General features: G+C 55.2%; 3 protein-coding genes across 4 annotated transcripts; 1 reads left to right on the top strand and 2 right to left on the bottom strand.

The window, feature by feature from the left end:
* Positions 1 to 69,142: 69,142 nt before the first annotated feature.
* On the bottom strand, positions 69,143 to 73,252 carry PET100 (PET100 cytochrome c oxidase chaperone). Its single transcript, XM_077838811.1, has 4 exons — positions 73,133 to 73,252; positions 71,441 to 71,527; positions 70,654 to 70,686; positions 69,143 to 70,294 (listed from the first exon to the last, which is right to left on the bottom strand). The coding sequence occupies exons 1-4, from the start codon at positions 73,157 to 73,159 to the stop codon at positions 70,217 to 70,219; spliced, it is 225 nt and encodes a 74-aa protein (XP_077694937.1). The 5' UTR covers positions 73,160 to 73,252; the 3' UTR covers positions 69,143 to 70,216.
* Positions 73,253 to 73,424: 172 nt separating this feature from the next.
* Positions 73,425 to 90,843, top strand: XAB2 (XPA binding protein 2). Its single transcript, XM_077838810.1, has 19 exons — positions 73,425 to 73,593; positions 75,047 to 75,195; positions 75,644 to 75,767; positions 76,509 to 76,706; positions 77,231 to 77,365; positions 77,799 to 77,963; positions 82,379 to 82,523; positions 82,939 to 83,090; positions 85,131 to 85,250; positions 85,763 to 85,894; positions 86,326 to 86,457; positions 86,689 to 86,802; positions 87,132 to 87,294; positions 87,777 to 87,967; positions 88,579 to 88,701; positions 88,941 to 89,112; positions 89,207 to 89,333; positions 89,755 to 89,870; positions 90,078 to 90,843. Exons 1-19 carry the CDS (start codon positions 73,534 to 73,536, stop codon positions 90,137 to 90,139), a joined length of 2,580 nt encoding a protein of 859 aa, XP_077694936.1. The 5' UTR covers positions 73,425 to 73,533; the 3' UTR covers positions 90,140 to 90,843.
* A 1,459-nt stretch (positions 90,844 to 92,302) lies between these two features.
* Positions 92,303 to 126,511, bottom strand: CAMSAP3 (calmodulin regulated spectrin associated protein family member 3). 2 transcript variants are annotated; one of them, XM_077838808.1, is made up of 18 exons: positions 126,248 to 126,511; positions 112,964 to 113,229; positions 108,167 to 108,301; positions 107,827 to 107,937; positions 105,687 to 105,734; positions 103,629 to 103,767; positions 103,169 to 103,308; positions 102,359 to 102,452; positions 101,764 to 101,815; positions 100,405 to 100,481; positions 99,637 to 99,712; positions 97,332 to 99,180; positions 95,932 to 96,068; positions 95,453 to 95,679; positions 95,152 to 95,248; positions 94,646 to 94,764; positions 93,141 to 93,259; positions 92,303 to 92,985 (listed from the first exon to the last, which is right to left on the bottom strand). In XM_077838808.1, the coding sequence occupies exons 1-18, from the start codon at positions 126,393 to 126,395 to the stop codon at positions 92,683 to 92,685; spliced, it is 4,137 nt and encodes a 1,378-aa protein (XP_077694934.1). In that variant the 5' UTR covers positions 126,396 to 126,511; the 3' UTR covers positions 92,303 to 92,682. The 2 variants fall into 2 exon arrangements, with proteins under 2 accessions (XP_077694934.1, XP_077694935.1); XM_077838809.1 differs by lacking the exon at positions 105,687 to 105,734.
* Positions 126,512 to 141,009: the final 14,498 nt, after the last annotated feature.

Here is a 141,009-nt window from a genome sequence, read left to right as displayed (position 1 = left end):
CTGTGGGGCTCAGCTCTGAGTTGGCCTGGGACAGGTGCCATTTTGCCTCTTCATTGCTCATATCCTCTTCATTGCTATATCACTCAGCCCCTGCTCCCCATGTGTCTCAGGCCTGATTGGCACTTTACACCACTTTGGGTGAAAGGAATGGACTCGTGGGATCTATCAGACACCTGGTTCGATCCTAACCAGTATTTTTCTTGGGTGACAGGGAGTCATTTCCATCCTCGCAGTCTGTGCTGAGAGCCACTTGGACCTCACCTTGAAGGCACTTCAGGAGTTTGGGGCTGCAATGAGCCAGGTTAAGATTTCTGGGTTCGTCAGCCGCCTGAAGGTAAAGGAGCCAGGGGGTTCTCTCAGACTTCCTCTCCCTCTGAAGCAGGGGCAGCAGCCCCGCGGTAGTGTCTGCTCCGGTCAGCTAGCGTTGTCCCCCAATGAATGCGTTCTACGTGATGCCGGCCGTTAAGCAGAGAGGAGCACAATGTGGAGCTGGGGTTCTCTCAAATGATTTTTATTGTCTGATGTCTCATGGCTTGAGCACCCCTCCCATGCACAATGTGTGGGAACTACATCAGTTGCTTGCATGGAAAAGCATTGAAGGTATTTTTAGCTGTTTTTTATTCCAGGTTGGTAGCTGGAACTGAGGAGGTGTTACAAGCAACATGTGGCTTACCAACCCGCTTTAGGTAGACCACCAGTGGTCTATGGATGACAATTATGGAACCTCTGATTTAGAGCAGTGGTTCTCAACCTTTCCACATTAGTGTCCCCCTTTCAGGAGTCTGATTTCTCTTGTGTACCCCAAATTTCACCTCACTTAAAAACTACTTGCTTACAAAATCAGGCATAAAATTATAAAAGTGTCATAGCACATTATTCCTGAAAAAAGACTGCTTATTTTCCCATTTTTACCATATAATTATAAAATAAATCAACTGGAATCTAAATATTGTACCTGCATTTCAGTGGGCAGTATATAGAGTAGTCTAAAGAAGCCATTGTATGAAATTTGAGTTAGTAACTTTGCAAGTGCTTTCTTTGTCATCTGCTGTAAAACTAGGCAAATATCTAGATGAGTTGATATATCCCCTGGAAGACCTCTGCAGACTCTCAGGGGTACACAAGTACCCCTGGTTGAACACCACTGATCTAGAGGATAGAGCAGGAGACTAGGCCTCTGGGCTTCCATTGCTGGCTCTGCCATTTACTCACTGTGCAGCCTTAGGCAAAACATTTAGCACCTGATCTTGTACCCACCAGTGTCAATGACTAAGCTCCCGTGTACTTCACTGCTGTCCGTTCAGCCTTTTCGGCTCTCTGTGTCAGAATTACCCAGTGGGAATGATGGCGATACTAATATCTCCCTGTCTCACACAGTTATTATTATATTGTTTAAATACTTTTTGCAAGTGGTTTGAGAGCTTTGGCTGAAAAGAGCTTTGCAAGTGCAAGCTGCTCTTGCTGCTGTGAGCAATTCCTCGGTCAGCAGCAGATCAGAATTCCAAGGCCAAATGAATCAGAAGAACTTGCCTCCAGTGATGTTTCTGATTGTCTAGGACTACCACCATGGGACAAGAGGCAAGACTCGCCGCACCCTGATGCTGACATACAGCAATGTGGCTGTCCATGCTCCAAAAGAGCAGCTTCTCTCCCGAGTAGAGACAGACATCACAGGGAACGTCCTTCACCATTACAGAACCAGTTGTCAGGTAAGAGCTTTTGCGTGACAACTGTGAGGGGCATTACCCTGAAGTTACAGCATTGCCTCTGAGTTTACAGAGAGAGGGCTTGTATTTTCTAAAACTCTCCTTTGAGCAATCATTTGTCACATGTCTCAAATTTAAAACTGTAATGGATGGAGCGTGAGCTGTCACATGTTGTATCATTTTTGTTGCTCTTCTTTGTGTTTTCTCTAGTTTTTCTATATTCTTCTGAAATTCTGTCGAGCACAGCTACACAGTAATTCACATGGAGTCACACTCAGGCTATTCAGAATAACACTCTAACTCCCCTAATATGTATGTGTATCTAGCTCTATCTTTTGCTACCCAAGAGAGAATAGTGCTAGCTTGTATTTAGTTTATTTGCTGTCACTCTGTTTCTTGGACTCACTACTTCCCTTACCTCTTCTCTGTCATCTTGTTTGTCTGTGTGCTCATTATTTCTGTTCCCTAGGTGTCTGACTGCTGGTACTGACTCTCCTCTCAGTGCAACCTCGCCATGTCACTTTGCCATTCAATTCTGCCCTGTCTAACTGAGACTCTCATTTAGCCATTGTCAAAAAAGTTGATCACAGTTGAACCAAACGGATATCTTCCAGGAGTTCACAAATGCAAATATTCTGTAGGATACCCCTGATCTTGACCTCTGCAAAACACCCCCTCTGGATACATTTCCTGCCTTTTGGAAGATTTAACAATAGTGATTTCTCTCTGCTCCATATTCACCAGCCAGGCCATTTTGAGGCTGTGTGTTATGTGGGACTATAGACATTGCTAATAGCTGTTTTGCATTTCGTTTCTTGGGGGCTGGGCATCACTGTTACGAACAAGGTAAATTCTAAATAAACTGCCCTCAGCTCTTGCCTTTTCTATACACAAGTTGCTTGTTTAAATTGCACAGAGCTTGATTTCCTTGCTACATCAAGCAGGAGTCCTGGCTGCTCTGGTGTAAGTGGACCTGGATTTCTTTCATGAACCTCTTCTGAGGTGGGTGCAGAGCCAGGGTCCTCTGTCTTCTGGGGTCTGTGGACACCTCTCCTCTCCTGAGGCTAGATTTAATTCCTGATCTTTATCTTCTGGACTCCTGTTCTTCTCTCCGTTTCTCACCCACATCCTTTTGTTTCTCCTTCTGGATTATGTAGGACATGCACCTAAAATTAACCCTCATCCAGAACGTCACGGAGATTAGCTGTGCCATTTTGGAGACCAGAGACTCCCAGGAGTTTGAATTCTCGTACAAACTGGAGCTCCTTGGCTACATGCTGGTGAGTGATGAGGAGCTTTGAGGACTGAAGTACAAAGGAGTTTGTTGTAATGTCATCAGACTGGGTTTCCAGCTAGATGTTGTTTTATCCATTGGCTGTGACTGTACCACTGCAGTCTCATGAGCTACCTGCACGGCACCCAGAATGCTGCTGGGTCCACTCTGAGCTTGGCAGGGATGCCGACCTATTGTGGGCTGTAAGTGGCAGGAATGGCTTGTGTCTGGTGAGTTATCTTCTGTCCTCTGTATAGCCTGCAGATGGCCCTATGGTCCATTTCTGAGGCAGAGAGCCTGCTGAGCACAGTGTCTGTTTAATACAGATCTGGCATATAGCCCTGTTTCAGGGTGTGAGAGGAAGGCCTCTCTGCCTTTCAGATCCATTTCCCATTTTTTTATGTCCCTATTCATGTATTTCAGGACTTCATTAAAAGGAACCACTGGATTCCCTGGCATCTCCAGTTCGCTACAAGGCAATTCTTGCCATTGGACATCTGAGGTAGGCTATTTTCTGCCCTATTTCCTGGCACTGTGATGTTGTCTTCTTTGTTAATTTATGAGTGTCAGGTTGGGAGTAGTCTGATGCCTGCCAGGTTTGGCTCACAGGCTGCTCACCAGCAGAACTTTAGTTCTTGAGGGTTTGAATGTGTCCATTTGGAGGTTTGTGCTTGAAAGACACAAGCTTGGAGGTTGTGGGGCATGCAGTACAATAGAGGAGAGTTCAGATGGGGAGGGAGGTGTCTGGCAAGCTGGCAGGGGGAAGGAAGCTTGTGGGTTTCTCTAAAAAGGGGACTTGAAGCTTTAGCTTTACTTCTAGATGAGCCAATACTTAATAGAGGTGCAAAGAGGTGCTCAGCTGCAAAATGAAGGGTTGTTTGCATTTGGGGTTCTAGACTGGGACAATTTCTAGTCATTGGACACATTTCTTTTACTTGGAGGTGGTACTGAGTCTAATGCATGACTTTTCTCTCTATCTTTCTTCTGCCAGCAAACTCAAACCATCTTTGACCTTGGAGGAAAACCCGTGAGCTCCTTGATCAGTGTTTCAAAAGTTTATTTCCCCTTCCTCCCTCGGAGAAGATGAAAGAGGAAGGCGAGACAGCAAAGGATGCTCTGCCTATACAGGTACGTGACAACAATTCTCCTCTGGCCACATCCACTGTATTTCTGCCCAGCAGGCACTGGGTGATGGCAGTCGCACATGGCCTCTCTGGCAAGGTTATGATTAGCTTTCACCGGCCCCCACATACAAATTATCTGTGCTAAGCTTCACTCCTTCTCTTCTGGTTTCAGACACTGTACGTAGTGTCCTTGGAAGCCCTTGACAAGCTAATGAAGACTTTGCTGGAGGAAGATCCAACCACACACTGGTTCTGGGAAATGTTTCAAGTGAGCAGACCATTGAACCATGGTGGAAATTGTTTCCTGTGTTACAGCAGGGAAGAGTCAGAGATTTAGGGGGGTCAAGCTTCAGTTGTGGAGGAATTTTCCACAATGGAGTGAATGTTAGGGAAAAAGCACCAATTCTTCCTGGGATAAGTGGGCATGTGTCCCATTGAAATCCACAAAAGGCTATGCCATTTTATGCCAGGGCTGGATTGGGACCAAGTTCTTACAATGTAGTTGACACTACTTGGACCAGCAAGAAAATCACCACTGCAGTCGCCAAATCCAAGAGAACCAGTTGAAACTGATCACTTCGAAGAGGAATTCATTAATATTGAGTTACACCCTGTATATGGAAACTCATTCAGAGGAGACTTCCTTTTCCTCAGACATGAACAGAATATCTTGAAGAGCTGAGGGGTGGGGAGTTTGACGTACCTTCAGTATAAAAATGAAGTTATAAAAGGAGCTGGGCTGGGGGGACTTCTCTGCTCTTATTCAAATTAATAAGAAGAAATGCTCCTCTCTTGTCTACACTACAAAATTAGGTCAAATTTATAGAAGTTGGTTTTGTAGAAAATGTTTTTATATAGTCGATTGTGACAAATGCTCTAAGTGCATGTAGTCGGCGGAGTGCATCCACAGTACCGAGGCAACCGTCGACTTCCGGAGCGTTGCACTGTGGGTAGCTATGCCACAGTTCCCGCAGTCTCCGCCGCCCATTTGAATTCTGGGTAGAAATCCCAATGCCTGCTGGGGCTAAAACATTGTCGTTGGCGGTTCTGGGTACATATCGTCCGTTCCCCCCTTCTCTCCTTCCCTCCATGAAGGCAACGGCAGACAATCATTTCACACCTTTTTTCCTGGGTTACCCGTGTAGACGCCATACCACGGCAAGCATGGAGCCTGCTCAGCTCACCATCGCTGTATGTCTCCTGGCTGCTGGCAGACATAGTACTGCATTGCTACACAGCAGCAGCTTATTGCCTTTTGGCAGCAGACAGTGCAGTATGACTGGTAGCGGTCGTCGACGTAGTCCTGGGTGCTCTTTTTTAACCGACCGCGATGAGGTCTGGGGCTCCTGGGCAAACATGGGAGTGACTCAGCCAGGTCATTACCCTTTTAAGTGTTGTCTCATGGCAATTCAGTCCTGCCGGCAGTCCTACTGCACGGTCTTTTAATGAGCAGCCAGGAGACTACAATGGCCAGCAATCATACTGCACTATCTTCTGCCGAGCACCCAGGTGATGACGATGGCTAGCGGTCGTACTGCACAGTCTGCTGCCAGCAAGATGTATAAAGATAGATGAAATGGATCAAAAGAAGAAATAGACCAGATTTGTTTTGTATTCATTTTCTCCTCCATCCCTCCCTCCCTCCCTCCGTGAAATCAACAGCCTGCTAAACCCAGTTTTGAGTTCTATCCTTGAGGGGGCCATTTTGTTTCTTGCAAAGCCACCCCCTTTGTTAATTTTAATTCCCTGTAAGCCAACCCTGTAAGCCATGTTGTCAGTCACCCCTCCCTCCATCAGAGCAATGGCAAACAATCGTTTCGCGCCCTTTTCCCAGGATTGCCCGAGCAGGAGCAGACGCCATAGCACAGCAAGCATGGAGTCTGTTCAGCTCACCGCAGCAGTTATGACCATTATAAACACGTCGCGCTATTATCGTGCAGTTTATGCAGAACCAGCACCTGAAAAACCAGGCGAGGAGGCGACAGAAGCATGGTGATGAGGACATGAACACACTTTTCTCTAAAACTGCGTTCCCCCGCAATTTGGAGATCATGGTGTTAATGGGACAGGCTCATGCCGTGGAACGCCAATTCTGGGCCCGCATAGTGTTTGCAGGTCTGGGATGATTCCCAGTGGCTCCGAAACTTTTACATGCGTAAGGGCACTTTCATGGAACTTTGTGACTTGCTTTCCCCTGCCCTGAAGCACAAGAATACCAAGATGAGAGCAGCCCTCACAGTTGAGAAGCAAGTGGCGATAGCCCTGTGGAAGCTTGCAACGCCAGACAGCTACCGGTCAGTCGGGAATCAATTTGGAGTGGGCACATCTACTGTGGGGGTTGCTGTGAGGCAAGTAGCCAATGCAATCCTTGAGCTGCTGCTTTCAAAGGTAGTGACTCTGGGAAATATGCAGCTCATACTAGATGGCTTTGCTGCAATGGGATTCCCTAACTGTGGTGGGGCGATAGACGGAATGCATATCCCTGTCTTGGGACTGGATCACCAGGGCAGCCAGTACATAAACCGCAACGGGTACTTTTCAATGGTGCTACAAGCACTGGTGGATCACAAGGAATTTTTCACCAACATCAACGTGGGATGGCTGGGAAAGGTTCATGACGCTTGCATCTTCAGGAACTCTGGTCTGTTTCAACAGCTGCAGGAAGGGATTTACTTCCCAGACCAGAAAATAACTGTTGGGGATGTTGAAATGCCTATAATTATCCTTGGGGACCCAGCCTACCCCTTAATGCCATGGCTCATGAAGCCATACACAGGCAGCCTGGACAGTAGTCAGGAGCTGTTCAACTACAGGCTGAGCAAGTGCAGAATGGTAGTAGAATGTGCATTTGGACATGTAAAGGGTCACTGGCGCAGTTTACTGACTTGCTCAGACTTGCTTTTGCTCAGCGAAACCAATATTCCCACTGTTATTGCTGCTTGCTGTGTGCTCCACAATCTCTGTGAGAGTAGGGGGGACACGTTTATGGTGGGGTGGGAGGTTGAGGCAAATCACCTGGCCACTGAATATGCGCAGCCAGACACCAGAGCAGTTAGAAGAGCACAGCAGGAAGTGCCACGCATCAGAGAAGCTTAGAAAACCAGTTTCCTGACTGGCCAGGGTACTGTGTCACACTTCTGTTTGTTTCTCCTTGATGAAAACCCGCCCCCTTGGTTGCCTCTAAATTCTCTGTAAGCCACCCACCCTCCTCCCTTCAATCACAGCTTGCTTGCAAGGGAAATAAAGTCACTATCATTTAAAAAACATGTATTCTTTATTAATTGATTATAAAAATAGGGAGATAACTCACAAGGTAGCCCGGGTTGGGTGTGGGACGAGGGTAGGAGGGAAGGAAAAGGCCACTTTAAAACTTTGTGAATGACAGCCTTCTGTTGTTTGGGCTGTCCACTGGGGTGGAGTGGTTGGGTGCCCAGAGCCTCACCCCCCCCGCCCCCGCGTTCTTGGGCATCTGGGTGAGGAGGCTATGGAACTTGGGGAGGAGGGAGGGCGGTTAAGCAGGGGCTGCAGCGGCAGTCTGTGATCCTGCTGCCGTTCATGAACCTCCACCAGACACCGGAGCATGTCCGTTTGATCCCGCAGTAGCCCCAGCGTTGCCTCATGCCTCCTCTGATCTTCCTGCCGCCACCTCTCCTCACGCTCATTGGCCACTGTCCTGTACTCTGCTATGGTGTCCCTCCACACAGCTCTGTCAGTGATGGACAACTGCATAAGCACAGAGAACATGTCATCGCGCTTCCATGTTTTTTGCCGCCTTATCTGAGATAGCCTTTGGGACGGAGGACGGAGTCTTGAAACATTTGCAGCTGCTGGAGGAAAAAAAGGGAGTGAAGTATTTAAAAAAATATATTTTACAGAACAATGGCTGTATTCTTTCATGGTGAACAGCGCTATTCACATTACATAGTGCATGTGATTTTGGTACGAGGTCGCATTTTGCATCCTACATTGAGTGCCTGTGGCTTTGGGGTTAGCGATCACACACGCCGCGCCGGGCAACAGAATTCGGCTTGCAGGCGGCCATGGTAAGCCACAGCCTTTCGGCTTCTGCAACCTTCATAACAGCAGCGCCCTCCTTTCCCATACCAAGCAAAGCCTGTTGAGTTGGCCATTTAGTGCTGTGGTTTTCCTGTTAACGTGCAACAGCAGAAACCAAACTAACCCCCTCCCCACATCTAATTCTCTGGGATGATCGCTTTACCCCTCCCCCCACCACCTTGCAGGTATCAGGGAAGATCCCTGCTAGCCAAACGCCAACAGCTCAGCGCCAATGCCCATCCCCTACCCACCACGTGGCTAACTGCGGGGAGGATTTCTTTTCAGCCACAGGCAAACAGCCCAGTAGGAACGGCCACCTCTGAATGTCCCCTTAATTAAATTCCCCTGTTTCAACCAGGTTACCATAAATGATATCACTCTCCTGAGGATAACACAGAGAGATAAAGAACGGATGTTGCTTGAATGCCAGCAAACACCGGGACTACACGCTGCCAGGCTTTGTCATGCAATGATACCAGATTACTTGCTACTAGCATGGCGTGGTAAAGTGTCCTACCATGGAGGACGGAATAAGGCTGCTTTCCCCAGAAACCTTCTGCAAAGACTTTTAGAGTATCTCCAGGAGAGCTTCATGGAAATGGCTCTGGAGGATTTCTGCTCCATCCCCAGACACATTAACAGACTTTTCCAGTAACGGTACTGGCCACAAATGCATCCCAAGTCCTCAGGGCTACTTAATCATTAAAAAACACTTGCTTTTATAACATATTATATTTTAAAAGGTACACTCACCAGAGGTCCCTTCTCCGGCTTCGTTGGGTTGGCAGGGTATTTCAGTCAGGGTGATAAAAAGATCCTGGCTATCGGGGAGAACGGTGTGCTGTGTGCTCTTCCCAAGCTCGTCCTCGTCCTCCTTATCTTCCCCATCTGCAAAATCATCAGGCATGGCAGAGAGTACCCCATCATCGGAGTCCATGGACAGGGGTCGGGTAGTGGTGGCGGCCCCCCTAGAATTGCATGCAGCTCAGCATAGAAGCGGCATGTCTGGGGCTCTGTCCCAGAGTGTCCATTTGATTCTTTGGTTTTCTGGTACGCTTGTCTGAGCTCCTTACGTTTCACGCAGCACGTGTTGCGTCCCTGATGTAGCCTCTGTCCCTCATGGCCTCTGAGATTTTTTGAAATGTTTTGGCATTTCGTCTTTTGGAACGTAGTTCTGATAGCATGGATTCCTCTCCCCATATAGTGATCAGATCCCGTACCTCTCATTCAGTCCATGCTGGAGCTCTTTTTCGATTCTGGGACTGCATGGTCACCTGTGCTGATGAGCTCACCTGGCCAAACAGGAAATGAGATTCAAAAGTTCCCGGGGATTTTCCTGTACATCTGGCCAGTGCATCCGAGTTCAGAGTGCTGTCCAGAGCGGTCACAATGGTGCACTGTGGGATAGCTCCTGGAGGCCAAACCTTCGAATTGCGTCCACACTAACCCTAATTCGAAACGGCAATGTCAATTTCAGTGCTAATCCCCTCTTTGGGGAGGAGTACAGAAATCGGTTTTAAGAGCCCTTTATGTCGAAAAAATGGCTTCATTGTGTGGACGGGTGCAGGGTTAATTCGGATTTAATGCTGCTAAATCCAACATAAACTCATAGTGTAGACCAGGCCTCTGTCATTTTGCCACTCAACGTGGGAGAAGTTGCCCAGGGAACAGAACACAGCAGCAGACATCAAACAGCATGCAATGTGATGGACCGCTCCCATCAGACAGTCTACAGCAGACATCACATACACGGACCCAGATTCATCTCTCATGTAACTCCTTTGGCTTCAATCACCAGAGGTGAATCTGATCCCTGGGAGTTGTATATATATCTAAGGGGCTTTTCCATTAGACATGTAATTCCTTTGCTACATGGAGGTCAGATGCTTTGGAGAGGGATTTTCGTGACAATTAAACCTGTTTAAAAGGAACTTTTGGGAGGGATTTTCTGGTACTAACTCTGTCCATTCCTCTGCTCTACCAACAGCTACTAGAGACATGGTTCAGTTCAGGGAAGGAGTGGGAGAGAGAAAGGGCCTTGCAGGCCACCATCCAGCTGCTGACTGCCTATCAAGAGACAGTTAATAGCACAGTGCGTATAGCCTTACTCTTCCTTGAGCTGACTTTCCTGCTTATATCCGATCTGACACTCAACGCAAATGCATGAAAAATTCTTCCAGGGCAGCAGCTGGGATCTCAAGGTGACTAAGATCCCTCTGCTTCCATAAGAGAGAGGTTTACACAACAATGCTGTGACCACACTCCGGGCAGACTGCAAGAAGTTGAGGGCAGACAATCCCCCAAACTGATGGCTTATTCTAGAATTAGATTCACCAAGTCAACAGCAAAAGAGCTTCCACCCTAGTTAACAAGATGCCAAACACGGTCCCCTTTTGGCATTCCAGACCTTGTCTCCCATTTAAACAGCCAAGTCTAATATAGTGTGGGGTTACTGAAAACCTGATTCACCGTATGTGAGGTTCACCGATCATAAAGGACCAGATGCTTATCCCCAGGTCAATGTGAATCTCAGGTCTTTCTCAAATATCATGCTGTCAGCCAATCCTTAATAACTAAATCTAAGATTTATTGTTAAAAGAAAGAAGAGAGTTACAAATGGTTAAAAGATCAATATCCATACAAGTGACTTTCAATGTTCATAGTTCAGGATCACAACTGTGATGGAATAAACTGCTGGCTTGTAAAAGTCTCTCTGGAATCATCCCAACAGATCAGAATCCAAAGGCAGCTTAGATGTAAAGTCTGTTAGTTTTTCCATGCATTTTCCAGGTTCTTCCAAATGATGATTTGGAAGCTCTCTGTCCTAAGGCTTTCCATGTTCAAAGTTTCAGCAGACTAGAGATGACAGGATGAGGCCCGAGCCTTCTCTTTTATAGATATTCTAGCAGGCTGACAAGTCTACCTCACAGAAATGGTGACAGCAGGACCTTCCCCTGAGAAAGACTAGGCAATGCAGATCGCCTGTTGTACTTTGCTTTGAAGCTAATGTTCTATTTCCTGAGCATTCACAGTAAATTAGTGTGGTAAGGTAAGGTAATTACAGGTTTCAGAGTAGCAGCCCTGTTAGTCTGTATTCGCAAAAAGAAAAGGAGTACTAGTGGCACCTTAGAGACTAACCAATTTATTTGAGCATAAGCTTTCGTGAGCTACAGCTCACTTCATCGGATACATCCGATGAATGCATCCGATGAAGTGAGCTGTAGCTCACGAAAGCTTATTGCCACAAGTACTCCTTTTCTTTTTGCAAATACAGACTAACATGGCTGTTACTCTGAAACCTGTCAAATAAATTGGTTAGTCTCTAAGGTGCCACTAGTACTCCTTTTCTTTTTATAAGGTGATTAGCCGTTCTTCCATTATAACACAGATAGTTAAGATGAAGACAATGTAGAAATTACTAGTTTCCTGCAGTATCTTACTTCTTTGATTTTAAGGTTAACTGAACACCTTGCATACATAATTAAGACAATTAGACATGAAAGGGAATTAGCATCTACAAGCTAATTTGGTTACATTGTGAAACTTCTAACGGGGTATAGATAAACACCGACAAATACACTTAGCATCTATTGTTCATTTTTGAATGACTTGATGATTGCTAGTCTAATACCGCTCTTTGAAATTCACATGCAAGTGAACTGTCTCGATACAGTGGAAGTGCCTCTTGTTAAGTTATTACGGGTCATACACAGGTTGCCTGGTCTTCCAGTGTCACAAATGCATTCTTGGTTCTTATGCTCCCAGGGTGCTAAAGGTGAATTTCTATTTAATCAGCTAAGAACATAAAACATAAGAATGGCTAATCTGCCTCCCGCAAAAGAATGGTTCATCTGGCCCAGTCTCCTGTCTTCTGACAGTGGGGGTGCCAGATACTTCAGAGGGAATGAACAGAACAAGGCAATTGTCGAGTGAACCATCCTGTTGGACAGTCCCAGCCCCAGGTTCTGGCAGTCAGAGGTTTAGAGACACCCAGATCATGGGGTTGCATCCCTGACCATGTTAGCTGATAGCCATTGATGGACCTATCCTCCATGAACTCATCTAATTCTATTTTGAACCAGTGATACTTTTGACCTTCACAACACCTCCCTGGCAAGGAGTTCCACAGGTTGACTGCATTGTGTGAAGAAATGCTTCCTTTGGTTTGTTTTAAACCTGTTGCCTATTAATTTCATTGGGTGACCCCTTGTTCCTGTGTTATGTGAAGGGCTAAATAAAATTTCCTTATTGACTTTCTCTACACCAGTCATGATTTTATAGACCTCTAGCATATTCCCTCTTAGTCGTCTCTTTTCCAGGCTGAAAAGTTGCTCTTTTTTAATCTCTCCTTGTATGAGAAGTTGTTCCATATGCCTAATAATTTTTGTTGCTCTTCTCTGTATTTCTTCCCATTCTAACACAACTTTTTTGAGATGACATGATCAAAAATGCATGCAGTATTCAAGGTGTGGGGGTACTGTAGATTTATGCAATGGCATAATGATATTTACTGTCTTATTATCGATCCCTTTCCTAAGGGTTCCTAACATGTTGTTAGTTTTTTTGACTGCATGTTGAGCAGATGCTTTCAGAGAGCTGTACACAATGACTCTGAGGTCTCTTTCTTGAGTGATAACAGCTAATTTAGACCCCATCCATTTGTATGTACAATTGGGATTATGTTTTCCAATGTGCATTACCCAGTACAGTACAGGAATCAGGGGCACAATGTTACCAGATGTGCCTGTTACTTTAGGGTAGGCTCATTGATTAGGAAAAAGAAAAGGAGTACTTGTGGCACCTTAGCGACTAACCAATTTATTTGAGCATAAGCTTTCGTGAGCTACAGCTCACTTCATCGGATGCATACTGTGGAAACTGCAGAAGACATTATATACACAGAGACCATGAAACAATACCTCCTCCCACCCCACGCTCCTGCTGGTAATAGCTTATCTAAAGTGATCACTCTCCTTACAGTGTGTATGATAATCAAGTTGGGCCATTTCCAGCACAAATCCAGGTTTTCTCACCCTCTGCCCCCCCCCCCCCCACAAACTCACTCTCCTGCTGGTAATAGCCCATCCAAAGTGACCACTCTCTTTACAATGTGTATGATAATCAAGGTGGGCCATTTCCAGCAAATACCCAGGTTTTCTCACCCCCCCCCCCTTTCCAAAAACCACACACACAAACTCACTCTCCTGCTGGTAATAGCTTATCCAAAGTGACCACTCTCCTTACAATGTGTATGAAAATCAAGGTGGGCCATTTCCAGCACAAATCCAGGTTTTCTCAACCCCCCCCCCCCCCAAAACACACACACACAAACTCACTCTCCTGCTGGTAATAGCACATTGTAGGGAGAGTGGTCACTTTGGATAAGCTATTACCAGCAGGAGAGTGAGTTTGTGTGTGTGTGTGTTTTGGGGGGGGGGGGTGAGAAAACCTGGATTTGTGCTGGAAATGGCCCACCTTGACTATCATACACATTGTAAAGAGAGTGGTCACTTTGGATGGGCTATTACCAGCAGGAGAGTGAGTTTGGGGGGGGGAGGGGGGGCAGAGGGTGAGAAAACCTGGATTTGTGCTGGAAATGGCCCAACTTGATTATCATACACATTGTAAGGAGAGTGATCACTTTAGATAAGCTATTACCAGCAGGAGCGTGGGGTGGGAGGAGGTATTGTTTCATGGTCTCTGTGTATATAATGTCTTCTGCAGTTTCCACAGTATGCATCCGATGAAGTGAGCTATAGCTCACGAAAGCTTATGCTCAAATAAATTGGTTAGTCTCTAAGGTGCCACAAGTCCTCCTTTTCTTTTTGCGAATACAGACTAACACGGCTGTTACTCTGAAACCTGTCATTGATTAGGGTTACTCTTCTGGGCAGGGGGTTCTGTAATTCTATTAATGTGCTGCTTATGTTACTTGTGTGGAGCTCTGCTCCTTCCTTCTGCAAGTGCCCTCCCAGTGGAGCTACCCTGCAGGACCTCGGTTCCCCAGGGCTGGGTCCCTCCAGCCTAGAACTAGATGAACACACACGCACGCACGCTCACACTAGCAGAGCGAGTCTGAGCGGACCAGGTCCATCAGCCCTCTCCAGCTGATCCTCTCATATGGCCCTGGACTCAATGGGCTGGGTTAAGCAGCACTTTCAGCTGCTCCCCTCTGACGTGCCCCAAGTTTAACACATCCCTATAACACTTTCACGTTACACTTGTACTTGTAGTAACACACTTGATGAGCAAACCCCACAGTATTTTTGGGCACTACCAGGATCTTTAGCTTAGGTAAAAGCAGCATGGCTGCAGAGTAAATGGGGGAAGCTAAAAACACAAAAGAGTAAAATTCAGAGAGAGAGAGAGAGAGAAGCAACCAGCTGAACCATAAAAGTTATTTATTGAACAATAGTGATAACTACACAAGGAGGGCTAAACAAACATAACAGTTACATTTTAAAGGTTAATACCTGAGGTAGAAAAGAAAACAGAGATCAGGGGTGGGGGGGGGATCTCACCCACTCCATGAGGCTTGAACTGGTTGGGGTTCCCAGGTGATGGTGGTAGCTCAGGATCCTGAGTGCTGGAGACAGGCAGAGCCCCCCGCACGATCAGTCAGGAGATGGAATCCCAGTGGAACTGAAGCAGAGTTTGGGTCTATGCATCAGAACCCTTCCTTGGGCATAGGTAGGGGGTTCTGTAGAGAAAATACAATGGTTCAAGGGAGAAGAATAGATTTGTTTATAGGTAAACTGGTGACTCAAGGGTTTTCTTTAGGCTAGACAATAGGAGCTGATTACTCTTGGCTATGGGTGGTGTTTTCATCCAGGGAGCTCACAAGGCAACTAGGCTGCTTCAGTATTTTGGGATATCAATCAAAGATTTATTACTAGAATTGAACTGATATTTGCTGAGCTGGGTGTGTGCAGGCATAGGTTCATTAACTTCTGGAGCAGGGATTCCCATGATGCAGTGCATCCCTGCTTTTCTGGTCCCAGAGTTCAGTACGGTTCTCTGTTCCTCATTTTTTATGCTAATCCCTGTCCCATCTTTCATGCAGATGAGGCTAGGGGAGTTGTCTCTGTACTTCATTCTGTATGCACATGGAGATGTCTTAATCTTGTCACCCTTCTCAGGAGGGGTCTAGGTGTGTCTCCCAATGCCCTTCATTGTTCTCTGCAAGCCTTTTCTCTGATTGGTTTTGGCTCAAACAGAGACGGGGGGCGGGGGGTGTCCTTTATGAGTCAGACAGGCTAAATACTGCGCCCTGGTTTCCCAAAAAGACAGAGATTAGTGGTATCAAGTCCACCCCATTGATGGGGTGCTTGTGCTGAGCAAGTATCCCGATCACATCCTTACTCTGTGGTACTGGGTCTGATCTTCCATGCATTGCAGCCGCCGCATCAGTCATGGTATCCAACAAACCAGCAGAATCAGACCAATTGCTAGTACAATGTGGAAACCAATGATCACCTCAATGGGGTGAAGCATGATATTTAAAAGACCTGTTGCACTGGGGCTCTGCCTAACCAAAGTCTCCCACCGAGAGCGATGGCCTGTGTTTTTACCTTAATGGCAATGAGACCCATTCCCAGTGAAATGGGGGAAACCTCCTTGTAGAGCTCAGGAGAGGCATTTAAATGTTGTACAATGCATATAGGCACAGTAAACTTAATATCACAACTAACAATGGTGATTACATTATCGAAACAGCGATTAACGTAAGGCACCATGGGTTGGACCCAATGTCCATTAATCAGTACAATATTACATCTTGTGTACGTATATATACATAGGATTTACCAACATAGACAATAACAGACCCCTCTTCCTTCATAACATCGAAGGAACAGTGAGACTTATTCCCAGGTTACTCATTCATCCCAATCTTTATGGCTAGGTCCAATCAAGGGAGCACATGCAGGTGCAATGTGAGAGATATTCATGCCCTCTAAGTGGGTTTGAACCTCATTCAGAGAAGTCTGAGGTTGAAGAACCAAATGTTCTTGTTGATCCAATTTCAACACATGGGGTCGTGAAATTGGGGCTCTTAAATGTCAGAGGGGAGCAAGGTGTGTGATCAGAGGGTTGAAATTTAAAACTGTTTTTTGTTGTTGGCCCAATTCCACTCTGTACAATCCCTTGAAATCCCTCCGAAATGGCCATATGCCTTTCGAATTTAAACCAAATTGCTGGCATGAGCTTGTCACAATGTGTGTCCTTTAATGGAACTACCCAGTCTAGGGGACCTTGCTGAATCAAGTAATATCCAGCTAAAGTCCAGTGCAGCAGTTCCCAGTTTATGAGGAATCGTGTGATATTCTTGCCTGCTGGCGTGATCAGAGACAGCTGCAGTTCCTCTCCAGGTAACGGAGGTGTCTGAGTTCCAATGACAATGATGACACATAGGGGCATGGTTGTTCCCCAAACAGCAGAGGAAACCAGGGCTACCCTGCACCTTTCACCAGCCCGGAGGCTGTCACTGGGGGTGTTTGTCCCGTTCGAACTGGTAGTGACGCTGCAGGGCCGGGGGTTGCTCCCATTCCCATAGAATCCATGCATGTGGCACAGCAATTTTGCTTCCTGGGCTCCAGCTGGCAAGCCCCTCCAGAGGCTCAGAGGGAGCCTGGACAGCATCAGACTCCAGACACTTATGAAGAGCAGGGTGCTGGTGCACCAGTGCGATGTCATGGTTTGTGTAGTGGACTTGTGAGGGGGCAGAGAACAGAGAAAAACTTCCCACAATCCCACCATATATACTGGGAGAATCTGGGATCAATATTACAGGGTGAACCTGAAGTGGTGACCTACGTGAGGGTGGCCATAATAAGTCAAGGACTTTTCTGGCCTTTTCCTACCCTAACATCGGGGTACGCACTGACCAGCCCACTCGATGCATATTTTCCAACAGCTCAAAGCTGTTCCTTCTTGCTGGCCAAGAAGGGTGGCCGACAGGACGGAGAAGACAGTCTTTACGGTCAGGTGGTTTATCCTTCCATTCTTTGAGCTGTGAAGAATTAAAACATTTCCGCCTGGGTTTTCCTTTTTTTTTCATTCAGGATTTCTATCTGACAAACACTGGGGCTGGCCTGATTCACAACAGAGCAGCGGCCCTCCCAGGGATGTGTAAAGAGCTGCTTAGTAGTGACAGAGGCAGTGTTGGTTTCCGTAGGGATGGCTTCCACCCTGGATCTTTCTAAAACAAAGTCAGTGGATTTATACACAGTTAAGAAACTTTGGCAGCTAGAAACTGAACCAAATTTCTCAGCACCTACACTGTTCTGAACTAACTCAATCAACTCACTTCCACACCCTTCAGTTACAGCAAACTGCTTGCAAAAGCTAGCATGAGGTTTTATTCCTTCAGGAGCACTTCTAGGCAACAATTCATTTTCTCCAGAAATTTTCTCCTTTCCCTTTTCAGCTAGGGGTGGCTCTACAGAAACATCTTCCTGAGCATCTTTCTGGGTTTCAGTTGAGTCCAGAACAACTTCTGAGACAACTGACAAATCCTCAGTCGGCATAAACTGAGAGGTGCCTTCTGCCTGCTCCACAGAGAGAACCGTGGAGACATTCTCTCCCGCAGCAGTTAAACTGCTTTTCTGAGGAGACCAACAGTTTGAACTTCCCTCCCCCTTGTCACAGACCACATGGCTAGTCACAGACAAACACTGGGAGATTGGGATGGCTTTTTGAACAGGCAAATTACCACTCCCAAGAGACAAACCGTGGGAGACAGTTTCTCCCTCATACTTGCTGAGCTGAACCTGTTTAGTGGTGGGTCTCCCTTCGGAGATCCTGCCCACTAGCAGTTGGGCTAACATCCCTGGGTTCCCCACTACAGCCCTCACGGTGGGTCTCCTCCTCCAGTACTACTGAGAATTCTTTCCCAGGGGTCTGGCTGCTGGGTCTTACCCACGTGCCCAGAGTCTAACTTGCCAGATTTGAGGTTGCAAAGCAATTTCCCCCCAGGTCAGACTGGCAGAGACCCTGGGGGGCTTCGCCTTCCTCTGCAGCGGGGGGCCCAGGTCACTTGTGGCCTGAAACATGCAAATGGTCCCTTCTGGCCTTACAATCTTTGACCCCATTTAGCCTGTGTGTGCTGAGCTCAGCCAGCAGGGGGTGCTAGTCATGTTGTTCTTTGTCCCATGGAGCCTCCCTCAAGATGCCAGCCCCAGAGCCCACCAACCCCCCTTTCTAATCTGTCTCTGCCAGCCCAGACTCCCTTCCCCCCAGACCCACCCCTGACCCTGGGGGTCTGCCCAGGCTCTCCCTGCTGGAGGGCAGATCTGCTGGCACTAGGCACCTCCCCCTGGGGGAGCATTACCAAGGGAACACCCAGTGCCAGAGAACCTGGTTCTAGCTTCCGCTCTGCCCCAGGAGGTGCTGCAGGGCCCTGGTGTTGGCAGCAGATCATTCAGGGCCCCATTGTGCCAGGCCCTACACAGCCCTCTCCCCGGCCCCAGTTAACAGCCTCTGGCCCCGAGAGCTCACAGCACAAATAGCCAAGACAGAATTGTTATCCTCATTGTACAGAACGGAAACTGAGGCACAGAGCAAGGCAGTGACTTGCCTAGGGAGTCAGTGGCAGAGCCTGGACTAGAATCCAGGTATCCTGAGTCCCCACCCAGCTTGTGAACCACTGGCCTGCCCTCTCTCTTGCAGCCACCCTAGGCAGCTGACCCCTTTGGAGGGGACCACATGTCTGCCAGGGGCACCGGTGCTGGGAGGGGTGGATAACAATGGGGTGAGAACCAGGGGAGATTCTCAGCAGGATCAGGCAATACCTCGCTGTATTCCCCAGGTGGGACCAGCTGTCCTTGGCACCATCCCCCTCTCGTGGCACCGCAGGGCCATGTCTGCCCAGGTAGGAGAAGCACAGGGTCAAGATGCTGGGGGAAACCAGGGTGGGCAGAAATCCTGAGTAGGGCACCAGGGTGTGAGGGCACAGGGTGGGGATGGGAATGGGGGCAGTGGGATATGGAGGTACCAGGTTAGGTGGAGGCAACAGGAGGTAGAGTCATGGGAGAGGGGGTTAGGTGGACAGTGGAGTGCAGTGTCAGAGTGAGGTGGGGGCTGGGGCAGGTCATTGTGGCTGGAGGGGCAGGGACCACAGGGCGGGGAGGAAGGGTCGCAGGGTGGGGAGGGGGCACGGGACAGGGTCACAGGGGCTGAGGGGCAGGGTCACAGGGCTGGGGGCAGGGTGGGGAGGGAGAACAGGACAGGGGCTGAGGGGCAGGGTGGGGAGTGGACTGTGTTCCCCAGCCCTGATGCCCAGGAGCCCACCCCTCCACCCCCCAGCCTTGCTCCCCTGACCCCACTGTTCTCTGTGTCTCTCCCCAGCTGCTGAAGAGGAGCTGGCCAAAGCCAGCGCCATCCGGGCACCTCCCCAGGTGTATGACCCCCTCCAGGCTCCCTCAAGGTGTGACCCCACCCTGGGCACCTCCCATGTTGTGAGTCTGCTCAGAACTCTCCCAGATGTGTGCCCCCGCAAGGCTCCTGGGCACCATGCTGGGGCAGCCATCCCTCTGCCCCACAGAGCTCTCTGCCTCCCTGGCATCCTCCCCACTCCCACCCACCATATGGGGATTTCCCTTGTAGACAGCCAGCATTCCCAAGCCCCTGGCCTGTTCTCTGGGGCCAGGATTCCCAGCCCGCCCCCCCCCCCCCGTCGTGCTGGGAAATAGTGCCAGGGCCCCACTCTGAGCCGCGTTAATCTCCTGACATCCCAGGGCCTCAGAGGGATTCATTTCCAGCTGCTACCCTGGCTGCCAGCTAACCCCACAGCCAGAACAAACCAGGTGGGACCCAATTCCCAGCCAGGCTGGTGGAGGAAGGAGAAACACCCACACATTCCTGACCCCACCCACCCTCGCTGTCCTCCAACACCTGGGAGAGTCGCTCCTGTGACCTTCACCCCCACCCCCCACTGCAATGCCCCCCATTCTCCCCCCCACAATGCCACCCCCATCCACCACCACCCCCGCAATGCCAGTCTGCAGCTCTTCCCCCTTTCACACTCCCGGGACAAAAGGCAGTGATTTGTCTGAAGAAGCAAAGCTGGGAATAGAACCCAGGAGTCCTGACACCCAGCCCTTACCATTGGACACCCCTCTCCCCCTCCCCCCACTCCCCTTCCAGAGCTGGGGCTACAACCCAGGAGTCCTGGCTTCCAGGCCCACCCCTACTAGACCCCACTGCCCTCCTCACAGGACAATGTCACTCTGCCATGGCTGGGGTGGCATGGAGCATGCATGGGCAGGGGTGGAGGCCCAGCTGTTCTCAGTGGTGCTGTTTGTAGCCTCAGGCTGGCCTTTGGGGGTACCAGCCATCAGCCCCTGCCCCTTCAGACAGGGAGTAGGGCAGCGTTTCTGTCCTGATTCTGCTGGCTGCTGCCCTGCCCTGTCATGGGCTACTCCTCTCCTCTTCCCTCCTCCCCTGTTGCTCCCCTCGCCCCCCAGGGCAGCAGCTCCCACAGCCTCTCTCCCCAGGGCACGGACAGTTCTCCCCAGCTGAAGGGGAGGCAGGGGTGGGCCGGGGGCTGCCATGGTGCTGAGGGGGTGCCCTGAGTGCCACGGGAGGAGAGAGTCTTCCCTGCTCATCTGGAGCCAGGCCAGGGGCTGGAAGCAGCTGGCTCCGAGTAATGGGGGCCTGGTGCCACCATGGTCCCCTCAGCTCTTGGACCCGGTGCTGGAACCGAGCGGGGAATCCAGGGCTAGTTCTCAGCAGGGGCCTGATGTTGCCTCACTCTCCCAAGAAGCCCCTGCGGTGCCAGATCCAAGAGATGGGCCTGGCGCTGGGGCAGAGCTGGGGGTGCTGGTTCTGAGAGTGGGACCTGGCACTGGCATGGGGGGTGGCACTGGTTCTGACTGGAGAGGCTAGTCTTCTGGAGGGGTGGGAGGGCTGGGGCTGGTTGTGGGGCTGGGTCAGAGTGTGGGGTTGGGTTCTGTACTGGGTCAGGGTGTGGGGCTGGTTGTGGGGCTGGGTCAGAGTGTGGGGCTGGGGTCTGTACTGGATCAGGGTGTGGGGCTGGGTCAGAGTGGGAGGGACTTCGTGCTGATTCTGCACAAAGTGGGAGACTGGTGCCAGTTCTGGATGGGGCGGGGGGTTTGGTGCCCCTGTGGTCTGGGGTTGCAGACCCTGGCCAGCTGCCCCAGCAGCTGGCTCGCACGTGCGCACACACTGCTCCCGCCCCGCCCCCCACGCGCACTCACGCATGCTAACGAAGCACGCGGGTGGCTTTTTTGAGACAATTATCCGGGATAATCTTTATGCAGATTATGGGGATCTGATGGACGAGCAGATTGGATGCCTGTTTATTAAAATATGGATTTGGATCTGGGTGGGCAGATCAAGGCAGCGGGGGAGGGAAGGCTGGGGGGTGGCACCGGGCCGTCCGGGGGAGGGGAGCAGGAGTGCTCTATAAATCGCTAATGCCGATGGGCACCTGGGACTGTTGTGGCGGGCACAGGCAGGGGCAGGGCACGGCACCGAGGAGGGCTTTCTGGACACTCACCTTGCAGGAGAGAAGCGGCCGTGGGGCAAGAAGCTGTCAGTGCAGAGTCTGGGGCACTGGTTGGCAGCAGCGCTAGGCTCAGGATGACCACGTTAGAAGCCAAAGCCGAGGAGGAGGAGAAAAAGGAGTCATCACCGGCCTCCAACTCATCCAGCGGGGTGAGTGAGGGACCATCCCTACTCCCCAGGGGGTCATGGCATGGACGCTAGCCTCCCTGGGGGCTTTAGGGGGCACCCAAACCCCCCTCCCACTGGGGGGTTCTGGGCAGTCCAGCACTCCATCCCTCTGGGGGGCTCCAGGGGGCTCAAGCACCCCCTTGGCCTGGGGGTCCAGGGACTAGATTGGTCAGCAGAGGGGGCTCCCACGGTTCGGGTCTGACCAGGCAGGCTCAGAGGGGAGCCATGGGGGCGGTTGAGGTCCAGGAGAAGGACCTGGCTGGAGATGAGTGGAAGGGGTTGGAGAGGAGGATTGTTGGAGAGCATTTGAGAGATTAACAAGGAGAAAATGTTTGTACTGTATGGGGCATATTGCCGCGCCATGCCCAGCTATGGTGACCCCATGCCCATCTCTGCCTGCGCTATGCCCATCTGTGCTGTTACCCTCACACTCCAGGGCCCCCCACCTTTACCATTCTGTGGGCTCAAGATATAACCCAGTTCATTTAGGCACCCCCATCCTTTCCCCATTCCTAGAGCTCCAGCGAAAGGCACCTACCCTTACCCTGTTCCTAGGGCTCAGGGCATAATCTTCTGCAGGTTTGTGGGGCCTTACACAGTAATATCCTCCTTACCCTCTAGGTATTAACAGTCACCAGAACAGAATACACACACTGTGCATACAATGCCCATCACTCCCACTAAGGCAGATGAACTTTCCCTGCTGGCCAGTCGGGATCAGATCATCCTGGGACTCCAGCTTCTGCCTGGTGTGGTTGGCAGAGTGTTGAGGTCTGGCAGCCCTGGTCTTGGGCTGGAGCTGGTTCCCAAGAACTTCCGTTTGGACCTTAGTTTATATAGTGAAACTTGAGTCCTGTTTAGCCCTACTTGAGCCAATCACTTTACTGAAATATTACAAAATAATTCTCTGACCAAGCCGAACATAGTGTGAAACAATTCTTTACCCACTTGAACCCCACCACCTTATTTGATGTACACCTTGTGAAATTAGTTATGTAACTGACAGAAACAAGCAAAGAATGGGACAGAAACCAGACTAGAGAAGTGGGGACCAGCAAGGCAAAACAATAAAGTAGAGATTTCGCACCCACACTGCTGATAAGTGATTCCTTGCCAGACAGGGTGCTATCAAACAAAGTTTTCTTTAACCCCCTCAAGATCAGTTTCTTTTGCCTGGTGATGGTGGGCACTAGTGGGTGGATGAGATTCTGTGGCCTGCATTGTGCAGGAGTCGGACTAGATGATCATAATGGTCCCTTCTGACCTTAATATCTATGAATCTAGTAGGACAGAATCGCCTTCTTAACAGCCCAGTACTACACTGTTTTGATATAATTTAGCTGGAATGTGAGGATGGGACTTTCTGCTTCTTGGCTCCTGGCTGCAGCTGTCCTAATATGGCTGCAGAAAAAAGGCCTGAGACCTTACAGTGCTGGCTCTTTGCCCACCTCCAGGCACTCCAGGCCCAGCTAGTCCGGCCCCATGCCCACCTCCACCCTCACCATGTCCAAGCTGCTCCATGATGCACTACGGCAGCCCATTATGCCCACAACCCCACACCTGATTTTTGGCTGGTTTGAGGGCGGGGAATGGGACACGGGGCCTTTCCCTTCTAGTGGGTGCCCAGAACCCATCACTATCTTAAATAATGTGACTCCTCACCAACCACTCAGCATCCAGCCCCTCCTGCCAGGGCCCTAAAGCCAGGATCCCATTGGCCAACGTCAAGGCACCTTGTCCATTTTCCACTGGAGGATGCTGACTGAGATCAAGCCCCCGTTGTGCCGTGCACTGTCCAGACCCCAAACGAGATCAGGCCCCCGTTGTGCCAGGTACTGCCCAGACCCCAGCCGAGATCAGACCCCCTTTCTGCCGGGCGCTGCCCAGACCCCGGCCGAGATCACGCCCCCGTTCTGCCGGGCGCTGCCCAGACCCCAGTCGAGATCAGGCCCCCGTTGTGCCAGGTACTGCCCAGACCCCAGCCGAGATCAGACCCCCTTTCTGCCGAGCGCTGCCCAGACCCCGGCCGAGATCACACCCCCGTTCTGCCGGGCGCTGCCCAGACCCCAGACGAGATCAGGCCCCCCCCCCACAGCCCTTACGACCAATGGAGTATCTGGGTGCTGAGCTCTTTTGACAATCTGTCCGTTTGAGAGTATTCTGGCAGTTTCAGGTTTTCTACCAAAGCAGTTGTGGGCAGCGGGGAAGGGTGAGACACTGTGACGATTTTTGGTGTACCCAGGACATGAGTCCCCCACCCAGCCTCCAGCATGAGGGAGGCTTGCTTGTGCTTAGCTGGGTGGCAGCTCCCTGACACCACCAGCCCATTAGCCACTTGAGCTGTGCAAGCCGTGCCCTGGCCTGGCAAGTTAACAGCAGTCCAAGTCCCTTGGAAGCATCCCCCTGTGGCACCAGCCGCAGACACTGGCTACTCCCAGCTTGCTTCTACCAAAGGAGCAGCACACGCCAGCCTGTCCGGTTCAGCTCAGGGTCCGCACTTGGCATCACACCACAGCACTGGGATGTACTGATCCTGAAAACCAGAGTCAGCTGATTGTTGAAATGGATCTTTAATGGCCCACAGCTGGGCAGATTGTTACCGGTACCATGAAAATTCAGATTAAATTTGCTCAATGCACAGCAATTTTTTTGAGGAAGAATCATAGAAGCAGTGAACGGTTATATAATATGTCTCCCTGATAAGCCTCAATTCCCCAAGCATAAACCTTCAGTAATTATGTTGGCCTTACACAGTATCCTGATTCGCAAAAAGAAAAGGAGTACTTGTGGCACCTTAGAGACTAACCAATTTATTTGAGCATGAGCTTTCAAGCTTTCATCCGATGAAGTGAGCTGTAGCTCACGAAAGCTCATGCTCAGATAAATTGGTTAGTCTCTAAGGTGCCACAAGTACTCCTTTTCTTTTTGCGAATACAGACTAACACGGCTGTTACTCTGAAAAGTACCCTGATTGGCAAACAAAGCAGGTATAGCTACCAGTCCTAGATGGAGACTTCTTTTCCTCTCTTCTCTTCCCCTCTCAAGTTCTTGGTCTCAGGCCTGGTGCAACCACTAGGCAAACTAGGCAGCCGCCTAGGGTGCCAAGTGGTTGGGAGTGGCCAAAAGCATGCTCCAGGGAGGCGGTGAAGCAGAGGTGAGCTGGGACAGGGGGGCGTGGGGAGGGCCGCCTGCAGCAAGTAACTGGGGGGTTGGGCAGGGGCGGAATGCAGGAGAGCCGCTCCCCACCCCAGCTCACCTCTGCTCCACCTCCTCCTCTGGGCACGCCGCCCGGCTCTGCTTCTCTCCCTCCCAGGCTTGCAGCGCCAAACAGCTGATTGGCGCCGCAAGCCTGGGAGGCAGGAGAAGTGGAGCGGCAGCTCCCGGAGCCGAGGAGCTGCTGCAGGGGGGGTGCCTCAGGGCAGACAGCTGCCGCAGGGCTCCCGGGCAGCGGGGGAGGGTGCAACGTGGAAGTTTCGTTTAAGACACGAAACATCCTTGCACCAGCCCTGCTTGGTCTGTCAAATGGCCCCTGAATCAGGGTCTTGGTTACCCCAAGGCCCTCTGGTTCAAAAGTCCTTTATAGCAGGGTCTTCATAGAATATCAGGGTTGGAAGGGACCTCAGGAGATCATCTGGTCCAACCCCCTGCTCAAAGCAGGACCAATCCCCAACTAAATCATTCCAGCCAGGGCTTTGTCAAGCCTGACCTTAAAAATATCTAAGGAAGGAGATTCCACCACCTCCCTAGATAACGCATTCCAGTGTTTCACCACCCTCCTAGTGAAAAAGTTCTTCCTAATATCCAACCTAAACCTCCCCCACTGCAACTTGAGACCATTACTGCTTGTTCTGTCATCAGCTACCACTGAGAACAGTCTAGATCCATCCTCTTTGGAACCCCCTTTCAGGTAGTTGAAAGCAGCTATCAAATCCCCCCTCATTCTTCTCTTCGGCAGACTAAACAATACCAGTTCCCTCAGCCTCTCCTCATAAGTCATGTGTTCCAGTCCCCTAATCATTTTTGTTGCCCTCCGCTGGACTCTTTCCAATTTTTCCACATCCTTCTTGTAGTGTGGGGCCCAAAACTCCAGATGAAGCCTCACCAGTGTCAAATAGAGGGGAACGATCATGTCCCTTGATCTGCTGGCAATGCCCCTACATATACATCCCAAAATGCCATTGACCTTCTTGGCAACAACGGCACACTGTTGACTCATATCCAGCTTCTCGTCCACTGTAACCCCTAGGTCCTTTTCTGCAGAAATGCTGCTGAGCCATTCAGTTGCTAGTCTGTAGCGGTGCGTGGATTCTTCCATCCTAAGTGCAGGACTCTGCACTTGTCCTTGTTGAACCTCATCAGATTTCTTTTGGCCCAATCCTCTAATTTGTCTAGGTCCCTCTGTATTCTATCCCTACCCTCCAGCGTAGCTACCTCTCCTCCCAATTTAGTGTCATCTGCAAACCTGCTGAGGGTGCAATCCACGCCATCCTCCAGATCATTTATGAAGATATTGAACAAAACCGGCCAGAGGACCGACCCTTCGGGCAGTCACAACAATTCATAATAATAATTTGACACCATCCCAACACTGATCATCAAAGATTCAAGAGAGAGTGAGTGAGGGTACTGGGATCAAACACTTACACAGAATAGAATGCGCTTTCTAGGCACTGAACTCACAGGCTAACCTATGTGCAGCGCCCAAAGTCCTCCACACCGTTTCCAATCCAGATTGGCTGAGATCCCATCTTTCTTAATGTAAACACACTGTCCACTTACTGCCTCCTACATCTGCCTCAGAGTTCATTGTCTTTGCATATAGACAAGGTACTCCTCCCCACCACCACCCCTCTTGTGTTTTCCTCTGTGCTGGTGACTTTCCTCTCTTCATTAACATGTGACTTCCTATGTAAATGGGCAGCCATCCAGTTAGCTTCCCCTGCTTAATTCACATTCCAACAACAATCCACATTTCTCCCTTCATGTCCAGAGAAAATCTTCCTTTCACCTTTGCTGGTGACTGACTGCTTGCTACAGCTTTAACTCGTATTTTCAGTGTCTACACCTAACTCCTTACCTGGCAACTGTACCCACATCTCCCGACATTACTGACCAGTGAGCTACCTGCTTACAAGGACTGCCCCCAACCACCCCTGCATGGAATATACATGCCAGGCTCATGAGACTTCTGTAACCCCCTTGTCAGTTGGCATTATGAGGTTCTTGGGTCACAGATACCAGGCGAGATGGGACAATTGGTCTGGTCTGGGGCAGGATACTGGGATAGAAGGGCCACTGGTCTGCCGTGAGGTGCAGAGACCAGCGTAGTGGATTGAGGTGCAGTTGCTCCATGGCAGTTCATAGAATCACAGAAGATTAGGCTTGGAAGAGACCTCAGGAGGTCATCTAGTCCAACCCCCTGCTCAAAGCAGGACAAACACCAACTAAATCATCCCAGCCAGGGCTTTGTCAAGCTGGGCCTTAAAAACCTCTGAGGATGGAGATTCCACCACCTCCCTAGGGAACCCATTCCACGGCTTCACCACCCACCTAGTGAAATAGTGTTTCCCAATATCCAACCTAGACCTCCCTCACTGCAACTTGAGACCATTGCTTCTTGGTCTGTCATCTGCCACCACTTTGAACAGCTGAGCTCCATCCTCTTTGGAACCCCCCTTCAGGTAATTGAAGGCTGATATCAAATCCCTCCTCACTCTTCTCTTCTGCAGACTAAATGACCCCAGTTCCCTCTGCCTCTCCTCATAAGTCATGTGACCCAGTCCCCTAATCATTTTTCTTGCCCTCTGACTCTCTCCAATTTGTCCACATCCTTTCTGTAGTGGGGGGCCCAAAACTGGACACAGTACTCCAGATGTGGCCCCACCAGTGCCGAACAGAGAGGAATAATCACATCCCTCTATCTGCTGGCAATGCTCCTACTAATACAGTCCAATATGCCATTGGCCTTCTTGGCAACAAGGGCACACTGTTGACTCATATCCAGCTTCTCGTCCACTGGAATCCCCAGGTCCTTTTCTGCAGAACTGCTGCCGAGCCATTCGGTCCCTAGTCTGTAGTGGTGCATGGGATTCTCCGGTCCTAAGTGCAGGACTCTGCACTTGTCCTTGTTGAACCTCATCAGATTTCTTTTGTCCCAATCCTACAATTGGTCTAGGTCACTCTGGACCCTCTCCCCCCAGCTTAGTGTCATCCACAAACTTGCTGAGGGTGCAATCCATCCCATCCTCCAGATCATTAATGAAGGTGTTGAACAAAACCGGACCAAGGACCGACCCCTGGGGCACTCCACTTGACATGTCCCTAGACATCGAGCCGTTGATCACTACCCGTTAAGCCCAACGATCTAGCCAGCTTTCTATCCACCTCATAGTCCGTTCATCCAATCCATACTTTTTTAACTTGCTGGCAAGAATACTGTGGAGACCATATCAAAAACTTTGTTGAAGTAAAGGTATATCACATCCACCACTTTCCCCATATCCACAGAGCCAGTTATCTCACCATAAAAGGCAATCAGGTTGGTCAAGCATGACTTGTCCTTGGTGAATCCATGTTGACTGTTCCTGATCACCTTCCTCTCCTCCAAGTGCTTCAAATTGGATTCCTTGAGGACCTGCTCCATGATTTTTCCAGGGACTGAGGTGAGGCTGACTGGTCTATAGTTCCCCAGATTCTCCTTCTTCCCTTTTTTATAGATGGGCACTATATTTGCCTTTTTCCAATCATCCGGGACCTCCCCCAATCGCCACGAGTTTTCAAAGATAATGGCCAATGGCTCTGCAATCACATCAGCCAACTCCCTCAGCACCCTCGGATGCATTGCATCTGGCCCCATGGACTTGTGCATGTCCAGCTTTTCTAAATAGTCCTTAACCTGTTCTTTCGCCACTAAGGGCTGCTCACCTCCTCCCCATACTGTGCTGCCCAGTGCAGCAGTCTGGGAGCTGACCTTGTCTGTGAAGACTGAGGCAAAAAAAGCATTGAGTTCCTCAGGTTATCCCACTCATCTGTCACTAGGTTGCCTCCCCCATTCAGTAAGGGTCCCACACTTTCCCTGACCTTCTTCTTGTTGCTAACATACCTGTAGAAACCCTTCTTGTTACCCTTCACATCCCTTGCTAGCTGCAACTCCAATTGTGCTTTGTCCTTCCTGATTACACCCCTGCATGCTCGAGCAATATTTTTATATTCCTCCCTGGTCATCTGTCCAAGTTTCCACTTCTTGTAAACTTCCTTTTTGTGTTTAAGCTCACTGAAGATTTTTCTGTTAAGACAAGCTGGTCGTCTGCCATATTTGCTTTTCTTTCTGAACATTGGGATGGTTTGTTCCTGCGCCCCCAGTGAGGCTTCTTTAAAATAGTCTGGACTCCTTTCCCCCTCATATTAGCCTCCCAGGGGATCCTGCCCATCAGTTCCCTGAGAGAGTCAAGTCTGCTTTTCTGAAGTCCAGGGTCTGTATTCTGCTGGTCTCCTTTCTTCCTTTTATCAGGATCCTGAACTCGACCATCTCATGGTCACTGATGCCCAGGTTGCTACCCACTTCTACTTTCCCTACCAATTCTTGTCTGTATGTGAGCAGCAGGTCAAGAGAAGCACGGCCCCTAGTTGGTTCCTCCAGCACTTGCACCAAGAAGTTGTCCCCAACACTCTCCAAAAACTTCCTGGATTGTCTGTTGTTATGAGCTGGTCTGTTACGATCGGCACATTGGCCTTGTTGGGCATCTCAGCTCATCCAGGATATCTGACCTGCCCTCCTGTCAGATCCCGGTAGGGGCTGCAGCTGGTGCCTGGTAGGTTATAATACAAGTGTCACAGGGGATGGAGCACAACAGGGGGGTCCCCAGGGGCTCTTGATCTGAGCCCTCCACACAGGGCAATTTGCATACAGGCCCCACCACCTCGCAGGGCTGAGAGCACAAGGGACAGGATGATGTAGGGCACTGACCCCTGTGGGGTAAAAGGCCTGAGGCCAGGGGTCCATGGGGCTGACAGGGCAGCCCAAGGACTCAGGGCAGACCCTAGAGGGGCCGAAGGGTCTAATGGTCAGTGCACTGACCTGGCTGCCAAGGATTCCTGGAGATGTGGCACTCCACTCCTGTCTGGGGCCAAGCCATTCCAACATGAGGGAAAGGATGATGCAGGGCGGAGGGTGGCACTGTGCTCAGGGCAGTGCCATGTGTATTGGCATATTGTTTAGTAGCCAGCATCAGGCATGGTGGGACCGGGGGGAGCAAGCATGGGGCAGGGTTTTGCTCCCAGGCTGCCCAATTCCCCCATTTCTCTCCTTCCTACCTCTCAACTGATCTGCCCTGGCACTCTGCGCTCTCTGTCTCCAGCCTGTGTCTGTCGTTCACTTTCCTACGGGGCAGTGCCCATGGGTCCCTCAGTGTCACGCAGTCACCGTGTGAGTGCTCCAGCATCAGAGCTCGGGGGAGCTGAGCACCACAGCTGATGGTGGGGTGGGGGAGTGAGCGGCTGGGAGACATGTGTAGCTGCTGGCGTGGCTCCGTGCCAGCTCCTCAGGGCACGCCACCCAGCTCTCAGCCCCCCAGGGGCACAGATCAGCCATGGGTTGTGGCAGGAGGCAAATCCCTAGTGATCAAAGAGGGGGAGCTCACAGCCACCTGGCAGCCCACTGCTGAGTCTCGCTCCAGGTGGGATCCCGGTTCTAGCCCCACTGGGACACTCCTCCATGGTGGGAGTGAAGCTGCCCGCCTGTGGCAGAGATGTGGGAGCACGTCACCCCAAGGACATTATCAAACACCAGGCAAGCTGGCACTGCCCAGCCTGCTGCCAAGGTCACCAGGGCCTGGATCACATGGGGATCTCTCCCACTACAGGGAGATCTGGCCCCATCTGGCCCCCCTGGCCTGGGCTCCCCGGCTCCTGTGCTCCTGCCCTGAGCCCGCGGGACTGGCATTCCCCTGGCAACACCACCAAGTGTAATGCAGATAAGCTCAGAAGTCAGGGTAAATCAGCTGTGACCCCAGTGGCCAGGCTCAGCAGGGACTGGTACCCCTCCTGGCAGGGGATGGGTGAATGGGGGGAGCTGTGTTGGCACGTTCCATAGGGCATTTGAATTCAGGAGCCCTTTGTCTGAGTCACTTCAAACTGCAGAGAAATCATCCTGCTCCGACCTGCCCAGTGTGAGACAAATATCTCCGCCCGGACCCCCGCTGGTGTAAACCAGCCTCGCTGCACTGGAGTCAGTGGAGCCAGATCCACAGTTGGTATAAATCGGTTTCATTCCGTTGATTTCTTCGGGGGAGATTGACACAGATGGAGCGATGCCAATTTACATCAGTTGTGGATTTTGACCCCATTGTCTTTAGAGGGAGTCCAAGCTCAGGTGTCTGGTGCAAACATCACTGCATAACACAGGGCAGGGCTTCCCGTGCTCACTCTTTAACGCCTTTCACACTCCAGCCGCTGGACCGGCATGGAGCCATAATCCCTCAATTCCCTGGCCTGTGCAGCACGGCACCTCCCAGGCCCCGGGGCTGATCCCTCCCGGTGGCTCTGTCCCCGCAGTTCATCCCGCCGCGTCCTGCCTTGCTTCCTGTGCCACCTGCTGACTGCTCTGGCCATTCACTGCTCCCCACAGGTCACCTCCCCTCTGGCCCACAGGCCCCGGGCCCCCTCACGCCTTGGCTGGGCCTTGAACACCTGGTGCCCAGCCTGAGCATGGCGGGGGGCTGGGCCTTCTGGGGAGCCCCAGCCTGACCTGGCTTTACTGTCTCCCGCCTGCCCAGGACATCCCTGCTCCCACCTCCCTCCCCCTCACCTCTGGGCTGCTGGTCAGTGTGGGCAGAGACACCATCTATCTCTGCCCTGCCCCCTCCTTCCCCACACCCGGGGTCCCTGGAAGGCTCAGAGATCAAGGATGGGGAATTTCCCCAGATTTGGGGTGCTTCCCTGAAAGGCCAGAGCCTTGAGGTCCCAATGGGACTGAGGCTCCCCCTAGTGGAGCTGGGGCTCCCCCCATGGGGTTGGGGCTCTCTTCTAAGATTTCCAGGAGCTCCTGTTTCAGACTGTGTATTGTTTGCCCCCATCCATCCGGTCGCACCATCCCTCATCCCCAAACTCCCTGGAGGAGGAAGGAGCTAGTCCACAGCGAACCCCCTCTCCCAACCCCAATAGACTGGGGAGGTTGGGGCAGAGATGACCTCTCCTGACCCCTGTCCCTTCCCCGCTTGCAGCCTGTTGCTTGGCCCGTTCTGTTCCTGAGTCCCAGAGAGCAAGGCCAGGAAAATCTCGCAGGGTAAATCCTTGCTGGTGTGGTGCAGGGGGTCAGACCCTGGTGCCATCTAATGCCACGACACAGACACCTGGTGCAGCCGGGGAACCCTCCAGCCACTGCACAGCCCCACTCCTCAGCGCAGCCCAGGGCAGGTGCCATACACTCGCTCTAGAGCAGGGTGGTGGGTGTCACTGGCTCATGCGCCAACCCCCGTGGGGCGCTGGAGACTTCCCAGGGCACTTTGCACCAAGGTGGGGGGGGGAGGTTGTGGCAGAAGCAGCAGCACGGACAGGGTGAGGCGGGCACCAGGACAGCTTCACCGCTGGCACGGCTTGTAACAGAGCGCTGACTTTGCCTGGGTGCAGTAGGAGGCGCCTGGGCCCCGATCCTCAAAGGGACTTAGATGCTTCATTCAAATCAAAGGGATTTAGGTGCCTAATTGAAATCAATGGGAGTTAGGTGCCTAAGTCCCGTTAAGGAGCTGGGCCCTTGTGGTTTTTGTGTTTTGAGAAATATGCAAATAGATCACTGGGCTGGAGATTTCCCACTGATGGCAAACTCTGCCGTCGTGTGGGTGGGCCAGTGTCCATCTGGGAATCTGGGATAGAGCAGTTTGGTCCAGTGGATAGAGCAGTTTACTGGGACTCAGTGACTTGACCACCAGCCTCCTGGGTAACCCTGGGCAAGACATGCCACTGCTCTGTGCTTCGGTTTCCCCATCTGTAAAATAGGGATAATGCTGCTGCCCTCCTTTGTAAAGTGCTTTCAGAGCTATGGCTGACAAGAGCTCAGTCATATTACTGTAGATCAGATCCATCAGCTAGGCTACACAACCACCTCTCCCCTGCAAGCCAGCACAGCAGGATTATTTGCATTTGTAATGTACAAAATCAGTTCAGCCCTTATTAAATGGGTTAAAAAATCCCTGATCATTCTCAACAAGTAATTGCAAATGGGGCCTGGTGTTTCTAGTGGTGGGGCTGTGATCTCAGTCCCGTGATAGTCAATGTCTCTCTCTGGGAGCTGGAAGAAAATATAAGATCCTGGCTAGTACCATTTGTCGCTGACCCACACGCTGCGGAGCGGGGATACTGCTAAGGGCAAGTCAGTTATACTGAGCGCGCTGGGTCACTTGGTAAGCTTGGCTTGTGAACGACGCGCGTTTAATACAGCCAAATGCAAGGTCATGCATCTAGGAGCAGGGAATGCAGTCACAATTAAAGGCTAGGGATGTGCAGACAGGGACTTAGGGGTCATGGTGAGAACCAGCTGACCAGGAGCTGTGGCTAAGAGGGCTAATGCCGTCCTGCTGTGGAGGATCTGGGGAATCTCAGTAGCAGCGGGGGTAGGGGGGTTACCTCTGTATATAGCACTGGGACCATCACTGGATACTGAGGGCAAGGCTGCTGCAGCTGCGCTGAGGCACTGCTTTAACGAAGACGCTGACCTGGAGAGAGCTCTCCCGCCGGCAGAGTTAATCCACCTCCCCGAGTGGCCAGGAGAAGCCCTCCCACCGACATAGCAGCGGCTACACAGGACTTAGCTCGGTGATTTTTACACCCCTGAGTGACGCAGCTATCCCGATATAGGTCTGCAAGGTAGACCTGGCCTGAAGAAGGGTAACGAATTGGCACAGGCTCAGACTAGAGATTCAAGGTCTGGGACGCCTGCCCTGGCGCAGGGGACTAACGGAGCTCAGTCCATTCCATTTCTCCAAGAGATGGCTCGGAGGTGACCAGACCCCGGGCTATACGCACCTCCAGGGAGAGGCGCTTTCCGGCAGCCCAGGGCCCTTCAATCCAGCAGAAAAGGGCAGAATAGGATTCAATGGCTGGAAGCTGAAGCAAGACAAATTCAGGACTAACTGGCCATGGTGCCAGGAAACAACCAGGGAAGCAACTGGCCCAGGGATGTGGCAGATTCTCCTTCCCTCGGAGGAGACTGGGTATCATTTGCAAAAATTGGCTCCAGCTCAAGAGGAAGCTCTGGGCATGGTGCAGCGATCACTGGGCAAGGCTCTCTGGCCTGTGGGACGCAGAAGGAAGATGAATACGGTCCCTTCTGGCCCAGCTAGATAGGGAGACGAAGAAAGCAAAACCTCCGCAAATGCTGCTTGGTCCTTTCCTCCATCAGCTGTCGCCAGTTCACCTGGCTTTGTCACGAGTCTCGGGATATTTGGTGCTTCTCTGAAATCCCCAGCTCCAGGAGGCCCATGAGTCCATCAAAGGCTCCGCTTTCATTCAAAAAATTGTACAGGCAGTTTCGAGCTGTCAGTGCTTGCAAATTAGCCTAAAAGCTCAAAACCTGGGAGGGTGGGATAGCTCAGTGGTTTGAGCATTGGCCTGCTAAATCCAGGGTTGTGAGTTCAATCCTTGATGGGGCTGTTAAGTTGATCTGGGGCAAAAAATGGGGATTGGTCCTGCTTTGAGCAGGGGGTTGGACTAGATGATCTCCTGAGGTCCCTTCCTACCCTGATATTCTGTGATTCTGTGAAAGAAACCAGAACCCACCAGTGAGTCCTCTGAGAAACCTTGTGACTCCCAATTGCCCTAGATTCCAAGGCCAGAAGGAACCATTGTGACCATCTAGTCTGATCCCCCGTATAGCACAGGTCCTAGGACTCGCCTGCATTAATTCCTGTGTGAACTAGAGCAGGTGCTGGGAGAATCTCACTCAAACTATTAACAAATGGTGCCTTGTTCCGTGTCTCAATTTGTCTCGCTTCAACTCCCTGCTGGTTCTGCGTGCCTGTGGCTGGCCAGGACTGCGTCAGTCTGTAGCGGTGGGTGAGGACAGCCGGACAACTAAAATCCCAGCATTACAACGCACACCCACTTAACAACACCCAAACCAAACCCTGAGGGGTCTCCAGCTCCGTGACTATGTTGCCAAAGAGAACGATGGTGTTGGGAAATGCAGAGCAGCAAACACAAATGCAACATTTCGTTGTAGCATCTACACACCAATAGCCCCCTAGAGTGTATGCTCAAGAACAATAACAAGCCAAAGCAGCAGATACTTTCACAGAGTTTGAGGCCAGAAGGGATGATCAGATCAGCTACTCTGGCCTCCTGGATACAACAGGCCACCAGCCCCCTGAGCCCAACCTCTCCAGTTCAACTAAAGCGTTTCAGCCCTCAGGAGACTAAGCTGCTGTGTGCCCCAGGCAGAGAACAGGAGGGGCCAGGGTGCCACCAATGCCTGGGTCCCCTGCAACGGATGATGAGAGAGAAGCTGGAGGACAAGTCCCCTAAAGGTTCAGAGACACACACACACGCCCATTAGCTTTAGGAGCACATGCCTTGCGATTGTTTCAGCAGCACACTGAAAGTATCATAGCACCAGCTCCCCCTCCCCGGCAAGCTCTGAACTCACACCTGTGAACACCACTGCACAAACCCTCCAAGCATGTGAGCAAAAGGAGCAACTCCATTAGGCTGGCAGCAGCAGCAGGCCTTTTATCCTCCCCCAGCTGGGGTGCAAACTTACCCTGGGAAGCTTCTCCAGCAGAGAGGCAGTGAATGGGCCTGCTCCTTAGCAGAGGGGCTCCATGGGGCTGGGCAGGCTGATGCCGGCTGGGAGGCGGCCCAGACCCATGGAGGGATTGGGCGGGGGGGGGCTTTGTAAGTGACTGGAGGGTTCTGTGCCCAAGGGGCAGCATGGGAGCAAGCAGCAGAGGGGCATGCAATGGGGGCGGCCATTGGCAGAGCAAAGGCAGGGCTGACGAGACGTGATCAGAGCAAAGAGGAAGAGCCTGGGAGGGAAGACCAAGGAGAATTGGGCACCAACCAGCTAGTGGAGATCGTAACCCCGTCCTCGGACCCACATGACAGAGGCTTGTGTTGGGGCAGCACAGCGGGGAGCCCTGGGGGGGCGAACAAGGGATTGCAGCGCCACTCAGGATTGCTGGGGAGGGTGGGTGGCACAGTTGGAGTGAGTGATGTTGCAACGGGCAGCACAAGGGGTGGCAGGGCTGGCTGTGGAGAGAGGACGTGGGCCAAAGGCTGCAGCGCCAGGGGGTGAGGTGGGCAGCAGGACCAGGGGGAGGCCATTGGCAGCAACAGCCGCACTAGTTGGCCTTGGGGGGGCAGGGAGGCCAAGATTCAAGCAGGCAGGAGGAGGCTGCCCTCACCTCACCGAGCCTGGCAGCTGCTCCCTGCCTTGCCCAATCCTGGGTGCCCATTGCTTGCACCCCAGAGTCCCCTCAGCCAGCGCTACCCACTTGGAGTCAAGCTCTTCCCCTTCATTTGGGGGCGGAACCCCCTTTACAGAGCTCTCCTGCTCTGGCCTCGATGCTCTGTTGGTCCACTGCAGTGAGGGTCCCCTAGAAATCCCAGCATGGGGCAAGGCCCTGATCCCAGCAGGCGGGGACCTGGGCAAAGCCCCTTGAATAGCCCGTGGGCACGGCCATAGACGCCTGGCTCTGTGTAACCTGATGGGCCCAAGCCACGGTTCAGTGCGAAGCCCTGTCCCTTATCACCAGCCGAGGGTGAACAGTGCCATAGGGCAGGGGGGCTGGCTGGGCAGAGGCTGGATTAGCAGCCCATTAACACCACCAAGTGCCTAGAAACTAACTAAAATTAGCTAAAATGTTGTGGGGGGGGGGGTAGGAGGGGCTGTGTCCGGCTGGGGCCTTCGCTCTGTGCCCAGGGGAAGGGAACAGAACCTGTTTGCTTTGCCCTGGGAGACAGGGGTGTGGGTGTGCTGGGCAAAGGCGGTGCTCTGGGGTGGGATGTGGTATGCCCTACCTACAGCCACTGTCCGGCCTCTTAGATGGGGTCTGGAAGGCTGTGGCCCCCCAACACTGGGCAGGCTGGGGGTCTCTCAGCTGGGTTGTGGCACAGATTGCTCTGATGGCTTTAGGTTCAGACTGTTGTTTGGAGGGGCCTTGGTCCAGGCAAGGGGGGGAGGTTGGAGGTGGAGGATGAGGCCCTGGTGGGGGGTGGCCTGGGGAGGGTCTGAAGCCTTACAGGGGTTGTATCCTTGCTGGGGTGGGGGAGCTGCTGCTGGGATGGGGCTGAGCCTCCATCTCAGGCTGTGGGGTAGGTCCCTGCTGGAGTCCCTTGTGGGCCTGTGAACGCCCCCTCGTGGTGGTGACGGTGCCTGAGCTCTGCAGACGGGCTGAATGTTGGGGCCTGGGGCTCCAGGGGGTGCTGTACAGGAGACATTCGGGGGGCTGCCTGTGTCCAGGGGGAGGGTCTCACAGCAGGAAGGCTGGGGGCAGTGTGTCACTGGGGGGCATCTCTCCCCCACACCCCATCTCACCCGCCCCCTCCTCTCCCCTCACAGTCGGGCTCCCCAGAGCAGGAAGGCTTCTTCAACCTGCTGACCCACGTGCAGGGCGGGCGCATGGACAAGCAGCGCTGCAACGTCCAGATCGTACATGGCAAGAGCGGTGCTGACCCGGAGAAGCGTGAGTCCTGGTGGGGGGGGGAGGCAGGGGGGGTCTGACGGCTCTTGGGTTTAGAACCAGAGGTCACAGCATCCGTCCCTATGCCTGCCCACTCGCCCAGCAGCAGACTTGGCTGGCCACAGTCCTGCCCCAGGGCATGGGGGTGGGAATGGGCTCAGCAAGGACTGTTCATCTCTAGGACAACATGGGTCCCTGAAGGGGCGGGGGGGCAGCCTGTGGAACTCTCTGCTCCAGGAAACTGAGGAGTCCAGCACTGGGGCTGGGTTGAAAATGGGGCTTGGAAACTTTAGCCCCAATGACAGCCCTGTGTGGTTCTGCCAAGCTGGGGCTGGGCATGCCACCCGCTGCAGGAACTGCCAGGCCCGTGGGCACCATCACACAAGTGGTCAGGTGCATTCTGTGAGGTTTACAGCTCCCTCTGTAAGTGTAGGGGTGGGACTGGGGGACTGGAGAGGCATGGTCGGAGCTGTTGTGGTGGGAGGTGGGATGCAGTGTTGGAGGGCCCCATGGCCATATCCTGAAGGGGAGGGAAATAGGCCCAGCATCATGGCCCCCTCTGGGAGCTGCCTGGCCTTTCCCTCACACCTGTGTCTGCCCCTCCGCAGAGGACAGCCCGAGCCCCCCGCCGGAGATGGACAGTTTCCTGGATATGCTGGCGAACACACAGAGCCGGCGGATGGACGACCAGCGCGTCAGCTTCAACTACCTCCCAGGCTTCCAGAACACTGACCGCAACGCCCCCAGCAAGCCAGCCTCCGGGCCCACCAAGGTGAGAGCAGGGCGGCCGCGTGGGGATGGGGGGCACCATGGGCAGGCACTGGAGCTGTGCGCCCAACCAGCTAAGCCATGGGCAGGGCAGCATGGAGGGAGGAATCAGGGCATTGCTTAGGCAAAGGGAGCAAAGCCATTGGATGTGGCAGTGCTGGGAACGCCCCTAGGGGGTGACGTATCGCACGTGTAGTCCTGAGGGCATCCAGGAGGGGGCAGTGTTTGCATCAGAACATCGTGTGACGAAAGAGGGCAGTGATGGAGTGCAGGGCAAGGTGGGAGCAGCCCCTTGTGGGAGGCCCCACAGAACTGAACTGTGCCTTCACCACTCACGGCTAAGGCCCTCCCATCCCCCCCGCGCCCCGGGGGGCTAGCCCCTGGGCCAGGCCACGTGGAGTCAGGATGTGCCAGGTGTGGCCCAGACAAGCAAGAGAACCAGGCTCCGCTGCCCGCCAGTGCCGGGAGCCCTCCCGTGCCGGGAGCCCTCCCGAGCTGAGGGAGCTAGAGGGGTGAGCAGAGCCCAAATCCCCCACACTGAGCGCCCGTCACCTGTCCTGGCCCCCTCCCACCTGCGCAGCCCCCAGCACCAGGGCTCCTCGCCCTGGTAGGGGGCTCTCCTCCGCCCCGATTCAGCAACACAGTGGCTGACAGCACCTGGCGCTGAGTCCTGATCCAAAGCCCGCCCAGAGGGAAGCCAGTGCGCAGTGCCCATCGGCTCCACTGGGTGTCGGGCTCAGGGCCCCAGCGCCAGGGGAAAGTGGCTGGTGGCCACCACCACCCCATGCCAACTCGCTCCCCCTTCAGCCATGTCGGTGCCCCCCCACGTGGGCTGCCCCGTGTCCCCCCTCCCCCCGCCTTCACTCACCCTATCAGAACCCAACCCAGGTGACCTAGGCAGCCACTAGCAGACCATCGAAAGCGTCTGTGTGGCGTCCCAGCTGGCTCAGTCAGAGGGAGCCGGCAGCCCAGGGCTGGTCTAGGGCCGGGGGAACAAGGAAGGTTGGTGCTGCCCCAGACATAACACCTAGAGCCAGCATAGGGCGCACAGGGCCCTTCGCCTGGGGAACGGGGCATTTCAGTCCAGCCCTGCCGCCCTCTGGTGGTGTCTGGCTGCAATTAAATGCCTCAGCAGCCGCAGGCCATCAAGATCCCTGGGGGGACAGACATTCCCTTGCAGAACCGGGGATAGAACCCAGGAGCCCTAGCTCCCCGTTGCTTCCACTGGACCCCACTCCCTTCCCAGGGCTGAGGATAGAACCCAGGAGTCCTGCTCCTCAGTACCACACACTTTCCACTCCTAAACCCTCTGGGCCAGTTTCACTTGCCTGGTCAGAGCTGAGTGAGGGGCCCAGGCTGTAGCAGCCCAGGGTGAGTCTGGCAATCCAAACATGGCATCAGTGGGGCAGGGAACCCCAATCAGGGATACACCCCCTTGGCCAGCTGGCAATTCCCCTAAGCACACAGCAGAGCGGTATCTGTGGCTGGGATCCCCCCTGGGGTCCTCTGCCATCCCTCCCGGTCTCTGTCTTGCTATGGCTTCTCTACCGGCCCTGTGTCTGGCTTGTGACTAATATCTGTGTCTTCCCCCATGCCAAACATCACTTGTCCTTGTCTGGATGTGAATTAACACAACTAACTCTCTCTCTCTCTGATGTGCCCGGCTGGAGTTTCATCTGAGTGTGTTTGGGGGGCCTCACTGGCTGTGCCTTGGGGGGGCAGGGGGTTGCTGACTGTGCCTGTCTGTGCCATGTATCCACATGAGGCTTCTCTGGGATGCACGAGCTGGCGCCGTGTCCAGGCTTAGGCCATGAGGCCACCAGGAACTGGGGTCACTGGTGGGCAACGCACACAGTGGAAGTAGGGGTGCTAGCCAAGCTCTCTGGCCCTGCTGTGGGGGTGATGCTCACATACTCAGGAGGGCCAAGAACACCTCCTGGGGCTGGGGAACAGCTTGGGGTGCAGGAAGGAAGGGCTGTAAGGGGAACAGCCCAGCGAGATGGACCAAAGCAGGGAGGCTTCAGCTCTTCTCCTCCAGCAGGAGCAGCTCCAGTCCCTGTGGCAGGGGCTGAGGGGGAGTGGGAGCTGGCCTGGAGCAGCAGAAACCGAGGGGAGCTCTCGCCTAGCGAGTCAGCAAGTGGGGGGAAGGTCCAGCGGCTGTGATGTCCCCAGCGACAGCAATAGAGCATCCAGGGCACACCCACTCCAGTCCCGGTGCCAGCAGGGGACGATGGACTGGGGCTGCCCCCAAAAGGCCTGACCCACATGCACTGGACCCTGGGCACCCTCGTGCTCTGCAGGGCAGCAGAAGATGGTACAAACATGAGTGTAGGTGGGCGTGCATCCAGCAGGGGGCAGCAGCGCACAGACCCAGGAGGACAGGGGACAGGGAAGGGATGGGGGGAGTACACACATCACTGTATGTAGGAACAAAGCACCTAGGCCTTATTTACAAGAGTGGGCTCTATCCTGGGAAGCAGTGACTCTGAAAAAGATTTGGGGGGGTGGGGGGTTGGATCATCAGCTGAATATGAGCCCCCTGTGTGATGCTGTGGCCTAAAGAGCTAATGGGATGCATCAACAGGGGAATCTCGAGTAGGAGCAGAGAGGTTGTTTTATCTCTGTCTTTGGCACTGGTCGACCGCTGCTGGAATCCTGTGTCCAGTTCTGGTGCCCACAACGGAAGGATGTTGATAAACTGGAGAGGGGGCAGAGAAGAGCCAGCAGAATGCTGAATGGATCAGAAACCTGCCTTTTAGTGATAGACTCAAGGAGCTTCATTTAGCTTCACAAAGAGAAGGTTAAGGGGTGACTTGGTCACTGTCTATAAGGCCTGGTCTACACTACACAGGTCATGTAAGGTAGCGTACGTCAGCCTAACTCAGTGTCCACCTACAGCCTTGTCCCACCACTGTAAGTACCCTACTACACTGACATAACAACTCCACCTTCATGAGAGGCGTAGGGCTTACCTCCATGAAGACACTGCTACTTAGGGCTGTTGGCTGTCTTGTCAGTTTCACAGCTCCATGCTGCCATGAAATTGACAGGAAAGCCTGGCAGCTAGAGCCAGGCTGCGCCCCACTCCTGGGGGGGACAAAGTCAGACTAGAAATAAGGCATACGTTTGTAACAGGGCGAGGAAGGAACCACTGGATCAATTTCCCAGGATTCCGCAGCACTGGCCATTTTAAAATCAAGATAAGAAGTTTTTCAAACAGAAATTAATGCAGGGAAGTCCCAGGACCTGTGCAATATTGGGGTCAAGCTACAGGATCACAGTGTCCCTTCTGGCCTTAGAATCTATGAATTATACCTGGGGGGCAGGGTGCCCTGTACATGGGGGGGCCCACATCACACATGTGCGCACACTCCAGTGGGGGCAGATAGCAGAGGGGGAATACACACAGTGGGGGAAGGGGCCGAGTGCCAATCCAACCCCTGCCTCTGGGAAGAAGCTTCATGCGCGTGTGTGCAGGAGAGCTTGGGCGAGGGGGGGGGGCTGACCAGGGTCCGTCCTCGCTCCCCGCACCCAACGCCATCTCTTCCTCTTTGCAGAAGTGAGCGCCCCCGTGGCGGGGGGAGGAGCCGACATGCCTGATGGCTGTGATAGCACCTGCACCCTGCAGCACCTGCCCCGCCCGCTCTGTACAACCCCAGCACCCCAATAAAGGCCTGGCTGGTTTCCTGGTGGTCTGTGTCCGTTTCGGGGTGCCCCAGGGACCCGTTGTGCACTGCAGTGGGGGATGAGGGAGGAAGTAGGGGGGCGGGGGGGAGAGGAAGGGGACTCTCACCAGGGACGTGCGGGTGGGTCGTGGCACAGGCAGTAAATGGGGCCTGTGCCCAGGAGGAGACGGACAGTGCTGGATGTGCCCGGCGAGCCAGGGGCATGGGGATCCTGGACTGGCACCGGTTGTACAGGGATGGAACTGCAGGAACCCACAGGACAGAAGGGAGATGGACACACAGGGCAGAGGGCACACAAGGCAACTTGGGAAAGGACTGGGGGGCACACACATGGGGGGGTATCAGTGCAGTGGGCTCCCTCACACACGCACACACACACGAGCTACACGCCCGGGGGCACACACACGGGGGGTATCAGTGCAGTGGGCTCTCTCACACACCCACACACACCTGAGGTACACGCACAAGGGGCACACACACGGGGGGTATCAGTGCAGTGGGCTCTCTCTCACACACCCACACACACCTGAGGTACACGCACAGGGGCCACACACGCAGGGGGTATCAGTGCGATGGGCTCCCTCACACGCACCCACACACACGTAAGGTACACGCACAGGGGCCACACACGCAGGGGGTATTAGTGCAGGGAGCTCTCCCACACGCGCACACACACCTGTGGTACATGGACAGGGTGTTAATGCAGGGGGATCTCAGTCACGGGGTACAAAGGCAGAGGGATCACACGTGGTGAGGGGGAATAATACACAGCCACACAAACAGGGGTAGTAGCGCATGGGGACCCCACACACACGGGTATTAAGAACATAAGAACGGCCACATTGGGTCAGACCAATGGTCCATCCAGCCCAGTATCCCGTCTGCCAACAGTGGCCAACGCCAGGTGCCCCAGAGGGACTGATGTAGTAGGATCTCACACAACGTATCAGTGCACTGAGAATAACACATATGGGATGATGGGGTATTAGCGCAAGGAGATCAAATACAAATACATGCATACAGGGGGATAAGATCAGAGAGATTACACACAGACACGCACCTGGGGGTATCGGCGGGGGTCTCCTTTCTCTCTCTCTCTCACACACACACAGAGGGTCTACACACAAGTGTGGGTATTAGCACAGGGGGATCATACACACAAGGGGGTATGAATGCGCTGAGATCACACGCTTGTGACATAAGCACAGGCGGATCACACACACGCACGCCAGCTATAAGGGCAAAGGGGTCACACACACTCAGTGACGCATTCCCCGGGGGTACCCAGGGTTCTGAGGCACCTCGCACCCACCTGTCCTCACCATGAGGGAGCCTGGCTGGGCCTGCTCAGCTCTCTGACTCCATCAGCCTCTGGCACCCCATGCACGGCCTTGCAGGCCACCCCAGGCCTCACTCCCCCTGTCTAGGTAGCAGCAGGTGCAGCATCCCTGTGCCAATCCCAGCCCCGATCCCCAGAATGCTCCCAGAGCGCGCAGATCCACTGCTCCCAAGGCCAAGCACACACTGGCTGGCAAGGCTCAGCACAGGCTGAGCACACAGCCCTGAGACAGATACAGGGCAAACAACGACTGGCTCACCTGAGAACAGGGATTGGAGGGACAGACAGTGAGACTGTTGGAAACAAAGGGATAAAATAACAGGCCTGCTAGCACCACAAGAGAACTGACAAGGCAGCCCCCAGTCTGCTCAGGGGTCCTCTCCTGGCGTTTTCCACCAGTTTATCGTGAGATCAAGCCCAGCTTTTCCTCAAAGACTGAAGGGCTCCCCAGGGTTCCTCGGTGCCCCAGATCTAGTTTCAAAAGTTCATTGTCTGACTCCTGAGCGGGAGAACCCGGCTGGGTTTATTCTGTCCTGCAGCCCTGCAATCTATTGATTAGCATTTTGCTCAGACTGTCAACGGACACCATTGTGCACCGGACAATAGTCAGTCTGCACATGACCAGCCAGGGTGAGACAAGTGTCTCTCCCTGCTGCCTGGTGGGGCTGTGGTTCTCCTCTCAGCGACCTGCCTTGCTTGACTGAGCGAGAGACCCGACTGCTCAGTAGATGGACAGAGCACCTCACATACTGCCCATCACCACATCTGACAAGGGTTGTGATGACCAGTGTGACACAGAGCCCACCCAGGACATTCTTTGGCAGATCCGGGGGATCACTGTACCCTGTCTACCCCTGTGCCCTCTGCCCATTGGCTTCAAGGCCCTCCCCCCACAACTCCCTTTTGGGTCAGGATCCCTACAATTACAGCACCATGACATTTCAGATTTAAATAGCTGAAATCATGAAATTTACGATTTTTTAAATCCTGTGACCGTGAAATTGACCATATTAGACCCTGAATTTGGTAGGACCCTAGGTATAAACACAGGGAGATCACAAACACACACACACACACACACACACGGAAGTGAAACCCAATGGGATCACACACATACAAATGGTGGGGAATAAGTACAGGGGCATAGCTGTCTCATACACACCCCCAGGGATGTAAGCAGAGGTGGAACACACACACACACACCCCTGGGAGATATAAGTGCAGGGAGATCACATGCACAGAGGGAAATATAACCATCACCTGTATGCACACACACTCCTCTCTTTGTGGGAGTGAGTGTATAAGTAGAGGGGGAATCACACAGGGGGATATACACAAAGTGGTGTATTAGCACAGGGGGAACTCACACACACACACAGGAGGGAAACCTTGGTGGTCTCTCTCCCGCTCTCTTTCTCACACATACAATGGAGCATTAGCACAGGGGGATCTCCTACACACAAATACACAGAGGCATTAGTGTTGGGAATCCAACACACACACACGTGGTATTCACGTATGAGTATCACACAGAGACACAGAGGGATATAAGCAGGGGGAATCACACACACAGAGGGTATTAGTGGAGGGGATCACACCTGCACAAACACAATGGGGTATTAGCACATGGGGACCACACACAAACCTCCACACAGATACACCTGGGGATGTAAGCACAGGGGAACCACACATGTTGGGGGGGGGGGTACTGGTGCAGGAGGATCACACTTCTACACAGGGATATAAGTGCAGAGAGATCACATACTCACACAGGATATAAAGGCAGGGGAACACACGAACACAGAGAGTGGGTATAAGGACATGGGGATCACGCACGGAAGATCACACACACACGGAGTGTAAAGGTGCAGGGGGATCACACATACATACACAAATGGGGGAGCAAGTGGAGGTAGATCACACATGCATGGGGGTACTAGTGCAGGTGGCTGACACGGACACACGCGCACAGGGATACTAGTGCACGGGATCAAAACCCCACAAAATATAATCACAGGAAGCTCTCACACACATGCACCGCTATTACGCAGGAGGATCACACTTACACACAGGGGTCTAAGCCCAGAGGCATCTCTCTGCCTATCACTCACACCCTCACGGGTATTAACATATGGGAGCCAAACACAGACACACATGGGAGGATAAGCACAAGGGGATCAAACGCACAGAGAGGCGAGGATCAGAGCAGCGGGATGACACACAGGACAGGGTGTTAGCACAGGGGGATATCACACACACACAGAGATATAAGTGCAGGGAGATCTCACACAAGGGGGTATCAGAGCAGAGGGATCTCTCCCTCCCCCCACCTCCTCTGTCACACACACTTACAGAGGGATAAGTGCAGAGGGATCTCTCATGCGCACTCATGGGTTTACGAGTGAGAGAGGCTATCTCTCACACACACGGGAATAAGAGCAGAGGGATCCTTCTCTCTCACACACACAAAGGGATGTAAGCGCAGAGGACGCTCTCTCTCTCTCTCTCTCTCACACACACACACACACATACATACACACGCTTGCACACATGTCACGGAGTCACTGGGGCGAGAAGCCAGCCAGGACTCTGGGGGAGCCTCTTCTCTCTGAGCACGCTGTCGCCAGAGAAAGAAACTCACACAGCTTCCACCTTCCTGGGGCTGACCTCGGAGCATTCAGCATCCCCTTCCACGCCATGCGCTTCCCGCAACGAGTCCACTCAGGTGGAGCTCCTGGGGAAGCCAGAGGGTCCTGCACCCCAACTCCACAGTCAGACGTGACTCTCAGCCAGCATAAAACGGAAGGTTTATTAGTCAACAGAAACACAGCGTAGAACAGAGCTTGTTAGCACAGAAATCAGGGACTTTCAGCCAAGTTCATCTTGGGGGGACCCTGGGCCAGATGCCCTGGACTCCTCCCTCTTCTGGTCTCCCCAAGCAGACTGCCAGCTTCCAGCAACTCTCCCGTTGCTCCTCCTCCTTCTCTTTGTCAAGGCGTGTCACCTGGTCACACCCCCTCCTGGGTCTCAGGTTACAAAGGGCACCAGCCATCACCTATGTGCAGACCTCTGAACAGTCTCACCTGCCCTGAGGGCCTCAGCAAAAGTCACACACCCAATTCCCATCACCTAAGCATTGGTGCAGTACACTGGGAAACTGAGGCATGCACAGTATTAGTATAAGAGAGTGAGACTCACATACAACATAACAAGATGAATAAAACCCCACTTTGTCACATCTCTCCCGCCTCTGAGACCGAACTTTAGCCAGTGGCCTGGGTAAGTTCAGGCCCCCCTCTCTGGGACAAAGGATCTGCTATAATGTTGGCACTCCCCTTAACATGGACCACCTCCATGTCATAATCCTGAAGGAGCAGACTCCACCTCAGGAGCTTGGCATTGGCTTCTTTCATCTGGCGCAGTCATGTCGGGGTGAGTGGTCAGTGTACAGGGTGACCTGCCACACAAATAGATACGGCTGCAGCTTTTTAAGGGCCCACACCATGGCCAGGCACTCCTTCTCTATGGGTGCATAGTTCTGCTCCTGGGGAAGCAGCTTCTTGCTCAGGTACGTGATGGGATGTCTCTCCCCCTTTTCGTCAACCTGTATCAGCACCGCACCCAGCCCTGAGTCTGAGGTGTCAGTGAACACCAGAAAGGGCTTGTCAAACAAAGTCTGGGTTTACCAGCGCCGGGCCCTTGACGAGAGCCTCCTTCAACACACACAGAGCGCTCTGACACTGCTCGGTCCAGACCACCCTGTCTGGCTTACCCTTCCTACATAGCTCAGTGATGGGGGTGTCTATGGCACTAAAGTGGGGCACGAACCTCTAGTAGTGTCCTGCCATCCCAATAAAGACCTAGACCTGTTTCTTAGTCTGGGGTGCGGGCCAATCCCTGATTGCCTCCACCTTGGCAGGCTCTGGCTTTAGGCAGCTGCTCCCCACCTTGTGGCCCAGGGATGACACCTCTGCCATCCCCACCTTGCACTTGCCAGCTTTTACAGTCAGCCCTGCATTCTGGAGCCGGTCCAGCACCTGTTTAACTTGGGACACATGTTCCTCCCGGGTCTGGCTAAAAACACAGGTATCATCAATGTATGCCAGGGCAAAGTCCCCCATCCCCTTGAGTAACTGGTCCACCAGGCGCTGGAAAGTGGCAGGTGCCCCCTTGAGGCCAATAGGTAGGACCAGGAACTCATACAGCCGCAGAGGGGTGATAAAAGCCCATTTCAGCCAGGCATCTGGATCCAACGGAACTTGCCAGTAGCCCTTGGTAAGCTCCTTAGTACTGAGGTAACAAGCTCCCCACAGCTTGTCTAGGAGCTCGTCAGGCCTAGGCATGGGGTAGGCATCGAATACTGTGATGGCATTAAGCTTCTGGTAATCCACACAAAACCGGATTGACCCATCCTTCTTGGGAACCAGCACCAGGAGAGAGACCCAAGGGCTGGAGGACGGCTGGATCACCCCCAAAGCCAGCATGTCCTTGACCTCTTTCTCCAGGTCCTGGGCAGTTTTCCCAGTGACCCAGAACGGGGAGCATCTTACAGGAGAGTGGGCTCCCGTCTCCACCCAGTGGGCAGCCAGGTTAGTGAGCCCAGGCCGGTTGGAGAACAGATGCTGGTAGGATCGCAGCACCCCTCGGATCTCTGCCTGCTGGGCAGGGGTTAGCTGGTCAGAGAGGGGAAGTGATTCCAGAGAGGAGCCAGCCCCGTCTGAGGGAATAGATCCACCAGGGGATCATCTCCCTGCTCCTGTCACTGACCACACACTGCCAGTACCAAATTCTCCCTGTCCCAGTATGGCTTCATCATGTTGACATGGTGCACCCGGTGGCTGTGAGCCCGGTTAGACAGTTCCACTACATAGTTCACCTCCTTCAGCTGCTTGATGACCTTAAAGGGTCCACCCCAGGAAGCTTGTAGTTTGTGCTTTCTCACGGGAATGAGAACCATGACCTGGTCCCCAGTGGCATAGGAGCGGGCACACAAAGTGCAGTCGTACCAGACCTTCTGCTTCCTTTGGGCCCTGTCTAGATTCTCCCTGGCCAAGCCCATGAGCTCAGCGAGCTTTTCCCGGAAAGTCAGTACATACTCCACCACTGATTCTCTATCAGGGGAGGCCTTCCCCTCCCATTCGTCCCTCATCAAGTCTAGGAGTCCCCTCACTCTCCTCCCGTACAGCAACTCGAAAGGAGAGAACGCTGTAGATTCCTAGGGCACTTCCCTGTATGTGAACAGCAGGTGGGGTAAATACTTGTCCCAGCTGGTTCATGAAGGTCTTCAGCATCACCTTTAGGGACCCATTGAATCTCTCCCCCAGGCTGTTGGACTGAGGGTGATACGCTGAAGCCTAGGTGTGCCAGACCCCACACTTCTCCCACAAGCACCGGAGCAGAGTTGACATGAAATTGGAGCCCTGGTCTGTAAGGACCTCCTTGGGGAACCCCACTCTGCTAAAAACAGTCAGCCGCGCATCTGCCAGTGTCTGCCTCCATAGAGGATAGAGCCACTACCTCTGGGTAGCGAAATCTACCCCCACCAGAATGTATTTCTTCCCTGCCCGGGTTGCCTTGCTGAGGGGCCCCACTATGTCCACGGCCACCTTCTGAAAAGGCTCCTTTATGACAGGCAGGTGTGTCAAGGCTGCTTTCCCCTTGCCTCAGGCCTTCCCCACTCTCCTGCAGGGGTCGCAGGACCTGCAGTACTGCTGGAAGGCATCAAAGACCCCGGGCCAGTAAAAGTTCTGTAACAGCCTCTGCCTGGTGAGCTAGATCCCCTGGTGTCCCAAGAGAGGTCAGAAGTACTTCTGGGGGACCACCAGCTACCTCCGGATCTCCCACAGTGCCGGTTCCCCTGGGGGAGCCCATTCCCGGTACAGGAATCCCTTCTTCCACAGGAATCTTACCCGGCAGCCTTCTCCCAGGGATTTCACCGCACTGTGACCAGCAAGTTCCCTCAGCTTCTCTAAGGAGGGATCCTTCCGCAGTTCGGCCTGGAATTCAGTGGCTGGAGAGGGGAGTGAAATCTGGAGCGCTGGGATTCAGGCTCTCTTGGTGAAGAGCCCCCATCTTGAACTTGGCCACCCTCTGACCAGGCGTCTCCGTCACCAGCAGTGCCCATTTAGCTGCTTCTCCCTTCTCTGGGGCCTCTTGCACCGCTGGACAAGGCAGCCCTGGTTGGCAGCTGTCCCACCCTGGCTCTGGTTCCCCACAGTCAGCTGGGGTCTCCAATCTCCCTGGGCTCAGCTTCGCCCCTGCTTTCCCAGTGAGGGCAGGCAGTGAGCCCATTGCTTTGCTCACAGCATCAGAGCCAGTGTGAGCCACCTTCCCCGTGTGCAGAGGGGCGGGGAGCATCTCTCTGTCCTACTCAGCTCCAGGGCTCTGGTTACAGACAGGCAGGTATCTTGAGCTTAGCAGTTCCTCCTCACTGCCAGCCAGGTCATTTGCATTTACACTGACCCCTTCAATCTCAGCCAATTGGTTCCCTGGATTCAAATTCAAATCGTCAGCTGTTACAGGAGCAGGGCCTGGATCCTGCCCCAAATAGACACAGTCACCCCCCAACAGGACATCACAGCTGATATCTTGGAGAACTCCAACTACAAGCCTGCCCGACTCCGCCTGTGTCTGCACAGAGATCTAGGCCATAGGCAGGGCGAGGGGCTTCATCCCTGGGACCCTCACCCAGCTCACACAGCCCCTCAGCATGTGGTTAGTCTGCATCACCCGGGGCCTGACAACAGTTCTCTCTGTCCCAGGATCTCACCACCCCAGGAATGTCTCCCCATTGACTATCACCTTCCGATCCCACTGGGGGTCCGAGGGCCCTGAGCCCAGGGGAGTCCACTCAGACATATATGCTGGGGCCAGGAGTGAGAGCCAGTCTGCCCCCACCCATCTGGCTAAACAGCTCTATGGCCTTGGGACCCAGAAAGGGGGCTAGACACCAGAGCCTTTCCGCAGCGCCAACCTAGTTCCAATTGAAGCATTCCCAAAGGCCGTGAGACAGGCATCTATATCTCCCCCCTCCTTAACCTGGGGCAGCAATTTAGTGTCAAGATTCCCTGTGGAATTGGATGGGTCCCTCTGCCTCTCAGCTCAGCCATCGCCAGTTCATGCTGCCGCTGTCTCTCCTGCTGGTCTGCTTCGTGCTGTCCCTGTCTCTCACGGTCCTCTGACTCCTTCAGTCTCAGCTCCAATTCCATCTGTCTCAGATTCACTGACGGGGAACCCAGTGGAGACCTGCCGGTCAGGGACATGGGTCTCCGGGACACCCGGATGCTCCCAGTCTCTCTCGCGGCCCCAGCTGGGCCAGGAACTGGCTCCTTAGAGCGATCCTCCTCTTCCAGCTGAGCAATCAGCTGTGCCTTAGATAACTTTCCAACGCACAGCCGTCTCTCTCGGCACAGCTCTACAATGTCCTTCTTAAGGAGATGGTTATAGGCCGTCTCCATGCTGTTCCCAAGTGGTCACAAACTCACAGGCCTCTGCTCTCTCAGCTCCCTATGATCCCTGGGAGGAACCCCTTCAGTGCAACAGCCCTTCTTGGGGGTCCACTTTCTCTTGGGGTTAAGTCATAGGCTTCTCCACCTCCTGGAACTGCACCTCTCGGAGCCTTCAGCACACCTGTCTCTCACTAATCCCCAGTCACTTACTGCAGGATGCTCTGTCCACAGGGTGCAGTTTATCCCACCAGTTGTCCCAGTGTCCCCTCTGGAACTACTCCGTATGAGGCCAGCCAGGACTTGGGGGGAGCCTCCTCTCTCTGAGCTCACTGTCACTGGGGCAAGAAGCTTACACAGCTTCCACCTTCCTGGGGCTGACCTGGGAACATTCAGCATCCCTTTCCACGCCATGCGCTTCCCGCAGTGACTCCACCCAGGCGGGGCTCCTGGGGAAGCCAGAGGGTCCTGCACCCCAACTCCACAGTGAGACGGGACCTAAGTTCCCTCTAAGCTGCGTGGCTGCACAGCCGCGCAGCTGCCTATTAAGCCCTCAGCAGGGACTCAGGGCTGTGGTGGGGAGAGGTGCCCCCCCTCCCCCGCCAGCCCCAGCGTGGACCTGCAGCGGCCGGCAGAGAGGAGCCCCTCCCTCAGCCCGGCCCAGTCCCACTGGAACTGCCACGGCCGGGGAGAGGCACCTCTCCCCCAGCCCTGAGCCGCTGTGGCGAGAGAAGGTTGAGGGGAGTCATCTCTCCCCACCACAGTCCCGTGGCAGCCTGCACTCCAAAGCCCTCATCCCTGGCCCCACCCCAGAGCCCACATCCCCCTGCACTCCAACCCTCTGGCCCAGCCCTGAGCCCCCTCCCACACTCCAAACCCCTCGGCCCCACCCCCACCACATGAATCCACACATCACCTCCGTACTGGTGCACATAACAAAATTAATTCCGCACATGGACATAAAAAATTAGAGGGAAGACTGGACATGACTCTCAGCTAGCGTAAAATGGAAAGCTTATTAGTTGACAGGAACACAGCGTAGAACAGAACTTCTTAGCACAGAAATCAGTGACTTTCAGCCAAGTTCATCTTGGGGGAATCCCGGGCCAGACACCCTTGACACCCCCCCTCTCCGAGTCCCCCATAGCAGACTGCCCAGATTCCAGCTACCCGACTTCCAACACCCATGTTGCTCCTCCTCCGGTCTTTGTCCTGCTTCCTGGGCAAAAGGTGTCACCGGTGGCATCCCCCTCCTGGGTCTCAGGTTACAAAGGGCATCAGCCTCCTGCCCCGAAGGCCTCAGCAAAAATCACACACCCAATTCCCAGCACCTAAGCATTGGTGCAGTACACAGGGAAACTGAGGCATGCACAGTATTAGTATAGGACAGTGAGACTCACACGCAACATAACAAGATGGATAAAACCCCACTTCATCACAACACATACACACACTCACAGGGGTATCAGAGCAGAGCAAACACACACACATATGGGGATATAAGAGCAGAGAATTACACACACACACACACACACACACACACACACAATGTGCCCCTGGCCTGTTCTGCCCTGGAATGGCCTGGTCTCCCTTCCAGCCTCTGACTGTGCTGGGGGCATCTCATAGGGTCAGATCCCCTCGCTGGGCCAGGCCTGGGCTGCACCCTCTCATGCCAAGAGGAGGAGGCTGGGCACCCTGCTCACCGTGCCTGATGGCTTTGGAGTCTGCTCCTGCTCTGAGTGGCGCTGCCCAGGCTGTGCCACTCCCCGTGAGACTATGATGGGAGGGGGCTGCCCCATCAGGAGCAGAGTAGGCAGGACAGCAGCCTGAGGTGGAAGCACCTGCGGAGCTCTCTGGCAATGCCAGCCATGCCAGTCAGCCCATGGGGATGTGCAGCAGGGCAGGCTGCCAGGTGTGTGCCCTCGACAGCACCTGCAGAGAGGCCCGTAACACCCCCATGCGCTAGGCTCTGCTGGGGCCCAGGCAGGGACTGATTCATTCAGAGTGAGAACAGGGCCCCTGGCTCCCCTGTGCAGAGTGGGGTCCCCATGCCCACCCCCCCACCCCCCAGAACCATATAACAATGTTGCACGCTAGGGAGTTTGCAGGGTGCAGGAGGGGGCAACTCTTGGCACCAGGTTGGTTCTCTACCATGTACCACCCCCTACCCCAGCTGGCTGCCCCCTAGGCCTCAGGGCTTTTCCTGATCCTTTTTAATGGTTAATAACACTTGTATTGATTGCCCCTTGATCGGGTCCCAGAATCACGCTATCCAGAACTAAGCCCAAGGAGTTTAATATTTTGTAGGGGACCCCGGGGTGCACAGCAGGGACACTCCCCCAGAGGACAAAGCCTTAGAGCTTTTATTAAAATCCGTGCGAAAGCCAGGAAAGCTCCAAGCCACAGGAACAAACGGAGTAACCCAGCGCTGCGGAGAGCTGCGGTGCATTCTTTGCATGAGCTCTGCCATTTGATACTTATGCCCTTCCTTGAGGACCTCCTGGTGAAAGACAAAGGACCAGCCCGTCTCTGGCATGCCCAATGAGTCTGACTGGCCAGCTCCTCAATGCCCAGGATAGACGGGAGATAACAATAGAGCTGAAGGGTTCAAGGCTCCCCTCCTCATGGTGCTTTGCCCTGTATAGCCTGAGCCTGAATATTCATGCTAATGCTCAGCCTCCAAAGCTAACTGCTCCCCCACACACACGATCCCGGGGTGCACTGCTCCTCTAGGCTAACACCTTCACACCTAAGAATGCCATTTAGCTCATTATCATACCCAGCACTGTGCTCAAGCCGATTTACGGTTATCACGTCCATGTCTCTGCAGCAGCCGTTTGCCGTTAGGTTTCTGCTCCTAGGGCCCCCAAATGCAAGGGCAACTGTCAGACATCAGGCTAGGCCAAAGGTCGCACACTGACTATATTTGACTATACTTAGGCTAACTTGCTGAAGCTAATGCCTGACAGGATACAGACCTGTAGGTTCCTTGCGTTACAGCAGGGTATAATAAAGGCTAAGCTAGCCCTATGGGCTTGCACGGCTCGGCTTTTCTTGGGGCTCAGGGCAGGTACGGCCTGAAGGAGCAGGGAGCCATCAAACCCAAAGTGTAGCATCTGGTGAGGGGCTCCTTCCAGACCTTCCCCCTGCGTGGAGGCCCCCCACCACCACCACCCATGCCAGCTGGTGTCGATCTCATGACACCAGAGTCAAAGGAGCAGTCATGATCAATGCCAGTTGAAGATCAGGCCTGGCTTGCTGGCATTCTGGGTGTTTAAGTACTGGACAAGGGGCCATTCCGCCTAGGATCAGTGTCTGTTCTGTGTATGTCACCCTCTGCCGACTAGGAGCAGGGATCTGGGCCTCATTGTGCAATTTCCCACTGGGGAAGAAAGAAGTGAAATGGAGTCTGGGGATTTCTTAGTGTAACCTGTTTAGCTAGGGGGTTATTTACACTCTTGATTACTACTCGCTCAACCCAGTGCCGGAGCAGGGGTGGTCACAAATAGCATGCAGGCTAATCCAGGATCTCAGCCCAGACACCAGCGCCTAGGGAGGAGCTTGGTCCCAAGCACTGAAGCTATTTGGGGAGAACCAAGCTAGGTGCACACTCCCCAGCTGTCTCCCTGCAAAGAAGGTGCATAATTATTTCACACACCTACCAACAACGCAGCCACTGACCACATGGTAAGTAAGAACTTGTAAGGCTGTGCATAACTGACCACATGGTAAGTAAGAACTTGTAAGCCTGGTGACTCCTGCCCTACCAGTGCTATGGTGCCGCCTGCCCAGGACCCCATGGTGCCAGCGCTGCACAGACTTGCAGTGAGAGACAGGCCCTGCCCCAAGGACTTCACAGGCTGACAACCAAAGAAGGGAAGGAATTTGCCAGGGTCACATGCAGCAGGGCTAGGAATAGAGCCCAGGTCTCCCAAGTCTCAGTCCTCTGACCACTAGACATCACTGCCTCTGAACTAGACAGGGTCCAGGGTCCCCTCATGCACACAGGGGTCAGCTGGGCACCTGCTGGCCAGATCACAGCATGCAGCTCGCGCCAGTGTCCTCCAACAAGGGAGCGAATCCTTCCAAGGCCTGGAGCGGGAGAGCAGACATGGGGACCAGCAGGCAGGGGCCCTTTCCCAGCTTTGCCTTCCATGACAGGGTTTTACCAAGCCATCTGTGCCGTCTGTCGGACCCCAATCACTAGAGCATCTGGACACCGCACAGTCATTATCGTATTTATCCTCCGAACACAGCCTGTGGGACTGGGCAGGGCTGCTATCCCCAGGGCGCAGAGGGAGATCCAAAGTCCCATCACCAGGCCATGCTACCTCTTATCTTATTTTATCCCACAGTGTATTATCTTCCTGATTGAATTGCCAGCTGGCTGCAACCCTTGCCTCAGTTTCCCCACCCTGGCTGGAGGCTTCAGCCCTATGGCTAATCCCAAACTCCCCCTGCAAACCTTCCCAGGTAAAGGAGATCCCAGAATAACTAACGGAGTTCAGGGCAAGCCACAGCCCCCTGTGCCCGGGCTCCTTATTGGGGGGTGTCCTATTCCCACCTTAGCACCTGAGAAGCTTACACCCACCCCCTGAGCGCCATCCTCAAGCAGGAAGCAAGTGCCCAGTGCAAGCCCAAGGCCTCTCCCTTCTCCTTTTCCCCACATGCAGGGCTCCTAGCCAGGAGCCAACCTAACCCCCCAGGTAGAGAAAATTCCCCTCTCGGGAGCCCTGCTGCTGCCCTCAGGTGTCATAGAATCATAGAATATCAGGGTTGGAAGGGACCTCAGGAGGTCATCTAGTCCAACCCCCCTGCTCAAAGCAGGACCAATCTCCAACTAAATCATCCCAGCCAGGGCTTTGTCAAGCCTGACCTTAAAAACCTCTAAGGAAGAAGATTCCACCACCTCCCTAACCCATTCCAGTGCTTCACCACCCTCCTAGTGAAAAAGTTTTTCCTAATATCCAACCTAAACCTCCCCCACTGCAACTTGAGACCATTACTCCTCGTTCTGTCATCTGCCACCACTGATGTAACCCTTCTGCCCATCAGAGTTGGCAGCAACAAGGGCCGGGTTCAATATCTAGGGGATCCATTCCAATAACACAATGCAAACCGGCTCGAGCCCCCACCCAGTGACCTGGGACAAATATATACCACCCCCGCTGGGCGCCTCCAAGAGGCAATACTTCCCCTCTTGCAAGCACATAGTCTGAGTGTAGCAAAAAGCCTTTTAATAACAGAAACAATGTGGCATTATGGAAACACCACCAACAGGATTCATAACACAACCCATGAGCAAAAAACCCACCCCAAGCAAATTGGGGCATGCCCCTTTCCCTTTGGTTCTTGAGTCCGGCAACCCCAAATCACCCAAAGTCCCAAAAGTCCAATGACCCAAAAGTCTCTGTCCCTGGTCAGGGCAGTCCCAGAATTCGAAAGTTTATCTGTGGAGCTTTACCTCCCAACCTGTGTGGAGATGGGATGGGGGTAAGAGGCACCTTACATGATCTGAAACTGACCGCCCCGCAGCTCCATAGGCCTCCGCTCCGCCAGCCGCCCCACAAACTCCTTCACGCAGCTCTGCAGCCCACCAGCAGCTCCCACCCTCCTACGCACTGCTCCACCAGCCTGTCCACAAGGCACTCCAGCCATCCCGCAAACTGCTCCACAATAGATCTTCAGGCTCCCCTACTACTTAACACAACACTCAGTGATTTCAGCTCGTAGGTGAATTCAGCTTGTAGTATGGGAGCCTTAGTGCCAGTGTACCATTAGCCCAAAGCAAGCTCAGCAGCCTGTAACTAGACTCCTAATGGAATCAAAATTAGCTCTGATATTCCACAGTGGAGAGAGGAGGAAGTGCAATTAGCATGTAAGGCCCTCACCAAAGGGCCCATGCCACCAAGTATTAATACTTGTCCCCAGCCCCTCTCCATTCACAGAGTTTTAAAACCCATGACCCTTGCCTAGCGAGTGCTACTTAGTTGACGGTGAGTCCCTCCATCATAACAAAAGGCCAAGTACAGTTCCAAGCACAGTTCCCATAATCAGCGTAATACAATTTATTCTTCCTGCCCCAATAACAGAGACACTGGGGATCCCACAGCAGCCAAAGTGACCATTTGGGCAGCTATGGCCTCATTCTAGGTGGGGTGTGTGTGTCTATGCAAATGAGATCGGCCCCTGAAGTTCTTTTCCACAACTTGCCACACCTCACCACCAGATGTCAGGGTGGAGCTCATCCTGACACTGCTTACACTGAGAACAGCCAAATTCCATCCTCTTTGGAACGCCCTTTCAGGTAGTTGAAGGCTCCTATCAAATCCCCCCTCACTCTTCTCTTCTGCAGACTAAACAAGCCCAGTTCCCTCAGCCTCTCCTCGTAAGTCATGTGCCCCAGCCCCCTGATCATTTTTGTAGCCCTCCACTGGACTCTATCCAATTTGTCCACATCCTTTCTGTAGTCGGGGGACCAAAACTGGACACAATATTCCATGTGTGGCCTAACCAGAGTGGAATAATCACTTCTCTTGATCTGCTGGCAATGCTCCTACTAATACAGTCCAATATGCCATTGGCCTTCTTGGCAACAAGGGCACACTGCTGACTCATATCCACCTTCTCGTCCACTGTAATCCCCAGGTCCTTTTCTGCAGAACTGCCACTTAGCCAGTCAGTCCCCAGCCTGTAGCGGTGCATGGGATTTCCCTCCTTCCTTTCTAAGTGCAGGAGTCTGCACTTGTCCTTGTTGAACCTCATCAGATTTATTTTGGCCCAATCCTACAATTGGTCTAGGTCACTCTGAACCCTATCCCTACCCTCCAGCATATCTACTTCTCCCTCCATTTTACTGTCATCTGTGAACTTGCTGAGGGTGCAATTCATCCCATCATCCAGATCATTGATGTAGATGTTGAACAAAACCGGCTCCAAGACAGACTCCTGACGCACTCTGCTTGATACCGGCTTCCCACTAGACATCGAGCCATTGATCACTACCTGTTGAGCCCGACAATCTAGCCAGATTTTTAGCCACCTTATAGTCCATTCATCCAATCCATACTTTTTAAACTTGCTGGCAAGAATACTGTGGGAGACCATATCGAAAGCTTTGCTAAAGTCAAGGTATATCATTTCCACTGCTTTCCCCATATCCACAGAGCCAGTTATCTCATCATAGAAGGCAATCATGTTCGTCAGGCATGACTTGCCCTTGGTAAATCCATGTTGACTGTTCCTGATCACCTTCCTCTCCTCCAAGTGCTTCAAAATGGATTCCTGGAGGACCTGCTCCATGATTTTTCCAGGGACTGAGGTGAGGCTGACAGGTCTGTAATTCCCTAGATTCTCCTTCCGTTTTTTAAAGATGGGCACTATATTTGGCTTTTCCAATCGTCTGGGACCTCCCACGATTACCACAAGTTTTCAAAGACAATGGCCAATGGCTCTGCAATCACATTAGCCAACTCCCTCAGCACCCTCAGGTGCATTGCATCTGGCCCCATGGACCTGTGCATGTCCAGCTTTTCTAAATAGTCCTTAACCTGTTCTTTCACCACTGAGGGCTGCTCACCTCCTCCCCATGCTGTGCTGCCCAGTGCAGTAGTCTGGGAGCTGACCTTGTCTGTGAAGATCGAAGCAAAAAAAGCATTGAGTACTTCAGCTTATCCCACATCATCTGTCACTAGGTTGCCTCCCCCATTCAGTAAGGGTCCCACACCCCTGACCTTCTTCTTGTTGCTAACATACCTGTAGAAACCCTTCTTGTTAACATTCACATTCCTTGCTAGCTGCAACTTCAATTGTGCCTTGGCCTTCCTGATTACACCCCTAGATGCTCGAGCAATATTTTTATACTCCTCCCTGGTCATCTGTCCAAGTTTCCACTTCTTGTACGCTTCCTTTTTTGTGTTTAAGCTCACCGAAGATTGTTCTGTTAAGCCAAGCTGGTCGCATGCCATATTTACTATTCTTTCTGCACATCGGGATGGTTTGTTCCTGCGCCCTCAATAAGGCTTCTTTAAAACATAGCCAGCTCTCCTGGACTCCTTTCCCCCTCATATTAGTCTCCCTGTCCTCTGTGGGGATGAGGGGAGATTGTCAGCTTTCGTTCGAAAAGAGGAAGTTTCCACCCCTCGTGGCTGCGGAGAGGAGCTGGGGAACGGGAGCCGAGTGCAATCTCAGGCCCAGAAACAAGAAGGGAGAGAGAGTTAGGGGGTGCTCCTGAACTTTATGATTTTCGTGATGTCTTGGGCCTGGCTCAGATGCTGGCAACAGGGTGGAATTGCCATGATCTAGGCCTCGGCTAGGCTATACTTACTGTGAGGAGAAGCAGAGGCAAACTAAGACAATGGAGATCACCTTAAACTTTCTAAAGGAAAAACTCAGACATTTGGCAGGAACAATAATAGACTAGAAAGCAGAGAACAGAAAGCAACATCAAACAGGAAAATAGTAAACTATAAATTACCAGCACAATAAAAGCCGTTTTCTCACTGTGTCGTCCCAAGAGGGAACCATCACCCCCTCCATAGGTGGAGTTTCGGGGGACATGGCGGCATTGCCCCCCGAAACTGCAAGCCTCAGGCAGACAGTCTGAGTGTGCAATGCAATGAGTTCTGAAGAAGAGACAGGAGATGTGCTGCTCCCCGTTTGTGTCCCTGAGGCAGGGAGTCAGAATTTTGTTTATGAACAGAGTGATTAACAGGGGATTAAGATAAGAAAGGATTGTTAGGATCTTTCCTAAACTTAAACGATCGGTTCCAAGCTTGGTGAACTGCAAAAAGTAAGTAAGCTAAATGATAGAAAGTAATTGTCGATTTTTTGACAGTTGTTTCAAATGTTGTATTCAAGAGGTGGTAATAAAATTATGAATCTCTTTCTCTGAGAAGAGAACTGCTTTTTTTAGACAAGGGAAATGCCGTAGATCTGATCTACCTGGGTGTCAGTGAGGCATCTGATACAGTTCCACACAAGAAAGTATTAGTTAAACTGGAGAAGATGGGGGTTAATAAATACTGAAAAGGTGGCTAAGGAACTGGTGAAAGGGGAGACTACAACAGGTCAAGCTGAAAGGTGAACTCTCAGGCTGGAGGGAGGTTACTAGTGGAGTTCCTCAAGGATCAGTCATGGGGCCAATCTTATTTAACATTTTTATTACTGAGCTTGGCACAAAAAGTAGGAGTGTGTTGATACAATTTGCAGATGACACAAAGCTGGGAGGTGTTGCCAGTGCCGAGGAGGACGGGAATCTCACACAAGAGCTGGGTGACCTTGTGAACTGGAGAAATAGAAATGGGATGATATATAATAGTGCAAAGTGCAAGGTCATGTATTTACGGACTAATAACAAGAATTTTTGCGGTAAGCTGGGGACGTATCAGTTGGAAGTGATGGAGGAGGAGAAAGACCTGGGTGTATTGTCTGATCACCGGATGACTATGAGCCACCAATGTGATGTGGCTGTGAAAAAGGCTAATGCAGTCCTAGCATGTATCAGGCGAGGTATTTCCAGCAGAAATGGGGACATGTTAGTACCATTATACAAGGCACTGGTGAGACCTCACCTGGAGTACTGCAAGCAGTTCTGGTCTCCCTTGTTTAAGAGAGATGAATTCAAACTGGAACAGGTGCAGAGAAGGGTGAGTAGGATGATCCAAGGAATGGAAAACCGACCTTGTGAGAGGAGACTCAAAGAGCTTGGCTTGTGCAGCCTAACCACACAAAGGCTGAAGGGAGATCTGATTGCTCTCTATGAATACATCAGAGGGATAAATACTGGGGAGGGGGAGGAGTTATTTAAGTTAAGGGCCAATGTGGACACAAGAACAAATGGATATAAACTGCCCATAAATAAGTTTAGGCTTGAAATTAGATGAAGGTTTCTAACCATCAGAGGAGGGAAGGTCTGGAACAGCCTCCCAAGGGAAATAGTGGAGGCAAAAAACCTAACTGGCTTCGAGACGGAGCTTGAGACATTTCTAGAGGAGATGATATGATGAGACAGCCTACAATGGTGTGTGGTCCACTGGCGACTGCATATAGCAAAAATCCCCAGCGGCTGGAGACAGGACAGTAGATGGGGAGAGCTCTGAGCTATCACAGAGAATTCTTTCCCAGGTGTCTTCCTGGTGAGTCTTGCCCATATGGTCAGGGTCCAACTCAGGGGTTCTCAAACTTCATTGCACCGTGACCCTCTTCTGACAACAAAAATGACTACATGACCCCAGGAAGGGGGATCAAAGCTTGAGCCTGACCCAGCCCCACTGCTCTGGGAGGAGTGGAGGGGGCAAAGCCAAAGACCAAGGGCTTCAGCCCGGCAGGGGGCCTGTAATATGAGCTTCAGCTTCAGCTTCAGCCCCAGCCCTGGTCAGTGGGGATCAGGCTTCAGCCCCAGGTCCCAGCAAGTCTAAGCCATCCCTGATGACCCCATTAAAACGGGGTCATGACCTGCTTTGGGATCCCAACCCCCACAGTCTGAGAACTGCTACAACATATTTGGGGTCAGGAAGGAATTTTCCCCCAGTTCAGATTGGTAGAGACTGTGAGGGGTTTTCGCTTTCTTCTGCAGCATGGGACATGGCTCTCTTGCAGGTTTCAGCTAGTGTAAATGGTGGATTCTCTGTAACTTGAAGGCTTTAAATCATGATTTGAGGACGTAAATCAGCCAGAGGTTTGGGGTCTATTCCAGGAGTGGGTGGGTGAGGTTCTGTGGCCTACAATGTGCAGGAGGTCAGACTAGATGATCATGATGGTCCCTTCTGACTTTAGTAAGAGTATCTGAGTAAGAATATACATCACAATTTTAAACCTAACCAGTGCCCCATAAGTGACGTGCCACAAGATGTCAGAACACATTAGTATTAGCCCTCAATGGGTCTAATATTTATTTACTTTTCTTTCTTAATCCAGACATTAGATGCAGGGCTCCTGTCAGATATTTCTAAGTTATTATCTGCAAAGACACTAGATTTTTCGGTTGCCCAAGTAGCCCCTAGAATCACGATTAAAGTTGCGCCCTGCCCCTCATCTGAAACGCCACCCCAGCACAGCATTTGTCTCCCCGGCCCCCATGCACGGCCCCATTGGTCTGACTGGAGCTGCCCTCCCAAATACAGAAGTCAAACTACGCCTATGGCCCCCTCTGCCCGGCAGCCACATCCAGCTGCACCCCTGCTGTCCTGCCTGTGTCTCTCTCTGGCTTGCGATGCTCCTTGGCTTCCCTGCTGCATTGATCAATCTCCACCCATGAATGGCAGCCACTCGCGCAGGTGCCACACCTGTTCCCTAGGAGCCCAAGCTGCATCCCTCTGTCAGCGCCCCAACCATCACCCTCCCCAGTCAGACGCTCGATGCCCCTCGCGACTGGGCTCCTTGCACACAGCCCTTTCCAGTCCAGCTGCCTCTTCCACCACAGCTGCAGCGGGTGCCAGGGCCAGGGTTACCATGTCATCTCCATCACTGGGATCCAGTTTGGATGTCTCTTGCCAAAAAAGCCACTCCCGTCCAACCAGAAGCTATTGAGTTCACGGCCGCGATCTCTGGGGGCCAGTCTCTGGCCCAGGCTATGTGGCAGGTCTGGAACCCATGACTCTGGGCCAACCAGACAGTCGCAGCCAATGAAGGGGACATTGGCTCAGTGAGCTGGGACCCAGACCCTGGTTTACAGGGATTCCAAGTGCGGGGGAGCTGTGGATGCTCAGCACTCTCTGAGAATCGAGGGTTCTCTACTTGGGCCTCAGAAACTGAGGCAGCTGCAATCAGTGACCACTCCAGAAAACATCAGCTGAAAAGAGTGATCACCTGCTCCTCAGTTTCTTGGGACGCCCCTCATAGAAACCAGTGGCCAGTCATAGCCACACCAGGGTGTAGCAGGCCACTGGGTTTAAACAGCACCTCCCCATAGGCATGAATGAATGGTGTGCATGTCAGCAGGTGTTTGCATGGCCCTCTACAGGATGCAGACAGAACTGCCTCACTGTCATAGTCCCTATTCTGCTAACGCCCAATGGAGATTCTCCAAGCTCAAGTGCCAGGGGCCTGGGTTTTCAGGCAGTGGGATCTGAGCAGTGCTGCTGGTGTTGCTGTGATTTTTTGAGTGGCAGCAGCTCTGGGAGAGCTGGGTAGCCCCAGGGGCCTGACTGGCAGTAAACCCCTCCTAGCTGCCAGCACAGAGCCCAGGGCGGGTCAAGGCCCGACACAGAGAGGGTCCATGGACTAAAGCTGATGCTGGGCCTGGAAGCTGGTGGGGCGTATTGGGAGGTGTGGATGGCAGACCTGCTGGGTGGGAAAGGGGTGGGGGTGGGGGTTGCCAGGCAAGGAGGATGGGGGTATAGGCCTGCAGGGCAGGGATGGTGGGAGGGGGAAGGCCTGTGGCGGGTAGGGCTTCCGTGCAGTGGGTGGTGTGCAGTGGGGTAGGCCAGTGGGCAGGGATTAGGTTTGCTGGGGCGGGGATAGTGGTGGTGGGGGGTTAGGCCTGCTGGGCGAGGATGGTGGTGGATATAGACCTGCAGGGCAGGGATAGGGGGGAAGGCCAGCTGGGGAGGGGATGGATTGTGAGAGGTAGTCCTGTGAGTAGAGATGGGGGGGAGGCATGCTGGGAGGGGATGGTGGTGGGGGGTGTCACACTGTCTGGAGCAGCACATGATCGGAAGTGCCAAACTCACGGCAGACTGTCAAAAACAGGGCAGTCCCCCAGCTCCTACAAGCTGGTGGTGTGTTCTATAATTAGATTTCACCAAGCCAGTAACAACTGTGAACTCCTGGATCACTATACCAGCCTTACCATGGAGTCACAGCCAGTCCCCTTAGACTCTCCAGTCTATCCTGCCACCCAGACAAACTGGCCTTAGTGATAAATGGTCACTTACACCACAAATGACACAACATTCAGGTTACTTCCAGTCCCAAGAGATCTGTCACCTACCCCAGATCAGTCGGTACCCTTGATCCTGCACCAAAGACGGCGCCTGTAGCCAATCCTGTAATAAACTGTCTAAAGGGTTATTAACTAGGGAAAAGCAATAAGAGCACCATTTACAGGTTAAAGCAAGTGAACGTGTACAACCAATGAATTACCATCTAACTCCTGAGAGGGACAGAGTTGTTGGGATCTGTCAATTCAAAGCATCTTTCAGGGCACCCCAGGGGGCAACCTCTGGGGATCTCTGGCTTAGAATCATCATAGAATCATAGAATATCAGGGTTGGAAGGGACCCCTGGAGGTCATCTAGTCCAACCCCCTGCTCGAAGCAGGACCAATTCCCAGTTAAATCATCCCAGCCAGGGCTTTGTCAAGCCTGACCTTAAAAACCTCTAAGGAAGGAGATTCTACCACCTCCCTAGGTAACGCATTCCAGTGTTTCACCACCCTCTTAGTGAAAAAGTTTTTCCTAATATCCAATCTAAACCTCCCACACTGCAACTTGAGACCATTACTCCTCGTTCTGTCATCTGCTACCATTGAGAACAGTCTAGAGCCATCCTCTTTGGAACCCCCTTTCAGGTAGTTGAAAGCAGCTATCAAATCCCACCTCATTCTTCTCTTCTGCAGACTAAACAATCCCAGCTCCCTCAGCCTCTCCTCATAAGTCATGTGTTCTAGACCCCTAATCATTTTTGTTGCCCTTCGCTGGACTCTCTCCAATTTATCCACATCCTTCTTGTAGTGTGGGGCCCAAAACTGGACACAGTACTCCAGATGAGGCCTCACCAATGTCGAATAGAGGGGAACGATCACGTCCCTCGATCTGCTCGCTATGCCCCTACTTATACATCCCAAAATGCCATTGGCCTTCTTGGCAACAAGGGCACGCTGACTCATATCCAGCTTCTCATCCACTGTCACCCCTAGGTCCTTTTCCGCAGAACTGCTGCCTAGCCATTCGGCTTCAGTTTCAAGTCTCTGGCCCTTCAGAGTTCAAACAGCCACAAAGATGGACAATTTTCCTGTGCCTTTGTTTTATTTCAGGAGTTCTCAAATTGGGGATGGCAAGATTATTACATGGGGGTCCTGAGCTGTCAGCCCCACATATGACAGGGCTAACAGCCTGAGCCCCACTAGCACAGCTCCACCTCCAACCCCACTCAGCTTCCAGCCCCACTCCACCTCCAAAGAAAGGGCACCAAACTAGAAGTTCACCCAGGGCACCATTTTCCCGAAGGCCAGCCCTGGGACTACGACAGCATTAGAGGGCTTGATTTATAGGGGATGGCACTCAGAGGCTTGCTGTGTGAAAGGAGTCACAATACAAAACATTTGAGAACCGCTGTTTTATTTCCTTCATTCAGGTCAGGTCAACACTTCAGAGTTAGGTCGACAAAGGCAGCTCCCCTCGACCAAACTCCGTAAGTGTCCACATTACAGCATTGCTCCTGCCATTGTAAGTCACCCACTGCAGACCCAATAACTCCATCTCCACGAGAGGCATTGCGCTTAGGTCGGTGTAGTTACGGGGGGACGCAGTGTCTGTGTAGACACTGTGTTACTTACATCACCTGTCAGTTCCACGTGGAGCTCACAGCTGCCTCCCCCCCCACACACACACCCATATAAGTCGGTGCTCCTGGGGAGGACACACACGACCAGCAGAAGGAAGGTAGTGTGGACATGAAAAACCACAGTAATTACTGTGGTGGCTGTACATCGATCTAACATAGGTCAACTTAATTGTGTAGTGTAGACATGGCCTCAGCTTCCAAGTCCAAAGGTAGCATTTCCCAGGTGTGATAGAGCCATTAACCAATACTTTGTACTGTCATCATTCTTGATGGCTCATTAATGATCTGGAGGATGGCGTGGATTGCACCCTCAGCATGTTTGCAGATGACACTAAAATGGGAGGAGTGGTAGATATGCTGGAGGGTAGGGATAGGATACAGGGGGACCTAGACAAATGAGAGGATTGGGCCAAAAGAAATCTGATGAGGTTCAACAAGGACAAGTGCAGAGTCCTTCACTTAGGATGGGAAGAATCATAGAATATCAGAGTTGCAAGGGACCTCAGGAGATTATCTTGTCCAACCCCCTGCTCAAAGCAGGACCAATCCTCAGTTTTTTCCCCAGATCCCTAAATGGCCCCCTCAAGGATTGAACTCACAACCCTGGGTTTAGTAGGCCAATGCTCAAACCACAGAGCTATCCCTCCCCCCACTACATGCACTCCTATGCAATCCCATGCACTGCTACAGACTAGGGACCAAATGGCTCGGCAGCAGTTCTGCGGAAAAGGACCTAGGGGTTACAGTGGATGAGAAGCTGGATATGAGTCAGCAGTGTGCCCTTGTTGCCAAGAAGGCCAATGGCATTCTGGGGTGTATAAGTAGGGGCACTGCCAGCAGATCAAGGGACGTGATTGTTCCCCTCTATTTCGCATTGGTGAGGCCTCATCTGGAGTACTGTGTCCAGTTTTGGGCCCCACACTACAAGAAGGATGTGGAAAAATTGGAAAGAGTCCAGTGGAGGGCAACAAAAATGATTAGGGGGCTGGAGAACATGACTTATGAGGAGAGGCTGAGGAAACTGGGATTATTTAGTCTGCAGAAGAGAAGAATGAGGAGGGATTTGATAGCTGCTTTCAACTACCTGAAGAGGAGTTCCAAAGAGGGTGGACTCTAGACTGTTCTCAGTTGTGGCAGATGACAGAACCCCCCACTTTGTTCCTTGTGTGTGATCTCACCTCCCGGCATGCGACTGCAATAAAAGGAGCTTTCGTGAGAGCAGGAGTGTGCCAGGTACTCATTGGGGGGCACCGCGGTGCATAGGCGGGGGTGGCCAGAGCAGAGCTGGGGACTCCCACGAGCGGGAAGTGGCAGGGGGAGGGGGAGTGGGTGGGTTCTGCCTACAGCCCCAGTTCCCGGAGTCCTAGGATAATAGGCAAATTGCAGCTGTCACTTTAAGCAAGACATTTTTTAGCTCTTGTGGGGGCACTGGGGATGTTTCAGGTTCTACGTATCAGTGGGGTTGGGGGGAGGTTGATGGGTGCTAGGTCTGGGGGGCACTTGGGGGTGTCCCAGGTGCTAGGTCTGGGTGCGGTTGGGGGGAGGTTTGCAGGGGCTAAGCCTGTGTGGGTTTGGGGAGGGAGATTGGTAGGTGGTAGCTCTGGAGTGGGGAGGTTCCTGGGTGCTTGGTCAGGATGGGGTTGGGGGAGGTCCCCAGGTACAAAGCTTGAAAAGGTTATGCCAGCGTAACCTAAAGGAGAGAGCGAGTGAGAACCAAGCTGGAGTCACTTATGGAGAAGGGGGTCTCAGGGCTCTGGCCACAAGGGGGAGAGGGTCTCGAGGCTCCAGCCATGTGGGGGGAAGGGGGCTAGGGGCCGTGGGGGGGGCAGAAGGGGCGGAGCCGGGGGCTCCACCCACTGCCCATGCTTATAGTGCAGAATTTTTAAGCCATGCTTGGAACTGGCACCACTGCCAGTGTGCAACTGGATGGGGGAAGTGGGGAGACAGTGTGACTGCCTCAATACAAAAGTGCTGCCCCCACAAACTACACACCCCAGCCGGCAATGCAGGTTGGCCATGTGGATGCAGGTGGAGCACTGCATTCTGGGACCTGGAGTTTCCACAGGCCGTAGCTCTCCAACCTGCTCTGTTTCTTAAACCCCCTGGCACCTTCCCCACTGGCCCCTCATGTGTGGGGGAGGGATGGCATGGCTCCACCCACAACCCCGCCATTCCACCCATAACCCCCAGGATAGCTGGAAGGTTCTGCCAAGGTGATCAGCAGCCACTGAAATAGTTAATGCTATTGACACTTCCGGTGTCATTAGGTTTCAGAGTCAACAATGCAAGGGTGTGGATGGGGCAATTCACATGTCTCAGAGCTAATTATTATTACATACAAGAAAGCTGTTAACAAACATTATGTAGATTATAATGTCAAGCACATGTTCATTAGGAAACGGCAGGTTGCCTGTGCAGCCTTAATTCTGTGCCTTTGCAGGTCCAGCCTGTGCCCTGAATAAGGCAGGGGGTCCTGTGGAAAACCCACTATGTGATCACGAAATTAAAGACTGTACTAACATGCACACCCCCAACAGGGCCAAATGACAGGAGCAAGCAACTGTAAATCTGGCATCTCCTAACTTTCAACTGCTTGACTTTGCAACCTTAATAAGGGTCATTTACCATCATTTTTGGTGTATAACTTCCTAGGGTTTTTTAAAAGGAAAATCAGGGTACACACAAATTCTATTCTGTACAACCAGAACTGCCACCCCCGCCCCCTTCTGTGTCATCAGCAGGGTTTTAGAGCTGAACCTTCAGCATTGCAGCAGACTGCCGCTGGTGGAGTTACAGGTCTAACAGCATTAGCTGGCAGCAGTTGAAGGTTGTTAGCCCACAGAGGTGACAGGCCACAGGCACCATGGGTTGGTACTGGGAGCTGAGCCCATCCCAGCTGTCTTCTCAGGGGGGTGAGGGGGGGCGGCTCCTTCTCCATGGAGTGCCCCAGTTAGGGGGGAGATGGGCATCTAGTGCCACGTGCTGGGTCATGGCTTTCCTGGGAGAACCCCTACCTCTTTCTGCCCCCACCCAAGAGTTGGGAGAGCTCCTGCTCTCTGTGGTGCCCCCTGAGGTGGGATACTGGGGCCATGTGCCAAGTTTGGCAGGTGGTAGCCCATCCCCAATATTCCCCTCACTGCACATTGCTACAGCTACACCGAGGTAGTCCCAGGGCAGTGCAGCGTGAGCCCAGCTCTTTGAAACATTCACATTCAGTGACTAATTTGGCAGGCTGCTAGGGAATGTGAGCGAGAAAAGGGAAGTGACATTTATAGCTCGGCCAGACCAGAATGGGGTTTCCTTGGACAAAGCAAAGACAACCCCCTAACCTGGGGACTTTTTTCCCGACCACATTTCAAAGGCCTGCCACAAACACTGGAATTATGCAGAGCTGCCTGCAGACTCAGGCAGACAGTGCTGCCTTGGATCTGCTCTGTTCCCATGGGGAGGGGGAGGGCAGCTGCTGTTGCTGGAGCCCGAAGTCAAGTGACTTGTCCACATCCAAACAGCTGGTCAGTCGCTAACTGTAGTGCAGAGGGGCTAGCACTGCGTCATGTCTCAAGACCCCAACGACTGGCAGGAGCACACACACAGGAAGGTTCCTGTAAGCCCCACTGTTCAGCACATTTACAACCAGTCAGGCCAAAGCCCTGGAGTGCATCGCATCGGAGATAACCCTGGGGCAGGCCCCAGGGCACAGCATGCTAGACACAGCCCTATGGGACCTTTGGGCATCTAATACTGGAGACGGGCTACAAGAGTAAGAGACTTCAGGCCATAGAAGATAGGGAGGTGAGGGGGAAGATGCTGCACCAGGGGACATGCCTCCAACCCTGAGATGAGACCAAAAGAGAGCAGCCCAGAGGCAAAGGGGGTCAGCACATGACCTCATGGTAGAGGATTTTATTAGTCAGTTCAAGCAAGAGCTTGGCTAGGCCAGGACACAGACATGCAGAGGAAGTGCCTCCAGGGGATGGGGGGATGCATTTACTGCAAGATTTTTCCACACATTGTGCCCCACCCAGACAAAGTCAAGGGAGCCAGCCAGACTTAGCAGAATCACAGTGGAGCAGGGTTTCACCTACTCACGAATGCTGGGTCTGAGCAGGACGTGTGACAACACACAGCAGAGATCGGAAAAGCCACATAGTCCAGCCAGGTCCAAGTGGGAGGGGACCATGGAGTCAGACAGCACCAGGGCAATCCCAGGGGCTCATTCCTGGAGCGGGAATGCACTGTGCTCTCCAAAGGGTCGGCCCATCCCTCTCTCCAGAGGCTCCATAATCCTGCTGGCCCAGGCCCCACCATCCTCTCCTTGAGTGCTGCCAGCCAGTGCAAGGGCTCCATCTTCCCGCCTCCCTCGCTACCAATTCAAAACACCACAAGGTGAAACCCATCTTCTCAGTATCAAGCTTGCATGCCTGACACTGGTCCCAAACCCCTGCACTGCTCACCCAACACTGCGCCTTTCCCTGGCACCTCCTAGCCAAGCAGCTCAAAGCACTTTACTCTTAACTCAGCCTCACCGCCCTCTCTTACAGGTGGAGAAACTGAGGTACAGCAAAGAGAAGGGACTTGCTCAAGCCGTTTTCCCTTTGAGCCTCTTCCCCTCTCGACCAGAAGGGCTGTGAGGATTAATTAACGAGCATGTGCGAAGCCCCCCAACCCACCCCAAGAGAGCAGACAGCAGATTACTCTATTTACAATTAACCCCCTGCCATCATATCTGAGCTCCCTTCACCCCACAGGCCTGGAGTTCTCCATGGAGGACAGCTGACTGCAGCCATGCCAGTGCCAGGGGGTCAGCATCCCCAACAGCCCCTTGGTGCTGACTTGCATCCTCCCTCCCCTGGAGGTGTGTAAAGCAGTGTGTTGGGGGGGTGTACTTCCCCCCCTCCAGGCCATGCTCCCCTCTTCCTCATTCCAGCTCAGGGGGCATGAAGTGCGATCACTGTTGAGCCGCGCGCAGGAGCTGTTCTTCATGCTTCTTCCGCATCCGCTCCTTGAAATCTTCCAGCTCCTTCCTCTGAGGTACAAACAGAGGGGATGGTTCAGGGTCAGTAACCATTACTGTTCACCTGCTTCATGCCCCCATACCACAGCTCCACGGGTTCCATCTCCCTCCTGGGTCTCCTTAGAGCCAGATGCACAGCTGGTGGAGGCGTGAGAGATCCTGCTACCCTCTAACCACTAGAGAGTGACTCAAGAAACCAGCTCTGATGCTGCTGCAGCTAATGGAGCCTGTAACTCACCAGGTTAGCATTAATCTCTTACTGGTGGGGAAGGAAGGACACACAGAGCCCCTTATGTTCGTCCCATACCTCTAGGGGCTGGGCAAGCTGTTCTTCAAACCCCAGCTGAGTCATGGGGGGGCAGCACACTCACCTGGCGGTCATCATCGGGTGGGTAGATCTCCCTCTGTGGAAACAGAAATGTAGGCACCTGTGAGGATTACCAGCTGGGGGGTGCCAGGGCCAGTCTTACCCAGCAGGGGAGCTAGTGCCATTACTGGCACAGATGACAAGGAGAAATGGATCCAACAGAGCCTGCTAGGATGTCTGCCATCCCAATCCCCCTTAGCAATAGCTCCTAGGCAGGTCTCTCTCCTATCAGAGGTGGGGAAGAAGCAGGGCATGGCAAACGAAGCCCGTGCAGCTGTCTGGTCAGCTCTAGGAAATGCCCTCTCCAGACATCACCCCAAACTCCCCCTCCCCCTTGAGCTCTGACTGAACCCCACCGTAGTTCTAACCACTAACCCACACTACCCTTCTAGAACTGGAAACAACCCTGGAGTCCTCCCCCACAGTACCTGTCATGGACTCACAGGTCGTGCCCACTCTTGGCCCTGTGCAGTCCATGGGGGGAACCCCCTTCAGTGAGACAGCCCCTCTCGGGGTCCACTCTCTCTCGGGGGTTAAGCCCCTCCACCTCCTGGAGCCGCACCTCTCTGAGCCTTAGCACACCTGTTTCTCGCCGAGGGCACCTTCAGGGAGTCCACTTGCTCTGGACCCCAGGGGTCTCAACTCCCAAAGGGAATAATGCAACCCTGTTCTGTGGACTGGAGTGACACTCAGCCAGCGTAAAACAGAAGGGTTTATTGATCGTTTGAATCACACTAGCTGCATGAATCACTAGCTTGCACTCTCCTCCCAGAGCAGAACACCATGCTCACCTTCCTTTTGATGACATATTCTTCGAAGTACTCCGCTTGGTTGGAGATCCAGAACATGGCAACGGGGAAGGACAAATACAGAACCATCTGCCAAGGAAGAGAGGAAAGGGGGAACATGTGGCCCAAATTAAGTGGAACACTGAATTGAGCTGCGTCATTTAAACATCTTAAACAAGGACGGCCTTGAGTGAAATCCCAAGTACTACACAACCCAATTAAGCAAAGCCCCTGCAAAGCACATGGCAGTGATGAACTCAGTGTAGCTTCACTTCAGCTACATCCACACTACAGACCCTAGGCCAGCATAGCTCCAAGCACAGACGGAACGTACAGTGACAGGACTTTTTCTGCTGGTGTTGAAACACCAACTCCTGAGACAACATTTGCTCTGCTTACAGAAGCTCTCTTCCATCGACATAGCTGCCTCTACACTGGGGGTTTTGTCGGCATAGCTCTGTCACTAGGGGCTATGGGTTTTTTTCACATCCCTGACTGACATAGCTAAGCCAGTGTTAGTTGTCAGTGTAGACCAGACCTTAGCTTTGATCAAGCCACATTAAAATGTATTGGTCCAGGAACTTTGTGTGCATGTGTCTTTTCTTTTAAAGTCTCTTCCTTTCTTCTGGGTCCATGCAATAACTAACGATAGCTTAGACATCTGCTTAGATGATCCTCACATGTGTCTGGACCAACAGCATTTTGCAAGGCTATTGCCAAAGCAGTTTCCCTTTATGAGGAAGGACCTGGCTGTATGTTTTTTACAGAGACATTTTATACACTTGCTAACAGTGCCTTAAAATTTTATGAGCTAAAAATTTAGCAAATTGCGAGCACATAGGGGAATCCCCGTAAACCTGCTGCCACCAAGCTAACCCACTGCAAGGCCACCCCATTCTCAGGGCCATGATGGTGGAGTCCCAGCCCTCTCCTACCACAAAGGCACACCATTCCTAGGGTAAAGGGGCAGGGAGAATTTCTCCACCCTCCTGTTGAGCTGCCCATTGTCTCAGGCCATGCTGGATCCTGCTACTCTACTAATGGGCTGCCTCATCTTCAAGGCTGCCGCTGAGCTGCCAGAGATTGAGGCTGGCAACCTGGGGTATTTGCTTTGACCTGCAGGCCTGTCTGCTGTTTCTCTGGGATGCCCTCTAATGAGCACTTTCCATTTTAATTTTTTAATCTCCTCTGTCCCCTGCCCCAGCAGCAAGCAGGCAGTCCTGGGCACCCCTTCCCTTCAGAGGCGCTCAATGCTGGCCCCTCAGCTCCAGCTAGTCAAGTCTTTCTATCACACCCATCACCCTGGTACCAGGACAGCCCAGCCCAGCACCAATGGGCAGAGGCTGGGCCCCCAAGTGGGAGGGGGTCATGGGCAGAGCTCGCGCTGGGCTACCAGGCCGGGGGGGGGGGGGCACCCATGGGTAGCATCAATGAGATGGGTCTGCCAGGACAAATGGGCAGAGGTGGCAACAGCAGCCACCACGAGGCAGACACCTACTAGGGAGCCAGCCCCTGGGGGGAACACAGCAGGCCCTCCCCCAACCACAAACCCCCACTTGCCCCAGGACCTGCCCCCAACCACAGACACCCCCCACCGCATGCCCCAGCCCCATCATGTACCCTACAGGGCCTCTCTATCCCTACTCCGACTGTAGCAGCCCCCCACGCCCCTCTGCGCCCCCTTCTGCCACTGACCCGAAACACCTCCAGCTTCACCCCCATCCTGTCTGCTACGCCTCAGCTACTACTTCCGCCCGCCCCCTCTCAGGGCCTCAGGAGCCGCCAGCTTCCGCGCCCCCACACCGCAACAAACGTGATGCTTAATGGTCAAGGAGCAGCATCAGCTTCGGTCATTGGTTAAGAACTCGGCAAGGAGGGCCCGCTCCCGATTGCCGGAGTAAAGATGGCTCCTGGGCGGAAGTGGTCCCTGAAGGTGGAGCTTCACCGGAAGTGCGGCCCTCTTAGCCAATAAGCGGTGTCCCCGCGAGATGGCAGCCCCCTGACGCTAAGAGAGCGCGGCGCGTCGCCTGCGTCATCGGCGCGCGCTGGGGCCTGTCGGGGTCTGCGTGCGGGGGCCAGGGTCTGGTGTAGCCGCGATGCCGGAGCTGGAGGAGACGCCGGTGGCCGCTGGCGGGGGGAAGCCGGACCTCTTCTTCGTGAGTGCCCGGCCGCGTCATGTCCGCTCAGGCTACCGTACCCTACAGCGCCCCTCGGCCTGGGCTCGCCCCGCCCTTGGGGTCCCTCTGACTCCACCCCTCGCTGCCCCCAGGCTCCCGTGGCCACGGAGCCCCGCCTCTCACACCCAGCCCCGCCCCCTTCCTCCCCGTGGACCCAGAGCCCCCCCCCCCGTGCTGCCCCCACAGACTCAGCCCTGTCCCCTAACTCTCCATGGACCCAGAGCCCCCCCCAGTGCTGCCCCCATAGACTCAGCCCTGTCCCCTAACTCTCCATGGACCCAGAGCCCCCCCCCGTGCTGCCCCCATAGACTCAGCCCTGTCCCCTAACTCTCCATGGACCCAGAGCCCCTCCCCCGTGCTACCCCCATAGATTCAGCCCTGTCCCCTAACTCTCCATGGACCCAGAGCCCCTCCCCCGTGCTACCCCCATAGACTCAGCCCTGTGCCCTAACTCTCCATGGACCCAGAGCCCCTCCCCCGTGCTACCCCCATAGACTCAGCCCTGTGCCCTAACTCTCCATGGACCCAGAGCCCCCCTCCCGTGCTACCCCCATAGACTTAGCCCTGTCCCCTAACTCTCCATGGACCCAGAAGCTCCCCCCCCAACCCGTGCTGCCCCCATAGACTCAGCCCTGTCCCCTAACTCTCCATGGACCCAGAGCCCTTGCCATTACTGCCACAATGGACCTAGCTTTGCTCCCTAACCTTCCATGGACCTCACGCTGCCTCCCATAGACTCAGACCTGCCCCCTACCAGCCTGGGGTCCCCATGTCCGCCTCCCCACTGTGCGAGGAAGGATTTGATCGGCCACATCCAGGCAGAGCTCTGGGTTTCCAAAGTTGGACCCTGGAAAACTCAGGAACCCTCAAGTGTACATGCCTGTCATTGCTGGAGCAACTCTTGTGCCATGAGTCCTTCCCCAGGCCTTATCCCTGGAGCTGCGGTGCAAGGGTCAGCCTTCGGCATCTCAGTTTGGCTCTCTGTCTGGTTTTTATTGTACCCTCCAATACCAAGCTAGTGTGTGTGCAGTTCTGTGCAGCTCTGTAATAACAACCAGTGTACAGGTTACAACCAGTGTACTAGCTTTCCTGAGCAACCCTGTAGTAACCTTAACCTTACCCTGTAGTGACAAAACAACATTTTCAAAGCCGTGGCCCTTCTAGGCAACCCTACAATAATAAACCAGTACGTTTGCATCCCCAGCCCCATATTAACAAAACAGGCTCCCACCATGGGGGGAGCAAACACTGAACAAGGAAACAGGTTGCAATAAATAGAGGAAAATGAGTTCTTTAAAAGTTTGGATTCCCTTGGTGGTTTCGCTACTAAACGGACTCTGAGTCTTGGAAGCGGTGCTGCTAGTGCCCAGAGGTTCCTGGGCATAAAGGAGAGGCCTGGGCTCTGCCTCTAATCCCTTCCTCCCACATGCAGGAGGAGGAGGATCTGCAGTACGAGGAAGAAATCCTGCGCAACCCCTTCTCTGTCAAGTGCTGGATCCGCTACATTGAGTTCAAGCAGAACGCCCCTCGGCATGTGCTGAACCTGATCTACGAGAGAGCCCTCAAGGAGCTGCCAGGCAGGTATGTGGCTGGGAGCAAAGGCATGGAGAACTCTTTGGGCATGTCTACATTGCAGTAAGAGGTGTGACAGGAGCGTGTGTATACACTCCTGAGCTAGCAAGCTCAATAACAATGGCAATGAAGCTAGCCACTCGAGTACATACCCAGGCTTGTGGGCTCACTTGTAAAGCCTGTGCTGTTATTCAGGTTCACTAGATCAAAGGCAGCTCATCTCTGTTGACGCATTCTGCAGTCACACCGCTGATTGCAGTGTAGACATACCCTTTAGAAGCTCACAACTGCTGTGATCTCATGTGGGAAGCACTGCAGAGAAGTGCAGGTGCACCGGATATGGGCAGTTCCCGGCTACCACATGCCTAGCCTCTCCCAGCAGGAGGCTCTGTGAGGGCCTGGACAGGAGCGCAGGCTAAAGAAACCTCTGATAGTGACAACTCCATGGTGTTTGCAGTTACAAGCTGTGGTACAACTACCTTAAGCAGCGCCGGAAGCAGGTGAAGAACAGGTGTGTGACTGACCCTGGCTATGAGGAGGTGAACAACTGCCATGAACGTGCCCTCGTCTTCATGCACAAGGTATGGGGAGGCCTGGGACAGATGAGCAGCAAAGCTGGTGGGCTTGACGGTGGTAGATGAAGGCTATCTGATGAGGGCAGGGTTGTTGGAGGCTTTCTGCATGGCCCTGTCCCCAGCCATGGACGGCCCCTACCCCGGGCTGTAGATCACCCAATCATGGGCCCCTTGTGTCCTGGGCCTCATCACCAACCATGAACTCCCCACACACCTTAGACCTCTGCCTGCCAGCTCTGAGTCCCATGTGTGTCTCCAGAATGGTCATAGCCTGGGCAGCCACAGGGCCAGTTCCCCCGTGCCATCACTTGCATTGGCACTGACCAGGCCTCATTGTGCTCAGCTTGCTAATGAGCTGGCTGGTGGGGGCCAGCAGGAAGCTGCCTTGGGTCCAGCAAGCTTATTTTGTGTTACGCCATGGGTGGCTGTCAGTCACTTCTGGCCTTGGGGTGGGTTGGAACCAGCAACTTTGAGGCACAAGGCTCTGTAGGGTGCTCTTGAGGATCCACCCCCAGGGCCTTGTCTGCCCATTGCGCCGGCCAGAATGAAACAAACAGGGAGGAGGGGAAATCTAAATACTAGGTGAGGTACCCACAATGTTGGGGACAGGGCTTCCCTCCTTAGGGAGAAGGGGTTTTGTCCTTAAGGACAGCTGTGCAACAGCATGGCAGTATAACCATGATAGGAGGAGTCGGGTCCGCACTGTGGTCCTGCCCTGGTAAGCAGTCCTGCCTCTTGAACTGGCAGATGCCTCGGATCTGGCTAGATTACTGCCAGTTCCTCATGGACCAGTGCCGGATCACCCGCACACGCAGGACCTTTGACCGGGCACTCCGGGCACTGCCCATCACACAGCACCATCGAATCTGGCCCCTCTACCTGAAGTTTGTGCGCTTGTACCCCCTGCCCGAGACGGCTGTGCGAGTCTACCGCAGGTACCTGAAGGTAAGGGCACCAGACCCCCTGATCTTTACTCTTTGTTGAGCTGCCCCCTTTTGAACAGTCTCCTTTGGGTTTGCGTGTCTCTGCACAGTGGATCCACAACAATGGAACAAAGGCCTTGGAGCTTCTGCTCCTCAAAGGGTCAAGATCCAGCCCTAACCCCGCCCACAGCTGCAGGGTATGTTGCAGTGGAGGCAAATGGATTGGAGGGAATGGCTCAGTGACCTGCCTAGGGTTATGCAGGGAGGCTGAGCCAGAACAGGGAATTGAACCTGTCTATCCCAATCCCAGGTTCGCACCCAAAGTTCTGCACTCTCCTTCTGCTTGTCCCTGCCCCAGCTAGCTGTGGGACCTCAAGCAAATCACTTCCCTCTCTCTGTGCCTCAGTTTCCCTTCACAGAGTGGGGCTAGTGAACTATGAAGTGCTTGGAGATTGGGGGTGGCACAGAGGGAGGCAGTGCTAACCTGCAAAAGCATGGGCAATGCTAGGTTGCCAGGCATGCTCATCCCCACTGTGTGTGATGCAGCTGAGCCCTGAGAACGCTGAGGAGTACATCGAATATCTGCGCTCCATTGACCGGCTGGATGAGGCTGCCCTCCGCCTTGCCACTGTGGTCAATGACGAGAGGTTCGTCTCCAAGGAGGGGAAATCCAACTACCAGGTGAGGTGCCCATGCTGCCAGAGCGAGGCTTCCTTCCTGAGGGGGCAGCTGTGCCAGTCATCCACCCCATTGCTAATAGCTCCTCTTGCTCCCTCCCCTTAAGGACGGCTTGTGCCCCAGCCTCCTTGCTGGTCCCTCAGAGCACTTCCCCTATGCAGGGGGGTCTCACACCCTGGAATGTGCCAGGTGGGGCAGCAGGAGTGAATGCGGGGGGGCTGGGTACCAGACCTCAGACTGGAGCCCAGGCCCCAGCGTGTTGGGAAGTGGAGGGGATGGGCTCAGATGTGCAAACCAAGCCCAGGGCAGGAACTGGAATAGCTGTCATGCTGTGTGGGGGATGGGTTAGATGGGCTCAGGGCCTGGGAGCTCCCTGTGGGTGCTGAGTGGCCTGTGTAGCCTTGCCCTGCTGCCTGATGTCTCGTCTTCCCTCCAGCTGTGGCACGAGCTTTGTGACCTCATCTCCCAGAATCCTGACAAGGTGAAGTCCCTCAATGTTGGGGCCATCATTCGCGGAGGCCTCACCCGCTTCACCGACCAGCTGGGCAAGCTCTGGTGCTCCCTGGCCGACTACTACATCCGCAGCGGGCACTTTGAGAAGGTACCTTGAGGGGTGGGCAAGGCCAGCACTGGGAGCTTTTAGGGATGGGCGCTGTTCCATGCAGGCTGCTCTGTGAGTGGTACTAACTGCTGGCAAAGGCTTTCCCATTGCAAGGGGAAGCTGGTGTTTAATTTGGTGGGCACAGGGGTTAAAGGTCCTGGGAAGCAACAACCCAGGAGGTTGCATGGCTGGGTGCAGCGTGGGCCCCCAAAGGGTTAGTGAATCATGAACTGAGGAGACAGAGAAACCAGGTGTGGTGGAGTGCGAGAGGAGAAGGAAGTCTCCACCTGAGGGTTGGATCCAAGAGCTGCATGGGAGAAGGCTCTCTCACTAGCAACAGCCGTAAGGGCCATAAGGAAGCTGGTACTGGGTAATTCGTTGTGGGGAGGTTATGGGAGTCTGGGATGGTTGAGCTGAATCTCAGAGGAGTTTTGAAGCAGGGTGGGTGACATTTGAACTGGATCCTGAAATGGGTGGGGGCGGGGCGGGGGAAGTGTGGGGACCTGGGAGGGAAGTGCCTGGGGAGGACTGGGAGGGTAATGCAAAGACAGGGCAGTCTGGGGGGATGGGGAAGGGAAGCAGGTTGGGGGAGCTCCTCACAGCCCCCCCTCCTGCCTCCCACAGAGCTTCCCTGGCTGCAGAGGGATGCCGGGGAATTGTCCAGCCCAGCAGGGATGCAGGGAGTCTGAGTTCACCACCCCAATATGGAAAGCAGCTGGGCTTCCCTGCTCACTCAGGCACTGGGGTAGCTCCTGTTTGCCTAGCCAGTGTCATCTGGAAGGAGCCCAGAGCACATCTTTGGAGGGATCACTGTCCTGGTTCTGGAGTGTGCCTGCCTCTGGGGTGGAATATAGCAGGGATTAAACAGCTCACAGAACGCTACCTAGTCACTGATGAGCCCATGACGTGTTTCTCAGCAGTGAGGATATTAACCTCAGTGTCCAGGCCCAATCCAGCATGCTCCAGCTGACCCTCTGCATTCCCCCAAAGTTAGTGTCTCTAGTTGTTCTGTCTCCTCTAACCAGTCAGTACTTCTAAGGTTCCTAGCGCCATAGGGTTGAATCATCTCCCTTTGTGTGGTGTTGCCATGTGACTATTAAACAGTGTGGAAGAGAGGAATGTTGCTGCTAAGCTGTTACGGTTGCTCAGTGCTTTTGTTCTTGGAGATCAGGTGTTATCAGCACTAGCAGGTAGCGCAGCTGCGGATTCAGCAGCCCCCAATCTTACTTCTAAAGAAAGACCACAGGCATGGTTTGGTGACAAAGCTGCTCGGCCAGGTTTATTGCTCTTAAGGCAAAGTCCTAGCGTCCCATAAGAGCTACAACCACACTAACCTGTGAGTGCCCGAGGCAAGGAGCGGCTCAGTCAGCAGCAGGAATTTCAGCTGTCCCTTAGAACGGTCAACATGGATTCACCAAGGGCAAGTCATGCCTGACTAATCTAATTGCCTTCTGTGATGAGATAACTGGCTCTGTGGATATGGGGAGAGTGTGGATGAGTGGAGACTGGATATATCTTGACTTTAGCAAAGATTTTGATACGATTTCCCACAGTATTCTTGCCAGCAAGTTGAAGTATGGGCTGGATGAATGGACTATAAGGTGGATAGAAAGCTGGCCACATTGGGCTCAGTGGTATGATCTAGTTGGCAGCCGGTATCAAGTGGAGTGCCCCAAGGGTCGGTCCTGGGGCTGGTTTTGTTCAACATCTTTATTAATGATCTGGATGATGGGATGAATTGCACCCTCAGCAAGTTCACAGATGACACTAAACTGGGGGGAGAGGTACAGAATCATAGAATATCAGGGTTGGAAGGGACCTCAGGGGGTCATCTAGTCCAACCCCCTGCTCAAAGCAGGACCAATCTCCAACTAAATCATCCCAGTCAGGGCTTTGTCAAGCCTGACCTTAAAAACCTCTAAGGAAGAAAATTCCACCATCTCCCTAGGTAACGCATTCCAGTGCTTCACCACCCTCCTAGTGAAAAAGTTTTTCCTAATATCTAACCTAAACCTCCCCCACTGCAACATGAGACCATTACTCCTCGTTCTGTCATCTACCACCACTGAGAACAGTCTAGATCCATCCTCTTTGGAACCCCCTTTCAGATAGTTGAAAGCAGCTATCAGATGCCCCCTCATTCTTCTCTTCAACAGACTAAGCAATCCCAGTTCCCTCAGCCTCTCCTCATAAGTCTTGTGTTCCAGTCCCCTAATCATTTTTGTTGCCCTCCGCTGGATGCTTTCCAATTTTTTCACATCCTTCTTGTAGTGTGGGGCCCAAAACTGGACCCAGTACTCCAGATGAGGCCTCACCAATGCCAAATAGAGGGGAACGATCACATCCCTTGATCTGCTGGCCCCTACTTATACATACCAAAATGCCATTGGCCTTCTTGGCAACAAGGGCACACCGTTGAGTCATATCCAGATTCTTGTCCACTGTAACCCCTCAGTCCTTTTCTGCAGAACTGCTGCTGAGCCATTCAGTCCCTAGTCTGTAGCGGTGCATGGGATTCTTCATCCTAAATGCAGGACTCTGCACTTGTCCTTGTTGAACCTCATCAGATTTCTTTTGGCCCAATCCTCCAATTTGTCTAGGGCCCTCTGTATCCTATCCCTGCCCTCCAGCGTATCTACCTCTCCTCCCAGTTTAGTGTCATCTGCAAACTTGCTGAGGGTGCAATCCACGCCATCCTCCAGATCATTAATGAAGATATTGAATAAAACCGACCCCAGGACTGACCCTTGGGGCACTCCAATTGATACCGGCTGCCAACTAGACATGGAGCCATTGATCACTACCCGTTGAGCCCGACAATCTAGCCAGCTTTCTATCCACCTTATAGTCCATTCATCCAGCCCATACTGCTTTAACTTGCTGGCAAGAATACTGTGGGAGGTAGATATGCTGGAGGGTAGGGATAGGGTCCAGAGTTACTTAGACAAATTGGAGGATTGGGCCAAAAGGAATCTGAGGAGGTTCAACAAGGACAAGTGCAGAGTCCTGCACTTAGGAAGGAAGAATCCCATGCACTGCTACAGACTGGGGACTGATTGGCTAAGCAGCAGTTCTGCAGAAAAGGACCTGGGGATTACAGCGGACGAGATGCTGGATATGAGTCAGCAGTGTGCCCTTATTGCCAAGAAGGCCAATGGCATATTGGACAGTATTAGTAGGAGCACTGCCAGCAGATTGAGGGAAGTGATTATTCCCTCTATTCAGCACTGGTGAGGTCAGACCTGGAGTACTGCGTCCAGTTTTTGTCCCCCCACTACAGAAAGGATGTGGACAAATTGGAGTGTCTCCAGTAGAGGGCAATGAAAATTATTAGGGGGCTGGGGCATGTGACTTACGAGGAGAAGCTGAGGGAACTGGACTTATTTAGTCTGCAGAAGAGAAGAGTGAGGGGGGGATTTGATAGCAGCCTTCAGTTCCCTGAAGGGGGGTTCCAAAGAGGATGGAACTCGGCTGTTCTCAGTGATGACAGGTGACAGAACAAGGAGCAATGGTCTCAAGTTGCAGTGGGGGACGTCTAGGTTGGATATTAGGAAATGCTATTTCACTAGGATGGTGGTGAAGCAATGGAATGGGTTACCTAGGGAGGTGATGGAATCTCCATCCTTCGAGGTTTTTAAGGCCCAGCTTAACAAAGCCCTGGCTGGGATGATTTAGTTGGTGTTGGTCCTGCTTTGAGCCAGGGGTTGGACTAGATGACCTCCTGATTTCTCTTCCAACCCTGATATTCTATGATTGGCCGCACAAAGGGTTAAGGCAAGGTCCCCCGACATCTACAGACTGAGACAAACAACTTATACAGCACCTGTCGTGTTTTATGACACCCGTTTGTTACCTCTGCTTTTTCCTTGTATTTTGGACAAAATACTCTTATTGATTGATTTGTCAAGCCATTTGATTTTGTACTATTTTTTTGTGTATTTGTACTAGCCTTCTAAGATACATTTTTGTAAATATCTAGGACCTCCACTAGCAACAACTTTCCCAAGTTCATATAGTGAACAGCCACCTTGTGAGCATTTACTTTAATACATGTCCTGACTTTGGTTCACAGCCTTGGGTTCAGGCCTTAAATTTTGCACCAGGCCCAGTGCTCCAGGCTCTCTTTCTCTACTACAACAGTTGCTGCACCCCATCCCAGGAGCAGCCACATCTCAATACCAGGCAAGGGACCAAACAGCCCCCACCGGTGGCTGCATCTCAGCGCCAGGCAAGGGATCCCTGTATCCACTCCTCCACCCCATAGATTGCTGCATCTCAGCTCTGGGCAAGGGCCCTTTGGAGGCTTATCAGGATGGAGGGGCTGGAGCTCCCATTTCTCTCCTGGGAGCTAGCTTGGGGAGCCCCTTTGTGGGGCAGGGAGCCTGGGGCCTTGCTCACGGTACCATGTGTCTCAGGCCCGGGACGTGTACGAGGAGGCCATCCAGACGGTGATGACAGTGCGGGATTTCACCCAGGTGTTTGACAGCTACGCCCAGTTCGAGGAGAGCATGATCGCAGCCAAGATGGAGACCACCTCTGAGCTGGGGCAGGAGGAGGAGGGTGAGTGGGGGACTGGGCCCCGCCTGCAGGTACCATGCAGCGCTCCTAAGCAGGGATTGGCCAGCCTGGGGAGGCAAAGCCCCAGGTGTGGCACTGGGGGGCAAGGAGGTAATACTGACTTCTGCAGTTACACCACTTACACCAGGGCTGCGTTTGGCCTCCAGGCTCTGGCAGCTGATTGCTCTTTATGGGAGGCACAAATGACTGCTCAGAAGGGGTGGAGGATAGTAAGACCCTGCTAGGCCCAGTGGGAGAGCTGGGAGTCGGGACTCCTGGGTTCGAGTCCCAGCTCTGGGAGGGGAATGGGGAGCATTAAATGGGGGGCTGGGACTCGGGACTCTTGGAGGGCCAGGGCCAGGGCCTGGCAGGGACATTAGGGCAGTGGCTAATATGCCTGTGCCTCTCCCCACTACAGATGATGTGGACCTGGAGCTGCGCCTGGCTCGCTTTGAGCAGCTGATCACACGGCGCCCCCTGCTGCTCAACAGTGTGTTGCTGCGCCAGAACCCCCATAATGTCCACGAGTGGCACAAGCGTGTGAAGCTCTATGAGGGGAAGCCCCGAGAGGTAGGGCCAGCCCATCCCCCGGGGGAGCATGCTGGGGGCCACACACTCACCCTGGGGCTCTGCCTTCTCATCCTGATGTGCCCCTCCCCCCCCCCTTGGCATCCCAGGGGAATGGGGAGATGGGCAGAGGTACAGCTGCCTCTGGGTTGTGGGGCACATGGGGTCTGGTTTTACAGGGATCCTGTGCCTGGTGCTGAGATGCAGCCATCTCTGGTGTGGGACTGATCTCCCCCTCTAATCTGCTCTGCACGAGGCTGATGCACGGTGTAGTGTGATGGGCTTGGGGCACAAGTTCGTGCAGCGTGGCTCGGTATGGGGTTCATGGCTCGGGGGAGGCTGAGACACCAGATTTGTTGTCTGCAGAGCTCTGAAAAGCCCAGCCTGGCATGGCTGAGCCCTCTGGTGGGATTTGCTTGGGAAATAGCCCCAGGCAGAGGCTGGTGAGTGGTTCGGGTGAGTCAGGACACCTGGGTTCCCTGTACTGCCACACACTCACTGTTCTCTCTGGCAAGTGGCACCATTGTTCTGTACCTGTCTCTAAGATGGGGGTGGTAGCTGCGTCCTTGGGAAGCCAAGGGGGTAAGAGTTGCTGGCTATGTAGCGTGTTGGGCCGCCCTAGGGGGTGCTGTAGTGGGGGTGCAGGGCTGGTGTGCTACGCAGAGGTTGGCTGGGCAGCTGGCGCTGCCCTGGGCCCTACTGCCCCAGGCAGGGTCAGTGCGTTTCCCAGCTGTGCACGGCTCCCTCACTGCACCGGCTTTACACTGGACTCAGGTCGGGGTGTTCACTTGATCAGTGCTACAGCCCCACCTTTTGAACAGTCTCTCGGAGGAGCCTTCCTGTGTGCCAGACCCCCTCAGGCTGTCGTGCTTCCTCCAGGGTAAGCCCCATGGCTTCACCGCCTCCGGAGCCTGGGCCTTCCACACCCCTGCGTCACCCCGCGAGCTCCATTCAGCGAGTCCCACGGGGACAGACCCTCATGGGGAATTCATGACCTCACCCAGCATTGGCAGCGATGCTCGCACAGCGTTGTCAGAACAGTAACCCCAAAGGCAGCATGGGGAGTCCGTAGTCAGCCCAGAACACTGAGGTTAAAGCACAGACCCTCCTGCTTAGCCCAGAGCCCAGCCGAGCTGGACCAAGCCCCTTTGTTCAGGCTCTATCTGACCCTCCATCTGGCCTCCTTGGTCAACCCCAAGCGAGAGTCCCTGACTCCTTCCAGCAGCCAGCCCTGGTCTCCCCACCTCAGACTTCAGCAGCCCTTTGATCTTCAGCTGCGGGGGCTGCTGCTCAGCTTCCCTAAGGAGAGACGGGGAAATCCATCTCTAGGTCCTTGGGTGCTAGGTGTCAATGGCCTGGAATTTGGGGTCCCCATTGGCGTCTCAGATGCTCCACTACCATGGGGAATAAGGCCCTCGCATTCATCTCCTAGCCTGCCCTGAGAGCAACCAGGCCCCTTCCACTCGCTGGGAAACTGATGCAGGAGCAGGACTCTTAAACTATTCCCACTTCGACCCATCTGGCAGTGGGTGTAGGTGGTTGTGCAAGGAGTGGGGTAGCAAGGACTTAGCTCGTCTTTGGGGCTCTTTCCAGAGCATTAGAACAGCTGGGGCACAGGGAATGGGCTACAGGCCCCGGTTCTGATCTGGCTGCGGAGGCTGGGGAAGGGGACGAGGGCGAGGCGCTGTGTCACTGGTGCTGATCCAGGCTCAAGCCCAGGGCATAGGGCCCAGGTTCCAGTCCAGGATGGGAATGACTGACAGCTGCTCCCATTGCATGCCTGTGCAGTGTGGGCAGGTCTCGGTCCATTTCCTCATCACTGGGTTCTGTGAGATCGCCAGGAAGACTAACTTGCCCCAGGGAGTCTCAAGTCAAGTCTCAAGGGAGACTGAACTCCACCCTCACCCCTAGAAGGCACCCCTCTGGGGCATGGGGAGGGGCTGTGTGGGCCCTGCTGTAGCAGCTCTGTTGTCAAAGGCCTTCAGCAGAGCGTGCCCTTCTCCTCCTGCTGGATCTAACGCTGGCGCCCACCTGACCTCACAGATCATCAACACCTACACGGAGGCCGTGCAGACCGTGGACCCCTTCAAGGCCACTGGCAAGACACACACACTCTGGGTCTCCTTTGCCAAGTTCTATGAGGACAATGGGCAGATCGAGGATGTGAGTGTTGCTGGGGGCATGGAATGAGAACAGCCAAAAGAAGCTGCCTCCTCTCCCTGCCCTGGCCCAGGGGACCCATCGGGAGGGTGGGGTGCGGGGTGGTAGGACCCTCCTCCTGGGGCATCACACAAGCAGGACTCATGATCCCAGCAGTGGCTGCTAGTGGGGGTTAAACTGGGCAGGAGCATCGCCCAAGCACCTGGAGAGAGAGTCTGCGCAGAATCCCCATTAATGCCAACCCTGGAAAGCCAGGGCAGAGGGGTCTGTGAGGGAGGGATTTCTGCTTGGCTGGGTGCACTGTGTCTGGACCCCTGCTGAAGCCTGGGAGACGGAGTGGGGCGGGCTCATGCCACAGCTCAGGGGAGCAGGTTGGCTGGGGGAGAGCAGGCTGGCCTGGGGCCAGGCGGGGAGGAGGGGCTGGGTTCCTGCCAGAGCTCAGGGGAGTGGGCTGGTCAGGGCCTGGGGGGAGCAACTTGTGCTCCCTCTGATTCTGCCTCCGTCCCCTTGCCCAGGCCAGGACCATCTTTGAGAAAGCCACCAAGGTGAACTTCAAGCAGGTGGACGACCTAGCCTGCGTTTGGTGCGAGTATGGGGAGATGGAGCTGCGCCATGAGAATTATGACCAAGCCCTGCGCATCCTCCGGGTGAGCCCAGCCCTGCTGGGTATAGGGGGGCTGATGGGAGTGGCAATGTGGGGTACGAGGGCAAGTGCCAGGCAACCATCCCTTAGGCTGCTGGAGAGTCCTGGGTGGGTAGAGGAGAGAGGAACATCTTGAGGTTAAGGTCCAGACTCCAGGGTTCCACTCCCAGCTCTGGGAGGGGTGGGGCGGGGCAGGAACCAGGACTCCTGGGTTCCACTTCCAGCTGTGGGAGGGGCAGGCGGTCTAGTGGTTTGAGTGTGGGCCATGCTTTGCTGTGGACTCAGTGAGTGATGGTGAGAAGCTGCCTACGTAGCGCCTGCCAGGGGATGTCATGGGTCCCTGAATGGCCCTCCCCGCCCTGTGTGCTGCTGGCCGTGAAATCCTGGGCACAGGGTTTGCTGCCCCACTGAGCGTGCTCCCCTCTTGCCCCACAGAAAGCCACGGCCATCCCAGCCAGGAAAGCAGAATACTTTGACGCCTCAGAGCCCGTCCAGAACCGCGTGTACAAGTCCCTCAAGGTCTGGTCCATGCTGGCCGATCTGGAAGAGAGCCTGGGCACCTTCAAGGTGAGGATACCCACCCTTCTCAGGGGCCAGGTCCCTGGCGGCGGGCCAAGGAGCCGGGCCCTAGCTGCTCTCCGGCAGAGGAACTGCGGGGGGTGGACTCCACTGGGGATGGCGCCAGGCTCAGCCTTCAGCCGCCCCTGTCCATCCTGCTGGGCCCACTGGATCCCTGCAGCATGCCAGCCCCTACCGTAATCCACCTAATACTGCTGCCCGCCTGGTCTTCTCTCCTAGTCCACCAAGGCGGTGTATGACCGCATCCTGGACCTGCGCATCGCCACACCCCAGATCATCATCAACTACGCCCTCTTCTTGGAGGAGCACACCTACTTCGAGGAGAGCTTCAAGGTGCAGGGGAGTTCCACTGTTAAGGACAAGGGAGGGTGGGATTTAGCTGGGCTCCAAGAAGCAGAGCTGGCGTAGGGGTGAGGGGGAACTGGTGGGCAGGTCTGTCAGAGAGCCCCTGATTGGCAGGCGTTTGCCTGGCGAGGGAGGGGTGCAGAGCTGGCTGGGTCAGAGGGTCTCTGAGGTGGCTCCATGGGGATTATAGGGTTAATGTGCAGATCGCAGGTGGGGGGAGAGGCTGAGATTGCTCCTGGGAGGGTCATGGAACTTCCGCCAGATGTGAGGGCTCCAGGGGGACCCGGGCAGCCATGCTCACACTCCTCCCTTGGCAGGCCTACGAGAGGGGCATCTCCCTGTTCCGCTGGCCCAACGTGTACGACATTTGGAACACCTACCTCACCAAGTTCATCGACCGCTATGGTGGCAAGAAGCTGGAGCGTGCCCGCGACCTCTTCGAGCAGGCACTGGACGGCTGCCCCCAGAAATATGCCAAGAGTACGTGGGGGCAGGGGTTCCTGGCTCCCCGGTATGAGGGCATCCTGGCATCAACTGCCATGTGGCTCTTTCTGGCCAGGATTCCACCCACGCTGGTGGCCAGTCCTGTCACCAAGCTGAGGGGAGCCCTGGTGGATGGGATGCTGAACGGGGGGAGCCCAGCCCCACGGGCCCTGCGGCTCCATGTGGACTCGAGCGCAGACTGCTGTGTGGCAAAGAGGGCCTGAGATCCTGGGCTGTGGCAGGGCCAGCGCCCCCGTACGCAGCCCCCCACCAGCTGGCTTTACCTTTGCTCCCCCCTCACACACATGACCCTCTGCAGGGCCCTCCCCCTGGCCCCCGTCAGCCAGCTTTGCCTCTGCCCCAGGGATGCTGCAGGTTTCTGATGTGATTCCGAGTCACCCTGTGGCCTGGTGACCCTGTACCAAGGCCCTCAGTCGTACCCCGTGCCAGCCAGCCCCTGATGCACCCTGTCCCCGCAGCCATCTACCTGTTGTATGCCAAGCTGGAGGAGGAGTTCGGGCTGGCGCGGCATGCCATGGCGGTGTACGAGCGGGCCACGCGGGCCGTGCAGCCCTCAGAGCAGTATGAGATGTACAACATCTACATCAAGCGGGCAGCCGAGATCTATGGGGTCACGCACACCCGCAGCATCTATGAGAAGGCCATTGAGGTGAGGTGGGGGGTAGGGCTGGCAGAGGTTTCCCCTTTCCCCCTCACACATGGGCCTAGAGCACTGCCCCCACCCCTGTGTGCCAGTGCATTGGGCTGTCCTAGGCCCCTTCCTGCCATTCAGTAGCAGAAACCCCTCCCATCCTCCTGCACCCAAATCCCATGGGCTGGTGCTGAGGAGCCCTAGACCCATCCAGCAGGCAGAGAGTCGTGGGCTGGCTGAGGTCTGCACCCCCTGTCCCAGCACTAAAGGGCAGCGCTGCCTTCTTGTAACAGGGACGCTCGGGCAGCAGAGATGGGCACAGAGAGCACCGGACCAAACCCCAAACACTCCCCTCACCCCTGGTACTCTGCACCCAAGGCTGTGAAGCCATGAACCCGGGATCTTCGGAGTGGGGAGCCTGTCCTGAGCCCCAGCCTGCAGGGAGCACACTGCATGGCATCCGGATTCCCCCACCCACAGGTGGGGTCAGGGGCAGGGCATTCAGGGGAGCATGCTGTCAGGTCCATCCGCCCAGGATGCGCTCTGGGGTCAGGGCCGGTGGTGGGCGAGGAGGAGTGGGGATGGGGGCTGGTGGGATTCAGGGGCACACTCTCTGGTCTCCCCCACAGGTGCTGTCAGACGAGCACGCCCGCGAGATGTGCCAGCGCTTTGCCGACATGGAGTGCAAGCTGGGTGAGATCGACCGGGCCCGGGCCATCTACTCCTACTGCTCACAGATCTGTGACCCCCGGGTAAGGGCCCCAGGGGGAACTTTGGGTGGCAGAGTGAGCTGGGGCCAGGATTGTCCCCTACAGTCTGGTCCCTGGCACTACCGTCCCCAGGCTCCCTAGGCTTCGTTTCCCAGCCAGGTGGGTGTTGGGCCCTGCTAGAGGGATCAGTTGCCCTAGAGAACGCTGGGAGATGGGTAGGACAGGCCATGGGGCTGGGGACTGCAAGGCTCACCCCCTTTGGGCTCACCCCCCACCCCCAGACCACAGGCTCCTTCTGGCAGACATGGAAGGACTTTGAGATCCGGCACGGGAACGAAGACACGATCCGGGAGATGCTGCGCATCAAACGCAGCGTCCAAGCCACCTACAACACCCAGGTCAACTTCATGGCCTCGCAGATGCTCAAAGTCTCCAGCAATGCCACAGGCACCGGTAAGCAACCTGCCCCCTGCATGGTGGGAGCCTTGGGGGCACCTATACCCCACACAGAGGTGTCCCTGGCATTTACCCTGCTCTCTGGTTCCAGTGTCAGACCTGGCGCCGGGGCAGAGTGGCATGGATGACATGAAGCTGCTGGAGCAGCGGGCAGAGCAGCTGGCGGCTGAGGCAGAGCGGGACAAGCCCCGGTCCAAGGAGAAGATCCTCTTTGTCAGGTCTGTGGGGATAGGGCAGCTTGTGGAGACTACATATTCTAGCATGCATCTAGGCACCTGGCCCTACTGCATGCTGGGGCTTGGCTCCCCTGCCCTATAGCCAGCAATGGCTCTGATATGCCCCTTGCCCAGAGCCAGTGCAGCCCTGGGCTGACTTCTCACCAGCTGAGCCCATAACCCCCAACCACCCTCCCTGTTGGGTGCTGCCCTCACCCCTTCCCTGCTGGCTGGGGCTGGCACCCAGGGCACAGCCAGCCATAGCCCCTGCACATTGCGGGGAGCCTGTCTTAGGCCTAGAGCCATGTGGGGAGCTGTGGATCGATGGGGGTGGGGACAGTGGGGGCCCAGGACTGCCTTTGGAGCAGCTGGCTCCCTGGTGCCCAGCCCCTGGCTCACTCCCTCCCCCCTGGTATGTTGGTAGGAGCGATGCGTCACGCAGTGAGCTGGCCGCACTCTCCAGGCAGGTGAACCCTGACGAGATTGACATTGATGAGGACGAGGAGGAGGGGGATGAGAGCGAGGAGAATGAGCCTGATGGTAAGGGGTGGGGTGTACAGCTGTGACTGGGGGGCTGGCTGGGGGAGGAGCCTAGTGGAGCTGGATGTCCTGCCCTCTTAGGCTGAGGATGGGAGATGGGTAGGAGCTGGGCACTGGGTGTGGCATAGTTGGGTCTGTCTCCTGGCTGGAGGCAGGTGCTGCTAGGTGCTGGCTCACCACTGACCCACCCTCCCCTTCTCCCTGCAGAGGTGCAGCTGGAGCAGCAGAGCGTCCCCTCAGCTGTGTTCGGGGGGCTGAAGGCCGACTGAGCTGGGGGCAGCCAGCAGGCACCATGGATCCTGCTCCACTCCTGGACTGTGGGCAGAGGGGTCTGGACTTTTTGATTCCTGGGCCAGCCTGGAGCTGCTGGGCTGGAGCCATGTGCCCCCCAGCACAGCCCCTCACCCAGGGCACGACTGCCTTAGTTTTCCTGTCCCTGTAAGCCAAGCAGGCTCCTTGAGTTCTGGCCCTATCCCTTCCCCGTGGGCTCTGGAGCTGGGTGGCCCTGGCTCCTAGCAGGGCAGGGGTGCTGTAGCTCTAAGTAGCTGGCTGCTGCCCAGGGCAGGGAGGGGAGGACTCTGCTCCGGGCCATTGGCAGGAGTGGATGGAGCCAGCCTGTCCTTGGGCTACTGGCCCCTTGCCCTGTCACCTGCCCGTTTCCTCATGAAGCACTTTGGGAGCCAGGCTTGTTAAGTGGGGAGGGAGCAGGCAGAGCCCCTGGGGGCCATCCCAGGAGCTGTGGTTTATCTGCCCCCTCCAGCTGGGCTCCACAGGCTAGTGTGTGGGGTAAGCCATACACATGGTGCTCTTCCCCCTACTGCTGCCATGGCTGAGTGCAGGCCTGTATCCTGGCCCATGGGGTGCTGGAGGCTGGGTAGCCATGCCCTGCTGGAGGCTGGGTAGCCATGCCCTGGCTCTTGTGAAGGGAGAGGGGGAGTGCTGCCCACCCCCCCCCCCGGCTGCTGTGTTTGACTATAAATGTTTTTTTCTAACCTTAGCTGGGCTCTCATTGCTCAGGGAGGGGTGTAGGGGAACAGCTCCAAGTAGTACCTCCCCCCTGCACTATGCCCTCCCCCACCTTGTGCTGGGCAGGGATGTGGTGACAGTGCAGCAGGGGCCTGGAAGAGGCTGTTCACCCCAGGTCAGGCAGCCTCCTCACCATAGGCTCCTGCAGGGCTAGAGCCTGGGCTTGCCCTAGGGGAGGCCCTCCCCACAACTGCACCATGCCAGTCTAGGTCAGGGCTGGGGGAGAGGGACCCTTGGTTCTGGCCAGGTCCAGGCAAGCTGTCAGAGCAAGAAGGATGATGTGAGGTGGGGGGCTGGAGCTGGACTGCAGCCCAGGCAGCTTTGAGCATTAAAGGTCCCTGCAGGAGGGGGCAGTATTAGGGTTAAATATGCTGGTCAGCACCAGTTCTGACCCCCTGGACCAGCTAATACAGGGGTGGAGCAACATCAGAGCCTGCATGGGCAGTTCCTGCTGCCAAGCAGGGGGGCACAGTCACTGCAGGCCAGGAGACCAGGTCTCCATTTTCCACATGCAGCCCTTGGCTCAGGCTCTGAGCACCAGCAAGGACTGGGCCAGAGCACTGAAGTTTTTTCCACCATAAAACCACAAGGAAAAGTTTTCCATGTGGGACTCAACTGAAACCAGAAGCCTCCCCTGGGAGTCCTGTGCCCAGGCCCCCCTCTTCCCTAAGTTGGGGCTAGAACCCAGGCTCCCTGACACATGGAGCCCAATTCCCTGGTGTGCTGGGGCAGCAGGGTGAGGCTGCTCTTCTGAGGAGGAACTAGGCAGAGACAGAAGCACCTTTAAGTTACTTTATTAAGTGACAGGGTGAGGTCCCTGCCAGCTCATTACAGCATTGCCCAGCACCCCCTCTGCCACATGGAGCCAGCAGGCCCTGCCCCCCTTTCACCTAGGTATCAGTGCTTGGGGGGCCCAGGGGGATCACCTGACCAGGCCCAGCTCCAGCCAGCCCCTTAAAGGGGAGCAGGCCCCTCCCAGCTGGACACAGCCACACAGGAAGAGACAGGGCTGGTGGGACAGCATCCCAGCCCCAAACAGGGGCACAGGCAGCAGCCACCTGGGCTAGAAGGGGTGGGGGGAGCTATGGGCTGAGGGAGTCCTGCTCCCTGGGGCAGCTGTAGGTGGGCTCAGGCCAGGCTGTCTCATTTCCCAGAGGCCAGGTCCCCTCCCACCCAAGGCCTGAGGCAGTGCCCCTGGTACCTAGTCCTGTGCCCAGCACCCCTCCTGCAAGGACGGGGGAGTTCAAACACATAATTCCATTGTGACAGAAGCTTAGAAGATACAAAATAGACAAGATATGGAGACAGACAGACGGACACCCACCCACCCACCCCTTGTCCCCCACACCAGGCCCATCCCAACCTGCTTATCAAATGCAATTCACTATATACAAATCATTGCAAAATCATTTAAATAGCTCAATTTCTGTATAGTTATGTATAATATACACAGCCCAGGGGCCAGGCCCTGATCCACACCTCATGGAGGGAGGGGGAGAGACATGCCCCTGGGGTGCAGTCTGACATTCAGATGGTTGGGAAGGGGGCAGAGAGCAGAGTAGCCAGTCTAGGGGCACCTAGCCCCTCCCCTCAGCCTAGGGTGGGGGGTAGGGCCAGGCCTTACCAAGGCAGTTCTCCCCCAATGCCCTTTGACCCCATAGTTTTAGTGTATTTGGCAGTTCCCAGGATAAGCCCTTCCCCCTTTGCTAGGCCCTGCCTGGGCACACAGCCAGGGCACAGGGGTCCTGCAGCAGCAGCTGTGTGAAGGGCTCTCAGCCCAGAGAGGTTATTTAGGGGTGCCCGGCTTCTTGGGGGTGCCTGGCTTCTTGGTCTGCCAGAGGTGGCCCTGGATGGTGATGGCGTCAACGTTCATGGACATGGTCTTAGTGGGGATCTGGGTGAAGCGCTTGCGGTCTGAACTGTACTTGTAGATACCCTCAATCATGGCCAGGCTGATGGTGCGGGGACCGTAGCCCGTCAAGCGCATCAGCTCCTCCGTCTCCCCTGCTGGCGTGTAGAGTGCCCGGAACTGGCAGCTGGAGTCTCGGAACAGGATCAGGAAGTGGTGGGCTTTGCTCTTCTCCATCTCCTGGGGGGCAGAGGGGAGGTTAAGAGACCAGGCAAGCCCTCAACCCCACAATACAAGGGCCCCCTAACCCATTCACCCCCCCAGCCACACCCCAATCACTGCCTGCTCCGGGATGGGGGAAAAGTAAGAGCTGCCCGCCCCCCCCCTCCCCTCACCTCCAGGATCTTGTTCTTGTGGGGCTCGTTGACACGGCCAGCCAGACAGCAGTGTGACAGTGCGTTGTGGATGATGTGCTTGTTGGACTTGGCACTCAGCTCTTTGTACAGTTTGGGCCCTGCCAGGGAGAGTGGGTTAGAGCTAGATCCAGTGATCTAGGAACTGTCCCACCAGGCCTTGCCCCCACCCACAGGGGACCTCCCACTGGGCCCCAGCCAGCCAATAGACCAGCCCAGGTAGTTCTAATCAATGTCCAGGGGGATGGAGGTGGCAGCTAGAGGTTTTTTGGGGGGGAGGGGGGGAGGGAGGTGTCTTCAGCTGTGTACTCAGGACTGGGGAAGGCAGCAGGAGGTGGAGGCAGGTGAGAGCCTGGTGGGAAAAGGGGAGGGGTCTCAGCCATTATCACAAAGTGGGAACTTTTTAATGAATCCTCTGTGCCTCAGTTTCCCCTATATTCTGCATGTGGGAGGACTGTTTGCTCTCAGGGCAGGCTAAGAGACAGAGGTCTAAATGGCACTGAGCCAGCATGGGCCTTTAAACAGGGGTTGGCCTCAGCCAGTCCTTAACCGAAAATGTGAGAAAACAATGGTACAGGACACTGGCACCTTGCCCCAGCACCCACAGGAGAGGGATTTCCCAGCCTTGCCACAGAGCACAGACCCCAGCTCGAAGACAAGGGAGGGGGGTGGGGGAGCATTAGCTGCTGGAAGGAGTCGGGGCTCCCACCTGGGATCTAGCCAAGGAGGTCAGACAGAGCCTGAATGTAGGGCTTGGCCAGGCTCACGGCACCCATCATTGCTCTGGGCTGGCCTAAGGACTTCCCAGGCTGGGGTCCAGGTGGCTAAAAAACCCGACTGTGCTCACAACGCTGGGTGAGTGGCCCTGTCACCTGGGCTGAGGGGCATCGGGCCCTGTTGCATGGACAGATCTCTACCAGGGTCTGTCTCAGCTGGACTCGCTGGGCAGGAAGCGGGGAGGCTGTGTGGCCTGTCCTGGAGTGAAGCGAAGGGCTTCCTCCCAGAGACTTCCCCAGCTTGGGGCCTGGCACCTGGGTACTCAGGGATGGAAGTAGGGGCGGTGGAGGCAGAGCAGGAGAAAGAAGGGGTCTCACCTGTTTACTTGGGGATGGAGGCTGGGAGGAGGCAGTGGGATAAAGGCAAGGCAAGGGGGGAAAATGGGGCAATGAGCAGGGATCTTACCCACATACTCTGGATGGAGACAGGGTGGTAGGGGAAGGCAGGGCAGGAGGGGATCTGGAGGAGCAGTAGAGGTGTGGGGAGGCAGGGCAGGGGGGTCTCACCCTTGTACTCAGGCACAAAGCAGGGGGAGGGGTCTTTTCCATGTGCTCTGGGCTGGAGGAAGGGCAACCGGGGGGAGGGGGGTCTTACCAGGGTCAGAGGTGGGGGATGAAGGGGTGGCAGGGTGGGGGTGACTCACCCATGTACTCTGGGCCTGAGTAGGGGCAGTGGGGGGGGGGGAGGTGGTGTCTGGGTGTCTGTCTCACCTGTGTACTCTGGCACAGAGGCAGGTGACGAGGCAGTTGATGCGTTCTCCCAGTCCCGCTCACGGCTCTGGCTGCCCAGCAGACGGCTGGGGGACATCAGGCCCGAGGGGGACGCAGCTCTGTGGGGCAGGGGGGCAGTTAGAGACAGGGCAGGAGTTCCAATGCAGGAGCCAGTCAAACCCCACTCACCCTCCAGCCCCCTGGGAGTCACCACCCCCAAAACCTTCCATCTCCATCACTGCCCCCACAGGAGACTCCACCCCCCACTCCCCCAAGAAGGGAGGAAGGACTCAAGCGATCCCCAGGCCAGCCCCCCAGCCTGGGGTTTCCCCTGCCAATGGGAGCTATGCTGCTTTCTCCCCTTGCTCCAGGCCCCTGGGAGGAGCCAGAATGAATGCTGCCCCCGACCCCAGTATCTAAAGTGGCAGAATCTGGGGGCAGAGGGAGGCCAGACAATGGAGAAGCACAGGGGGTTACTTGCCCAGCCCACTCCCCAACGCTCTCACCTGGAGGGTCTCTTGACCATCAGCGAGTTCCCAGGCTCGTTGGCCACAGTGGAGAGGGATAGGGTCGATTGGGAGTACACCTTGCTGAGCCTGGAGCCTGGGGGGCAGAGATCTCTGTCAGACAGCACCCAAAACATTCCCCAGCCCCCCAAAAAAGCACCCCCCCCCGAAGTCAAGTCAGACTTGGCTCCTGAGCCCTCCAGGTCCTGGAGTATGGGGTTCAGCTGTGCAGGACAGCCCCATGAACCCATCTCCCCCCCCCCCACCCATTGTCCATGAACCACCCTCCCCCCAACCGTACCGAGGAGCCCCTTGACCGGGCTGCGGGCCAGGGCCGAGTCGTCGCAGAATACCGTCTTGGGCCGCCCCTTCTTGAGGGCGCGCACCGTGGTTGGCTTCTGCCGCAGCACCTTGTCCAGGTCCTCCATGAGCTTCAGCTGGTGACGCCGCAGGTACTCCTGGCGCGTGAAGTCGCCGCGCCGTGGGCTTGCTTCCTCCTCCGGCCGTGGGCGTTCCTCTGCCTGCAGCCTGGCATGGGGAGCATGGCCCTTAGGCACTGGGCTCTGCCCCAAAGCCGCCCAGCTAGCCCTGCGGCAGGGCTTCCTGCACCACCCCCACCTGGCACCAGCCCCTGCTGTTCAGACCAGCCCCCCACCCCTGGGTACCTGCAGACCTGGGCTCCACCCTGATGCTGCCCAGTCATGCCCTCCTCCTAAGCACCACCCTGGCACCAGCTTCCACCCCCCTGGGTGCCACCCAACATGGGCCCCTACCCCCCACCTGGCTGCCTCCTCCTTCTGCTCCTTCTCAGCCTCCAGCCACTGCTTCCGCTGCCGCGCCTCCTCGTTGCGCCGCGCCTGGCGCTCCAGCAGGCTGGCCCGCTTCTGGGCCATCTCGTCCTCCGGCTTCTCGTCGTCCTGGGCAGGGACGGAGCTAGTGAGCGGGAGGGCCAGGGTCCGCCGGCAGCAGCGATGGGCGGCATGTGGGCACACAGCAGGCCCCAGGCACGTGGAGCACTGCCACAGCTCCAGCAAGGGCGGGGAGGGAGGGCACATCCCCATGAAGCCAGAACAAGCCTTAGTGCATCCTGGGTATCCCAGCACCCCCCAGCCCCTCACCAGCTCCACTGGCCTCAGCGTAAGCCACAGGGGCCCCAGAAAGCCACGCAGCTGAGGGCAGGGCCCAGCTATCCCAGCCCACAGCCAAGCTGGGCCACTAACCTGCTGCTTCAGAGGGAGGGGCAGGAAGCCACCCTGCTCAGGGGCAAATACTGACCATCCAGGCCTGTAACAGCAGTGGTGTTACCCAGACCAATATCTAATCCTCAGAGCCAGCTAAGCTCCTGCCCTGGGCACTATCCTGAGGCAAGGAGTTCCCCAGGGGAACGAGTCATTTCCTAGGCAGTCCTACAGCTATGGCTTGTGAGACCCGGATGGCAGCGTGAGACCCAGGTCCCCTTGCTGCTCTCAGGTCAGTTAACCCCCTGCAGCGTCCCCCATGCAGCCCCAGCATGTGGGAGTTAATAAAAAAAGACAATAGCTAGACCCAGAGCCATAAAGATTCTGAGGTGCCCAACTCCCATGGACCCTACACCCCCATCCCTCCATAATGTCATGTGTTCTAGACAATAGACTCATTGTGGGAGACTCCAAAGGGTTAACTGTACAGCTGAGCCGACATCCCATAGCACTGCCCCCATATGGCCCACTGGGGCAGGAGCGACCCACAGCCGCACCCTGCCAAGACACCGGTCGATGCCATGGCACCAGACGGGCAGGACTGCATCCCAGCCAGCCCCCTGCTGCAGATCCTGGGGGAGGAGCCTGCTCAGAGAGGGCACCTGGGGGAGGCAGGGACCCAAAAACAGCAGCCCTAGGATTTCCCTACAGGAAGAAGTTGGCTGTGACCCAAGGGAGCCTGGGAGGGAGGGAACCCCACAGAACCCAGCACTGGGAAACTGGCTGGTTCAGATGACAGCACCCCTAGAGGGGAAAGGCCCCATGTCCCATTCCCTGCGCCCCCCTCCCCAAAGCAGAACACTCCCAATCCAGGGGCTCCTGTGACAGGATGGCAGGTTGTGGCTGAGACAGGCTCTGGCAGGCAGTACAGCGATGGGCCGTGGGAGGGGTACCCTGGGGCAGCAGGGTGCATGGCTCTGTCCCATGTGGCCTGGCTCTCACCTTGAAGAAGAAGCCCAGGCCGGCCCGTGGCTCCATGTCCAGCACCTCGGTCAGCGACTCCTCCAGCGAGTCATCCCTGTCGCCCTCCTCAGCCTGGAGGCTGGACAGCGGGATCTCAATGAGGCTGCTCCGCCGCTCACCCGGCGAGGACACATCGCTGGTGCCGTCCCCGGACACCCGGGCACTGCCCACCCCGCTCTGTGGCACCACGGAGGCCACAGGGCGCAGGTTGCCCTGGGTCTCCAGCTCAGGGGACTCAAGCAGCTGCTCCGGCCCAGGTGCCTCCTCCGAGAAGTAGATGGAGGAACGGGTCTGCACGGGCACCTGGCTGGGCGAGAACTTGCGCAGATGGGGCAGGGTGTCCACATTGTGGGGGGGCGTCAGCACCCGGGTCAGTGGGGGCAGCTTCAGCTCCACGGGCCGGGCATGCTTGGGACTCTTGGGGGGCGTGGGGGCAGCCTTCTTGGGGGCTGGCTGGGGCGAGCAGGGCGCGGCAGGGACGGGGGGCTTACGGGAGGGCGAGGGCGAGGAGGACGAGAGCTCCATGGAGCGGGGTGGCACGAATTCCCGGCTGGCCCGCGGGGCGGGGCCCTTGGGGGCCGGGATGACCCAGGCCTGGCTGGGCTTCTTCTCCTGGAGCAGGCGCTGCTGCTGCTGGCTCAGGCGCTGCATGTCCAGCTGCAGGGAGCTCAGCGCCGTGTTCAGCTTGGCCACAGCCCGGTTGTAATCGCCCAGGTTCTCGTCCAGGGGGGCCCCCTTGATCTCTGGCGAGAACGTCACCTGCTTCTCCAGGTGGCCCTGGCCTGGGCCCTCCTCCTCGGCCTGCACCTGCGGGCTGCCCCCCACGTCCTCTGCCTCCAGCCGGGCCAGCCGCTCCTCCAGCGACAGCTTGGCCTCCCCCTCCTCCTCCTCCTCCTCCTCTCCCCCCCCATCCCTGCGCTTGAGCTGCAGGAAGGCGCTCTTGCCCAGCCGCTGGCGGTGCTTGGCAAATATGGCCTCGATGCGCTTCTTCTGCGCCTCAATGGCGCGCCGCTTCTCCTCCAGCCGGGCGCCCAACTGGTTCATCTCGGAGCTCAGGGCGGGGCTGCGGCCAGGGCTGTCCTCGGGGGGCACAGCACCCACCTCCGAGCTCTCACCAGTGCTCTTCTGCAAGGCCTTGCCCTCGGGGGCTGTCAGCTTCTTCTTGCGCTCGGCAAAGCTGGTCATGCGCACGCCGGCGCCCGAGGAGCCCGCGCTGTCGGGCTGGGAGCTCAGCGAGCTCAGGCCCGAGGAGGTGTCGTCCTTGGTGCCAGGCGGGTGGGCGGGGTCCTCGGCGTCCGAGTCCAGGCTGCCGTCTCCAGGTGGGGTGGGGCCCTCAGCACGCCCATTGGGAGGCCCGCTGTGGAAGCGGTAGACAGCCAGTGCTGGCGTGGGCTCTGGTGCCCGGGGGGGCTTGGGGGGCTCTGGCGAATGCAGGTAGAAGCCGTCGGCCGCCCCCTCAGGGTGCAGGCGCTCACTGCTGTGGATGATCTGCAGGGCCTCCTCAATGGTGGGCAGGTCAGGGTACCCGTCTGCCAGCCCGTTCTCCACTGGGGGGCCCTCGCGCTCCGCAACCCCCTTGGCAGACAGCGCCACCTTATGCACCGTCCGGTGCGGCGCCACCAGCCCGTTGGGGGCCTCGTCCTTGGCCAGCCTCTGGGCGGCGTCCTCAGGGGGCGGGCCAGAGGAGCTGGCCAGGCAGGTGGGCACAGGTGCCAGGCTGTCTGAGCTGATGGAGCGCAGCATGCCCACAGGGTTCCCCATCACTATGTCCACGTCGCTGTCCAGCCCAAAGGGGATGCTGAACGACACGGCCTGTGACAGTGGGTGGCTGCAGGGAAAGGAGGGGTGAGGGGCTGGGCAGGGACAGGCCCTGCCCCACCATGCCCACCTCAGAGGGGAACAGGCCCCGCTCCCTGCACAGAGCACAGATGGCTGCAAGGACAGCAGGGGGCCAGAGTCTGGCTGTGCAGAAACAAGCCATGCCCGCAGAAAGGGACAGTACCCCCCCCCCCACATGTGCCAGCCCTGGCCCCTGCACAGACCTGGGGGTGAGAAGGGCTGAGCTGGGGGGAAGGCCCCGCCTCCCATATCCCCATCCCCACTCCAACCCCTTGCATGGAAAGCAGTGGGGAGGGAGGCTGTGGGGAGAGGGTTAGGGCCCAACAACCAAATCCCCATACTCAGTGGGTACAGGCCCCTCCCTGCAGAGATCTCAAGGAACCATGGCCCAGCCCCCACACCTGCAGTGCTCCCCACCCACTCGCACTGCCCCCTCCTGCCTCACCTCAGCTGTTTCTTGCTCCAGGATTTGCCAAATCCGCCCTCCACATGGGACATTGAGGTAGAGTGGTGCATGGAACCTGGGGCGCAATGATACAGTCACACAGAACCCCCCCAGACAGCCTGGAGCCCCCCCAAGCCCCTGGGACCTCACACCAACCCCCTGCTGTGACAGCCCAGAGCACCCCAACCCTCAGGACCCTGCCCTCTCAGATGGCCCATAGCTCGTGATGCAAAACCATTTAGGGACCTCACAGAACAGCTCAGTTCCACCCAAACATCCTGGGACCCCACCCTGCCAGCCCTCCAGGATGGCTCAGATCCAGCCCCCACCCCAGGCAGCTCAGAACCATCCACCCCCACCCCCCAAGGAACCCCACAGCTCCACCCTCTGCCCCCCTCCCAGAGGGAGCCAGAGCTTTCCCCAGCCCCCTCCAGGATGGATTGGGGCAGGGACTGGGTCTATAGGGACCTGGGCTGGGGGGTTACGATGCCCCTCTCTATACCCTTCTGTGTCCAGGGGCAGTGCAGGGCCCTGAATGCCAACTCAAGGGGTTCAGATCCAGATGAAGCAGGGTGGGCCTGGAGGTCTGTCCCCTCCCCACCCCCACACACACACATACCCCCTAGCTGGGGGCCTTCGCAGACAGCAGGCATCGTTCAGGAGAGTGTGCACCAGTCTGAGGTCAGACCAGGCCTGAACCCCACACAGCCCCAGCAATAGCTGGGGCCCTCCCTGACCCCATCCCCCGCAGAGGGCAGGGCATCTCACCTAGCGAGCCTCTGAGCGGCGACTGCGGCTGCCCGCCTGGCAGGAGCGGGTGTAGGAAGCTGAACACCGGGGAACCGCTGTGAGAGAGACCGCACACGAGATCACATATGCCCCTCATTTCCTCCCCCACCTGAGCCCACAGGTGCCAGCTCAGCATCACCTGGCCCCAGAGGAGATGGCTGAGCAGCAACCCACAGGCCCTGTGCCAGCCCACCAGTGGGCTCCTGGCTTTGGGTATGGGGTACATGGTGTGTCACACTGAGGTGTCCACCAGGGGGAGCTCTGCCTGGGTCAAAGACTGGAAGGGGCAGTGATCTGGGGCAGAAGCCAGTCAGACTCAGACTGAATTTTACAAAATTAATTTCATTCAAGTTCTGCCCTGGCAGGAGTTCAGGAACTGAAGCTCCAGTCAGCTGTGATTCATGAGTCAGGACTCCTGGGTCCTATCCCCAGCTTCTGGAATGGAGTGGGGGCTAGTAGTTAGAGTAGGAGCGGGGAGCCAGGACCCCTGGGTTCAATACCCAGCTCTGGGAGGGCTCTGCCAGGGACCCCCCCCACAGCTGTTTTGGGCCAATATCCTGCTCTGCAGAGACACAGGTTGGGGGGGGGGAACCCACTTAATTTTAAAAAAATCCAATTGTTGGTGGGGGGGGTTGGTTTTTCTTTTGGGGGAGGGGCAGCCCAGTCTCACATCCCCACTGAATGTTTCTCTTCCTGGGCGGAGGAGGAAATTGCCCCCTTACCGCTCTCCTCCGCAATCATGATACACTTGCTGCCCCTGGAGGGGGGACAAAGCAGTGGCTGCAGGGGTCCACCTGGTGGGTCAGAGCTGATCCCGCCCAGGTGCTATTTAAGCTGGCAGGTGAGTCAGGGCATCCGCACGAGCCCAGCCAGGGCCTGGAAACTGGCATCCCAGCAGGTAGGTGCTGCAGAGACTCCAGCCCCCCAGCACAGCCCGGAGGAACCTCCCCCGCACCAAGGGGGTGAAGAGGGGTCAGGCTCCACAATACCTCTGCTGACCCAGCTGCGGGCCCCCAAGGGGCCATGAAGGGGAGGCTGGTCCAAGACCCACCAGATATGGAAGAGTCATCAAGAGCTCAGCGGGAGGGAATGACCCAGTGCTACCAGTCTGGTCAGACAGGAGTGACCTGGCGAGAGCACCCTCTAGTGCCACACTGGGGCCAGCACTGACTGGCAGGTGAGAGCGCCCCCTGCAGAGCCCCTGCAGCACAGCACCCCCAGCCCCACACTGGGGCGATGGGGCCAGCACAGAGCAGACCTGGCCCCTCACTCACCAGCTCCTAGGGTACCCCAGCAGGACCTGCCTGCCAGGCCAGGCCGCAGGGGTGCAAGACTCACCTGTTGCTGTTCCCACTGCTGGGCGTCAGGGAGTTGCTCATAGCAGGCGGATCTGGAAGGCAGGCACAGAGCGTGAGTCTCTGCCCCCAGCCACTCCTCAGGGACGGGCATAGGCGGCGTCCGCCCTGGCCATGCTGCCAGCCCCCCAGCCCCGACCTGAATGGCAGCCAAGGTCCTTCAAAGGGCTTTGCCGACACAAGGGCCTTTGTTCTGGGGCTGGGCTGAGCCAGCTCCCAGCATGCTCCACTCCCACTCCTCCCCCACCCCAACCTTGGCCAGGGAGCAGCAGCTACAGCCGGGGCAAGGCGGCTGGAAGGGGAAGTCCCCCATGGCTGGGGAATACAATGAACCCCCCACACACACCCCCACGTCCCAGAAGCGGTCAGTCAGCATGACTTCCTGTGCTGGACCCCAGGCAGGAGATTATCTGCCCCTTTCAAACAGGGCACTCCAGCCCCCCCTGCACCCAACTGTGACCAGGGGCAGGTGTCTAGTGCCAGCCAGAGGGGAGGGATTAGAGGCAGCTTTGCCCCAGGGTGATGGCTGGGGGAGAAGAGAACCCATCCTTCCCAAACTTAGGTCAGCCCCTTGGTACCTTTGAGTCCCCCCAGCTCCTTGGGGCGCACAAAGTCCGGCTTGAGCACCTCGAAGCACAGGAAGAGCTCAGCCAGGAACACCCCAATGTTGATCTGCAGGGGTGCAGAACAGATGCTCACATGCTCCGAAGGGGCCAAAGTAATGAGACCCTCCCACCCCAAGGCACCCCCTAGCCAGGAGAGAGAGGATGGACTCCGCATACCCCTCCCAGGGTGTGTGCAGACCACCAAGAGGAGCAGGGTGCCCCCCTCCCAGATCAAGGGACTCCAGGGCACACAGTCCCCCTGGCTGGGGGCACCAGTCCCGTGCGCAGCCCGGAGACGGCCCTTTGTGCCAGGCTTCACAGCACCAATTAGAGCAGCTGGAGGTGACTGCCAAGGCCTCATTAGGACCAAGCCGGGCTGTTCCGCCAGGCTGGCTAATCTGCACCCTTCCGCCTCAGTGGAGAGCAAGGGGCGCAAGCTGATGGGGCTGCAGTCAGAGAGAGATGGGCAGAGTTCCCCAGGACTCCGGAGCCAAGAGCTTTATGGTTATGTTTAACCTGGCCCCAAAGTTTGCACCAGGACAGGAGGGGTGTCCTCCCAGGGTGAGTGTGAGCCAGGCACCCCACTGCACGCAAGCACCCATGGCTCCCCTCAACAAATTCCCCGACCCCAATGGCATGACCCCCCCCCCGCCCCAAGCTCCCACACCACCTGGGGCATGATGAACCTTTCCCACCACACCACCACCCAGGCAAGTCTCCCTTGCACAGGGCATTGCCCACATGCTAGGGACACCTTGGCTCAGGCCCCCCCATCCCACTCACCCTCAGCACTGGGGGCACATAGAGCAGGTCCTCCAATGCCAGGGGGCAGCAGCTGCCCAGGTACTTGGTGCAGAATTCCTGGATGAGCTGCAGGTTGTAGAGGCTGTCGGCCACTGACATGGTCTCCTTCAAGCACACATCTGCAGGGAGGGGGGCATAAGTGCTGCCCCGGGGACTGCCCCCCCAGCGAGGCTCCTCACCCCTGCCCCTCCCCAAAGACTGCCTCCCGACCTATCTCCTACCTCTCCGAGGGACTGCACCTCCCCAAACCTACCCCTCCCCAGCCAGGCACCCCACCCCTGCCCCAGGGTCCACCCCTGCCAGACGTACCCCTCCCCAGCCAGGCTCCCCACCCTGCCCCTCCTGGCCCCAGGGACTGCCCCCCCAGCACAGCCCCCAGGCTGCCAACCCATCACTGCCTGGCACCCCATCCTTCATCCAGCCCTGCATTTGAACTCACCCTCCAGACGCACCACATCAGGGCAGTAATAGTGGATGGTGGCGGCGATGGCACCCCCATTGGCCAAGTCCTTCATGCCCATGACAGATGTGAAGCAGGGTGTCTGTTTGGGCAGCACCTTGTCCTTCCGGTACCGGATCTGCCCAGAGCAGAGAGAGGGGGGTGAACAGCTTTGGGGGAGGGGGGGAATTAAAAGACAGTGGCATTGCAGACCCCTCTGCTCTACCCGCCACTCTCACAGGTCAGGGGACCTCACTGCCTAGTAACCCTACCCCCTCCCATCACTCCAGCTGTCCCCAGCATGCTGGCTACAGACTCCCTATTCTCCCAGCCCCCGCTCCCCATGGGGGTCTCTATGGCTCAGCAGACCACTAATGCCCCCATTCACACCCAGCCTTGGGTTCCCCCTTCCAGGGATCTTCTTCCCCATGCCCCCAGCACCCCACTGAGAAAGGTCCACTCATCCCAACACTGCCCCCCCTCCAATATGGGCATCAGGAACAGACTTCATGCTTGGAGGGACCAGGCTCCCTCAGGGCAGGGGGGCTGTGGCTGGGATCCCACGGGGCAGAGCAGCCAGGATGAGCTGTGACCTGGGAATGCCACCCCCACACATACAGGATAGAGCACCCCCTGCTCACCATGGGGAGGAAGGAGTTTGGGGGCAGCTCAAAGTAATAGCCCTGCCCCTGCCCCTCAGTCTAGGGCTGCCCTACTACCCCACAGGCCTGGCATGGAGGGAGGAAAACAGGAAAGACTAGCTGAGGGCCCCCGCTCTGGGCCAGGACCCCTGCACCGAGAGGCCCCAGCTGGGTGAACAGGATACCCCTTCCCGTCTTGCCCTGAGGTCACGGCAACACTTGCCACCCGAGCACAGGAGACGAGACAACAGCCAGCAGCCTGGCGCAGGGACGGGCACACACGAGCGTGCAACCACAGCAGGGAAGGGGCACATCCAACAGAGACAAACGGCCAGCGGGCCAGACAGACAGCCTCGGGAAGGCATGAAAAAGGAGGGGGGGAGGGGGGAGTTGTGGGATGCCCTGTTATTCCTGCTGCAATGAACCCCTGGCAGGGACTGGGGAGGGAGAGTCCCCCCACCCCCAAACAACACTGCATGGGGAATCCCTGCCCCCAGCAACACACCAGGGCCCAGATGCTGCAGGACCCCAACAGAGGCGGGGGTCAGGCGACCCTATCGGAATGCAGGTGCTGTCTGGTCCAGGAGCCACCAGCTGCTCCATTACAGCCCAGTGGCCCCACGGGCCTGTGAACCAGACTCCCCCACCTGCCTGACATAGGCTGGGGGTGCAATCCATCCTGTGCTGCTCCCTTGCAATGTCACGCCTGTTGGTGGAAAGCAGAGTCCATGGGGCTCACAGTTCCCTAGCAGAGGTGGCGATGGACACTCCAGTCAGACGCAGGGCTTCCTATCCACAGCTTCAGGCAGCTCCTCTGGGGCTGTTCAACACCTGGGCCACCCCATATCTAACCCAAGAGGGGTGGGGGCACAGTGGTGTGTACGCCAGCACAGGGAATCAAAACCTGGGACCTTCAGAACTAGGAGGGACCCCCATGGCGAGATACATGCTCTTGGCCACTGAGTGGGCTGCAGCCACTAGATGGCACCATGACGCTAGGCCTGTCCAAAAACCCCTATCGCTCGCCAGGGGCAGCCTTTGGGGGGCAAAGCTGCCTTAGCATAGACCTGTTACATGTGACTCTATTGTACCCTGCAAAGTTGGCGGGGAGTGACGTAGCGGAGCACAGACCTATGAAAAGTTGGTGGGGGCAAACCAAGGTCTGGGGGAGCTGCCCCCATTGCCCTATAGCAAGTGATGCCCCTGCCACTCATGCCACCCCATCAGGCCCGGAGGCCACTGCACTTCCAAGCCTGCCAGCATGGGCAATGCCTGCTGCTGCGGGGAGATGGGCTGGGGGCAGAGGCATTGCAGGAGGAATAACCAGCCCCCTGGGCAGGGGATGGAACAGAACAAAACTAAGCTCCGTGGGTGTGGCAGACACAGCAGCGGGCACAGGCACTGAGGGATACGTTACCACAGGAGGTTTACTCCCCGACTCCTTCAAACAAAAAGCGATGGCATGCTGGATGCAACAGCAAAGGAAAGAGAAAGCCTGGTCAATGCGGGGGCCCAGCGGCTGCCGGAGAGAGCGCCACAGGGAGGGAGCTGCTGCCTGGCCAGGCCTGTGGGGGGCGCCACTCGATAGCCCTACCTTCTGGGGCACCACCCCAGGGTGGCCCTCTCCTAACATGCACAGATGCCTCCCTATAGCCCAACTAGACTGTAGGGCACCCCTCAAACCCAGTTCTAACCTAACCCTGTGGGGTGGGCACCCTCCTGCTCATAGCCAGGACCCCAGAGCGCTGGGGACCCTAACCCCTAGAGGGGGATAAGAGCAAGAAAAAGAGAAGGGGGGATGTCATGTGACCAGCATGCTGCTTTTGATTGGCTGTCTGACTCCCCCACTCCTGGGTCTCTTAGCCCATTACTGAACCCAACTCTCCCCAGTGAAGCCATAGGGTACATTTTAGGGTCACAGGCTGGACAGTCCTATATACCCTTACCTGACCCTCCCCACCCATGGATCCTGAACCTGGCAAGAACCAGGCAATGCTCCTCCCTTCCCAGCCACCAGGTGGGGATTTCCCACCCCTGCCCCCCGGCTTTTCTCAGCAGGGCAGATGCCACAGACCTGTGTGTAAGAAGCTAAGAGACCAAAGAAGGGGATGCATGGGGGGGGGGGGGTGAGCAAAGGATGCTGGGATGCATTCACCAACATCTGCTGGCCTCAAGAGACAGGCACCACCCCCCAGCAGAAATCCCCCACAATGGGGTCTACGGGGCATCTTCTGCTCTGAGCCCAGCAGACTCACCACCCAAGAGATCCCCACCCAGACCATTGAGGCTGCTGCCCCCCACCCCCAAGGGACAGGATGGCATCCAGGGGACCCAGCGCTCCCCCCCCCCCCATGGGCCACGCCCAGGCACCCTCCCACAATGCTCTGGGCCACCACCCCTTCCAGAGTAGGAACTTCCCTCAATGCTGGGGCCTCTCCTCATCACCCCTTACTGGGGCTCTCCCCTACACAGTGCCCTTGGGCCTGCCACCTCTCCACCACCACCCACACAGGGGCCATCCTTCCCACAGTGCTCTGGGGCCTGCCGCCTCCCCACCACCACAACTCCCCACACAGGGGCCATCCTTCCCAGTGTCCTGGGGCTTGCCACCCCCTCTCCCTTCCCCCCACAGGGGACATCCTTCCCACAGTGCTGGGGGGCCCCAGCATCCTTTGCTCAGGGTGGGGGGGGTCTCCTGGCATGCAGACCCACATCCAGCAGCGCTGGCAGGACACAGCCCCGGTCATCAGAGTTGACACGGGGGAGGGGAGAGTAAATAAACCACCCACTTACAGGAACCAGTTTCCAGTACCACCTGGTGGGACACTGACGCAGAGGAAGGAGAAAGGCCACAGGAAGGAGGAGAGAGAGACGCAGAAGAGAAGAGTCACACAGCGAACCTGCATGGGCCCACGGGCAGCCACGCAGGGGTCACGCCAGCTGCCCCAGGGCAGCACCACAGCAAGGGAGGGCAGACTGCATGCCCAGCAGTGGGGGAGGGGAGCTCCCTCCCCTGAGTGCAGGAGGGGGGCATGGAAATGCCCCCCACCTCTGCTCATCCCCAAGCACGAAGCTGCCCCTTGCTTACCCAGCAGCCACCAGGGCAGCACAGGGAGCCAGGGAGCACCGCCCAGAGGGGGAAGCATGGGGTGAGAGGGGAGCAGAGAGACTAGGATCCATCACCCCCAGGAGGTCAGAGCACACAGAATCCCCCCCACACCCCCAACACACACACAGATAGAGAGAGCACAGCTAAGAAGGGGACATTCAGCAGCAGACTTGAGGATGGACAGTGGGGGACCCCCCTCTCCCAGCAGGGCAGGAGAGGGCAGGTATCCCCTGGGGATAGGTTCATCCATGGCCTCCAGAGACCAGCCACAGCCCCTCCCTGAAGGAGTTAATGCCACCAAGCCCCGGGAATACCCCATGGCCCCACCACACCACCCGCCATGGTGCAGTGGCCCTGCCCACTCACCCTGCTTCGAGTTAGAGGGTCCCACACAAACCCCCTCATTCCCCCCATAGGAAGACCTCAGCACAGTGCTAGACAGACCCACCTTGGGGCCGCTTGTTGGGGGCTGGGCCTGGGCCTGGCCCTGGCCCTCTGTGCCAGGTGCTGGCTGCTGCGAGCCCTCACGCTCTGTGCTCTCCTGCAACTTGCGGTTCACCTGTGGGGGTAGGGACAGATTAGTCTGTGCTGGGGCAGGGAGAGCCCCCCAGCCTGGAGAGAGCCCCTCCCCCCAATGCTACAGGAAGAGGGTAGCTCGACAGGGGCTCGAGGGCCAGAGTCTCTAGGGTGGAAGGAGACCACTCAAAGCAGTGTCCTGGGAACAAGCATCCCAAAGTTAGGGAGCACCAGGGGCCATGGCTCCCCTCACAGTTCCCCCAATATCGTACCGTGTCCACCCAGCAGAGGAGCTTCTGCTCCCAGGAACCAGTACCCAGATCGGTGCCCGGGGGGGCGCTCAGCGAGTGGGTGGATTCCACAGCAAAGGCTATCATCAAGGAGTCAATCACTGCCAGGTGTGCACCCTGCAGGGAGAATGGACCATCAGACACTGCCCCCGAGACCCCATCACCAGCCCCTGCCCCCACCCCAGCATGCTATCCTGGCCAGAGACCCTGCCCCAGCCCCCCATGGAGAGACAGAACTGTCAGACACATCCTCGCCTGCTATGCATCCCAACCTCATGACCCACTCCAGAGAGCACCCCTCTCTGCCAGGCCCACAGCTGGGTCCAACCCAGAAATTCCCCACACACACACCAGCCCCTCCTAACATGCCCCTGACTGGTTGTGTCCCCTCAGGCAAACCCCTTCAGCCTCTGTGCCTCCGTTTCCCCCTCATCAATATGGGGCTAGTGACTCTTCTCCCCCCACCAGCAGAGCAACAGGGCTCCCCAGCACCCGGGGCTGTTGGATTAGCCAGCTGGAGCCACTAATATGAACCCGTGAGAGTGAGGGGGCGGGAGGGCAGGGCCCTGCCAGGGCTGGGCTAACAGGGTCCCAGGGTTCACGCCAGTGCCACAGACCTCAGGCAGAGGAGCCCATGTGCCCCAGGAGCCAGCCCCCACTTCTCTGCCAGACAGGGGTAATAGGATCCTCACACAAGCCAATTATCCCTGGACAGATCCCCTGGCATCCCATTGTGGCTAACGTTTAACCCGATTAGCGCAGCTCCGACCCTGGTACCGGTGCTCCCAGCTCCCCCACGGCTACAGCCTGTGAGGAATCCAGCCGGCTGTTGCTTAAGAGAGCAGCTCGTCAATCATTAACATGAGCCCATCCCCCATAGGGCAGGGCACAGGCACCAGCCTGAGTGCAACAGAGGCCCCAATGGCAGTGCCCACACCAAGCCTAGAGACTCCAGTGTGCATTGGGCTCCCCTATTCCTATCTCCCATCCCGGGGGGTTGGATCCCAGACATAGGGGGCAGCTCAGGTCAGGCTCCCTGGAGAACAACTGGGTCAGACAGAGCCTGCCCGGAAACCCCCAGCGAGTGGGGAAGAATTCAATTAGCCAGGCCTGGGCTGAGCAGGGGCAAATTGGGGTGTGTTATGCCAGTATCGCCTAAGAAGCTGCCAAGGGCAGAACCACGGGGGGGAGGGCGAGGGGGGGCAGTGCAGGACACAAGGAACACTCGCCTTCCTGAAGAAGGCAGCCCAGGAAGGGTTTGTTTTGTCCAGGCCACGAAGTTAAACAGGGCAGCTAACACCCCTTGACCTGACTCTCAGCCTTCCGTGGCCCAGACAGACGTGTGGGGGAAGAGGAGAGAAAGAGAGGGGCTTTTGTGACAGGGATTTGGAGAGGCTGACTAGAAGAAACACCAGTTGGGTAATAGAGATCAGCCCCCGATAGCCTGCGGAACTGCCTGCCACTGGATCTCAGAGGGTCAGAGAAGGAGCTAGATGTTTTCTGTAAGCAGTGGGACAGTGGCAGCTCCATTAGCTGGGAGAGATGCTCACAAGGGTCATAAACCCTCACACCCACTTAAGGCAGACCCAGACCCAACCCCCAGCTGAGTCCCCAACAGGGAGAGAATTTCCTCCCATGCAAGAGGTAAAGAGCCCCCTGCCCATGAGGGGTCTGTTACTGGCCAGCATCAGCCACCAGGGACCAGCCCAGACACATGATTGCTATGGCAGAGGTGGAGAGTCTGCACTAGGAAGAGACACTCTATAAGCCCTCACAGCCAGGGCCACTGGGCCAATGCACCCTCTAGCCTAGGCTATGCAGTGTGGGAGAGGATGACAGACCAGTGCAGTCTTGCTAGGCAGACTGGCTCTCCCAGCCCTGTGGGATTTAGGGATGGGGATTACAGCGCCATGGCAGCATGGGCCTGGCAAGTCTCCCATGAGGACGGGGATCAGGCACTGCTCTGACAGGGCATGGGGCAGCCCGGCCAGCTAGGGCAGCAGCTGGGATTGGAGGGAGTCATTCTCCCTCCCCACAGCCATGGAGCCTGTCATAAATATAAAGGGAAGGGTAAACACCTTTAAATCCCTCCTGGCCAGAGAAAAAAACCCTTTCACCTGTAAAGGGTTAAGAAGCTAGGATAACCTCGCTGGCACCTGACCAAAATGACCAATGAGGAGACAAGATACTTTCAGAGCTAGGGGGAGGACAAAGGGTCCTCTCTGTCCGTATGATGCTTTTGCCGGACCAGAGCAGGAATGCAGGTCAGAACTCCTGTAAAGGGTTAAAAAGCAACCTAGTTAGATGTGTGTGAGATTCTGTTTTGTTTAAATGGCTGATAAAATAAGCTGGGCTGGATGGAATATATATTCCTGGTTTTGTGTCTTTTTGTATCTTAAGGTTTTGCCGAGAGGGATTCTCTATGTTTTGAAGCTGATTACCCTGTAAGGTATTTACCATCCTGATTTTACAGAGGTGATTCTTTTACTTTCTCTTTAATTAAAATTCTACTTTTAAGAACCTGATTGATTTTTCATTGTTCTTAAGATCCAAGGGTTTGGGTCTGTGTTCATCTATGCAAATTGGTGAGGATTTTTATCAAACCTTCCCCAGGAAAGGGGGTGTAGGGCTTGGGGGATTTTGGAGGGAAAGAAGTTTCCAAGCAGGCTCTTTCCCGGTTATTTTTGTTAGACGCTTGGTGGTGGCAACAATAAAGTCCAAGGGCAAAAGGTAAAATAGTTGGTACCTTGGGGAAGTTTTAACCTAAGCTGGTAAAAATAAGCTTAGGGGGGTTTTCATGCAGGTCCCCACATCTGTACCCTAGAGTTCAGAGTGGGGAAGGAACCTTGACAGAGCCTAAACCAGGCAGGACTGGGACACTTCTAGCAAGTTTGTGCCCTGATAGCGCCCCCAGGGGCTGGGATAGACAGCTGGGGCTGGGACCTGCAGCCCCCTCCCCCCGCCCCCCCCGGCCAGTCCCTGTCCAGGAAGCCCAGCCCAAAGGGCAAGGGAGCCCTGCCCAGAGCTGCCCACTCCTGGGAGTCAGAGCTGAGGAAGACTCCTCCAGCCCATCCTCCACCATCACTCCCTCCCAGCAGGGCTGCCCTCTCCTGTCCCATCCCAGCAGTCGTCCCAGCCCGGCTATCGACCCCGTGCCACGACAGCTCCCATTGGCAGCAAGCCAGCTGCTCCCCACCCCCCCAGCTCTGTGGAGCAGCCTCTAATCCCCATTGCCTGCTCCCCCTCAGCACAGGGGAGAAGCCAAAAAGGGCCCAGTGTCCCCCCTGCCCATACCCCAGCTCTCCCAGGGTGCCCACCCCCACCTGCAGGGGCAGCAGGTCCCAGAGCCAGCTCCCTGGGGCATCAGGCCTCGAGACCAGGCACTGGGAGTCCAGGACTCGGTGCTGCCATTGAGCGCCACCCACACCCTCCCAGGGCAGCCCAGCTACCAGGGCACCCTGCTGGAGGCACGCAGGAGAGCCTGCCACACGGCTGTGATTCCCCCGCGCCTCCTCCCAGAGCAGTGTGTGGCCCAGAGAACTGGGTTGTGCTCTCACCGTGCCCTGCACGAATGTCCCCCCTCCCCGGCTCTGAACAGGCCGTCTATATATGGCACGCATGCGCGTGTGTGCGCACCCCCCCGCCCCCCCGCACTCCCAGGCTGAGCCAGAGCCCTACGGCCAGATCACCAGGGCAGCGTTAATAGCAATCCGGGCACAGCTCGGCTCGCCACAATCTCATCAGGCCCCTGCTGGCAGAGCCACACCAACAGCTGGGCCCCCAACCAGCCCACACTGGCAGGTTTTATAGTCTCCAGGCTACAGGAGCAGACCCCCCTCCCCCCAAATCACCCCTGGATTTAAGCAGGCTGGCAAGACCCTCCCCCCGCAGCATCTGGGGCTTATCCAGCCCAGACAGCAGCTGCTCCCGGCAGAGCTGACCTGACTTCCCAGAGCCCCTGGCTAGTGCCACCTTGGGGCCCCCAGTCAGGAGCCCTGCGCTCACAGCCCCAGTCTCACACACCAGGGATTGCCTACAAATAGCACCCCCCCCTCCAGACAGCATTAACCCCACACAGGGCACCAGCCCCCTCTGCTTTTTACACCTGGACACCCTGCAACCTGGCCCAGCCTGAAGAGGGGAGGGGGCCCCTCTCTGGGTTTGAAAGTCCCCCCCAGCACACACAACAGCCAGGGCCCCTGGGTCAGCACCAAGCCTGCAGATAGCGGGAGGGGGATGGGAGAGGCCTGAGGGTGGTTCAGGTGCCAGCCGGGATCCCAGCTTGTAAAGGCCCCACCCAACGCCAATGCACTTCCCAGGCCTGTGCCCAGTGCCTGCAGGCGGAGGCGGCAGCCAGGATGGGCAGAGAGTGGGGACAGACCTGCCCAATCCAGGGTGCCTGCTCCCTCCCCGGTGCTGGGCTCAGACCCTTCCCCCTAAGAAGCCTATTCCAGGGGCACCACAGCTCCCACTCCCTGCCCTGGAGCATCTGCCCCTTCCAGCACATGGCCTGGGCTCCAGGCACCCTCCTATCCTCGGCCAGCCAAGGCCCCACTGGGCACCTCCCACAACCCTGCAGCAGGCACTCTCTCTCCACACAACGCAGAGAAAGGTCCCTGAACAGGACGTACCCACGCACAGGGAGACACGGGGCAGTCTGGAAGCTGCCTCCCCCGGCTGTTTGGAGGACCCTAGACAGACCCCCCCCCCCCCCCATTACTGCACTGGAACATGCACCCCTGAAGCAGTCACCAGAAGGTCCCCCCATCTGGCCCTTACCATCTTGATGGGTTTCTGGCGCAGGTCGGCCTCCTTGACAGCCTTATCCTGGTAGGTGGGGGCCAGGCCACGGCGCCCCAGCAGCGCCAGCAGGGCAGCATTGTCCTTGGGGGCAGGTGCAGCCACATCGTCGGGGGGCAGCACCTGGTGGCAGGCCCGGCAGTAAATGTCTGAGGAGAGCAAGAGGCGCGTCACGGGCGGCTTGATGTGCTCCTGCTCGTACTGGTCCGTGTAGAAGGGATCGCGCAGCTCCTCCGGCACGTTCTCTGCAAGGAGAAGGGGGTGAGGAGCTGCTGGGGGGGCCCCTTACTCACCCAGAATCCCCACAGATCTCCCATGGCTCCCATTCACCCAGAACACCTCGCTCACTATCCCCCAACAGCCTCTCACAGCTCCCCCATGCCCCAAACGGTCCACCTCATTCACAGCCCCCTGAATCCCCATGGCCTCCCATTGGCCAATTCCCATGGCCCCCTTTCCCTCCACAGCCCCACTCACCAAGCCCCCAAATTCCTCCCTTGTTACATTCCCCCCTATAGGGGACACTGGAGAAGGAGAAGGTTTTCCCCAACCGTCAGTGCTGGAGAAGGGGACCCCCAGCCCCTGTGGGGCCCAACAGCAGCAAGCCTGGCCCCCGCCCTGATTCCCAGCTCCCAGACAGGATCTGCCCCCCACGTGGCACCTGTACAGACATGTCTCAGGATATGAGAAGCAGGGGCCGACATGTCTTCCCATGGGCCATGGCCCCGCTGCCTCCCTCGCCCAGAGCTGCCAGGGCGTCAGGCAGAGGCGGATGGAGCCGACAGGGTTCCCAGGCATGGGGAGGGGCAGGCAGGTGCATTGGAAGGGTTGGGGTCACTCCCAGGGACAGAAGGGGCATAGCAGCCAGCATGAGACAGAGCACAGGGGGTTGATCCCAACCCTTGCAGCCCCCCAGAGCACACCCACAGCCCAGTCAGCCCGTCCAGCAGCAGGGAGCCCCAGGACAACCTGGTTCTTTGGCTTCCCCTCAAACAGCAGCCAGGAGAGACGGCTGCAGACTGGCTGAGGTGGAACCCACTCCCCACCCTGCCAGAGTGGGCCCCAGCCCAACTGTGGGAGAGTCCCCACTAGCAGTGCAGTGGCCATGACACCACTGGGCTGCCCCAGTCACCACAAGGGGGGCTCCACCAAGACTGAGACAGGCTTACCTGGGACCCAGTGACAGGCAGCAAGCTCTCCCAGGGGGGCTGAGACTCACTGGCCCAACCTCCCACTCTGCTCCTGGGGGCATGGAGCAGGCAGTGCTCTGTACTGCTACCCCTCAGACATGAGTTCAACTCTGACACTTCCATGTGCTGTCATCTTGGATCTCACTATGACGGGCCACGAGAGAGCCAAGAGCTCCCAGCCACTGCAGATGACCAATTCCAGAGTTCTTGTGCCACCCCATCCCCAACAGCAGGGCTGAGCCAGCACCCCTAGCCCCTCCTAGCATAGTGCCCAGAGGGCAGGCAGAAGCAGCAGCCAGTCACCTTCCTAGGAGGCCCCACAGCTGCTAGGAACAACCCCTTTGCACCAGCCTGATCTGGGGCACTTTGGAGTGCCCCCCTTGCTGGCCATGGAACTGGTGCAATGTCCCCCCGCCACCCAATGCAGCACTCAGGGGTTAGTCTTTGCTCTGATGGCACATGCATTCCAGGTGCTCCTGCCTGGAACCCCTGCCCACTCTGCCATGGGCACCCCCAGTGCAGGCACAGCCTGGCTCCCCCACACCATGAGTTACCCCACCCCCCCCAGAGCTGGGATGCCAGGTTGCTCACACACCTCCTGCAATGTAATCCTCAGGCAGGAGCCATTAAGGGGGGGAAGGGAAACCAGCCAGGCCGGCTGCTCCTGGCCCTGGGCCCAGCCTCAGAAGACTTGTTGGAGTCACCCCACAGCCCCACACTGGGAACTCGCAGGACAGATCCTGGAGAACTTCCCTGGGGGTGCAGTTCCCAGGGAGGCAGTATCACAAGCCCCATCCCCTTCGGGGGCGGGGGGGCTGCTGGCTGGAGAGCAGCAGGGAAGGGGACTCACTCACTGACCCCAGGCTCACCAAGGTGCAGAGGGAATTCAGCCAGCCCAGATCCATTGGGATTAATGGAACCTGGGACATGGGTGCAGAGGTCACTGTGCCAGCCCCTTGCCACAGATGGCTACTGGGGCAGGGGGATCACTGGGCACAGAGACACCAGGCCTATATTAGGGGGAATGGGGCTGATCAATAACCCAGATAGCGCCACAGCTCCCACCAGCTTCAGCAGGTTGTTCTCAATAGGCCAGCCTGGGAGCCAGGACTCCTGGGTTCCATTGCCAGCTCTGGGAGGGGAGCGGGATCTAATGGGTTACAGCAGGGGAGCTGGGAGCCCAGACTCCTGGGTTCTCCCTCTGGCTCTGCCCCACTCACTGATAATGACTCCGACATTTATGTCCAAGGTGACATAAGGGGGGCAGGGTGCACATACTCCTTACAGTCCCCTCTCCCTCCCACACAAAGAGGCAGGAAGAGATGGGCCCTCCTGATGCTGTTTTCTATGCAGAAAGGACATAAAACATGAGATTTGTGCACCAACTCCCCCACCACCACAAGCATGCGCACACGTGCACACACACAGGGGACAACGACATTCTTGAGCAGGGAGCGTGCCCCCCACCCCCAGGGAACAGGTGGAGCAGCCCACGCAGCTGAGTCAGCATCACCTGATGGCAGAGTCCCTGCTGCACACGGGACCTGCAGCTCCAGCATGGAGACACCACGCCCCCCTGTGGCACTGTGCCCACGACACCTGCCTGCCCCTCCAGCGGCCGACGCTGGGAACAGCCAGATCCCAGGACGGGGTGGGGGTGAGTGTGGGTGCAGACACCCCAGCCCCCAAGGCACAGTTACGTAATCCCAGTTTAGCGCAACGGGGCTCAACCCCGCTACACATCACGCCCCACAGCAGGATCTCTGCTCTGGATTAAAGGAGCTGTGTGCAGGAGTGAGGGGAGGAAGGAGCAGACTGGGATTAAGGGGCCCTGGTTGCGATAGCGGGGGGCTGCAGGGCTCAGACACTGCTTCCCAAGCAGCTCCTGATGTTTGAGATTCGCAGAGCCCGGCTCAGAGGGGCAGAGTGGGGAAGGTCCAAGGGCAGGGCAGCCTCAGGGGAGGGAGAACAGGCCTGTGACAGCCACAGCAACACGCCCTGGCACAGGGCCCCCGGGACCCCGCTGAGGCTGGGTGGAAAGGGAGAGTGAGCGGCAGGAATCAACACAAAGGGCCTGCGTGACAGAGCTGGGGGGCTAGAGTGCACAGCCCTGCTCCTGCCCTTTGGATGACTGGCTGGAGGTTCCCTATGCTGACCTCAGCGGGAACCCACTGGCTGCAGGGCTCCGATAACAGCCCCCAAGGAATCAGTGTGGAGCTGCCAACAGCAGCAGAGAAACAAGGGTCCAAACCCAGTAAGTCAGGACTCCTGGGAGCCCTGCCCCTGGGACCTTCCTCCACTCTCTGCCCTAAACAGCTGGGCAGCTGCCACATTCCACCTCAGAGGTGGCTGCCTCCCTGCACTGGAAGCTCCATGCTAGTGCTACCAGCCCCGGCGATGCAAGCCAGCAAGCTAATCCAGCCCTGTTGCCAGCTCCTGAGCCACTTATCTGGGCAAGGCTGTGAGGAGAACAGGGCAGCGCTGGGTCGGGGCCAGACCTCCCTCACCCCTGGGGAGCCTGCCCGGCTTTATCTTGGATAAGCACAGCTGGGAGACAGCCCCTCCCCCAGCCTGTCAGGCATGCAGATGGGAGCCACGCACATTCAGCTGCCCAGAGGTGGGAGCCAGGGGCACACCCCACACAGAGCACCCCAAACACCCGCTCTCTGCTGTGAGAGCAGGGGGTGGGCAGAACTGCTCTGAGCACCAGGAGGGAATCCCAGGGGAGGGGAGAGGGGAGGTGAAGGGAACAGTCTCCAAGGCCCCAGCATCTCAAGCACCAACCCAGGGCACACTAGCCTCATCTGCAGAGTCCCCAGGCTGGGCCAGGCTGCAGTGGGGGCTGGGACCAGGGCACGGTGCCACCCAGCCTCCTGGAGACCATGAGGCAGGGACACAGCTCCCAGCATATGCCCGGAGCTGGGCCCAGCCCCTGAGGCTGGATGTCAGGGATCCCTGCAGAGCCCCCACTGGGCTCCCACAGCTGGAGGAGGCGGATAGACTCCAAGGCCAGAAGGGACCACTGTGATCATCCAGTCCAACCTCCCGGATAGCCCAGGCCCCAGGACCACCCGGTTCATGCCCCTGAGGCTAGAGCAGGGTGGAAAGAGAAAGTGCTATCCTTGCTGTAACAGCCGGCCAGCGACAGAGAATCCCCCACGCTCTGGGGGATCTGGTCCCTCCCTGGTAAAAACATGCACCTTATTCCTAGGCTGAACTTGTCCCGCTTCAGCCTGGCTCGGGGGGGGCCTTCTTCTGCTAGATGGACGAGCCCCTCAGCCAATAGCTGTTCCCCATTTAGGAACTCAGACTGGGATCAAGTCACCCCTTAACCTTCTCATTGTTTAACTAGATTGAACTCCTAGAGTCTACCACCCCTGGGCACCCCCCTGAGACTCCCCTAACATGGGGCAGGAAGCGCTGGCACAAGCAGACACCCACAGGCCTCTCTTCCCCCAACCTGGCTCACCCCTAGCTGCCAAAGCACTGGGACCTGCAGCCACCACTGCAGCATATCTACATCACCAAATAAGAGCCCACGGCGTGCACGCCACCAGGCGGAGCTGCACAGGACACGAAGGCCCCTGCACGCACCCTCCCAGCAACTCGGGGCCAGCCCCTGGCCACGTCCCGGAGATGGCAGCCCGGTGTTCCTGCTCCGGAGATGCCAATGCCTCGCATGTAGACAGGCCCAGAGAAAGGCCCTGATCCCGGGGCTGTGAGCATCGCTGCTAAGGGGTCTTTCTGACCTACATGCTGCCCCCATCTCCACAGCCAGGCCCCAGGGAAGGGTGCAGACTGTACTGCATCCCATGCCCAGCTGCTGGCCTGGTCACTCATAGGGCATGCCAGTGGCAGGGAGGCCCACACAGCACCTGCACCCAGGACATGCCACCAGCTTCACGGTGGGAAGGCTTGTGCTCCCATCCAATCAGCCAATGGGAATGCTGTTGTGTGACTTTCCCGACCAATCAGGCAAGGCACAAACAGGCGTGGCTGAAAACGTGGTACCTAGTGGAATGGGCAAGCCCCAGCCTTCATGTCCTAGCCTGGAAAGCAGCAGCCTCCCACAGGACCCCAGAAGCCCCTTCCATTCCCCCCAGCACCCAAGAGGCCCCTATTTCCCCACCCCATCATGCCAGTCCTCGGGTGGGGAAATAGGGATAATGGTAACCGACTGGGAGACAAGCACAGAGGGGGTGTTTAGATACATGCCTAACTCCCAGCCCCCGACTAACCCACAAGGCGATGCCCTGCCCCCACCATACCAGCCAAAACGCCTCCCAGCACAGCTTCCCCATGAGATGCCAGCTTCTCCACCCCACAGGGACTTCCTCTGTTCCCTTCCCCGCTCCCTCCAGCAACAAGAGATCCATCACCCGAACTGCAGCAGCTAAAGTGCTCTCCCACCACAATAGGGTGGGGAATGGGGGTATTGGACATCTCCCCCACCCCACAAGGGACCCATCCCCAGGGAGCAGCATGGAGGCCTTTCTCAACAGCAGGGGGTGTGACCAGCAGAGCCCAAAACCAAAACCAAAACCAAAGCCAGGCAGAGGGGTGGTCACCACCACCCCACTCCTGCTAGGGAGAAAATCAGGCCCCTCCCCTCAGGGACCCCCAAACCAGCCACCTACATTTGACAGAGAGCAGGCAAGGGGACAAGGGAGAGGAAATTCCCCATAAACCAAGTCTCCTCCCCCATGTACTCGGGATTCTCGTCCCTTCCCCGCCCCACACACTTCAGACTACAGCTCATTTCTCCCCACATAATCCGGATTGCCCAGCATCCCTCTTCCTCCTTCCACCTTGTGATCGGGGTTCTCCTGGCCCATACTTACCTCCACTCCACATAATCCAACCCCCTCTGCTCTCCCTACCTCCTATATCCTGGGCTTCCCCTGCCCAGGCCCCCGGAGCTTTCCTAACCTGTCTCAGAACACAGCCCCCCCGATCCCTTTGCCTCCACCTGCCCACCCCCGTATAATCCAGATCCCCCTCTTCTTCCCAGGTGTGCGTGCGTGCACGCACACACACACACCCCGGTGTAACCTGCCCTCCCTCTCTAGCACTCCCTCCGGCCCCCCAGCACTCAGGAAGCAGGTGCCGGTGCCCGGGGAGCCATGGCACAAGACTTTGGTGGCCTGCACGGGTGCACATGATGTGAGACACCCAGTCGCTTGGCAGGAGCCAGGCTTCAAACCCAGCTCCAAGGCAGGGGCACGGCCCCCGGAGACAACAGGTCCCAACAAGCCGTGCCACCTGATGGTTCGGGGCCAGGTGCAGCAGGGCCTGCTGGGGCCTGTAGTCCATGCAGCACATGAGCGTCTGGAATTATGTTAGCTGGGGCACATCCCTCCTGAATCCAGTGCATCAGGGCATCAGCTGAGCCTTAGGGAGGGGATCAGAAAGGAAATCTCCCAAGCTGGGATGGGCTCGCACAGTCCAGACATGGGCCAGGGGGAGAAGGCACCCCCTGCCCCCACCCCACAGCAGGGCCTGCTCAGAGCTGGGAGCCCAGGCTGCAGGGACTAGCATGCTGTGCTAGGAGTGGGGGCAGCAGCTGGGCACCGAGAACTGGAGATGGCTCCAGCAAATAGGAGGTGTGGGCAACCGGAGGCAGAGGACACGGTGGCTGTGGAGGCCCAGGGGTTAAGGCAACGCCAGGACTAGTTGAGAGTGGTGGCACACAGCTGACCAGCCAGGATTAGAGAAAAATATAGGCAGACTGGCTCTCCCTTCCCCTACCCACCCACAGCGAGGTCACTGCCAAGGTAACACCCTGTTACCCTCGAGACCCCGACTCCTGAGAGCTGGCAGCCTGGGGCAGGGCTGACAGGGCCTGTCTACACTAGGCAAGGAGAAGCTGCAACAAGCCACTCCCTGCAGTGCCTGCACATCTGCCCCCAGTGGGGTCCCAGGCCGGCTCCAAATATGGGGATCGCCCATCCCTAATGGGGCGAGACAGTCCAACTCCTGGCCCCAGGCTAAATGACTCTTGTACAGCCTTTGTCCCGGATTCCCTGTGGAGTCGCTCTGCGCCTGCCTGATGCTTGGGGGCAGCACCAGCCTCTTCCTGGTGGGGTGGAGGGCCTGAGGTGGGTTTTTGCCCCCCATTCCCATGCAGCCCCACCCCCTGCTTCTCCTCATCCCCCCGGAGGCCCCATTGTTGGCCAGGCCAGAAGCCAGAGCTGGGCAGTAGCAAGAGCTGCTCTCAGAGTCTGGGCCACTGTGGGGAGTGCCAGATCCTGCAACTGCCCTGGAGGAGGTGGGGAAGGACATGGGCCCACAGGGGGACCAGAGCCTACCTGGTAGAGAAGGGCAGCGCCTCCCATTGGGGAAGTACCCTGAAGCCCTGCTCCTCACCGGAGATCCGGGATCCCAGAATGCACTGTTGCTGCCATTGCCAGGGCACCGGGACATCACAAGGGAATGAAAGACCATTGGGATCTCCTGTACAGCACAGGACAGAGACCTGCCCCAAGCTAATTCCTAGAGCAGAGCTTTTAGAAAAACCTCATCTTAATCTAAAAATAGTCAGTGAAGGAGAATCCACCACAACCCTCGGTAAACTGTGCCAACAGATAGTAACTCCCGCCATTAAAAACATACACCTTACCTCCACTCTCAACATGTCTAGCTTCACCTTCCACTCTTTGGATAGGGTTAGACCTTTGTCTGCTAGGCTGAAGAGCCCAGTATTAAATAGTTTTGCCCATGTATGTACTTGTAGACTCACCAAATCACTCCTTAACCTTTTCTTTGTTAAGCTGAATGTAGTGATAGACTCAGAGCTCAGTCTAAGTCAGCTTTCTAATCCTTTAATCATTCTCATGGCTCTTCTCTGATCCCTCTCCAATTTACTGACATCCTTTGTGATGTATGGGGCATCAGAGCTGGACACAGGATTCCAGCAGCAGTTACACCAGTGCCAAACAAAGGTAAAATAACCTCTCAGCTCCTACTTGAGATTCCTGTTTATGCATCTCAGGATTGCATTAGCCTTTTTGGCCACAGCATCACACTGGGGGCTTATGTTCAGCAGATGATCCACCATGACCCCCAGTCACAGGTTCCCAGGACAGAGCCCCCATCCTGTAAGTCTGGCCTACGCTCTTTGTCCCTAGATGCCTACGTTTACATTTAACCAGATTAAAAGGCAGATTGTTTGCATGCGCCCATTTACCAAGCGATCCAGATGGCTCTAAATTAGTGACCGGTCTTCATTGAGGAGGAGCAGCAGCCCCAGGGTGAGGGAGTCAGGGGCTACCTCTCCCACACCACAGCCCTTCTCCAGGTTGGGAAAGGCAGAGACAGCAAAGGCTCAGCAGACCCCAGCCATGCTGGGATAGCCACAGGGGCGGTGGGAGCTTTCCCCCACTGGCCTCTGTCCCTTTGCACTGAGAAGGTATTCAGAAGCCCGTTCCCATCCCTGAAGGAGCCAAACAATGTGGGGGAAGGGGATGTGGGTTACAGAGATACCCACCTCCATTGGGGGCTCACGCCACAGTCTCCCTGCGCCCCACCCCCCATCACCCACCTCCCTCCAGCAGATGCAAGAGCCTCCCCCAGCACAGCTCTCTAGAGAGGTTCAGCGGGAATGCCCCTAGAAACAGTGCCGGGGGGGGAGGGTACAACAGGCATCAGGGGATGCAGCTGGGGTCAGTGCGATCGGGGTGGACTGGCTCTGGGGTGGGACCTGAGCACATACCCAGGCATCTCGCCCTGGCAATCCCAGCCTGCCCAGATCATAGCTGAGACCAGCTTGCTTCCCTTCCCAGCCTTCCCACTGCAGCACTTCAGCAGCCAGGAGTCCCCGCCCCTGCCTGAATCACCAGGTTTGAACATGGCGTTGGAGCAGCTGGGCCAGGATCCTGTCAGGACTCGTCTGGTGCTCGTGCCGCTGCCTGTGTTGACACCAACGTGCCAACGAACTGGCGTTCCAGGCCCGGTCCCCGCAGGCCTCGCTGGGCTACCACAGGTCGCACCCCTGCCCCAACAGGGTCGTTCTGGGATGGAGACAGGGTCCTGCAATGCCTGTGACACCTCTGAACAGCCGCCTGGCTGCGGCGGGAGAGTTTGCAGGTGCTGATGGGAATCTCTGTAGTTCCAAAAGGCAGGAACCCTTGTAGGGGCTACCGCTGGAGCCTTGGCCCATTGAGCCAAGCTTAATTGAAAGAGTGGTGAGCAATTTTGGCCTTTGGGGCACAGTGGGGTGTAGTGGCTCCAGCTCCACACTGGGAGTCAGGATTGCAGGGTTCAATTCCCAGCTCTGCTACTGACCTGCTGTGCAGCTGCACTCTGTGCCTCAGTTTCCCCGCCACACTTTACTTACTGGGAGCTCTTTGGGGCACAGACTGTCTCTTATTAGGGATCCATGCAGTCCTGGGCCCAATGGGGCCCCTTAATCTCAGCTGGGGGAGCCCATGCAGTAGCCAGCACAACAGCTCTCCCCACCCCCCGAGGCAGAACCTGCAGGCACTCCTGTCAGACACCAACAGCAGCTACCAGGGCCTTGCGTACCCACCACCCAGCTCCACTGGGTCTGTAGCGCTGATGGGACCTGACTCAGTCCACAGCCAGCCCAAAACCCAACCGGGCCTCAGCGCTGGAATGCAAACATGTGTGTGTTTCCAGCTCAGGTCGGCAGGGTTGCCGGCAGGTGTCGGCATTGCCAGGGCTGAAGATAAGCATGCTTTCCCAGCAGGGCCCTAGACTCTGAACCTGACGCTGCCCCACCAGGGCCACCCTGGCCTGGGTCCAAAGCAGATGACGCAGCCTCCCTGCTTGGGCTGTTTATGTGTGACACAGAAGGGCAGGGACAGGGGGAACCTGTTCTCAGCTGGGCCCCCTCCCTCGCTCCACATACAGCACCAGGCTGGTGAACTCTGCACCCTGCCCTGACCCTGCTGTCATCAACTCCATCCTGTCCCACACCCTGTAACACCCAGCTGGGCAGGACCTGCCTTCACTTCCTCTGAAGTGCCAAGCCTCACCCCAGAGCCAGCTGCATTCTAGCAGCCAGTGAGTAACTCCCACACAGAGCAGGCCACAGGCCGCTAGCTCTTTGTTCTCCCATGGCCTTGGCAGCGCTCACCCCGACAGAGTGCCAGCCCCTAGTCCAGAAGCATTCGCCTGGGCTGCAGCTCTGCCTTCAAGCCCTCCCACATTACTTCCAGGTCAGCAGTATCAGCTTAACGTCCCCCCTCCCCCCAGGCTGGCTGCTTAGTAAGTGAGGCTTCCCTCTCTCATCACCATGTGCCTGCGACACAGGGCTCTTAGCACCCACCCCAATGGGGATGCACTGCCCCCTCCCAGCTCCTTCTGCCATCCCTCCCATTCCCAGCCACACAACACTAGAAGGGAAAAGGAATTCCCCCACCAGCCAGCGTGTGGAGGAGGTTTGGGGGGGCCCCACCCCATCCCCAGCCTGTGTGAAAGAGAGCTGCTCCCAGCCAGACATCTGGGGCAGATCAGAGGCCAGGCAGAGGCAGGAGAGCCCCACAGCTGGCTGGGAGCCAGGGATGTCAGGAGTTCAGGGGAATGGGGTAGAAGACACGGTTCTGGGGGGCTGAAGGAACAGAGAGCCCTTAATGGGAAGGTTCGCTTGCCCCTCACTACCATCACCCAAAGTTGATCCCCGGGCCTCCTGGAACATCAGGTCAGACGGAACTTGGTGCAGGACCCCACAGAGACGGTGGGGGAAGGGGAAGACCCTATTGGCCAACTGATCCCAGTCCCATGCTGCCCTGCCAAAGGGGCCCAGGGGGAGGGGGTGGTGGTGTTGGGTAAGGGCAGTGGAAGCCCACACACCCTGGATCTAGGAGCCAGCACATGAGGCCTAACCCCACTGATGAGATGGGACAATTTGGGCTCCGCATGAAGCTCCCACCCAGAGGGGACCCCTCCTCATCTCAGATTCAGTCTCTGGGTCCCCAGGCAATGTCTGCAGTCACTCCTCACTCAGAGAGTCTGGCCAGCCCGGCTTCTTGAGCTGCATTCCCAGGGCAGGTGCCAGCACTAGCCAGGTGCCCTCGGCACAGGGACACACCCTGGAAGGCTGGCAAGCCAGCTGCCTCCCCATGAGGTCACATCAGTAGCTAGGGCAGGCCAGCAGAAGCCCCATTGCTGGAGGCAGCACCCCAGAGCAGTGCAGACAATTCCCTCCCCCAGTTGGGCTTTTCCAGCTCCAGCGTCATCATAGAGAGATAAAGGTTTGACAGTGACACCTGCCAAGGCCACTGGACACAGCCAGTATCACAGCCTGGCAGGGCGGGGCACAGCACCAGCCAGCCGCCCACGGCCCTGGGCACGCAGCAGCAGCAAGCAGAGGGTTAAAGCAGCGCCATGCACACGTCACCACGGCTCCCACCACCCAGGGCCTGCTACTGCAACAAAAGGGCCTCGGCACTCCGGGAGACAATACAGAGCAGCTCAAGGGCTGGAGAGTAAGGCGCTGGGGGTGTCAGGCACAGCAGCCCCCTCTGCCCATCCGAGATAAGACACAAATAGAGGAACAAACACGGCCTTCAGTCAAAACCCTTTGCCGGCCAGGTCCTTTCCGCCCTGCCACCGCCGGGAGAGACACCTGCCCACCCAGGGCCTCAGGGAGAGCCAGCCAGGGAGAGAAAAATACATGGAGATTAAATCCCAGCCCTTCTGTATCCCCCCCACTCCACCCTCTCCAATCGCAGAGCAGGCCTGGGGACAGATTGCAGACAGGGCTGGGGGGGATAGACCAGCACACACAACCCCCTCACACCCACTCCCCATCTTCCTGAATATTCAGACAGCCCTTTCACATGTCGCAGCTGCTGGGAGGGAGGGTCTGCACTGCAGGTGACAGACCCACACTTGCCACTGCCCCCCCCCCCACACACACACACCACGCAGCCCTATCCCTGGTGCAGCACAACCCACCAGGGCCAGAGAAAGCCCCTCTGGGCACTGAGATGGAGGGCAAAAACTCTAGCCTATTGTTCGGGCTGGGCGTTTACAGAGCCAGCCAGATGCCAGGCCATACAGCAGGAGCTCCCGGAAACAAGGGCCCTGCTAGGAAGAGGCATGGCAGGGTTATGGCACAGGGGAGGGACCCCTCTTTGCCCCCAGCTCTGAGCAGGCAGGTGAGTGGAGCTGGGGGACTCCCTCCCTTCCCCCTCCCTCCAGAAAAAAAGAGACCCCATCAACCCCACTGCAGCAGCTAAGTGCTCTCCCACCGCAATAAGGTGTGGAATGGGGGTACTGGATATCTCCCCCACCCCACAAGGGACCCATCCCCAGGGAGCAGCATAGAGGCCTTTGTCAACAGCAGGGGGTGTGACCAGCAGAGCCCAAATCCCCCCAAAGCCAAACCCAGGCAGAGGGGTGGTCACCACCACCCCACTCCTGCTAGGGAGAAAATCAGGCCCCTCCCCTCAGGGACCCCCAAACCAGCCACCTACATTTGACAGAGAGCAGGCAAGGGGACAAGGAAGAGGAAATTCCCCACAAACCAAGTCTCCTCCCTATGTACTCTGGATTCTCGTCCCTTCCCCCCCCCCCCCCCCTTCAGACTTCAGCTCATCTCTCCCCCCATAATCCGGATTGCCCAGACTCCCTCTTCCTCCTTCCACCCTGTGATCAGGGATCTCCTGGCCCATACCTACCTCCACATAATCCAACCCTCTCTTCTCTCCCTACCCCCTATATCCTGGGCTTCCCCCTCCCGGGCCTTTGGAGTTTTCCAAACCTTCCTCAATACCTGCCCCCGCAACCCCTATAATCCAGGAACACCCCCCCCCATCCCTGCCTCCATCTACCCCCCAGCCCCGTATAATCCAGATCCCCCTCTTCTTCCCAGGTGCACTCCCCCCATGTAGCTGCCCTCCCTCTCCAACACTCCGGCCCCCCAGCACGTACCCCCTCCAAGCCCCCTATAATGCAGAACCCCCCCCCCAGCCAGATCCCCAGGCCCTTCTAGCTCCACCTCCCCCCCCCCCCCAGCCCGGTATAATCCCGATCCCCCTTTCCACGCCCCTCCCCGCCTCCTCGCGGCGCCTCCCGTCTCCCCTGCCCCCCAGCCGGCCCGCGGTACCTGCGCCCCCGTAGCCCTTGGCCAGCGCCCAGGCCAGGCTGGCGGCGCTGCGCGCCCGGGGGAAGTCATACTGATCCAGGGGCTTGATCTCGGGCACCAGGAAGCTTTTCCTCATCGCCGCGGCGGCAGCAGGGGCGGCGGCCACCATGGCCCGGCCCGGCCCGGCGGCTCAGCAGCCCCGCTCCATGGGGAAGGGGGCCGGCGCCCCGCCCGCGGCTGGTGCTGCACAAGCGGCCGGCGGCGAACGCATCCCCAGCGCGTCTCTCTCCGTCTCCGTCTCCTCCTCCCCCAGCCCCGGCCGCGGCGGCTCCCAGGTGGCGAGCGCAGCGCCCGCCCCCCATGTGATCGCGGCGGCTGTCACTCAGCGCAGGGGGCGGGGCTCGCGGCCAGGTACTTGCCCTGGGCGGGGTGGGGGCAACAGGGAGGGGCTCGCTCTGCGGAGCGTCGTCCCGCCCGTGCAGCCGCCCCGCGCTTGCTGCCCGCATCTGCCCGCACTGGGGCGAAAGGCTGGGAGCCAGCCGGGGGGCTCTGCAGGCTCATTCCCCCCCCGCCCAGCAATGGGGCTCTGCAGACCCATCTGCTCCTCCCCCCTGCAATGGGGCTCTGCAGGCTCATTCCCCCCCCCCCCCCGCCCAGCAATGGGGCTCTGCAGACCCATCTGCCCCCCCCAGCAATGGGGCTCTGCAGGCTCATTCCCCCCCCCCCCCGCCCAGCAATGGGGCTCTGCAGACCCATCTGCCCCCCCCCCAGCAATGGGGCTCTGCAGGCTCATTCCCCCCCCCCCAGCAATGGGGCTCTGCAGACCCATCTGCCCCCCCCCCCAGCAATGGGGCTCTGCAGACCCATCCGCCCGGCAATGGGGGGCTCTGCAGACCCATCCACACAGCTCCCCCGCACATACAGGGAGACGGATGCCCCCGCCCCCCATTGCTGCTGTCTGGGCCGCGCATGTTGGGAGGAAAAAAGCCACATCGCTCTGCGGGGAAGAGACACAAAGGGGCTGCGGGCGGGGAACAGCTCCAAGGCGCTGCGGCCTCGGGCTGGGCCCTCGCCTCAGGGTGTGTGAGAGAGATCCCCTTCCCTTCCCCCCCCCCGGTGTGTGTGTGTGCGAGAGAGAGAGAGAGATCCCCCCCCCCGGTGTGTGTGTGCGAGAGAGCGATCCCCCTACGCTCCCCCCGTGTCTGTGTGTGTGTGTGTGCGAGAGAGAGAGAGAGAGAGATCCCCCCCCGTGTGTATTTTTCCGTGTCTGTGTGTGTGAGAGAGAGAGATCCCCTAAGCTCCCCCCGTGTGTGTGTGTGACAGAGATCCCCCTAAGCTGCCCCACCTTGTGTGTGCATGTGTGTGAGAGAGTGAGAGATCCCCCTATGCTCCCCCGTGTGTGTGTGAGATCCCCCTATACTCCCCCCACAGTGTGTGTGAGAGAGAGATCCCCCTACGCTCCCCTCCCCCCCCGTGTGTGTAAGAGAGCGATCCCCCTCCGCTCCCCCGTGTCTGTGTGAGAGAGAGAGAGAGAGATCCCCCTAAGCTCCCCCCATGTGTGTGTGAGAGAGAGAGATCTCCCATATTCCCCCTTGTATCTGAGAATGAGAGATCCCATGCACTTCCATATGCAGTGTTTGTGAGATCCCCCTATGCCCCCACGTTTGTGTGTGTTTCTGTGATTCCCCCTACACGCCCCATGTGTGCGTGAGAGAGAGACCCCCTAAACTCTCCATGTGTGTGACCCCAATATACTCCCAATGTGTGTGTGTGTGTAACCCCCCTCATGTATGAATGACTGCCCCACCACCAGGCTCCCCTGTGTGTGTCTGCGTGAGACACCCCTACACTCTCTCCATCACTGTGCGGGGGGGGGGGTTGTGTCACACTAGTGCACACTCAGCCCAGCCCAAGGGCCTGTGTGTTACATGAAGCACCCAGACAATGACTGCAGGGCTGGGGCCTTGCTGAATTTGGTGTGGAAACACACCCCATGCAAAATAGCTGAGCTGAGCTGCCCAGCAGGGAGCTGTATGCCAGCTCTGTTCCACACACACCCCGACACATACACCTGGGGTGCAGGACCAGGGGTCAAAATCAGTGCCAGGGCCCCTCCCCTGACTGCCACATTCTACAGCAAGAAGAAAAACTGCACGGTCTTTAAATGCCCCATGGGGCAGGGCCATAGTAACCCAGCACCCTGTGGGGCAGGGCCATAGTAACCAGCACCCCGTGGGACAGAGCTGTAGTAACCAGCACCCCATGGGACAGGACCATAGTAACCTGCACCCCGTGGGGCAGGGCCATAGTAACCTGCACCCCGTGGGGCAGGGCTATTTCCCCAGTGCTCAGAGGAGTAAGTTACATAGCAAGGGCTGTGCAGGGGACTGAGCCTGGCTCTCCAGCAATCCGGGCCAGGCCTTTGCCACATCTTCTCTGCAGCAGGGGAGAGGGGCTTGCAGATGGAAGCATTATTTGCCTGAAATTGGGTATCAGGCTTGGCTCCCCACCTGCCACACCCAGCATTTATTTTATTTGTGTCTTCAGATGTTTATTCCTTCACCCTGTGCCCAGGCTGTGAATTGATGGCTGGGCACTGTACTGCAGAGCAAACACACGGGTTCAAACAAATGAACTCTCTAGTTGGCTGATGACAAAACAGTCAAGGGGAACTCAAGCATCCCAATGCCCTCTCTCTGCTCTAACTACTGGACCCTCTCCCCTTACAAAGATGGGATAGAACCCAGGAGTCCCAAGTCCTTGCTCTAGCCACTAGACCCCACTCCCGTCCCAGAGCCAGGGATAGAACCTAGGAGACCTGCTGCCCGGCCCTCTCTGCTCTATGCACTAGATCCCACTCCCAGAGCTGGGAATAGAAGCTAGGAATTCTGGCTCTCATTAACCCCATTCTAACATGCCAGACCCCACTCCCTTCCCAGAGCTGGGACTAGATCCCAGGAGTCCTGATTCCGAGCTCCCATACACTAACCACTAGACCGCACTCCCCTCCCAGTCATGTGTAGTTATACTCCCTTCCAGGGGCCTGATCCTGCACTCCTGAACAAATGGGAGCCTGAGCAAGTTCTCTGTGGAGGATCCATCATCAAAGTGCATGGGGCCTGATCTAGCAAATACACCTCCCCTGGGAACAGCCTTGCTGTCTGCATTGGGCAAGCAGCTCAACCTGGGTCATTTGTGGGCATTGGCAGGATTGGGTCTGTCACATGCTCCCTTTGCTCCCCTGTGGAAAATAAAATGAAATCTGTGAACTGGGGTGGGGCAGCCCTCAGGGCCCTGAATAAGAGACTGGGAATGAGAGAGCTCCCCAGGCCAGGGCTCAGTCCGCATCCATGAAGCACCTCCCAGAGCCACTGCCTCCCAGCTGTATTACAATATATACGGCAGTCTCCAACAGGGAAAGGCCTGATCTGCTTTCAGGAGCACTTATACCAGCACCTGTGTGGACACGCTTAATCCAGATTGACCTAGCCGTCTGAATCTACTTCAGCTAAGCCACTCTAAGGGCCTGTCTATACTTAAAACACTGCATCGGCGCAGCTGTGCCATGGTAGCACTTTAATGAGGACCAGGGGCGGCTCTACCAATTTTGCCGCCCCAAGCAGTCGCCGCCAAATTGCCAACTGGTGCTAGAGCAGCGGAGCTGCCGCCGAATTGCTGCTGCGGGACACGGACGGTCACCCCATTCTGGCTGCCGCCCCAAGTACCTGCTTGGAAAGCTGGTGCCTGGAGCTGGCCCTGATGAGGACTCTCCGTGCCACCAGAAGAGAGCTCTCCCGTAGCGTAGTCAATCCAATTCCCCGAGAAGCGGTAGAAGCTTTCCTGACATAGAGCTGTCTACATAGAGGGTTAGATTGATGTAACTATATTTCTTAGGGGGGTGGATTTTTTTATCCAGCCTGTTCTTAAAAACCTCCAGTGACGGGGATTCCCAATCTCCCTTTGAACCCTGTTCCAGAGCTTAATTACTCTTATCGTTAGAAAGTTTTTCCTAATATCGAACCTAATTTTTTCTTGTTGCAGATTAAGCCCATGACATCTGTCCTACCTGCAGTGGACATGGAGAACAATTGACCGCTGTCCCCTTTAGAACAGCCCTTCACATATTTGAAGGCTGCTGTCAGGTTCCCCCTCAGCCTTCTTTTCATAAGACTAAACCTGCACAGTTTTTGTAACTTTTCCTCATACATCAGGTGTTCTAGACCTTTAATCATCTTTGTTTCTCGCATCAGGACTGTCTCCAATTTGTCCACGTCATTCAAAAAGTGGGGCACCTGGAACTGGACACAGGACTCCCGCTGGGGCCTCCCCAGTGCTGAGTAGAGTGGGACAGTTTCCTCCTGTGTCTTACATAGGACACTCTTGTTAATATACCCCAGAATGGTATTAGCCTGCATCACGCTGTCGATTCATATTCAGTTTGTGAGCCACTGTAACCCCCAGATCCTTTTCAGTCGCAAAGGTACCTAGCCAGGTTTCCCCACACTGTAGTAACGCATTTGAATTTTCCTTCCTAAGTGTAGTACTGTGCATGTGCCTTTATTGAATTTCATCTTGTTGATTTCAGACCAATTATCTAATTTGTCAAGGTTGTTTTGAATTCTAATCCCCTCTTCCAAAGTGCTTGCAATCCCTCCCAGCTTGGTGTCATCCACACATTTTAAGCATACTCCATTATCCAAGTCATTAATGAAAATATTGACTAGTACCGGACCAAGGGCTGACCCTTGTGGGACTCCACTAGACATGTCTGTGACATTGCACCCCATAATGCTTTATAGAAATATGCTTATGAGTGTAAATATGACATAACTGGAATAGATTTTATGCTAGATATGCCATGTAACATATCTCTGCAAAGGTTATGATCTACTGGATATATCCATCCTATTTGTATGCATATATCATTTTTGTATTCGAAGTTATGAATATTGGCTATGTACTTGTTTGATTTTAAGTAGCCTCAGTGAAGCATTTGGTCAGCTTCTTGAGAAAAGACTATTCTCCGTAAGTGCCCAATCAAGAAACACTTAAGCTGACAATGAACTTTGAGAGATGTCAATCCACATCTGAACTTTCCTGGGAATGTGGAATTGGCCTGTAAAGAACTGAGTCATGTATGGACATGTGACTTGCCCATGTGACTCCAAAACTCCATCTTGCAGCTGGATTCTGCATAGGAGAGGGGAAGGGGTTTCCGCCCACAAGAGAGAGACTATATAAGCCCCTGGGTAAACCCCTCCATTTTGTCTTCAGCTGGTTCAAGAGATAGCCTCTCCACCCCAAAGGATACCTGAAAGAAACTGGAACAGTGGACGGTAACTACAGGGGTGTGAGTGATTGCTGGACCCAGACTAGGAGTAAGTCTAGTCTGTAAAAGAGGTTTATTGGAACATCTCTGAGGGTGAGATTTACCTGCATTTAGTTTTTTACTGTATTAGGCTTAGACTTGTGTGTTTTGTTTTATTTTGCTTGGTAATTCACTTTCTGTCTGTTATTACTTGGAACCACTTAAATCCTACTTTTTCTATTTTAACCCGGAGTATGTATTAATACCTGGGGGGCAAACTGCTCTGCATATCTCTCTATCAGTGTTATAGAGGGCAAACAATTTATGAGTTTACCCATATGAGTATATGCTTTATACAGGGTAAAATGGATTTATTTGGGGTTTGGCCCCCATTGGGAGCTGGGTATCAGAGACAGGAGCACTTCTTAAACTGTTTTCAGTTAAGCCTGCAGCTTGTGGGGGACGTGGTTCAGTCTTGGTCTGTGTTTGCAGCAGGCAAGCGTGTCTGGCTCTAACACGGCAAGGTACTGAAGTCCCAAGCTGGCAGGGAAATCAGGCTCAGAGGTTGTCGGGGCCCATCAGGTGGCACTCCCAAAGGGGGTTTCTGTGACCCCATCCGTCACAATGTCCTCTGACTTTGACAGCGAACTATTGATAACTACTCTGAGTACAGTCTTTCAACCAGTTGTGCATGCACTTTACAGTAACTTAATCTAGACTATACTTCCCCAGTTTGCGTATGAGAATGTCACGTGGGACTGTCAAAAGCCTCACTAAAATCTAGATATATCAGGTCTACTCTTTTCTCCCCTACCACTAGGCCAGTAACCCTGTCAGAGAAGGAAATTAGTTTGGTTTGCCATGACTTGCTCTTGACAAATCTATTCTGGCTATCCCTTAACCCTACTATCTAGGTGCTTAGAAACTGATTGTTTAATCATTTGTTCCAGCATCTGTCCAGGTATTGAAATTCAGCCTGAGGGGCATAGTGGCAGGAGTAAGGGAAGCAGTAAGCACAGGCATGGGAATTCAGAGCCCTGGGACAATACTGGGAATATCTGAGCTGATAAAGGGGTCATTCTGGGAGGTAAACAAGTGATTTAAGGAAAGATTGAGAGGTTAACTCTGCAGAGGCTAGCGGGAATTGAACCATTGAAAGATGAAAAAATGTAAGAGGGAAAGTATTTTAGGAAGAGAATTCTTGGTTTCTTTGCAGCCATTCTGAAGGAAAATGGGCCCTTTTCCAAAGGAATGGTCTGTAAATAATAACTGCAGAAGGCAGAGAAACAATCTGATTTAAATCATTTGACGATGGACAATTTAGTCAAAATCACTAAAAGAACATAAGGGTTTTCCACTGGAACTTAACTACATTCCCTTTTATGCATATGGATGCAATCTGTGTACAGCTGTGTAAAATAATTAAAGCAGTGCAAGGGATGTTAAGAAAAAGTGTGTGTGTCAGGTTTCAGAGTAGCAGCCGTGTTAGTCTGTATCCGCAGAAAGAAAAGGAGGACTTGTGGCACCTTAGAGACTAAAAAATTTATTTGAGCATAAGCTTTTGTGAGCTACAGCTCACTTCATCAGATGCATGCAGTGGAAAATACAGTGGGGAGACTTTATGTACACAAAGAATATGAAACGATGGGTGTTACCATACACACTGTAACAAGAGTGATCAGGGATAGCTCAGTGGTTTGAGCTTTGGCCCGCTAAACCCAGGGTTGTGAGTTCAATCCTTGAGGGGGCCATTTAGGGATCTGGGGCAAAAATTGGGGATTGGCCCTGCTTTGAGCAGGGGGTTGGACTAGATGACCTCCTGAGGTCCCTTCCAACCCTGATATTCTATGAAGATGAGCTATTACTAGCAGGAGAGCGGGGGGTGGGGGGGAATAAAGATGGGGAAATAGTTTTACTTTGTGTTATGACCCATCCACTCCCAGTCTTTATTCAAGCCTAAGTTAATTGTATCCAGTTTGCAAATTAATTCCAATTCAGCAATCTCTTGATGGAATCTGTTTTTGAAGTTTTTTTGTTGAAGAATTGCCACTTTTAGGTCTGTAATCGAGTGACCAAAGAGATTGAAGTGTTCTCCGACTGGTTTTTGAATGTTATAATTCTTGACGTCTGATTTGTCCATTTAGTTTTTTACATAGAGACTGTCCAGTTTGGCCAATGTACATGGCAGAGGGGCATTGCTGGCACATGATGGCATACATCACATTGGTAGATGGGCAGGTGAACGAGCCTCTGATAGTGTGGCTGATGTGATTAGGCCCTATGATGTCCCCTGAATAGATATATGGACACAGTTGGCAACAGGCTTTGTTGCAAGGATAGGTTCCTGAGTTAGTGTTTTTTGGTGTATGTGTAAATATACTGTGTAAATATGTAAAAAAAAAAAAAAAAAAAAACCACACCTGGTTTGTAAAACTCTTGTTTTGTAGGTTTAAGATGAATTGGTTGGATTTTTTTTAAATAATACCACTAAAAATCCATTTGAATCTTTAATTCAAAGTTGCAAAACTGACAGACACCTTTTTGCCAGATACAGGTAACTAGTGCTGTTCAGCTTTGGTATTTAGCATTTAACCCTTAAGGTACCTCAATGATTTATAAAGTTTTAATCTTTTTAAATAAAGATCAAAGTCATGCAGTAATAAGGGGCAGCCAGAACCAGGAGAATGGGGAGAGATTCTGGATCCTTTTGTTTGGGGGGGAAAGGACAAAATAGCAGATAAGAGCTGCAGTAAAAGAATAAGAAATGAAAAAGACAATGCTCCTCTAGAGCAACAGCAGGGGTGAGGTGCACAAAGAAGCAATGTTAGGAACACTGAGTCTTAAGGTGGCTCTGAGTAATCAGACTGACACTTTGATAAGGGTACATGAAAACTCTGACTACAAAAGAAACAGTTACATCTTATGTAAAAATTGCTATGGCTAATATAATGTTAAACTATGGAAGGAATGCACCTCCTATGACATACACAGTGTATATTGGAGAAGGGGTAAAAGAAATGCAAACAAAACATGCTACTTAATTAACATCCTCCACGTGCTCCAAAAAGGAGCCACAATAGGTTGTATTTTCTTTCTCCGATCGCTGTGTGTTTTGGAAGCAGGAGTTGAAAGTGAAAAATAATCAGAACTCTGGAAGTGGATTGTGTCCCTTTTAAGACTGTCTCTGAGCTGCTAGTAGCTTTGGATCCAAAAGAAAGGCAGAAAGCCTCTCTGTGGATGCAAATTACCTAGCTGCTAGAGGAAGGAGAGAACTGCCTATAAATGGCAGCACAAAGGAGCTGCTGATAATGGACATACCTGGTCAGCAAATAAGCTACTTGTAAGCAAGAAGAATCAGATTATGACCCTCCAGGAAAGGAAAGTGGGGGGGAAAAAAGTCAAGCCTGAGAATAAACTTGTCTAAATAAAAGGCATGGAACAAAAGGATACTTATAAACGCCCACTTGTAATAGATTTTGGTGCTAATGTTGTTGAGAATATTAAACATTGGGATAAATTGAATGTTAATGAGTAATCCTGTAACAATGCATCGTGTATGATTTTTGGAAAAAAACTTTAAAGGCATCTGGTAATAATGCTTCTCAGTTATTATCTGTGAATAAACTTTAAAGCTTGGCACAGCAGAAAAAACATTGCAAACCTGATCTGCTGTATAAGAAGGGAAACTGAGGTACACCACCTAATGAATTTAATAACCAAACAGTGGCATAATTCACCCTAAACCCTTAAAAGGTAGAAGCCATTGAAACCTGGCCTGTCTATAGAACAAAAACACAGGAAAGTATGGGGGTAATTCCTTTGTTTTCATAGAATCCTAAAGATTAGGGTTGGAAGAGACTGCAGGAGGTCATCTAGTCCAACCCCCTGCTCAAAGCAGGACCAACCCCAACTAAATCATCCCAGCCAAGGCTTTGTCAAGCCGCACCTTAAAAACCTTTAAGGATGGAGATTCCACCACCTCCCTAGGTAACCCATTCCAGTGCTTCACCACCCTCCTAGTGAAATAGTTTTTCCTAATATCCAACCTAGACCTCCCCCACTGCAATTTGAGACCATTCCTCCTTGTGCTGTCATCTGCCATCACTGAGACCAGCTGAGCTCCATCCTCTTTGGAACCCCCCCGCCCCTTCAAGAAGTTGAAGGCTCCTATCAAATCTCCCCTCACTCTTTTCTCTTCTGCAGACTAAATAACCCCAGTTCCCTCAGTCACATGCCCTAGCCTCCTAATAATTTTCGTTGCTCTCCACTGGACTCTCTCCAATTTGCCCACACACTTTCTGTAGTGGGGGGGCCCCCAAATAGGACACAATACTCCAAATTTGGCCTTACCTGTGCCAAATAGAGGAGAATAATCACTTCCCTCGATCTGCTCCTACTGATGCAGTCCAATATGCCACTAGCCTTCTTGGCAACAAGGGCACACTGCTGACTCATATCTAGCTTCTCATCCACTGTAATCCCCAGGTCCTTTTCTGCAGAACTGCTGTCGAGCCATTCAGTCGCTAGTCTGTAGCGGTGCGTGGGATTCTTCCATCCTAAGTGCAGGACTCTGCACTTGTCCTTGTTGAACCTCATCAGATTTCTTTTGGCCCAATCCTCCGATTTCTCTAGGTCACTCTGGACCCTATCCCTACCCTCCAGCATATCTACCTCTCCCCTCAGTTTAGTGTCCTCTGTGAACTTGCTTAGGATGCAATCCATCCCATCATCCAGATCATTAATGAAGATATTGAACAAAACCAGCCCCAGGACCGACCCCTGGGGCACTCTGCTTGATACCGGCTGCCAGCTAGACATCGAGCTGTTGAGCCCAATCTAGCCAGCTTTCTATCCACCTTATATTCCATTCATCCAGCCCATACTACTTTACCTTGCTGGCAAGAATACTGTGGGAGACCGTGTCAAAAGCTTTGCTAAAGTCAAGATATATTATGTCAACTGCTTTCCCGCATCCATAGAGCCAGTTATCTCTTCATAGAAGGCAATCAGGTTGGTCAGGCATGACTTGCTCTTGGTGAATCCATGTTGACTGTTTCTGACCACTTTCTTCTCCTCCAAGTGCTTCAAAATGGATTCCTGGAGGACCTGCTCCATGATTTTTCCAGGGACTGAGGTGAAGCTGACAGGTCTGTAGTTCCCCAGATTCTCCTTCTTCCCTTTTTTAAAGATGGGCACCATATTTGCCTTTTTCCAATCGTTTGGGACCTCCCCCAATCACCACGAGTTTTCAAAGATCATGGCCAATGGCTCTGCAATCACATCAGCCAACTCCCTCAGCATCCTTGGATGCATTCGATCGAGACCCATGGACTTGTGCATGTCCAGCTTTTCTAAATAGTCCTTAACCTGTTCTTTCACCACTGAGGGCTGCTCACCTCTTCCCCATACTTTGCTGCCCTGTCCAGCAGTCTGGGAGCTGACCTTGTCTGAAGACCAAGGCCAAAAAAAAAGCATTGAGTACTTCAGCTTTTTCCACATTATCTGTCACTAAACTGCCTCCTCCATTCAGTAAGGGTCCCACACTTTGCCTGCAATCAGAAAGGAAATTTGTAAAAGGAGGGAGTATGTTAAGCAATAATCTGTGTCTCTCTCTCTCTCTCTCTCTCACACACACACACACACACACACACACACACACACACACACACACACACACACACACACACACACACACACACACACACACAAAGGGGGTAGAAAAATATTTTTTGCCTTTCAGAACTTCAGGACAAGCTGGTACCAGCTGAAGAGCAACCCAGAATGCCATCTACTGTTGCGACAAAGATTGTGTTTTATGGTTTGTTTGTCTTGTTGCTAGCATTGTTGTGTATTATTTTAAAGGATTCTGCATTAGGCAGAAAAGGATTAAGTATTTTAATTGTAGTTACAGAAAACAATGTTGCAGAAGGGCGGAGGTCAAGGAATGCCAGTCTGTTAACAGGGAAACATGCACAGGTGGTAAAGGCAGAATATGCATGGGACACAAGGTTTATCTGTTGGTGGGAATGGAAGGATGTACACAAACAAATTTGAAGCACAAAGTGACATTACTAAGGGAAAGAAGGGTATGTGAAAACATTGGTTACTGAAAAAAAAATCTCTAATAATTGGCAAGTCTTAATCAACTTCCAGTATGTATGGCCAGCTGAGTGCACCTGGGTGTTGTAATGGCCTTCCTTTTCTTACATTTAATTTTATACAACACCTTCCCTGATTAGTATAAGGGGCAGTAAAGTAAAGGCCCAGTGAGGGTAGAGCTGCTCTAACACTATCTTAATGTGAACTACTGAAGGTTATTGGATTTGCCTGGGAGCCAGGAGGGGTGGGTAGCCTAAAAAAGGCTCTTGAGTGTATTGAAAACTGCTCTGGGTGAAATTGGATTAGGAGTTGGAGTACTGGATGCTACTAACAGAGAGGTAATGGCAAACTAAATTATGTTACAGCTGAAATAGAAAAATTGGGAAAGCCTGTCAGTGCATCCTTGTCAAAATTAGGAATGAGACAAAAATTATTTTCTAAAATACTGCCAGTATGGCAACAGCAAGGTGAAAAGTATGTTACTTTCAGTAGGGACTATGGAATCAATATAAGAAAATGTGTCCTTAGAATTAGCCTGTACACAGGCCCAGGAAACAAATCAGCAATTGGTTATTCAAATAATCCGGGAAGGCATGCAAGGAAATTTGCCTTTGTATACAAAGTTGTTGGGAAAACGTTACGGAAGGGGAGAGACCATTAATGGCATGGTGGAAATTGGTAAATTTTACCCTAAATAAAGATCAAATTGTTCTACAAGCATATGCAGTAACCGTACACCCCAGTCTGACTACTGGTATATAGCCAGTGGTACCTGTGGGAATCCAGTTAACAAATGTGCTTATGTATTCCACTGATCATATTCCTGGGTATATAAAGAAAACCATTGACATGTTTCAGTGTGTAGCCTATGAGAATTTGGGATGTGTATGAGGATCAAAATTTACAAGAAAGAGGTGAATATTTCTATGTTCAAGACCAAGGAACCCAAAGATATGTTTAATGTATTCACTAAACAAAAGTCAGCTGTTGTATATGCAGGAAGGGGATGTGTTTCTGTTGGACGTCATTGTCCAATGGTGGTAGTAGATGATAAGGGATTGTATTTTATGACTACTTTAGTTGTTTTTGCAATATTACAAAGATTAAAAGTTGTGATTTTAAATACTATGTAACTGTATGGACTGTAAACTACTTGAAACTTAAACCACACGTGTAACACCTGTAACCTGAGGCATGACTATGACCATGATAAGAAAATTGTTAATCCATCCTATGTTACATTTGCATTTACAATATATACTGCACAAACAGAGAACAACATGTATTGAAATACAACCTAATAGAGACATCACTCATGTACTGAAAACTGTTGCAGATGCAGGATATCGTTCCTGGTGGGAAACACTATTAGGGTGGTCACCTTCTGCAACGGGTACACTAAATATCATGGTTCACCTTGTTGTGATGATCACTGGAATCCAATTGACTTTCTTAATGAGCATAGTAGCTTTGGCTTGCTGGGTGAAGAGTACCGTTTGAAGCTGGCCTGCACAGTCAAATAAGGCCCCTGTTAATTATACCCAGGAGGTAAGCCCAAGCTCAGCTGGTCTGAGTATTGGACTCCTGGAATAGTAGTGATAGCTTTGGAAAAAGTGTCATAAGGAGGGGACTGTACAGATAAGGCCTTTGTCTGCAGCCATATTAGGAGAGCAGCAGCAATGAGCTAAGAAGCAAAAAGTCACATCCTCACATTCCATCTACATTACATTAAAACAATGTAATATTGAGCTGTTAAGAAGGCAATTCTGTCCTAATAGTGCCCACCATCACCAGATAAAGAAACAGATCTTAAGGTGGTTAAAGAAAACGTAGTTTGACAGCATCCTGTCTGGCAAGAAATCACTTATCAACGGTTGCAGTTGTCAGAGTAACAGCTCTGTTAGTCTGTATTCGCAAAAAGAAAAGGAGTACTTGTGGCACCTTAGAGACTAACCAATGTATTTGAGCATAAGCTTTCATGAGCTTGAGCTCACAAAAGCTTATGCTCAAATAAATTGGTTAGTCTCTAAGGTACTCCTTTTCTGATTGCAGTTGCAGAAATTCTCATTTCTTTAAGGTCCCCACTTCTCTAATGTTTGGTATGATCTCTGTCTAGTTCTTTGATTGTTTCTGTCTGTTACATAATTTTGCTAAGTGTAAATCCATTAAGGTGGTGGGTTATAATTTGTTAGAGAATTTTGTTACAATATGTTAGAATTGGTTAGTAAAATGATTGGTTAAGGTAGAGCTAAGCAAGGCTCAAGTTTCATTATATAAACTGGGGTCCAAAAGGAAATTCTTTGGAACCAACTACCGGACAAAGCCCCAAGATCAGAGCTGCCAGACCTCACATGCTGCCAATCACATTGTGCAGAAGCTGGAGCCCCCAGATAAACTTTTCCCTGCTGGCCAGTCAGGATCAGGTCATCTGCCTTATTGAGAGTGGTGAGCATTGTATGCATAGCATGTGTGTTCTGTTTTGGTGATTGTTAATAAATAGAGGTTAAGTAGCATATTACTGTGTAAGGCTCTTTCACTGGTAAAAGACCCTACGAACCCACAGAGTGTAAGTGTGGTGCCTAAATTAACAGAGTTGTGCTTGAGCCCTAGGAATAGGGTAAGGGTGGGTGCCCCTAGAGTGTGCGAGTAACAGAGAATTTTGTGCGGCTTACAAGAGCGAGTTATGTACAATGCAACTCCTCCCTTTTTCCCAGCCTGTGCTTCCTGGACAAGCTGAACCCCTCTGCACAATAGTTCAGTCATGTGACAAGTTCTGAGGTCTCTGTTATCCCCTTCCAACCCACCCAAGTGGGCAATGGAAGGTTGGGCTCCCCAGCCCATTCAGCCCTTGGCCTCTCTACTGGGGCTCAGCTAGTGAATGTGGGTTTTGGGCAAGTGGACGCCTGAGATGAGACCCACCAAACTGGCCTCGTGCAGAAGGCCACCAAACAGGCTGGCTAATAACCTGCCTTCCGGTAGCACCCAAAGCCATGTGCTGCCTTCTCACAGGTCTCGCTTTGCACTGACACTGAAATGCAGCCAACTGGACTGGAACAGTGTCTGGCCTGGCAGCTGCTGAACAGCTGCAGTGATATGACCCAGAGAGGGATCCCATAGCTAACTGCTCAGGGAGTTCAGGAGGGTGGACTAGAATTGTCGCCACTGGAATTGGGGCAGGAAGTAGGGCCCCAGGGAAAGCTCCATGGCATTGTTTTAGCTGAGGCTAAAACCTTCTCATTAACCAGGCCCTCACTGGAGTATTGGGAATAGTATGAACCCCCCCACCCTGCAGCACAGCACCCCCTAGCACCATGCTAGGGCATTGGGGTCAGCACTGACTGCGAGGGAAGAGCACCCCCTACTGAGCCCTCACCCT

The sequence above is a fragment of the Eretmochelys imbricata genome, chromosome 20 (genome assembly GCF_965152235.1).
Source record: "Eretmochelys imbricata isolate rEreImb1 chromosome 20, rEreImb1.hap1, whole genome shotgun sequence".
Classification (NCBI taxonomy): Eukaryota; Metazoa; Chordata; order Testudines; family Cheloniidae; genus Eretmochelys; species Eretmochelys imbricata.
This window is presented reverse-complemented; position numbering and strand designations above follow the sequence as displayed.

What these genes read in the sequence shown, in the direction of transcription:
- PET100 (XM_077838811.1), bottom strand. Translation starts at nt 73,159, where the DNA reads ATGGGGGTGAAGCTGGAGGTGTTTCGG. An exon ending in AATATGTCATCAAAAGGAAG is followed by an intron (nt 70,687 to 71,440) that starts GTGAGCATGGTG and finishes CTGTTTCCACAG; the next exon opens with AGGGAGATCTACCCACCCGA. An exon ending in CACCCGATGATGACCGCCAG is followed by an intron (nt 70,295 to 70,653) that starts GTGAGTGTGCTG and finishes TTTGTACCTCAG; the next exon opens with AGGAAGGAGCTGGAAGATTT.
- XAB2 (XM_077838810.1), top strand. Translation starts at nt 73,534, where the DNA reads ATGCCGGAGCTGGAGGAGACGCCGGTGGCCGCTGGCGGGGGGAAGCCG. An exon ending in CCCCCAGAAATATGCCAAGA is followed by an intron (nt 87,295 to 87,776) that starts GTACGTGGGGGC and finishes CTGTCCCCGCAG; the next exon opens with CCATCTACCTGTTGTATGCC. An exon ending in TCTATGAGAAGGCCATTGAG is followed by an intron (nt 87,968 to 88,578) that starts GTGAGGTGGGGG and finishes TCTCCCCCACAG; the next exon opens with GTGCTGTCAGACGAGCACGC.
- CAMSAP3 (XM_077838808.1), bottom strand. Translation starts at nt 126,395, where the DNA reads ATGGTGGCCGCCGCCCCTGCTGCCGCCGCGGCGATGAGGAAAAGCTTC. An exon ending in TCCTCTGCTGGGTGGACACG is followed by an intron (nt 107,938 to 108,166) that starts GTACGATATTGG and finishes CTACCCCCACAG; the next exon opens with GTGAACCGCAAGTTGCAGGA. An exon ending in GCCTGGGCTTCTTCTTCAAG is followed by an intron (nt 96,069 to 97,331) that starts GTGAGAGCCAGG and finishes GTCCCTGCCCAG; the next exon opens with GACGACGAGAAGCCGGAGGA.